Genomic DNA, 134,682 nt, shown 5'->3' on the forward strand with positions numbered 1-134,682 from the left:
TCCATCCACCTTCCACTCACTTGTGAATAATCTCCACAATGTAGTTCTTTCTGCAGAGTAGAGACCGAATAGCACTGCCTCTGCTTTTGTGAGTGGAGCGGATAATAAGCCTGTGTCATCAGCCATCACATAGCCACCGACTGCAGAAAGAAACACCTTAGTCTTGCCAGACGTACCTAAGTTCTTCTCCCTTTATCAGTCACTCCCCATCTCCCAATAAAATAGCTCCTCTTCGTGTCTCCCTGTTCCCTTCAATATTGCAACCATCAGCTTACAACACAAACTTCTACGAAATAATCTTTTTTTAAAAATATATTTTATTGATTTTTCACAAGAGAGGAAGGGAGAGGGACAGAGAGCTAGAAACATCGATGAGAGAGAGACATCGATCAGCTGCCTCCTGCACACCCCCCACTGGGGATGTGCCCGCAACCAAGGCACATGCCCCTGACCGAAATCGAACCTGGGACCCTTCAGTCCACAGACCGATGCTCTATCCACTGAGCCAAATCGGCCAGGCCGAAATAATCTTAATGAATCCAAGGATAGAACTAACAAAAGTAGAATCTTTTATTCCTTTTCCAAGCCTCTTACATTTCTAAATCTAGATTGTTGACAAAATTTTGTCATGGTTGCATGTTTTGTGTGTTTTGGGCTGTTTTTGCTTTCTGATTTCATTTTGTTTGTGGTTTGTTTTTCAAGACAATGTTCCTGTGAGCTATCTTCTGTATCAATGAGGAAAAAATAAAACTGATATTTAAAAATGAATTTTGGAAAGTGATTGTACTCACCTTTTCATTAACGCTAAGAGACAAAGCGACCAGGCCCCCATTTCAGTCTTCATTGCCAAGGCCAGCGCCTAGTGGAGATGTTAATGAACAGGAAAGGGACACCGGCAGGCAGTCCGATTGGGGCTGGAGGAGGGCTGGGAAGCCCACACCTGCAGGGCCCACCCAGAGGTACCACACCTCTGTCCTGAGGAGTTTGTGGAGGCGGATGCTCACCTTCAATCTGTGCAGGTTTCCACCTGGGATTTCAGGGCTTGACGGAAGAGAAGCGTTCATGGAGGAGGTGACGGCTTATGCTCTGGCACATAGGAGACGGTTACGAATAGTGTTTTCCAAACTCATACCCGCCCCTTTACAATTTTGCCAAAACCACATACTATCTATATTACTATTTACAGATGTACTTTAAATATGTATTTTTAAGGGAACCTTTGGACAGAGGGACATGTTACATGATATTGGGATGTAAACAGCAAACTCTAAAGTGAAACCGTAAGACATGTAACTCAGTTTCCTTAATAGTAAATTGCAAGGAAAAGAGAGGGGAACCTATAGAGTAAAAGTCTTAAGAGAAGTCAGCCAAACAAATGTGACTCTGCTTTGGGATTCTGATTTGAAAAAAACCACTAAAAGTTTATGAGACTGAATAGAAAAAAATATGTATATATTGGTTTCTCCCTAGTTCCCAAAAACCTTGGAATTTAGATTCTGATTGGGGGGAAAAAAGCTTATGAGACAATCAGGGACATTTGAACAAGAGTTATTGTCAGTTTTGTTGAGCATGATAATATATTTCGTCTCTTTTTTCAACATTTCTTTTAGAAGTGCATACTGAAATTGCTTACTGATACAACTGGGAAGGAACTTTAGAGCACATCATACCATTTGTTAAAAATAAATAAAATGTTTTATAATAAACAAGTATATGTCAAAGTAAACCATATTGTAAGCATCGGCTTTGGAAAAATTATGATTATTTTAATTGATTTCAGAGAGGAAGGGAGAGGGAGAGACAAAAACATCCATGATGAGAAAGAATCATTGATGGGCTGGCTGCCTCCTGATGTCCCATTGGGGATCTGGGGATCGAGCCCGCAACCAGGGCATATGTCCTTGACCAGAATCGAACCTGGGACCCTTCAGTCCACAGGCTGACGCTCTATCCACTGAGCCAAACCGGAAAAGTTGGAACACCAAAATCCAATGTGAGGTGGGCAGAACTGGTGAGTTTTGTGAAGCGGAGGCTGGCCATATGTCTGGCAACCGAAGAGGCATTAGCATTAAGTGAAGGCACAAAATAGCCAATTAGGAAAAGACAGGAAATCCTAAACTAGAGATGAATATTTAAAGCAGGAGAGAAAACAGTGTCTGAAACTGAAGTCAGTTTATAGCTCAAACGCAAAATAACTCCTCAGGGTGAAACTCTTAATAGGCTGGGGCCTGGCCTGGCCTGTCCCTCCAACCCCTCCACCCCCCATAAAAGGAGATTGATTTGGGCTCAGTAGAAGGAAGTATTATCCAATAATTAGAGGTCTCCAGCAATACCAATAGGTTTCTTTTGGGGACACTTATCTTCCAAACAGGTTTAACAACTGGCAGGACGATCGCTGTTGGACTAGCCCAGCCGTGGGCAAACTACGGCCCGCGGGCCTGTTTGAAATGAATAAAACTAAAAAACAAAAAAAGACCGTACCCTTTTATGTAATGATGTTTACTTTGAATTTATATTAGTTCACACAAACACTCCATCCATGCTTTTGTTCCGGCCCTCCGGTCCAGTTTAAGAACCCATTGTGGCCCTCGAGTCAAAAAGTTTGCCCACCCCTAGACTAGAGTCTAGATGAGCCAACCTGTGGTTCCATGAATCCATGGATGGGATGGACCATCAAAAGCCATGAAAACTAAAGATAATTCTCTTGAGCACACCTCCACTGACTGTCATAAGATGATCCTAGCATCAGCAGATCGATAAAGTGAGGCAACTGTGGCCTTAATTGTGTCGGCTGCTGCTCTAAACATCTTGAAAATTCCTAACTGCCACCGCCAAAGAAGGATGCGTCTCATCTCTAAAACTAACATAATATTGTGTGTCAACTATTTTAATTTCAAGAAGTTAAAAAAGAAAAAAAAAAGCATCCTAAGCTTGGAAGTGGAAGCAAATGCTTGCTGTTCAGGAGAATGTCACCAAGGAACAGACCCTCGGTAGTTAGGTATCAGGGTGGCGGAGACAGCAATGGTTACCGTTCACGCCGTCTAAAGAAACTATATACAATTATGTACACATGTGCACACATTTACTCTATCTTGCTTTTAGGAACCCATGTTCTAAGGCAACCGATTCCTTTTTATATATTTCACATATCGTAAAATTCACCCTTTTAGAAGCAACTGATTCTTTTTAGGCATCTTCACTTACTCCAGGAATGACTGGAAAAGGTCCTCCGCTCAGCTAGAATAGCTCTTACTATATGCATGTATGGGGACCCAGCCTTGTTTCACCAAGGAGTTCAGGCGGTAATGCATTCGCATGAATAAAGTTAGCCTTTTGAAAGAAACTAAACGGTTATTCCAACACAAGGAAAGTGCAAGGTGCAGAATTCACTTTTCACCCATGAACATGTTAAGCATCAACTTTTGTTTCCCATAATGTCCCTGATAAGGAGCTTTCTGTGGCCAATCTTCAATGCTTAGCTCTGTCTCCTTCCCAAAACTCAAAAATAGTAGCTGATTATGACAGACAAATCCAAAAAAGATCAAAGAAATTCAGAAAATGTACTCATAGTTTCACCTTCCAGCTTTCCTTGCACTCGATTCCTCCTATGTTGCAGAGGAGGGTTTGTAGGGAGTCCTCCAGTCCATCCTGCAGCAGCACAGGGGCAGGCCCTTCTTACACTTCTAGAACTTTCCCCCATCCTACATCAGCACCCAAAGCTCCCATTTCTCTGCTATCTCGACTGTCAATAACCCTGTGTGTGACCGTACGTGAGTAACTTCACCTCTAGGCTGTCATCACACTTTTTAAGTATGATTCCCTCATCTGGAGTTTCTTCCTTTAGTTTTCCTAACCACCCATCGTTTCCACACCAAAAGCCCTCAACATCCCCCCACAAACCTATACCACCGGGCTTGGAGCTGTCTGCCTCTCCATTTCTTATTTTCATATTTACGACATGTAAGCAAAAGTTTCAGGTCGTCAACACAGCACATGTTGTTGAAACAGCCAACCAAAGGTCTTTCTACGTGGAAACAGAGGTGAAGGGGTAAGGACGCAAAGCCGAACAGTCAAAAGGAGAAGAAAGAAAACAACTCATAGTTCTCAGGAAACTATTTTCAACAGTATTTTAAGCCAGCATAGTGAGCCCGGTGTTTGTAGTCACAGGCCATGGTTCGAATTCCAGCTTGCCCTTTAACCAGCTCTGTGACCTTGAACAAGTTAACTTTAATTTTTGAATTTCAAGTTCCCTTGTCCGTGGGAAAAAAAGGGGTGGGCTAATACCTCATAGAGATATTGAGGATTAAATGAGCACTTACATGAAGTCCCTAATACAGCCCACCACACAGGAGCTCACTACAATAACAAACATGATTGTGTAAGACTCCCTAATGTGTACACTTTTCCTACATAAAGTCTGCATTACCCTGTGCCTATGCCACTTCTCATAAGCAACCTGATCCTCACCGCTCCCCCAAGGACAGATGTCGTTTTCTTAAAAGGTCTAGAGCAGTGGTTCTCAACCTTCCTAATGCCGCGACCGTTTAATACAGTTCCTCACGTTGTGGTGACCCTCAATTTCATTGTTACAAATTGAACATAATTAAAGCATAGTGATTAATCACAAAACAATATGTAATTATATATGCGTTTTCCGATGGTCTTAGGCGACCCCTGTGAAAGGGTCGTTTGACCCCCAAAGGGGTCGCGACCCACAGGTTGAGAACCGCTGATCTAGAGGGATGAAAGCGGCAGGAGTCATGCAGGTTTGTGGAAGAAACCAGCCAACACCAGTTCAGTAAGATACTTTCACTGCTAGCTTTATGGTCCAGAATGCAGAGTGAGAAGTGATTACACCCAGGAAAATTCCCAGCACCCTTGGAGAGGAACTGCCTGGGTAAAGAAAAGGGTGGGAGGGACCGTCAGCCCGGGCAGCACCCATTCCGTCACCCGGCAGGGGAAACGAGATGCTTCCAACCTTCTGTGTCGCAAGAGCAGGCCTGGCATCAGCTCGTGCTCCCCCAGATGTTAGTTTTTGGGGCCAAGTACAAAATCTTTGGGTGGCCCTCCACCAGAGTTCTGTCTGTCTGCTGTGGGGGAGCCTGGGAGGGGGTGCACTCCGAGGAGGGGGCTCGCCTCCGGATCGGGTTTGCTGCGTTTGGCCAGGTCCTCGTTGTGAGCCTTGCGGATGTGGCGGTACAGGTCTCCTGACTGCGTGTAGCTGCGCAGGCAGTAGCGGCACTCGTAGGGCCGCTCCCGTGTGTGCACTGTGGCGTGGCGCCGTAGCGTGTAAGAGCACGAGAAGGTCTTCCCACATGTCTTACAAGTGGGAACATCCTCAGTAAAAACGCCAAAGCTTCCGGGGGCTGCTTCGTACTCAGAAGGCAGGTAAAGTGGCTCATGCAGGGCGGGGGGTGCAGGCAGGGGTGAGGTCACCAGTCCTCGATGATACTGCCCTGGACCTGGCAGCAGATGGTAGGGTAGGTGAGGATCGGAGGGCAGAAACTGGTCACTTGGCCCCACCTCCTCCAATCCTGCTGCCCTTGGCTCCTCAAAAGCCTCTGGCTGGGGAGGCTGAGCACCATACATGGCCTCCCCAGATGGGAACAACCCCTCAGGCCCCTGAGGCTGAGTCTCCGACACATCGGGCTCCTCATCAGAAATCACAATCGCTTCTACTTTCACCTGGACCAGCTCAGCTTCTGCTGGGGTTGGGGCCTGGGATGGAACTGGGGCTGGGACTGGGGCTGCAGCCGAAGATGGGCTGTAGAAGCCCTGCAATGGTCCTCCGGGACCCCTTGGTTCCACCACCCTCAGGCTCTCAGAACCCACGTCGAGGGGAGCCAGTGGCTCCACTGAAACTGTGGGAAGGCCAGAGGAGTAGTAGCTTGCAGGAATGGGCTCTGTGGAGCTACTGGGGCTGGCAAGGGAGACATCCGCCACCGGTGGAGGAGGAGCCCGTAGATGCAGTGAGTCAACCTCCACGCCAGGCTGTGTCGTGTCAGCGCCGCTGGGCATGGGCGGCTCGTCTGGAGGACAGACAGTAGGTGAGGGAGCAGCAGGGCCTTTCCACTCCCCTTTGCCCCAGTGGCCTGATATCTCCGCAGATGCCAAGGAGGGCTGAGGGCCACGGGACGTGTGGGACAGAAATTCCAAGCTAAGGGGCTGTGAGCTGGTCTCCTCCTCCTTCTTGGTACTGTCTGCCTCTGCCAGGGCCCGGGCTTGCAGACGCCGCTTACACACCTTGACGATGTCATTCATGTGCAAGTAACTGGCAGCTGCCAGCACGTCTTCCACTGGGGTGTCCCCCCTCAGCACCAGCTGGCCAGCATACATGAAGTCCAGAAGCAGCCCAAAGGCTGGGGCCGTGACAATCTCGTTGTGGATACACACCAGGTCCCTCTTGTCCAGTTCCCGCTCTTTGTAGAAAAGCTGGAAGAACGGGCTGCAGGAGGCGAGCACAGCCCGATGGGCCAGGAACTGGGTGCTACCCACCATCACGGTGCAGTCGCAAAGGAAACCCTGGGACCGCTGCTCTCGGAGGCTCTGCAGCAGCTGCTGGCTGTGTTCTGGAAACTCCATAGCACCCCACGAGGGGCAGGCCCCTAGGAAAGTCCCCACCAGCGGTTCCCTGGGAAGAGAGGACAGTGGGTTAGGGCTGGTAACCTCGCCAGAAACCTTCATATCAGCCCTGAGCTGCCACCAACATACCTCTGGCAACACTGTCCTGACCCCAAAACACTCGCTTACATTACTATCCTTTTTTCTTAGGTCACAACCAGTGGTCTTTTAGCTCCGCCCCCTCGACTTAACCTCAGCAGCAGGCCCCACCCAGCCAACAAACCCCGCCCCGGAAGTCCCTCCCCCTAACCAACCTCCGCTTCCTCTATGCCCACCCGGTGGCTTTCAGCACCTCCTCCAACTGGAGGTCTCTCTCGCCCCCAGGCCTCCCCGGCGATACCTCTACGCCCCACTCCGGGAACTCCCTGAGCCTCTCTCGCATTCCAGGGGCTAAGAAGTCCTAGGGTGCGAACTAGCAGAGAAAGCTGGTCCCTCACCCTCCACCGAGCAGCCACTGGGCGAACTCCGCCCCTTCCCACCTCCTCAGATGCAACGGGCTCAACTTTGCCTTCCCTTGTCACTGATTGGCTGAATATGCACTAACCACCGCCCACTCTTGAGCGGCGTTTCCAAGTGGGTGTTGGTGGCCGTCGCTCAGGCAGCGAGGCGTCAGATTGGCTGGCGTTGCTGTCCTAAACTTTTCTTCCTGGTCCCGCCTTCTTTGCCTCAGAGCCCTCTGGATTGGCTGAGCTTCTCCATCTACCTGAAGCGGGGACTGCGCTCTAGGTTGCGGAGCGCGTCCACCTGGCGCGGAGTGGGAGTGGGGGTGGGGGTGGGGGTGGGGGTGGGAGGGGGGGCCTTGCACCGCGTAGAGAATTGTGTTGCGTCGGCTGCAGGCTGACCCGAGGAGGAGGACGAACGAGCTGGAGTGGAACTCAGGAGGCCCGGGTGTGAGACCCGCTCTGCCGTGACCGGGGGCAGCAGCCACACCTCTGAACCTCAGCTGTGTCCTGAAGGTTCCTACACCCTCAGTGCCCCGCCGCTTCGCCCCCCTCACCCCGACGGCTCGGGCTCCCGACTCCGTAATGGCGGAGTCCGAGAACCAGCCTCGCGGGCGTGAGCGCTGTGGCAGTCCTGGCCTGAACTCCGGGCTCGAGGCCCTGCAGTTCCCCGGGACAGGAGAGTTAGGGCATGGCTGCTGGTGAAGACATCTTTGAGGCGTCCCCAAACAAAGGAAAGGCTGTACGTCCGGAGTTAGTGACGCCTGCCTCTTGACCGACCAGAGCAATATGGCCACAGGGTTAATTGAGTGCCTGTAACCCACTACTCCCCGATTCACCCCCGCTACTCCCCCCTTCACCCCGCTACTCCCCCCTTCACCCCCGCTCTATCCACTGAGCCAAACCAGTTAGGGCAAGGTTGCAGGTTTGATCTCCTGTTAGGGCACAAACAAGAATCAACCAGTGAATGCATCAATAAGTGGAACAACAAGGCAGAAAGACATATGAAAACCTGCTCAAAGTCACTAATTATACGAGAGATGCAAATCAAAACGACAATGCGTTACCATCTCACACCTGTCAGAATGGCTATCATCAACAAATCAACAAACAACAAGTGTTGGAGAGGATGTGGAGAAAAAGGAACCCTTCTGCACTGCTGGTGGGAATGCAGACTGGTGCAGCCACTGTGGAGAACAGTATGGAGCTACCTCAGAAGACTAAAAATGGAACTCCCATTTGACCCTGTGATCCCACTCCTAGGAATATATCCCAAGAAACCAGAAACGCCAATTAGAAAGGATATATGCACCCCTATGTTCATAGCAGCACAATTCACCATAGCTAAGATTTGGAAACAGCCTAAGTGCCCATCAGCAGATGAGTGGATTAGAAAACTGTGGTACATATACACAATGGAATACTATGCTGCGGTAAAAAAAAAGGAACTCTTGCCTTTTGCAACAGCATGGATGGAACTGGAGAGCATTATGCTAAGTGAAATAAGCCAGTCAGAGAAAGATAAATACCACATGATCTCACTCATTTGTGGATTATAGAGAACAACATAGACGATGAAAAAGGACAGACCCAAAGACTGAGAAACAGCGATCAGGCTATCAATCCCCAGAAGGAAAGTAGGGGAGGGCGGGGGTAAGGGGAAGAGATCAACAGAAGGACTTGTATACATGTATATAAGCCAAACCAATGGACATGGACAACGGGGGGATGGGAGCATGAGTTTGTGTGTGGGGGGGAGGTTGGGGGTTAAAGGGGGGGATGAGGACACATTTGTAATTCCTTAACTAATAATAATAAAAAAAAAAAAAAAGTGGAACAACAAATCAGTGTTTCTGTATCTCTCTCACACACTCTCTAAAGTCAACAATTTTTCTTTTAAAGATAAGAGGTGAGGGCCCTAACTGGTTTGGCTCAGTGGATAGAGCGTCAGCCTGCAGACTCAAGGGTCCCAGGTTTGGTTCCGGTCAAGGGCATGTACCTTGGTTGCGGGCACATCCCCGGTGGGGAGTGTGCAGGAGGCAGCTGATCGATGTTTCTCTCTCATCGATGTTTCTAACTCTCTATCCCTCTCCCTTCCTCTCTGTAAAAAAATCAATAAAATACATTAAAAAAAAAAAAAAGATAAGAGATGAGGGACAAGAGAAGAAAAGAAGTCAAGGATGGCCAGAATTGTAGCATGAGCAATGGTGTGGCTGACAGAGCCATCTTCTGGGATGGGGGTAATGGGGAGGAAAATTGAGAATTCTGTTTTTGACCCGTATGTAGAGATTCCCCTTAGCCAGTTAGACTTGTGGGCCTGAAGATCCAGTGAAACATTGGGGCTGGAGATACATATTGGGAGTGTCATGGGCATATAGATAGTATTTAAAGCTGGGGACTAGTCCAACCGTTTGGCTCAGTGGATAGAGCGACGGCCTGCGGACTCAGGGGTCCCAGGTTCGATTCCGGTCAAGGGCATGTACCTTGGTTGCGGGCACATCCCCACTGGGGGGCGTGCAGGAGGCAGCTGATCGATCTCTCTCATCGATGTTTCTGGCTCTCTACCCCTCTCCCTTCTTCTCTGTAAAAAATCAATAAAATATATTTTTTTTTAAAAGAAAAAGAACTGCGGCCCCTTGAGTGTGGCTCTTCCACAAAATACCACGTGCGGGCGTGTACGTACAGTGCGATTGAAACTTCGTGGCCACACTCAAGGGGCCAAAGACCCGCATGTGGCTCCAGAGCCGCAGTTTGCCGACCACTGGCCTAGGCTGCTTGGGAAGCTAAAGCAACCATGTTTCTATAGGTGCAAAAAGGACCAGATGAAGATGAGTCTGCGCAAAAAGACTGTGAGCTTGGCACACTGGGATCGCTGTGCATACGGGCTCTAGATATTTAAAGTTACCGTTCTTTCAACCTCTGTGCAAACCTGAAGGTGCTCCCTCTGGTCAGTGCACACCAGTGGCCACCAGAGCTTAATGAACCAAGTATGCCCTGGATTTAGGCTTCTCTCACCCCCGGGAGCACCATTAAAGCAGGGCACAGCTTGGAGGCTTTGCTTCTCAAAGTGGGGCACACAGAGCTACAGGGTACCAGGACACCTCTTTCTAGAGCACCATTTAGTTGTGTTTTGTTTTTTTTATATAAAAGCTTTCATTTAGGGAATAGAGGTACTAAGCTAATATAGACAGATTATAGCACATGAAAAACTATGTGAAATTTAAAGCTAAAACTAAAGACATTTCTTACTTATAGTAGTAACTTTCCCCCAAGGAAAAAGATTAAAAAGCTTTGCTTCTATGTTTCTGTGCATTTGTAGAAGTTAGAAAAATATGTACTGTTTAGCATTTGTTAAATGCTAGCAATATGCTAACAATATAGTCCCTGATTCCAAAATAGCCTTTCTTGTCTCTATTAGACAGAAGAAGAGACTTAGGTTCAGAGTGGTTAAGTAATTTGACCATGGTCACCAAGTGAATACAAGTCAGAGCTGAGACTGAATGTTGGTCTTTATAGCCACACCCCTAATCACTATTGTAGATCTGTCTTGGTAGAGTGTTCCCCCATGGTTGTAGTGCCCAAGGCCAGAGGATTTGGACTCAGCTGGGGGCAGGATTATCCTAGTTGTTGGAAGAAATGGTGGCACAGAAGAAGGAGCCCGGAAGCAGGAAGAAGGGCAGCTGAGATGGGTGATCCTTGCTCAAAGACTGCTCCTCAGGGGCCAGACCTGCTGCTTGCTTGTGAATCTTTGGAAGACAGGTGGTGGCAGACATCATCACTAGGGCTTCTCTCTACTATCTAGGCCAGTGACGGTGAACCTATGACACGCGTGTCAGAGGTGACACGCGAACTCATTTTTTTGGTTGATTTTTCTTTGTTACATGGCATTTAAATATATAAAATAAATATCAAAAATATAAATCTTTGTTTTACTATGGTTGCAAATATAAAAAAATTTCTCTATGTGACACGGCACCAGAGTTAAGTTAGGATTTTTCAAAATGCTGACAGGCCGAGCTCAAAAGGTTCGCCATCACTGGTCTAGGCTGCAGAGATCCTATTCCTACAGCAGACTATCTTTTCCAAGATGGCCTTGATAAGATCTTCCCTTCCACACACTCATCCTACAATATGACATTGATGCTCCTCCCATCAGGAAAGGTCTCTTACCTGAGTCTGGGAGGGACTGTCTCCTCCAGGGAGATGTGACATTTGAGAGGCTAGGACTAGGTTGTAAAAGAAGATACAACCTGCCCAGTGTGGCTCAGTGGTTGAGCATCACCCTAAGAGCCAGGAAGTCATGGTTTGATTCCCAGTCAGGGCACATGCCAGGGTTGCAGGCTTGATCCCCAGGAGGGGGCATGCAGGAGGCAGCTGATCAACGATTCTCTCTCATCATTGATATCATTGATGTTTCTATGTCTCTCCCTCTTCCTTCCTCTTTGAAATCAATAACAAAATTTTTTAAGGGGGATACAGCTTCTGGTTGGTCCTCTTGGGATAATTGCTCCTAGAGCAGCACCACAGTGCTGTGAGGAAGCCCAGGCCACACACAGAGGCCACATGTGTTTCACCCACAGCCACTGTGTTAGGATTGTAGCCAGTTTCCTTAATGCTGGCGCTGACTTCCTTTTTTAAAGATTTTGTATTGATTTTTAGAGAGAGAGAGGAAGGGACAGGGAGAACGAGAGAAACATCGATGTGAGAATGAAATAGCCATCAGATGCCTCCTGCACGCCCCACACCGGGGATTGAGCCTGAAACTCGGGCATGTGCTCTGACTGGGAATCCAACCAGCATCCCTTCGGTGCAGGGGATGATGTCCAATCAGCTGAGCCACATCTCCCAGGGCTAAGAGCTGACTTCTTTAACAATACCCTCGTTTGTATCTCTTCTGGCTGCAGGGGGCTCAGTGGAATCCATGTCAACACCAATAATCAGCTGTTTCACACCCCGTGCGTAAGCCAGAGGGCATGCTCACGGGCCTGTCCATTCTTGGAGATACTACTGGCTTCAAATTCACCAACCGCTGCAGCAACACTCAGCACAGCACAGCCAGCCTGAGGAGTGCCTGTGATCATGTTTACGATGAAGTCTCTGTGTCCTGGGGCATCAGTGATCGTCACCTAATACTTGCTGGTCTCCAATTTCCACCAGGAGGCACCAATGGTGATACCCCGCTCACGTTCAGCTTCCAGTTTCTCCAAGACCCAGGCATACTGAGGGAGCCCTTCCCATCCCAGCAGCCTCCTTCTCGAAATTTCCGATGGTTCCCTTGGGAATCCGACCACATTCGTAGGTCAGGGGCCCAGCAGGGTGGGCTTGCGGGAATCTGTGTGTCCAAGATTGACGATGTTGATACCAGTCTGCCTTTCTCGTTTTGGGTTTGACTTAGTGGTGGTTTTCACGACGCACCTGTGTTCTGGAAGCAACCTTTTGGGAAAAAGGAGGTGATGAGCTTTAACTATTTATTACGAATGATTCTGGCTCCAATTACAATGTGTTCCCTGCTCCTCCTCTACCCTCCCCCCAACCTCCCACATCCAAGCAATTGCCAGACACCAGCAGCTGGGAGTCCTACAATTTAACTCAATTCTGCTACCATCTATCAGGAGTGCTAAATGGATGTGCACACCATCTCTCACGAATTAAATAATTAATTAATTAATAATTTCGTTTAAAAAAAAATAATAATTTCGTTTAAAATTCTTTATTCAAGAAAAGAAAACAAAAGAAAAAGAAAACAAAAGGAATTCTTTATTGAGCTTCTATTCTGGGCACCGAATTTAAGAGAGCCGCCGGTTGGGTCGCTTGTGGGCGGGAGGGGGCGGGGCCTCGTGGGTTTCCCCGCCCACCACAGCGAGGTCCAATCGGGTCCGCGGGGGCCCGGAAGCGGTATTGGGGCGGCTGCGTGTATTTCCGGTCGTGCCGGCGGCGCCGCTGCCCGGGAAGGTGTGGACGCGGCTGCGCCCCTGACTCCGGGAGGAGGATGTTCTACCACGTGAGCGGGGCACCGGGCGGCGGCGCGGGCAGGCTGGAGAGGAGCGGCGGGGCGGGGCGGGGAAGGGCGCCGGGACCCGCGGCCGCTTCTCGCCGGTCTTCCCGCTGCGCCTGGCCTGGTCTCCATCCCGCCTTCCCCGCAGATCTCCTTGGAGCACGAGATCCTGCTGCACCCGCGCTACTTCGGCCCCAACCTGCTCAACACGGTGAAGCAGAAGCTCTTCACCGAGGTGGAGGGCACCTGCACCGGCAAGTGAGTGCCGCGCTGTCCGCGCCGCTAGCAGCCCCGCCCCCAGCTCCTCGTTCTGCAAGGTCCTGCCACCGACGCTGGGGAGCCCCCTCCCGCACTCCTGGCGCCCAGGCACTCCGTGGCTTCCTGCCTCGGGTTCCCCGGGCGCCTTCTGCAAAGCTGGGTCACAAGGCTTTGCCCCTCAGCTGAGGCTGGCCGTGCATTCGCTCCGCCAACATTTCTGCAGCTCCCCTGTGTGCCAGGTCCCGTGTTGGTCGCTGGGAACAATGACCTCAAAGTTAGAGGGAGGCCAGCCCCGGTGGAGTCACACTCTAATCACCGTTCCCGTGTCTGCCCTCCGTCTGTGATTCTGCTGGTTTTCCCTGCCCCCATGCCCAGGGACCTGACATGGCACATCGCTGGGCTCTGCAGAGAGAGGACTCGCACGTGTGTGCGTGAGCTGGGAGGAGCCTAGCACTGTGGAGTACTTGGGCCTCCGCGTTAAAATAACCTGGGGCGTTTTTTGAACAGCAGGTTCCTGAGCCTCATCCCATCACGGCATACTCAGGACTCAAGACGGGGCTGGAAATGTGCATTTTAATAGGCTCCTCCCCGCGACTCTGAGGGTCTCTTGGCTCAAGGACTGCAGCGTGCTTGGCCCTTTTTTGTGACATTATGAGAGCAGTGTTTGGCGTTACAGAGACTGATCAGCGTCCTGTCGTTCTTGGCCACTGAGCTCTGGGGCAGGGGTGCCATGGGCTGCCCTTTGTACTGTCTCTGATTCTTTTTTTTTTTTTTTAACTATTTTTTTTTAAATACATTTTATTGATATTTTACAGAGAGGAAGGGAGAGAGATAGAGAGTCAGAAACATCGATGAGAGAGAAACATCGATCAGCCGCCTCCTGCACATCTCCTACTGGGGATGTGCCCGCAACCCAGGCACATGCCCTTGACCGGAATCGAACCCGGGACCTTTCAGTCCGCAGGCCGACGCTCCATCCACTGAGCCAAACCGGTTTCGGCTGTCTCTGATTCTTGTTGCAGATGGTGCTAGAGGCTCTTCCACACACAGGGCCTTTCTCTTTGTCATCCTCCTCGCAGGTATGGCTTTGTCATTGCTGTCACCACCATCGACAATATTGGGGCTGGTGTGATCCAGCCAGGCAGGGGCTTTGTCCTTTACCCAGTTAAGTACAAGGCCATTGTTTTCCGGCCCTTTAAAGGGGAAGTCGTGGATGCTGTCGTCACTCAGGTCAACAAGGTGAGGCCACACCTGGGGAGGAAGTGGACGGTCCCTCAGGAGATGTAGGGTGGGTCCCAACTCCACTTGCTAACTGCGTCCTTGGCCACCCACGTCACTCCTCTGTGCTTCGGTTTTCTCGCCTGTCAAAGGGTCCTGTCTCAGGGGCGTGTACGTCCGTGTTAATGGTCACGATGACAGTAGCATCCACTGATGGAGTAGTTACTGTGAGCCTGGTAATGTGTGACGCCTCACAGTGACTGACAGGTGGGTGCTCTTACCCCTTTTTATAGAAGCTCAGGTTTAGAGAAACTAAGTCTAGTGGCCAACAAGTGATGAAATCCTGGACAGACAAGCCCCAGGCCTCAGCTCTTCACTACTGTACTATATTTGCCTACCTTAAAACGAAAGCTAGAAAAAAGAGAAAGGAAAACGTTACAATTTGGTGTGGTTTCAATCCATGGAGAATTTATGAGGAATCAGGAAGATGAGGAGCTTAGAAGACTTGGACACAAAAGAAAAAGCAAGGGCCACTCATTTCCCTTCCAGGTTGGACTCTTCACAGAAATCGGACCCATGTCCTGCTTCATCTCCCGACATGTGAGCCTGGGCACGCGGGGCGGGGCTCGGGGGAGACACCCATTCATGACCATCTCCTGCAGCCTCCATTTAAAGGACTCAGCCAGTCTCCCTTTCCTTTCAGTCCATCCCGTCCGAGATGGAGTTTGATCCTAACTCCAACCCACCGTGTTACAAGACAATGGATGAGGTGAGTCGGTGGGAAGAAGTCAGAGACAGGAGGGCAGGAGCCGCTCTGAGGGAGGATTGGCTGGGGGAGGGGGGGCTGGGGCGGGGTGGGGGGCGATATGTCTGAGTGTTCTCTTCCCTCCTCCCAGGACATTGTGATTCAGCAGGACGATGAGATCCGCTTGAAGATCGTGGGGACCCGTGTGGATAAGAACGACATTGTGAGTCTCTTGCCCGCCTCCCTTCCCGTGCCAGGCAGAGCCAGGAGCTATTGGTCTCTTAACACCGAGGCTTCCTGGGGTTTGAGCTCTTCTGCCCGGAGCGGGGGTTGGGGGGGGTGGGCAGAAAGTCTGGGGCGGGGCTTAGAGGATAGGTCTGTGCAGGCTTAGACCTCATTTCCTTTTTGCCTTCCCTCCTGCAGTTTGCCATCGGCTCTTTGATGGATGATTACTTGGGTGAGTGACGGATCATGCATGACCGGGTTGATGCCTGGGGAAGGGGTGGGTGGGGACAGGGGTGGAGATGGGATTTAATGCTTGAGTCACAGATGAAGGAAACTGTCTTGCCGTCTGCTTGGAAGATCCAGGGCATGTGCCCCAGGGATGGGAAGTGCAGTGACAGCTGCCCCAGGCTCTGGGTCTAACCAACTGCTTTTCCTCTCCTAGGGCTTGTGAGCTGAACACGCGCCGCCTACCTTGTTTGACCCTTATCTCGGGAGGGTGATTCTCACACTTCCCATGTGGCCCAGAGGCCCAGCCTGGCTGCCGTGGGGAGGCAAGGCAGGCTCCTTGTCCCGGAAGACATCTGACTCCTTCCAGCTTAGCAGCCACTCCCAGATTCTGACTGTTCTGACCCTAAACGGTCTTTGGTTCTCATGGAAGTGTTACCCTCTTTCTTTGGTAAAAACAGCTCTTTTTTAAAAACTGCAGTTGTTGCTTGCCCCTCATTTCTTGGCCTGATGCTTCAACTAGCCTCCGCCACCCAGGGGACCGAAAAGCCCTTTCGCCAAGTCTAAAGCTGCCCTAATTGTAGGAAAGGTACTAATGTTTCCTCTTTGGCTTCCAGCAAATGATACCGTGAGAGCTGCTCTGAATACCAGTGTAGTTTCCTCATGTTTTCCCTTCCCTCACCCTTGAAAATTACTAAGAGCATAGCTGGGAGCAGACAGCAAGCAAGGCGAGGTGAACAAGAGGACAGTAAGGACACAGACTGGGGGGTCCCCACACAGCCCTTCCCAGGATGCGCACAACAACAGGCCTGTGTGTGCTGAGCAATCACCACACCAGCCTTGGAGCAACACAGAAGATGTGAAGTGACTGCAGAGTTAAACGCCCTGCTCTCCCTCACACTCCGCACACTGTGGGTCTGCTTTGGAGCGCCCTTTCCCGCCTGTCTGCTCGCTGCTCTCCCTCACACTCCGCACACTGTGGGTCTGCTTTGGAGTGCCCTTTCCCGCCTGTCTGCTTGCTGCCTTCTAATCTAGCTACCTCAGTCGTTCTTCCCGACGCCCGTGGGAAGCAGAGCTGTGCGGTAGGAAGCTTGGTATTGGAGTTGCTGCGGCACTGGGTTCAGCCCTAGCTGGTGACTGCGATTCCTCATTGTGAAACGGGCATACCACCCTCTTTGGATGGTTGCTGCTGCAGGTCCTGGAATAATGTTTCTTTCAACATTGTTTCGTTCAACATTTCTTTATAACCTTGGTATGATTCCTTAGCAACTTAACTATTTTAAAAAACATATTTTTAAAATTTTATTTAAAAAAAATATTTTTATTGATTTCAGAGTGGAAGGGAGAGGGAGAGATAGAAACGTCAGTGATGACAGAGAATCATTGATCAGATGCCTCCTGCGTGCCCCCTACTGGGGATTCAGCCTGCAACCCAGGCATGTGCTCTGACCAAGAATAGAACCGTGACCTCCTGGTTCACAGGTCCACACTCAACCACTGAGCCACACCGGCTGGGCTGCAACTTAACTCTTGCTTGTGTCAATTAGTCTCATAAACTTGATTTCCTTATATGTCATTTTGTTTAAAGTTGCAGAACCTATCAAGAGCATCCAGGGAGGAATTACTGTATATGCAAGTGGCTGGCATAGAGCCTGGCCCATGAGAGGCATTCAACTTAACCATAATTACTACACAATGCAGTGGCTGTCATCTGGGGTGACTGGCTCCCAGGGGATATTTGGCAATGACATTTTTGGATGTTGCAAGAGGAGGGTGTGTGTGTGTGTGGGGGGGGGGGACGGGGGGGGGGTTACTGCCTTCTAGTAGGTAGAGGCCAAGGATGAGGCTAAACATCCTACAGGGTATATAGCACAGCCCCCCACCCCCCACAGAGTTATTTAGCCTCAAATGTGAGTGTGCCAAGGTCCAGAACCCTGATCGGAAGCATCCAGGATAAGGCCTGGAACATGGTACGAATGTGGTTCTGTTCGCCTTGCCTTCCCAACTCCTGGACTGCTAGAAGCTGTTCCATTTAGGCCTCTGTGGTGGGTCAGAAACATTATTTTGCTATTGTCTCCCTTTTCATTTTTTAATTATGTAAAGTTTCAGTTGTTTTATTGAGATAATTGTAGACTCACATGCATCCCTGTCTTTTTTATATCTCCAGCTCTCAGCACTGCGCCAGCTTTCCTAAGTCTGTTAAATCCAGGAAAGTTACTGTGCTGGATCTGTGGCCACACTTCCTATAATTATTGCTTTGCCTGGCCTTTGTCCCCACTTAGATTGGAGGCAAAGGAGTCCCAGGCAGCTTGGGTAGTTTCCCAACATCCCTCGGGTCCCTGGCCTTCCTCTTTTGATTGTCTCATGCCTCCAAGGTTGCCCATGACTCTCCAGCCCAGTATCTTAGGAAGATCTGCCAGTGGCCCAGATTCTGCTGATCTGATCTCAGACTCAGGACCTCAGTCCTTCCCTTCACGCACAGGAGGACAGACACTCTAGAGCAGCGGTTCCCAACCTGTGGGTCGCGACCCCTTTGGCAGTCGAACGACCCTTTCACAGGGGTTGCCTAAGACCATCCTGGATATCAGATATTTACATTACAATTCATAACAATAGCAACAGTTTGAAGTAGCAACAAAAATAATTTTATGGTTGGGTCACAACATGAGGAACTGTATTTAAAGGGCCAGAAGGTTGAGAACCACTGCTCAAGTGCAAGCGTAATATGAAACTATTCCCAATGCCAATGCCATTCTGAATATGGCTGGAGGGAACTCAGCGGGTCGCAGTCTCCTTAGGCGGCGTTGCCATGGCAACCTCACTCACATCCACTTGTCTTTCCCAGCTCTAGTCTCTGAGGATCTTTTCTAAAGGCAGCAGCACCTACCCCGGGAGGGAGGGAAAGTGAGGATGTTACATCCATGCTCACTCCCCTGCAGAAAGCTCCATTCTAGAATCGCTCGTGCAAACTGCCCCTTCTTGGATAAACATAAAGGAATTAATTAGTTTACTGTCTGCCTCATGATGTGTGAGTGAAAGAAAGTTCAACCACCAACTCTGCAAAGCGCTTTCACAAACATCTCAACCTACAGTAACTGTGAGGTGGGTATTAGTACCCATTTTGTAGATGGGGGACCTGCGGTTAGGTAATTCGCCCAAAAGCAGTGTTAGAACTTGAACCCAGGTTGGTCTGACTCCAGATACCATCTTTTCGTCAATAAGCCCCCTTGCTTCTCAATTGAGAATTGCCCTTGTGCGTGTAACCGGTCAAGGAAGTCGGCGAGGTAGGTGAGGGTTTGTATTTGGCTTATAGGGCGGGAACGGGGAAGATAAGAGGTAAGGTGCCCGGATGAGCAGAGCGCGGCGGCCTGGACTTGCACGTGGGTTTGAAGACCCTTCTGGCCGCGAAGAGTACCGACCCGGGAGCCTTAGCCATTCTTTTGGGAAAGGTAAGTGGCAGGTGATGCTGGAGAGGGAAGCTGAGCTCCACTAAAAGGTTGAGAAAACGAAGCCAGTCTGAAGCTTTGCTGCAGTCGCATAAATGCAAGCGCTCGGAAGCTCAGGAGCAGGCGAGACCAAGGGCCTGGGGACGCTTTCCTTAAAAAGTGCACCAAGTCATACACCCCGGCTCCGCAACCGCCCAAGAGCTGTTGCTTTAAGAAGCGCGATTCTGTAACGTCACGTGGCCCCGGCGCCTGGGGCTTTTACGGCCCCTTCCCAGTGACCAATCGCGTGGCTGGAAGCCTCCTGGAGGGCGGGAACTTCCCCAGGTGCTCGCGGATTGGCTGTGCTCGCGGAGTGCGGGCCTGAGCGCGGAGAGAGGGAACTGTGTGGGCGGGGTGAGAGGGCCGCCGCCGCCGCTGTCGCCGCGGTCTCGGGAGCCACCTTCGCCGGCCGGAGCCCTCAGGTGAGCGAGCCCTCGCAGGCCCACCTCGCCCCGCCCCGCTGCGGGCTGCGCACTCGGACCCGCCTCGAGCCCGCTCCGCCGGGGGCCCGCCCCCTTCGCCGACCACGTGACCCGAGTTCGGTAACCCTTGACCTCTGGCGCCGCACCCCTCCACCTCTGGGTCCGGGATGCGCGCAGCTGGGTGGGAGGATGCGCCGCACGGAGGCCGGTAGCGGCCAGTTCCCACGCCTCCCCACCTGTCTGGCTAGTAGCTGCGGAGGCCGAGGGCAGGCGGAGGAGCGGGAGATGGTGCCAGACGGGACTTTGTGGGTGTGAATGTGGGCACGTCATAGGGACCCTCCCCTCCGCGCCTTCCCGGGGCTGGACTTCATGCTCCCATTTTACAGATGGGGGAGCAGAAACTTAACAACCATCTGTTGGCGGGTCTGCAACGCCAGGTCTTCGCGCGGGAAACCCAGGCCTTGTTCCCCCCACAGCCCGCCACTCCCGAGGATTAGGGACCAGGGTTTGAGTCCCTGCTCCCTACCTGGTGCTCGCTGCATGGATGAGCTTGGAGAAGCCATGGACATTTACCTCTCTGAGCTGACTTCCTGGGCTGTGAAACAGACACAGTACTTACCCAACACCCATCTTGTTGCTAACGAGGTGGAGGCATAAGCCTAGAAGCACTCAGCTCAGTGCCTCAGGCGTAGCATGTGCGTAGAAAAATAGCCGCTCTTCATCTTTTGCAGCAAGTGTTTATCGAGGGCGTATTATGTGCTGACACTGCTGGACGCTGGGGATGCAAAGGTGAGCAAACAGGCAGGATCCTTGCCGGCAGGGAGCCTACAGTCTAGTGCAGTGGTTCTCAACCTGTGGGTCGCGACCCCTTTGGGGGTCAAACGACCCTTTCACAGAGGTCGCCTAAGACCATCGGAAAACACATATAATTACATATTGTTTTTTTAAAAATACATTTTATTGATTTTAGAGGAAAGAAGAGGGAGAAAGAGATAGAAACATCAATGATAAGAGAGAATCATTGAGTGACTGCCTCCTGCGCGCCCCCTCCTGGGGATCAAGCCCGCAACCCAGGCATGTGCCCTTGGCCGGAATCGAACCTGGGACCCTTCAGTCCGCAGGCCGATGCTCTATCCATTGAGCCAAACCAGCTAGGGCTACATATTGTTTTTGTGATTAATCACGATGCTTTAATTATGTTCAGTTTGTAACAATGAAAATACATCCTGCATATCAGATATTTACATTACGATTCATAACAGTAGCAACATGACAGTTATGAAGTAGCCACGAAAATAATTTTATGGTTGGGGGTCCCCACAACATGAGGAACTGTATTAAAGGGTCGTGGCATTAGGAAGGTTGAGAACCACTGGGCTAGGGCATGGTCCCTGGCTTTCTACACATCATCTCATTCTGTTCTCATAGCAGCCCGGTGAGTTGGGGAGGGTGAGGATTATTACCTTGATTTACAATTTAGAACACCAGTTGCTCAGGCTGGTGAAGGTCTGGATCACATTCACACAGGAAGTGGTAGGGCCGGGCGGGCGCCAGTCCCCTGGATCCCAAGGCCAGGCACGTTCTCAGCGTTCAAGTCTGTTGCTCTGAGACTCAGAGTTCCTCCCCTGGACGCTGGCTCAGAGCCTTCGTGGCTCCTCGGGTGGGGAATCTGGAGCCGGAGCTGCAAGACCCAGTGGAGGGGCCTGGAGGCAGGCTCCGGGGCGCTCAGGGGGATGGGGGGCTTTGCCAACCTCCCCTCCCCTCTCCCAGCTCCACCGGGGCCATGTCGGAGCGGGAAGAGCGGCGGTTTGTGGAGATCCCTCGGGAGTCGGTGCGCCTCATGGCAGAGAGCACGGGCCTGGAGCTGAGCGACGAGGTGGCGGCCCTGCTCGCAGAGGACGTGTGCTACCGGCTCAGAGAGGCCACCCAGGTGCGCACCCCACTCCCCACCCCCAGCTCTCCTTCCTACCCCCTCTCCCCCCCTCACACAGGGGTTTACTCACCAAACATATCGGGCGCCTGCCCTGTGCTTGGAGGGAGTCCTGCCCCTCCCAGGGCTCCCCTTCTAACCACCTGGGCTTCCGGCAGACAGAGCCGGTCCTGGGCATCTTCTCCTGTGCTCCTCGCAGCAGCCCCGCTGGCAGCCCGGCAGAGCTGGAACCCAGGCTTTCTGATGGCTGGCCTGGCATCCTTTCCGCCTCTTTCCCTGGCTGCCTCTGTGCCCCGCAGGCCCGCGCCCCCTGCTCCCCATCCCCTGACTCTGCCCCTCCCCTCCCAGAACAGCTCTCAGTTCATGAAACACACCAAACGGCGGAAGCTGACCGTGGAGGACTTCAACAGGGCCCTCCGGTGGAGCAGCGTGGAGGTGCGTGGGCAGGTGCAGGGCTCAGCCGCAGGAGCCGCCTCGGGCCACGCACACTCGGGGCTGGTAGCACATTGAGGCATGAAGCCCGAATGCACACTGCGGGGCAGGGCTGGGCGCAGGCCCCGGTCTCAGTTCAGAAAAGGAGAGCTGCACAGGGCGGGGTAGGGAGGCTTCTGGGAAGAGAGGGGACTTGAGCTGGGCCTTCAAAGGAGGCTGGAGTAGCCGGCTGGGAGGAGGAGAGCATAGTGGGGGCGGAGGAGCCTGGGCCGCGTGGGTGCGTCTGTCCTGATAGTTGTTCTGGGCCAGGGCGTCAGGGGAGGGAGGTCTTGTTTAGAAGACAGTAGTGTTTTCACAGTTGGGTGAGCGTGAGGAGGAGGGAGGACAGTGGTGGGCGGAGGGGGGTGGGGAAGGGGGGTGGGGGCGGAGACTCAGAGTCCCTGTGGATGTGGGACGGGGACCCATGTTCTCCATCTTGACCCAGTGAGCACTGGATCCTTCAGCTACGCTTCCCGTGATGGGTCTAAAGCCCCAGGCACACCCCCCCCCCCCCCCCGCCTTTTCTCAGGATTTCTGGCCTTTCCACGGGTGAGGCTGCCTGCCCAGCGGGAGAGCCCCCTCCGCCCGGTCAGCCTGCTCTCCGCTCTCTCTGCCAGGCTGTGTGCGGGTACGGAGCCCAGGAGGCACTGCCCCTGCGCCCCGTCAGGGAGGGGGAGCTCTACTTCCCTGAGGACCGGGAGGTGAACCTGGTGGAGCTGGCCCTGGCCACCAACATCCCCAAAGGCTGTGCCGAGACGGCTGTGAGAGGTGAATGCAGGTCCCTCGTGGAGCGGGCGAGAGCGGGGCTGTCAGGGGAGTGGTGCTGGGCTGGCTGGTGGGTGGAGCACAACTGGGGGTGGGGGGGCGCGACCAGGGCAAAGCCCCAGCCGAGCCCTCTCTCTGCTCTGGTTCTAGTTCATGTCTCCTACCTGGACGGCAAAGGGAACCTGGCGCCTCAGGGATCGGGTAAGGGGCGCAGTGGGGAGCGGGCCCCCTGGTCAAACCCTCCTCCCGCAGGAGCTGAGGGCGGTGCCTCTACACCCCTGAGACTTCAGCTCACAAATACTTATCGACACCTCGTTCTGAGTGGACACTGGTCTCTGCCCAGAGGGCTCAGCACTGGAGATGGGGGCTCATTCCTGAAACCAGCCGTGATGCTGCGTGTTGGGTGCGAGCACGGAAGTCTGAGCAGCACGCGGGGTCCCTGGGGCATGTGCCTCACTTCCAGGGCCTGCTGAGCAGAGCGTGGGGCTTAAGGGCCGAGCAGGAATCTGCCTGGCAGAGGAGGGGTGGGGGCAGAGCACAGAGTGGTGAGAGCTTGCAAGGTCAGGCAGCTCAGCGGGGCTGGCGGCTCTGTGCTCTGGGGGTCCTGTCTGAACAGGCTCCTGGGGGCGGGGGGGGATGGTGGTTGTGGGGGAGCAGGCAAGGGAGGCCGAGAGTGGGCTGGGCTCTCCACCCTGACCACCTCCTGCCCATCGTCTCGCAGTGCCCAGCGCTGTGTCTTCACTGACCGATGACCTGCTCAAGTACTACCAGCAAGTGACTCGCGCTGTCCTGGGGGACGACCCACAGCTGATGAAGGTAGTGCGTGGGCCCCCATTCGGGACACCAAGTCCAGCTTCCGAATTCCCATGAAGTTCTTTCGGATGCCTACTCCCTGTCCTCTGCGCACTGACGGCTGCCGTGTGTGGGAGCTGTTCCCGGGCTGTGCTGCTCTGAGCCCGGCCTCCTCCAGTGCCGACGCCCCTCCTGTGCCAGGAGGAGCCCTGATCCTTAGGGCATGGGCAGCTCAGCAGGGCCCGGGGTGCCTCCCCACACCTCGTCCCAGAGCCCACTCTCGGAGTGTCTGTGGGCCTGGGGCTAAGAGGGGCATCAACACTGCAACTCCTTTGCCTGGACTTGAGATCGGGGTGGTCGGGGTGAGCGGTCGGGAGCAGAGGAAGGAGAGGGAGCCAGGCCTGCTCTGAGACCTCCCCAGGCCTCAGACCAGCCCCTGCCGCTTTAGGCTCTGGGGCTCCGAGGCCTGCTGGGCAGTGCCCGTGAGTCCTGTCTGTCCAAGTCCGAGGGTAGTTTGGTGGCTGCTCCACCACGTGGCCTCTGCTTTAGGGTTTTCCATCCTCCACGTCTCTACGTCTCTGGCTGCTGTTGTTTTTCCCTTGAAGATGAGGAATGTTGCTCCCATCCCTTCCTGCCTCACAGGCTTGGCTCCTGTTCCCCGGGCACAGGGCAGGGCCAGCTGCGGGCCTGGGAGCCGACGCCCTCCCCACGGGCCTGACGTCTGCTTCCCCAGCCGCAGCCTTGGGACTGTATCCAGAGGGGTTTGGAGGGCATAGGTGGCGGAGGTGCTGGGTAACAACATTTTCTTCATTTAATGTGTTTTTTTCCGCGTATAAAAGTAATGGCAGCAGATGTTTATTGTGGAACTACTGTACCATAAAGACATACAAAGTAGGAAGTGAGAGTCTCCTGTGGAACCCCCACCTTCTGTCTGTGTATAAACAGTGACTGCTCTAGTACAAGCCCACGGGGCTCTACCGAGACGCCTGGTTTTAGAACCGCTGCTTTTCTCAGTTAAAAATATCTTGGAAGATTGGACTTTGGGTGGTGGGCACACAATGCAGGGTATCACAGGTGATGTATCGTATGTAATTTCATTGGTCAGTGTCACCCCAATAAATGTAACAAAGTGGAATGAAGCTCTAGTCTAGCCAGTTTGCCTCAGGGGATAGAGCCTGCGGACCAAAGGGTTCCAGCTTTGATTCTGGTCAAGGGCATGTATCTTGGTTGTAGGCTCCTCCCTGGCCCGGGCTCTGGTCAGGGCGCAGTGCAGGAAGCAACCAGTCGATGTGTTTCTCTCACATCGATGTTTCTCACTGTCTCTCCCTCTCTCTTCCACTCTCTCTAAAAATCAATGGAAAAATATTTCGGGTGAAGATTAACAACAACAACAACAAAAAGTGAAATGAAAAAAAAAAAAAAGGCATTAGGTTGCATTCAATTTTTTAAATTTTTATTATTTAAAAAAATATATATTTGTATTAATTTCAGAGAGGAAGGGAGAGGAAGAGAGAGGTAGAAATATCAATGATGAGAAAGAATCCTTGATTGGCTGCCTCCTGCATACCCCACACTGGGGATTGAGCCTGCAACCCAGGCTGGTGCTTTGACTAGGAATCGAACTGTGACCTCCTGGTTCATGGGTGGACATTCAACCACTGAACCATGCCAGCTGGGGCCAATTTTTTTTTTTTTTTTTTGTGGGAGGTGGCAATTTTTGATCAGTACAGACTGTGCTGTGTATGGGTTTCTTTTATAGTGGGTTAAAATTTTTTTTTTTAATTGATTTTTCACAGAGAGGAAGGGAGAGAGATAGTCAGAAACATCAATGAAAGAGAAACATCGATCAGCTGCCTCCTGCACATCTCCCACTGGGGATATGCCCGCAACCCAGGCACATGCCCCTGATCGGAATCGAACCCAGGACCTCTCAGTCCGCAGGCCGACGCTCTATCCACCGAGCCAAACCGGTTTCGGCAGTGGGTTAAATTTATAGAAGTTAAATTGCTGAATCAAAAAGTGTAAACATTTAAAACTTTAATACGTCAGTGCTAAACTGTCCTTTAAAAAAAAGTTGGCTTCTGCCCTAGCCTGTTTGGCTCGGTGGATAGAGTGTCGGCCTGCGGACTGAAAGGTCCCAGGTTCGATTCCATCAGGAGCACCTGCCCTGGTTGCAGGCTCGATCTCCAGTAGGGGGTGTCCAGGAGGCAGCCAATCAATGATTCTCTCTCATCATGGATGTTTCTATCTCCCTCTGCCTACCTCTCTGAAATCAATATATATATATATATAAAAAGGCAGTTCTGCCTGGGGCTGGTGGGTCCAGTGAGGCTGCCCCTTCCTTTTCAGATTGCTCTCCAGGACCTGCAGACCAACTCCAAGATCGCAGCGCTCCTGCCGTACTTCGTGTATGTGGTCAGCGGGGTGAGTGAGCAGGCGGGGCCGGGAGGACGTTGGTGGGAGGCGGTGACCCAGCGGCATGTGGGGCTCCTGGACGGTGCCATCAGAATGCAGGGTCCTGGGCCCCCTCCTGTGCCCCTCAGCCATCCTCTTCCCCCAACAGGTGAAGTCTGTGAGCCACGATTTGGAGCAGCTGCACCGGCTCTTGCAAGTGGCCCGGAGCCTGGTTCGGAACCCGCACCTCTGCCTGGGGCCCTATGTCCGCTCTCTGGTGGGCAGTGTCCTCTACTGCGTCCTGGAGCCCCTGGCTGCCTCCATCAACCCCCTGAATGACCACTGGACTCTGCGGGATGGGGCCGCCCTCCTCCTCAGCCACATCTTCTGGTAGCCACTGGGCCTAGCGCGGAGTCCAGGGTGGGGCCTGCAGAGCTGAGTGGGTTGGGGGAGGAGATGGGGTCCCTTCTGCCCTGGAGGCCGTGTGTTGAGAGGTGGGGAGCCCCTTCCCTGGGAGCTTCCCGCGCAGTGTGCCGTGGTGCACTGGGATGCGACAGGTGGATGACAACATACCGAGGTTTGGTCCTTCGGCCTCAGGTCCCGGGCAGCTCCCCTGGCCCCTCGCTCACCCCCCCAGGGCTGGGCAGGTGCCGGTTTCTCCGTGTGCTGCGACTGGAACCGTGTTGGGCAGGCGCTGCCTCCGCCCCTCTGACGGCTGCTGCTCCCACAGGACTCATGGGGACCTTGTCAGTGGCCTCTGTCAGCAGATCCTGCTGTCCCTGCAGAAGGTCTTGGCAGACCCTGTGCGGCCCCTCTGCTCTCACTACGGGGCTGTGGTCGGGCTGCATGCCCTTGGCTGGAAGGTGAGGACCTGGCCCTTCTCACCGCCTTTACAGTTGCCATTCGTCATTCGGAAAATGGCACCTGTGTGTCTTTTGTCATAAAAATGGTGTGTGCTTGCTGCTGCTGTGCACTGAGTTCTTGCCTAGGCCAGGCTCAGTGATAGCCTTTTACTGTTTTTATGCTTATGTCCAAATGTATTAGATACTTCTGTTTTTTCCTGTTATATTTTGGGGGTAAGTTTTTTGTGTTTTTGAAAAATATATTTTTATTGATTTATTTTTTTAGAGAGGAAGGGGGAAGGGAGGGAGGGAGGGAGGGACACATTGATAAGAGAAAACTGGGGATCAAACCCGCGGCTTCTCCATGTACAGGATGGACACCCCAACCAACTAAGCAACACAGGCCAGTGCTTATTTATTTTCTTTATTTTTAAAAATAATATATTTTTTTATTGATTTCAGAGAGGAAGGGAGAGGGAGAGATAGAAACATCGATGATGAGGGAGAATCATTGATCGGCATGCAAGTTCTTTTCCTTCCCTGCCAGCCAGGCGGGCGGATGGGAGAGGCAGGTGCAGCCTTTCCTGTCAGTAGTTCTTTTCTTTTGAAGGCAGTGGGTTTTTCTCTTGCATTTCTGTCTTCAGTCTCAGCTTACCAAATCCCTCAGTCTCAGCCACACTGGGTTTGTCAGCTGTGGTTGCAGAGCTGGGGGAGTGGGGTTCGAGGAGTCTCATCTGCTCAGTGGCTGCCCAGTCTTAGTGCGGGGTGGGGGGGGGGCAGACTTAGAGACAGAGTTTCTTAGTGAACCATATGTACATTTCTGGGATATACTCAATTTGCTCATGGTACATACTCTTTAAACAGTATTAGAATGTAGTGCATTTTCTATATACTGGTGAGTTTACTAACATTTTAAAGGATTTCCTTACATTCATGATGAAATTAGCCATGTGTTCGCTTATGTACTGTCCTTGTGTGGTTTTAGGGCCAGGTTTACATTGGCTTTACAGAATGGGGGAGGGTATTCCGTTTTTATATTTGGTTTAATAAGATTGAGATGCTCATTGAGTGTCTGTAGACTTTGTCAAATTTGGCGTGGTGTTTTGTCGTTAGATTTGTAATTACTGCAGTTACAAAATTTTTTAAGCTTTCATAGCTCTTGTCTGCAGCAAGTCATGTTTTTCTAGGAGCTTGTCAGTTCTGTCAGTATTTTCAGATCCTCAGGCTGTGGATGACTCACCAAAGGCTCTTACCCATCAGAGCCCCACAGAAACATAACCTCCGCTGTGAAGTCTCAGTTGCTTTCTGCAAACTGACTTCAGGATTTAAAATTCTGTCATCAGGAGTCCAGGACTCTGACTTGTTTTTGTGGTTTGAGCCGAGACCCCGTTCACATCCAGGCGAGGACAGTACTGGGTGTACAGGGAGCAGTTGGCACCTAAATTCCTCCCGTTAGCCCTGGCCATCACTTATACCCTCTTGGCCCTCATGTCAGTGACGCGGCGCATGTCAGTTGTAGCAGATCGCTTTATATTGTGTCTTTGTACCCATCTTAATTTCCAGGGCTCAGTGAAGGCTTGTGCACACAGTAGGTTCCAAATAAATGTTGGTTGAGATGCCACGCAGGGAATTTAGGAGGGAGCCCTGTCCAGTATCAGGGGTAAAAGTAGGACTTTCATGGGAAAGGGCATTGGAGGCGATCAGCCACCAAGAGGCCCTGTGCATCCCTCTCTCTTCCAGGCAGTGGAGCGTGTCCTGTACCCACACCTGTCCACCTACTGGACGAACCTGCAGGCCGTGCTGGATGACTACTCCGTATCCAATGCCCAGGTGAAAGCGGACGGGCACAAGGTCTACGGCGCCATTCTGGTGAGTGAGCGGGCGGCCCCCCCCCCGCAATATCCCGCAATGCCCCCGGGCCCCCCCCCCGCCCTGAAATATCCCGCTGGCCAGCCCTCCAGCAATGCCCCCGCCGTCCCCCCCATCCCGCCCTGAAATATCCCGCTGGCCAGCCCTCCAGCAATGCCCCCGCCGTCCCCCCCCCCCCCCCGCAATACCCCGCGGGCCGGCCCTCGTGGCCCCCGCACAGCCTGTCCTCTCCCCCAGGTGGCCGTGGAGCGGCTGCTGAAGATGAAGGCGCAGGCGGCCGAGCCCCACCGCAGTGGGCCTGGCGGCAGGGGGTGCCGGCGCCCCGACGACCTGCCCTGGGACAGCCTCCTCCTGCAGGAGTCTCCTTCCGGGGGCGGCGCCGAGCCCGGCTTTGGGTCGGGCCTCCCGCTGCCGCCGGGCGGCGCGGGGCCGTCGGAACCTGGCCCTCCGGTGACCCTGGCGGACATCTACCGGGAGCTCTACGCTTTCTTCGGCGACAGCTTGGCCACCCGCTTCGGCACGGGCCAGCCCTCGCCCACGACCCCGCGGCCGCCCGGGGACAAGAAGGAGCCGGCGGCGGCCCCGGACTCGGTGCGCAAGATGCCGCAGCTGACGGCCAGCGCCGTGGTCAGCCCGCCGGGCGACGAGAGCCCCCGGGGCAGCGGGCCCCCCGCGGCCCCCGCGCCCGCCGCCTCCGACAACAGGCCGCTGCCACGCGTGCACCGGGCGCGGGGGGCGCCCCGGCAGCAGGGCCCCGGCCCCCGCGACGTCTTCCAGAAAAGCCGTTTCGCCCCGCGCGGCGCCCCCCACTTCCGTTTCATCATCGCGGGGCGGCAGGCGGGGCGACGCTGCCGCGGGCGCCGCTTCCAGACCGCCTTCCCCGCGCCCTGCGGGCCCGGCCCCGCCTCCCGCTACGTGCAGAAGCTGCCCATGATCGGCCGCACCGGCCGCCCGGCCCGCCGCTGGGCGCTCGCCGACTACTCGCTGTACCTGCCGCTCTAGCGGCGCCGCCCGCAATAAAGCCGCCCGCCCGCTGAGTCTCCAGTCTCCGCTCGTGGTCGCGCCGGATGAGGCGGGGCTTGGGCGGTCGTGCGGCCGCCGCGCTTCCTGGGGACCGGGGAGCCATGGCGCTGCCCTGCCTGCAGCGCGTCGAGCTCGTGCTGTTCGCCGCCGCCTTCCTGTGCGGGGCCTTGGCGGCCGCGACGCTCACCCGGACCCAGGTGCGGGCGGGCGGGGGGCGGCGGAGGCGGGCCGCTCTAACCCGAGACACGCTCAGCCGGCGGGCCGCCGCGGCCAGTGTCGGCCCTGAGCGACTCCTCCCAGGTCGAGTCTAAATCCTTCTGCTGCCAAAGGGCCGCCTTCGGGCGTGTCTTGGGCACCAGGCACGGCCCCACCTGGGGGCTCCCGGGCGTCCTCCCCCGGGTGTTGAGACAAATCGGCGAGGCCCTGCCTTCGCCCGCACCTGAGACGCGAGGTGCTGAGCTGCGCCCAGAGGACGCGGGGGTGGGGAGGGAGGGGGGGCGGCCGACCAGCGGCCATGTGACTGCACGGGCAGCGGGAGTGACAGCGATGGGGAAAGAGCCAGGGAACCAGCCGGTGCTGTGCCCGCTCCGCCCCAGGCAGCAGGGCTCGCCAGGACACAGGCCCCCGAACCCCAGGAAGCAGGCACAGGCTTCAGGTTAGGGAACACAGGAGGCCGGGCTGGGAGCAGCTCAGTGTGTAACCACCGCCTGTTTCCCGATCCTCTGGCCACCGCGGGCGTGATCACCCCAGCAGGCCTCGTGGCCCAGAGAGGAACTGACTGCAAATAGCTCCCTGGGGTGGCCCGGCCCAGGTTACCCCGGCACCTGCCCGGAGTCGCATCCCGGGTGCTCCCCGGAGATCAGCACTCAGCGGCTTCTCTCCGCAGGGCTCCTTCGGCGGCCGCTGTCCCCTGTATGGCGTGGCGGCCTTGAACCGCTCCTCCCTGGCCTTATCCAGGGGCTCAGCCCCCTCCCTCTGCTACTTTGTGGCTGGGGCCTCTGGCCTCCTGGCCCTCTACTGTCTCCTGCTTCTGCTCTTCTGGGTCTACAGCAGCTGCATCGAGGACTCCCAAAGGTGACTCTCCCACTCCGAGGGCCAGGGGCGAGGTGGGGGGAGTCCCGCTGCCACCACAAGGCTGTTCTCTCCCTCATAGAGGCCGGATAGGGCTCCGCATTGCGCTGGCCATCTCGGCTGTGGCCACCTTCCTGGTCTTAGTGGCGGCCTGTGTCCTTCGGTTTGGCACCAGTTCTCTCTGCAACTCCATCATCTCTCAGAACGCTACCATTAGGTAATGGGAGATGGGGGAAGCCTGACCCCTGGGGCCGACTTCCCTCTGCAGAGGGCGTCCTGTACTCCCGTTTCATCCCAGTCGATTATTCTCATCTCAGAGGGCGCTCAGGTGCAAGAGTATTTACTTGGGATATATCCCCCCCCTTTCTCACAACTGTCTTTTTGACCTCACAGCTGCTCTGAAGCCCAGAAAATTCCATGGACACCCCCTGGAACCGCTCTACATTTTTACTCCAACCTACACAATGCTGAAGTGAGGTCTTGGGATATGAAGGACTGAGTGGAGGCCCAGGGATACGCAGATTCGTAGAGGCACCTGTATAGGTTTAGGGGTGCCCACCAGTGAGGCTGAGAAGAGCCGAAGGGCTTGGCCGCCTGGCAGCCAGCAGTTCAGAGCGGTGTGCGGGCGGAACCGGATTGAGGTGCTGCTCCTCACACCTGTCCCTGTCTCCCACAGAACTCTTCCTGGGTCAATCTGGTACTGTGGTGTGTGGTCCTGGTGCTCCAGGTCGTGCAGTTGAAGTCTGAAGCCACCCCATACCGGCTTCTGGAGAGGGGGGACCCGGAATGGAGCTCTGAGACAGACGTGCTGGTGGGGCCACGCCTTTCCCCTTCCTGAAGCGCTTCCTGCAGCCATTGGCTCCCGGCCGAGTGCCTGCAGTCCTCCTGCCCCCCTTGGCCCTGTGATGCTGAGAGCCTCAGTTCCCTCGAAGAGGGAAACATGAAGACAGCCCCCCTCCACCTCTTCTTACAGCTGTTTTTGTACCAGAATATTATTATATGACTTCCTTCATCTTCGTGCCGAGTCCTTAGTATGAGAGCACTGCAGGCAGATGGATGGGAGGAAAGAGTAAAGGCTAAACAGGTCAAGAGCACGTTCAGGTGTCTGCCCTCGGAATGACTTTTATTTGCTGCTATGTAACCTTGGGCCCCCTTGTATTACTCTGGTTGCCACCCCACCCCTAAGGTTCAGTTGTGTGTTTTTTTAATTATCACCTGAGGATTTGTTTTTACTGATTTTAGAGAAAGGGCAAGGGAGAGAAACATCAATGAGAGAAATATCCGTTGCCTCCCCTATGCACCCCAACCAGGGATGGAACCCACATCTGGGCATGTGCTTTGATTAGAATCAAACCCAAGATCCTTCCCTTTTTAAAAATATATCTTTATTGATTTCATTTCAGAGAGGAAGGGAGAGAGAGAAACATCAATGATGAGAATCATTGATCGGCTGCCTCCTGCATGAGCCTGCAACCCGGACATATGCCCTGATGGGGAACTGAACTGGGACCTCCTGGTTCATAGGTTGATGCTTAACCTCTGAGCCACCGGCGTGCCCAAGACCTTTCCATGCACTGGGACAATGCTGCAACCCAGCCACACCGGGCAGGGCCTAAAGGTGGTTTCTGTTCCCCTCCTGGAGGGGGCGTGTCCCGAGGTGGCTTTTTCACAAGCTGCGGTAGGCACCCACAGTGTTGTCAAAGAGTTTTGTGTTAGGGAAATATCCAGCTTTGTCCAAGAGGAAGTAGAAGCGTCGGCCTTTGACCTTTAGAGGCACCACGGCCGGGACTTCACCCCGGTGGGCCACGCAGGAGACTTGGTTCAAGGGAACAGTGAGCTGCGCTCCCCAGCCAAAGGGGGCGTGCGTGGTGAGGGTCACCCGCTTGCCTCCGGCCTGCAGGACCACCGACCGCACAGAGCGCAGGGAGAAGAGAAGTCCGGCGGCCAGGACCAGGGCACCTGCAGGAGGAGGAGTGGGGTGAAGGGTTTCCGGGGGCGCGGGCAGCAGCCCTCGTGCACTGAGTAAAAGACGTGACATCTACAGACCCCAGATCCTCGGTTGCTCATTCCTCCCAACATTACTTAAGAGATGCCCAGCCCCACTTTAATGAGAAAACAGCGCCCGGACCGCAGTAACTTGCTCGAGATCGCACAGCGAGTGGCCGGCCTCAGCCTATAGGCCTGTCTGTCCCAGGGCTCGGTGCCCCTCACTCCCACTGGGGGCGGCCTGCCCCCCACCCCCGCTCATCCTGGAGGGTCGGGCCCAGCTCCTCACCGATGGCGCCGCAGCCCACGGCCAGGCCGTAGCGCCAGAGCGCGGAGCGCACGTCCACACGGCCGGGGTCTGTGGCCGCATCCGGAGGCCGCGCGGGGACCGGGGGTCGGGCCAGGGCCGCGCCCGCCAGCGAGGCCCAGAAGACGCCCTGGCCGGCGCAGAAGAGCCCCAGGACCGCGAAGAAGCGGCCCCGCTCGTGCTCGAAGAGCAGCACGTCCCGCGCCGGGGCCCACTCGTGCAGGGCTCGGCGTGCGGGGAAGCCCCGCGCCGCCACGAGCAGCGGCAGCAGCCACCGCCGCCCCGGTGCCGCCATGGAAGCGCGGCCTGCTTCCGGGGCGGGACTTCCTGCCGGCGGGGCCCGCCCCCAGCCTCTCCATTGGCTCCGAGAGGCAGGCGGCCTCCGTCCCAGCCCGCTTTCCCTTTAACCACAGACCAGGCAAAACGCGACACAAAATACAATCTCACTCTTTATCTTAAAAAGTCGGGGAGGCGGGATCCTGGGGTGAAGGGCACAAAGCACCTCAGTCCTTCGGGTCGTTAGTGTCAGTTCTACACGGCGCTTGGGTTCCGGGCCCCAGTGGGGCTCCACTTTCTGGAGACGGTCCGGGGCTCCGGGAAGGCAGGACGGGAGGGGCGCGGCTCCCTCCTCCGTCAGTCCCAGTCCCCGCCTGGCCGGCGGAGGAGCGCCGACCACCAGGCAGGGAGACGTCGCTATCCGGGGCTATTTACAGGGGCCCGGCGGCCAGGGTCACTTCATGAACGCCACTTCCGGGATTTCACCCTTGGCCTGGAGGAACAGGGAGGTCAGCAGAGCCAGGCCCCCCGCGCCCCCCACCCTCCCGAAGGCCCGGAGACCCGCTTTCGTGCGTGATTCCCAAACCTGACCTTGAGATGAGTGAAGGCTTGGGCAGACCTGGTGTAGTCCCAGTTGTTGTCCTGCAGGCACCTGGGGTGAGAAAGGAAGGCCACCTCCATTAAACCAAAATGCAGTCACCCTCATCACTAAATGCCACTTCGAAATCCACACTATACAAACACTTGCCCAAGTTCCCACAATTATATACATTCTTGCACAATTAATACAAATGAAGAGTAATCCAAATGTGTATCGGTGGTCTATGGACACAAAAGAATACATATGAAACAGCTATCAAGACTACCCCCTGGCCAGTGTGGCCTGGTTGGGTGGAGCATCATCCCATACACCGAAGGGTGGCTGGTTCAATTCCTGGTTGAGGGCATGGGCAGGAGACAACCGATCCATATTTCTCTCTCACATTGATCTTTCTCTCTCTCTCTCTCTCTCTCTCACATCCTCGCTCTGAAATTAAAAACAAAAAGACTAAGGTGGCTTTTATACTGATAGTGGAAGATGTTCACGGAATAAGGAAAAAAAGTTGCACAACAGTACATATAAAGGGACTTCATTTTGGCTTTAAATTTTGTTATGCTAATTTATACTTGTGGGAAACTTTTTCATAGGCCATTACAAAAAAATTTTTTTTTTAAATATATTTTATTGATTTTTTACAGAGAGGAAGGGAAAGAGATAGAGAGTTAGAAACATCGATGAAAGAGAAACATCTATTAGCTGCCCGCAATCCAGATACATGCCCTTGACCGGAATCGAACCTGGGACCTTTCAGTCCGCAGGCCGACGCTCTATCCACTGAGCCAAACCGGTTTCGGCTACAAAAAATTTTTAAAAATATGTTTTTATTGATTTGAGAGAGAGAGGGGAAGGAAAAGGGGGGGAAGGGAGAAAGGGAGGGGGAAGTGGGAGAGAAAGGGAGGGGGAAAGAGAGGGGGGAAAGAAAGAAAGAGAGAGAGAGAAAGAGAGAGAGAGAAAGAGAGAGAGAGAGACACACACACACAGACATTAATTACTGAAAGAGCAACATCAACAGGCTGTTTCCTGCATGCCCCTACTGGGGATTGAACCTGCAACCTGGGCATGTGCCCTGATGGGATCTGAACCAGCGACCTCTTGGTACATGGGACAAAGCTCAACCAACTGATCCACACCAGCCAGGGCTCTTATTTTTTTTTAAAGCAATAAAAATAATTTGACTTTTAAAATTTCAGGAGCACTCCTTATTCACTATGAGCTCTACCTCAGTTTGCCCCTCTTTGTATACATGCCCAGCACTCACTTCTGGGACCACTCGAGGTTCATGCCAGACTGCGTAGAGAACGCCTGCAGCATTTCCTGCTGCTCTGGAGACAGGGTGGGCACCGGGCTGGAGGAGGGCGTGGGCGCGGGCATGGCGAAAGCTCTCTGGATCTCATCAGGGCTGGCATTCCGCACAAACAACTCGTCGTTTACAATGCACAGTCTTGGGGACAAAAAGCGCCTTAGATAGCTGAACACACACAGGTAACCTCATCCTCCCAACATCATTCCTATTCTCACTAAAATTTCACACTCAGATCCTAAAATCCCTGTAAGGCCCCCTCTCACTCTTAGCTATTATTACCTTATTTTCAGCTATTACCTTTTATCATTTTACTGACATGGACTCCACAGATGCAATCATCTACCAAACAGAATTGTACATTCTGCCCAAACCACAGACAGTTCTTGCCTCCCACCTGTCTTCACAACAGATTCAGGAAGTGAATAGTTTCACCAATCTTCAGATGAGGAAACTGGCCCACAGCGAAGTGGTAGAGCAGGCTGAAAAGCCCAGTCAGTCCAACTCCAGAGCAAGCTCTTCGCCTCCTACTCTGATTCCTCCTTGCCTTCCTGAAATTCTGAAAATACCCGGAGGACTAACTCTACCCCTGCCCCTCCAATTCCCACAGCACTGGGACTAGAAGCCCATCTGATAAGCCCAACACTCACCCTGAATTGCTGGCTGGAACAGCGACGAACGTCCGTGTAAAGGCTCGCAAAGAATCCCGAGACTTTCCATCCACTGCAACAACAACAATGGCCTGAGAGGTGCTCACACTTTGTTTACAAACAGCTTCTCAAAACATTGTTGCATTTGATACACAGAACCCTCAGGGGCCAGAAGGGAATGATGTTTGTGCAGAGCTGGGGAGTGTGAGGCCAGAAAGGACAGTAATAACCACTATTGCCCACTCAGTCTGTGTGTGACAAGCCTGTGTCACTCTCTCGGTCACTCCACAGCACCCCAGGAGATGGCTGTTACTAACCCCCTTTGCAAAGAAGGAATCTGAGGCTCAGTAGGAATGTAAATTGCTCACACATGGGACCAAGGCTGGGACAGAAGCTCAGACCTGCCTGTGTCCTCCTATTCCTCAGGCTTTCCCCACATCCCAGGCAGAAAAGATAGGCAGAGAGGAGAGGCCCAATGAAGATGGCTTGGGGGCACAACAGGAGAAGGTCAGGGAAGAGGAGGGAAGAGAAGACAGCTGGGGAGCTGAGACTGAGAAGACTAGCTGGGGAAAGGACTGCTCCGAAGACAGGACTCCCAAGATGCTCACCTTCCTTGAAGACGCCATTGACAGAAAAACACAGCAACGTGTTCTGAAAGAGAAGCAGCAGTTACCATGCAGGCTCTGCACAGCCCCTTCCCCAATTCCAGGCTGTCAGGGAGGAAACCTGCTCACCGTTTGGGCACTGATGTCGACCACGAAGGAATTGATGTCGTGCTGAGTCTTGGGCAACTCGTTGAGGAAGGCCACCACGTTGAGCCGTGTGTGCTTCAGCAGCCGGAACCGCAGGGCTGTGGGGGAGGAGAGGCCACGGTCAGGGGCTGCCATGCACTGCACAGCCCTCGACTCCTTCCCATTCCCTTCTCCCATCCTGCTTTGCTCACTTCACACACTTACTCGGGTCTTTCAGCTTCTTCACATTCCTGCTATCCTTGAAGTACTCGCCCAAGTTGCTTCTGGGAATCAGAGGAAAAGGAGGTGGTGGTCAGGCAGTGTGGGCGGTAGTAGGTGCCAGCCGAGATCTATCGAGAAACCTGGTCCGGGGCAGGTTCCAAGATGTGACTCTTACCGGGCAGGGTTCTGGGGGGTGAAAGGGATGCTTAGGGAGCAGCAGGCTCCATCATGGTAGGCGTCCAGGAGCCGCTGCCGGTTTCCAGAGTCATAAATGGCATAGTACCTGTGGGGAGGACAAAAGGGCAGGTCTGTGCTTCGTAAAGGGACCCAACAGCTCTCAAGAGCGAGCTGTGCTGAGGCCAGCCCACCTCTCCCCAAACCCGGGGCCCGGGGACTTACTGCTGCAAGAAGTGCAGGACCAGAGTCTTCAGGGTCTCCGTTCCAAAATAGCTCCCCTGGGATCAAACAGGTGTTAGGACTGCGTCACTGATCCTGTCCTCCCTACACAAGTCCCAGCTCTGTCCCCTCGTCTCACCTTGCAGGGTGGCAACATCGTGGGGGCTTCAACGTCAAAGGCAATTGGCGGGGGTAACTCATGGCCATCCTACAGAGAGTGAGGTGGGAGTGTGAAATGGAGAAAAAAGGCTGGGTGAATAATAAAAAAGGCTGGGTGAAAAACTGAGAGTAAGGGGACAGAGGTCAAGTGTAAGAGACATGGAACCCTGACAGATGCCATTTTGTCAAGAAGCATTTTCCCAGGAAGGAGGATTATACTAGTACTTTTGTTGGGTTTTCAAAGGGCTGCATGTCCCCAAGTTAATGGTCATACCATCACGTTAGGCAAGACATTGGTGAGAGGTACTATGCTTGTTAGAAAAGCATTAAAAAAGTTATAAACTTACCAAACGTAGTAATTTAGGAAATCGTTCGCGAATGGCGCTGTCAAGAACGGGACAGAAGTCAGTGACGCTTCAGAGCCACCGTGCCTCCTGGGCTGCTCTAGGAGCAAATACACCAACGCCCGAGGGGCAGCCCATCCCATTTTCCTCCTCCCCTCTCCTCCCAGCCTCTGAGCTCCAAGAAGCATGGCCCCACTCCCCACCCGGGGCGCCCAGAATGACTCCCTGCAGGCTGACTCTCTTCTCTGCCTGACCCCGAGTGCCGTAGAGCAGCTCTCTCAGCCCAGGCTTGAAGCCCAGGACCTCCTTTCCCTCCCTGCCCCCTTACCTTCTACCTACTCACCTGTGCAGCCCCGGGAGGAGGGAATGGGGTGGGAGCCCAGGGGCTCCGCTGCCTCAAGAGGTATCCATCACTTCTGCCAGGTCTGGCTGTGGCCAAGACCAGAACACACCACAGGGATGGCACAGGATATTGGGGCAGGGAGATGAGCCAGGCGGGGATCAAGAGGGAAGGCCAAGGAAGAAGTGAGGGAAAGGAAAGAAGGGACAGAGAGAAAGGTAGGCTGGGACAGGGCCAGAGAGAGAGATGGGGGAGATATAGGGGAGTAGAGAGAAAAAGAAGAGAAAGCAAAAGAACTACAAGGCATGGAAGTGTTCAGAGAAAAAAGGGAGAAGAAAGGGAAGAAGGCAGCATCCTGACACAGCCCTTTCCTTCAGCTGCCCCTTCCCCTGTGGTCCAAGGTAGAAACGGAAAACAAGTGCTGTTGCAGTGAGAGGGCAGCTGCTGTCAGCCAGTCTCTGTCTTTACCTGGGTCCCGATCTGAGCTGGGCGTGGGAAGCGAAGCAGCCATGGGGGCAGGAGACCTCCCTCAGAAGGGGTGAGGGTTCAGGCCTCTGCAAAGTTGGGGGGGTGAGGGTCTGTGCCCCACCTCTGTTGACCCCCAAGTTGTCTCCTGATGGCCCCTCTGCGACTGTGCCTGTCTTAGGTTGTTCCTTCCCTGAGGAATCTTACCCGTCTCTGGCTAACCAGCCATCCTCCGGGGCCAAGCAGGGTGATGTGAGGTGTGCGAATGAGGGAGGGGCAGCGCCCTCCTGCAAGAGGTTCAGCTCTGTCTCCTTGGTAGCCTATGCCCCCGTGGCCTCCACGCCCAGCACCTGCCTTGGGCTCCCCTCGCCTGCTGGCGGGGCCCCGGCTCTGGTCACATATCTTGGGGAACCCAGGTTTCTTCTCCAGGGAGGGCCCAGTTCACACCACTGGGCGAGAGACAGACAGATCCATGGCACCGGCCACCACAAGGCCTCAACCTCAGCGTGAACAGAAAGCCCAGGCAACAGCTGTGGGCAAATGGACTGTGAGAAGAGGGTCCCTCTTGGCACAAGGGCAAGAGGGGCCAACACAGGACAAGGGAGGAACGGCCTGTCAGCATGTAGGCCCGGGACAGGCTTTCTCAGCCCAGGATGTCAGGCTCTTGGCACAAGACAACTCCACGTATGGGGCATATACCAGACACCTCCAGTCACGGCAGAAAAGGGAGGTGCCCTTCCTGGAACAGGAGGGTAGGGAGATTCTAGAAAAGGCTGTGTTCAGGATAGAAGGAGAAAGCCCATAGAACCAGCAAACAAGTAGTCAGGTTAAAAAAAAAGAAAGAAAAGAAAAAAGAAAGGAGATGTGGACAAAGCTGGGACATATAGACAGACAAAAAGGAGGCACATGTGATCCTCCCAATGGACAGGTGGTTCCAGCTCAGGGCTGCACATCTGCTGCAGACGGGCACTGGTCAGGGTGCGCTAACTCGGCTCCCAGGGGTGACGGTCCCCAGGAGGGAGGCAGAGGCCACAACTGACCTGATATAGGTCGACTGGTCTCGGAAGGTGTCACACAGGGTGTTCCCTTCGAGCCACAGCTCTTCCAGCTTCAGCCCTTTTATCTTGTCCAATTCCCGCTCAGATTTCAACTGCAAAGGACGGGAGAAAAGGCAGGAAAGAGACCCTAGTAAGACAGCCAACTAGTGCCCAGCCTCCGTCCTCATCCCTTCAATTCCTTCTTCTGCCTCTTGCCGCCACCAGGCAAGTCCTCTTCACCCTCTGCCTACCCCAAACACAACGCATGCAGGTCTCAATTCTCACCTCATTCCCAGAGAGGTTTAGGATCTTTAGGTTGGGCGCTTTCTGCACAATGCTGGACATGTCATCCAGCCTGTATAGTTTGTTACTGCTCAAGTTCAAGGACAACAGCTGTGGGAGAGAAGAGTTTAGAGGAAGCATCACCAGAGAGGGGATCAGAGACACATCTGCATCCGAACCACTCTCTCCCCCACCTGCTTCTTCCTGCCTAGTAACGGGGCAAAGGCCTCACCTCAGGGATATTCTCCTCAATGATTCGCAGGGTAGCCACCATACAGCTTTTACGGTTCAGGACAACATCAATATTCTGGGCCACCAAATCTTCAGGAAAGAAAGGCAAGTGTGAGAGGGTTTGCCTAGGCCAGCATTAGCACCAAACCACTCTCCAACCTCCCGCCTGAAAGATTCCCCTCTTCCCACACCTATCTGAGAACTGCTGCCAACAATACCTGGGTCTAAACGGAGGCCTTTGAGGTCAAGCGCTTGCTGGGAGCCATCGTATCGTTTGCTCATGATCAGCTGCAGAGGAAGAGAAAGGCTCCAGTGGTTACTGGGGTTGTGTATTTGGGGGGGCGGGGGGAGGTTGGGCACGGGGATATGAGAACTGCTAGGACTGGGGAGGAAACACGTGTGACTTGAAGCTGCCTCACCTTTAGCTGCTCTACTTGCTCTGGCTTCAGCTCATTCTGCACAGTAAGGGGCGGAGAAGAGGAGTTGATGATGATGGATATCTGCAGGGAAGACATAAAGGAAGGGTGGACTCTAGGGAAGCCTAAGTCCCAGGACAAAGACCCCGGACCCTGAGTACCAGTCCCTGCCTCCAGCCAAGCCCTTTATACACACCCTTCTGTTATCCTGATCCAAAATCTTGTAGTTGATAGCCTTCAATGCAGAGGCGGTACTGGCGTCCTCAACAAAAAACTGGGCCCGGGTGTTTTCATAGTGAAACTGCAAGAGGAAACAAGAGCAGTTGACTTGGAGCCCAGAGCCCCTGGCCCACCTGGCCCCTCCCACAGCCACTCGGGCCAGATCTTACCTCAATGGGGGTAAAAGGGACACTGCATTTGCTCTGAATCATACTTAGGAGCCATGCCTTGTCATACTTCCTGCCATAAGGAATCTACATGAGAGAAAGAGAAGGGAGCAACATGTAACTAAGGCTAAAGAGCAGATCCAATCTAGTGCTCCTTCATATAGCTTGCCAAGCTTGAAAAGATTTTCTACAGAAAACACCAGTTAGCCCGGCTAGTGTGGCTCAGTGATTGAGCAGGAGATCACCAAAAAACAAAGAAACCAACAAAACAACAATAAAAAGAAAACATCAGTTAAAGGTTTTCTAACTCAAGCCAGACATGGATTTCTCAATCTCCCTCCTATCTGTTTATACTTATTATTCATCAAAAGAATCAAACTGTTGCCTGGCCAGCATGGCTCAGTGGTTGAGCGTCGACCTATGAACCAGGTCACTGTTTGATTCCGTCAGGGCACATGTCCGGGTTGTGGGCTCAATCCCCAGTGGGGGTTGCAGGAGGCAGCTGATCAATGATTCTCTCTCATCACTGATGTTTCTATCTCTCCCTCCTCCCTTTCTCTCTGAAAGCAATAAAAAGTATATATTTTCAAAAGAATCAAATTGCTTGATTCTAAAAGTCCCAAGATACTACCTATAACTTGTTTGCCCCCCAGAGAAGTTAAGAGACCCCAACCCCCACAACTGAGCTTGAGCCAAACGGAGACATCCAGGAGTTACACCACCACCCCTCAACCAGTCATCACGCTTCCCTTTAGATGCCTCTCCTTTCCTGGCAATCCTGCCAGTCCCTTCCACTCCTTTTCTGAACCAGCTGCTCTCAGATACTGATCCTTAGGAGAAAGGATGGATACCTGACTGTGGAGTAAACAGCTGCGAGGACTAATTTTGTGGTGTGAAGAGTCAACACCTTCGCTCTGAGCCCAGCCCCCAGCCCCCACTCCCCCTGCACCACCTGCTTCCCAGATACTCACTGTAATCTTGAACCAGCTCTTCGAGGCCCCATCCTGGCTGTTGCCAGCCCCGCCTCTCTGTGGAGGAACTCTGTCTCTCCGCACAGTAACATGGATGCGGTCTCGATCATGCCAATTATCAACCCGCCGGTTGGGTCGCGCAGCATAGGGGGTGCTGTGGGGAAGCCGAGAATAAGACATCGCGAATATTCAACCATTCGGCTGGCCCTGGCATTTCTCACTCTGGTAGGTAGAAGAGAGATGACCTGGCGTAAGAGGGCTGTGTAAAGGAAGTCACTGAAGTCAGACCCCTAAGGGCAAGAGCAGCACGTACTGAAGGCGGCTCAGTACATGGACCGTGACTGACGGCCTGAGGGGTGGAGGGAGGTCACCATTCAGTCTCTGAGGGGAGCAGTAGACCCCGAGGCTGCGCGAAAGCTGCCCACTTACTATCGTACTCGGGGAACATCTTGGGCATCGCTCATCGCCACATCTCTGTCATCGTCCTCAAGGCGGGGCGTCCGCACGCCGGCACCCCCTCTTCCAGACCTGCGGCTCCCCTCGCACTTCCACCGGAAAGGACCCCGGCCCTTCTTCCTTCTCTGAGGGAAGCTAACGCGATCATCGTGCTCTGCAGTGGGAAACAGTACAAGTTAGAAGACGCATCGCTCGTCTAGCTGCCCTGCTGTGACCACCGCCGCCTCGCTCCCCGCAGGCCCTCGCTGTCCAGAGAGAGCACCCCTCTGTGAGGCCACCGCCTCGGGGAGCCACTGGAGGCTGCAGGGCTTCTGAAAAACAAGCAGAAGCCGGAGCCGCAGGGAAGGGAGCAGACGGGGAGGGTGTGATTCAAAGTGGAACTGGACACACGCAGACCTGAGTCGCCTGAAACCTGCTTTCACGCAGCCCCCCACCCCCCAGCCACCACCCGCACAGCGGCTCCAGCCAACAGCTGCTTCCGCCCAGCAAATGCCGACAAGCACGGCCAACGCGAGGTCTCTACGGCCTGATCTCCAACCGCCCCTCGGAGGGAGCCCTTCCTCCTCGGCCAGAAGACAACCCCAGCTGCGGCTCCAGGGACAGCGAGCCCGAACCCGGGTCCTCAGAGACCCAGGACCCCCCAAGGGCCTCACGCGGCACTGCGGCCCGTGCGCTTCAAGAACAAGGAGTAAGTGAACAGAAGGCCCAGCTAGAGAACTTCCTCCGGGCCAGGCACTAGGATGCTCCCTCCAGGCACAACGTGCACGGCCTCATGTTCACACTCACACACATTTACTCACACTCACACACACACACACACACACACACACACTCTCACACACACGAGGGCACGAACTCTGGCGGCCGAGGCTGCTTGGACTGCATTAGGGGGTGGAAACGCGGCCGAGCTTAACTCTCAAGTCCGGTGTAGCCACGCCGGCCTCCAGCCTGGGCTGCCAGCGAGCTCAGCCCACGCCCGGGCCCAGCAGGGCCGCCACCCAGGCCCAGGAGACGGTCCGGTCCAGCGCCGAGGTGGGTGTTAAGTAAATTGTTTTGCCGAAGTCAAAGCCGCAGGAAGCGGGGCAAGGCCACTGGACGCGACAGATAATGGGGCGCAGGCAGCCGAGCGGGTCCTGACTCACATCAGAGAGTCCGGCCGCGGCGGCGATGACAGGGAGCCACGGCCCAGCGCTCAGAGGAACCGCGTCGCCGCACCGCCAGCCACCGCCGGGGCCGCGGCTCGCAACGCCGGATCCCCGAGTCAACAACTCGCCCCCCGCCTCGAGTCCCGCCAGGCCGCCCGGGCTGCCTCGCCCCCGGCCCGCGCCGCCACCGTTCCCCGCGGGCTCCTCGCGGCCTCCCGCCCCCGGGCTGCGGCCTAGGCCGACGCCGCCCCCCGGACCCGGGCGCCCCGCCCCGCCTCTGAGCCGGGCCGGCACTCACCGTTGTAGGACTTCCCTCCGTCCGCCATGGCACAGCGAGGAGCAGGACGGGCTCAGGCGCGCCGCGACGCCCCCAGACGTCAGAATGCCCAGGGCCTCCCGGCGCAGCGCCCCTACGCCCCGCGCCACCGCATTTATGAGGCCAAGCGCGCGGCGCGCCGTCGACGTACTCAGAAGTGGGCGGTGCCCCAGCAGCTCCGCCCACCCCCGCGCGTGCGCACTGCCCGGCGCGGGACAGGGGCGGGGCCTCCGGCGCGGGACAGGGGCGGGGCCTCCGCCGCACGCCCATCCCCAGGCGCGGGTCCCGAGCGCGAGGTGGTGGCTGCTTCGCCCGGCGCCTGCCTTTATCCGCCCTCTGCCCCGCCAGCACCTCCAGGGTGATCGCTGGAGCAGGGAACGGGGACTCCGACAGGAACGGGGAACAGGGGCCACACGGAGGGCGTCCGAGGAAAGGGAGATCCGAGCGACCGCTCCCAGACCCCTGGAGGGATCCAGCCAGTGTTTGTCTCAGCTCCGCCCTCTGCCAGCTGCGGATCGATACTTCGCTTTTCTTGCCTATAAATTGGACTGTCAAGCCCCGCGTTGTGGCTCAGTGGTTGAGCATTCACCTAGGATGCCCAGGTTGTGGCTGGATTCCCAGTAAGGGGCGTGCAGCCTGATGTTTCTCTCTTTTCCTCTCCCTTCATCTTTTCTCCCTAAAATCAGTAAAAACACTAGAAATACAATAAAATAAAATTAGCCCTGCCAGCGTGGCTCAGTGATTGAGCGTCAACCTATGAACCAGGAGATCACGGTTCAATTTTCAGTCTGGGCATATGCCTGGGTTGTGGCCTCAATGCCCGAGGCAGCCTATCAATGATTCTCTCATAAATGTTTCTCTCCTCTCCCTTCCTCTCTGAAACCAATTTTTTAAAAAATCAGAATGTCAAGAAATAGAAAACTAAACATAAGTTCCAAAAGAGCAGGGCCCTTGCCTAATTCATGGCTTTTTTCTTTAGCAGCTGGTTCAGTACCATGCTTGGCACATGGCAGGAATTCAACAAATACCTGTGAAATAAATGAATTTCTGATCTATGCAACCCCTCCATGAAGCGTTGCAGAGTCAAAGGATTGATTTGTCAGGCTTTAGTGAGCAATTGTCTTCACAAACCTCCCCATCTCCCACAGATGTGCTGTGCCAGGCCCACAGGGTGTGTCAACTGGGTACTGAAGAGTCCAGCAAGACCACCTACTGAACAGAGGCCAAGGGGAGAGGAAATATTAAAATGCCAGAGCTAGAAAAGGCGTGGACTCTCCTAGACCCCCCAAAGTACTAGGCCAAGCCCGTGTATGGTGACTGTTGTCTCTGTAGCTTGAGCTTCCTTTGTGTTGAGATGAGAGGACTCCAGTGACCTCATAATGATGCGGTGGTGGGTCCTGGTCAGGAATGACAAGGCATATTAAGCTCCCTGGAGGGTGGGTGTTCCAGGCAGGTCTCCTTCTCCTGTGGCCGGCTCGGAGTGTGAGGGGCTTGGCGGGAACCAAGAGCCTCCGCTGGAGCTGGGGATGAATGCTTCACCTTTCACTCCTGAGCTGCTTCATCCAGCTCAAGGAAAAACTGGGACCAACCAGTTAGCAGATGAAACAGGTCCAAATACCGCTGGAGATGGTCCGGGAAGTTGCCACCCATCAGGAATGCACTCTGAGGTCCTGCTTGCCCCGTTGAAGGGAAGTTGCCACGCTAATGAAGTGCTGCGGTACTTGCTTCTCCTGCCTGGAGGCTACTGTGCCCGGAGCCCACCGCCTGGCACCTCACCGCCATGGGCCCCACCCTTTCAGTTCTTGAACTGGGTATGGGCGCACTCCACTTGCTACCTAGGCCCTTCGACGCTCCCACCCAGAAATGACGACATGGCTAGGGAGGCTGTCAGTCTTGCTGTAATTGGGAGGAAACAGCTGCAGCTCCTTTGGCAGACTGAGTCACCAGCAGCCAAAGTTGGGGTTGTGCGGGCAGCTGAGGTGCTCAGGGCCCCTGCCTCACATAGTGAAGAGAGGAAGAAAGAGGTCAAATTTTAACCCAGATGGGAAAGTTGGTCCCGGGGCAGTTTCGCTTCCTCTCCTCACTCTCAGGATGTGAGGAAGGGCATCATCTCCCCTTGCTGCCAAAGCTCCCTTTGGGAGAGGCTGGGGAGGGTTTATAAAATCTCCTAGTGGAGACAACCTCCTCGCTGGCCCCTAGGTGGCCACTGCTCCTTTCCAGCCACTTCACAGCAGAATCCAAATCCAGAACCCTGTGTTCAGGGCCTGAGGGTGGTGAGGGGAGGACAGGGTGGCTGCCCAGAGGCAAGGGGTGGGGGACCAGGGGCAGTGGCCATTCTTAGCAGTTCCAGGAAAACAGGGCCTTTCTCCCAAGCACCCTGCACAGGCTCAGTGGCAGCATGGCCACCTGCCCTCCCAGGTGGGTTGCAAACCCCCACGGAGTGCCTTAGGGTGGAGAAGGTTCAGGCAAGGAAGACCACAAAGATGATGAAGAAGACAATGAGGATGAGGAAGATTTTGACCATGAGCCACCGGTTGGAGGTAACTGACTGAAAGTACTTGAGGATCTCTGAATGGGCGCCCTCAACATCCAGCTGGGCTCCCATCACGTTCTCGTCAATCCTGGAGACAGGCAAGGGGAGAGGAAACGGGACACCGATTAGCAAGCATGCTCGGAGCATGTTTAGTAACATGGGAAGATGGTCACAGTGCGTAGGCGTAAAAAATGCTCAAGCATGTCTTTCCCTTCCCGCTGTTCCCCCAGGGGTTACCTTTGCCTTGCTCTCTCCTAAGCTCCAAGGGCCCTTCTGCCCTATGACTTGGTTCCTGAGCCTATGCAGTCCAGCTGGCTCGCTTCTACTACCTCTGTAACTTTCCAAATAAACTTTCTCTTATAATTTGAAACGAAGTGTTTATATGCAATATGATCCCATTTTGTGTGTGTGTGTGTGTGTGTGTGTGTAGAAAAAGCTCTGGAGTCTGACTGGCGTGGCTCAGTGGTTGAGCATTCACGGTTCGATTCCTGATCAGGGCACATGCCCAGGTGGGGCTGGATTCCTACTGGGGGCACACAGGAGCCAGCTCAATGATTCTCATCATTGATGTTTCTCTCTCTCACTCCCTCTCCCTTCTTCCCTGAAATCAATAAAAAAATATATATATATATTTATATATTTTATTGATTTTTTTTTTACAGAGTTCAGAGAGATAGAGTTAGAAACATTGATGAGAGAGAAACGTCCATCAGCTGCCTCCTGCACACTCCCTACTGGGGATGTGCCTGCAACCAAGGTATATGCCTTTGACCGGAATCGAACCTGGGACCCTTGAGTCCGCAGGCTGACGCTCTATCCACTGAGCCACACTGGTTGGGGCAAAAAAATTTTTTTTAAAAAAGCTATAGAAAGGTAACATAAAGAAGTCTTGGCTCTGCAACTTATTATTACCTAATGACCCTAAGCCAGTCATTTAACCTCAAGTCTCATTTGCCTCAACTGAAAAAGGAAGGAAAATGAAGCTAACACAAAACCTACTTACCTGAATTAACAAACATGAAGTGCTCGATCCATACTAAGAGCCCCCAAATATTAGCTATTAAGATTTTTCCTCATCAGTACTTACTTTTTAGAAATGTTTATTACATTTATTGGGGTGATATTGGTTAATAAAATTATGTAAGTTTCAAGTGTACAATTCCATAATACATCATCTATAAATTGTATTGTGTGTCACCATCCAAAGTCAAGTCTCTCAGTATTTATTGATTTTTGTCTAATAAGTATGTGTTGCATTTATGATGAGGGGGGGAGGTGTGAAAGTTCACAGGCCTACCCGGTCAGCGTAGCTCAGGGACTGGGCACTGACCTATGAACCAAGAGGTCACGGTTCGATTCCCGGTCGGGGCACGTGCCCGGATTGTGGGCTCGATCCCCATTGTGGGGCATGCAGGAGGCAGCCAATCAATGATTCTCTCTCATCATTGATGTTTCTATCTCTCTCTCCTCTCTGAAATCAATAAAAACATATTATAAAAAAAAAATTCACAGGCCATTCCAGTCAGGAAATCCTGGTTCTAAATAAGACAGAAAGAGAAACCTAATCATATGAACAGGAAGTCGGGGGATAAGAACAGCCCACAGTAGGAGGCCATGTCTCTCCAGGGGTATGGAGAAGTCCTCAGAGGACGGGCAATCTCTTGAGAGCTTGCTGAGAAAAAGGGAACACTTCCCAGGCAGCCTGCATGCGTGCGCAATCCTGAAAGGCAAACACAATCCTGGCCTTTGCAAAGGGAGGCCCTGGGAGCAGAGACTTTTCCAAGCTGTGAGGACAGAAAAGTCAGTGGAGCAGGCAGTCCAGCTGGAGAGTGAGAGGAAAGGCTAGGCCGCGGCTGCCAGCCAAGGTCGTGCGTCATGAGGACTGTGAGCTCATCTGTCCAAGTACAGGAGCCTGGATGGTACTTGATTTCCTATCTACGTCAGAGAGGCTACCTAAATGATCAGGTTTTCTAGCTTTGGGCTATAACATTTCCCAGTGTGGGTGCATCTGTCATCTCATCTATAAACATATAAAAGGCTAATATGCTGTGTTCGACCAGTCGCTATGGCGCGCACTGAACAGCAGGGGGTAGACGCTCAACACAGGAGCTGTCGAGCTGCTGTGATTTGGCAGCAGAGGTTCTCAGGTGACACGCCCAGAAACCAGAGAGGAGGGAGCCCGATTCCTCATGGGGCCATGCGATTCCACCCTTGGCTGTGGGTTATGTTGTTGCTAAGGCGCTGTTGGCCCTTAATCTGGTTTACTCCACACTTGCGTTTGCGTTCCACACCCTATACAACAGCAACTTTGCCGAGTGCCCTCTTGCACTCCAGGACCCCTCGGGGCATGTCAGAGAGCCGGTTTCGGCCCAATCCCCAGAGGCCAGGCTGAGGGATCCCACCTGCTGGTGGGACCCCACTCACTCCGCAGATGCTGGGAAGGGACCACAGGAGGTTGGCTCCAGGGCGTGTCCAGCCCATCTTGCCCAGTCTCACCCTGCCGGCCACCTTCTAACTAATTTCCTTTCAATGTGCACGAATCCGTGAACCGTGTCACTAGTATTCAATCAAGCTCACATTGGCTTGAACAAAAATGGAAAAATAATAAATGCAATCTGGCATATAAAAGATTTAAAATTGAAGTGCATGAATGGGAACACAGGTGGTAAAAAAAAAAAACAACCTACAAATCAATAGGACACTGACAGGAAATAGCAGGGGAGTTATAAAACGAAAATAAATGAGGCAGAAAACAATGGCTTTGGAAGGAGAGGATAAGGAATATGGAAAAGAAAAAGTTTACCTGGGGAGGACAAAAGAATGTCTTACTGCTGGCTCAGTAATTGAGCGTTGACCCATGAATCAGGAGGTCATGGGTTTGATTCCCAGTTAGGGCACATATCTGGATTATGGGTTCAATCCCCAGTGTGGGGCATGCAGGAGGCAGCCAATCAATGATTCTCATCATTGGTGTTTCTATCTCTCTCTCCCTTCCTCTCTGAAATCAATAAGAAAAGAAAAAAAAAGAATGAAGGTGTACACCTGAAGCTGATATAAAATTATAATGAATGTAAACTGTAATTTTAAAAATTTTTTTAAAGAATGAAGTCCCTGGCTAGTGTGGCTCAGTTGGTTGAGTGCCATCCTGTGCACTGAAGGGTCTCTGGCTTGTTTCCTGGCAAGGACATACGCCTGGGTTTTGGGTTCAGTCACTGGTCAAGGTACATGCAGGAGGCAGCCGATTGATGTTTCTCTTTCACATCGATGTTTCTCTCTCCTTTCTCTCTCTCTCTCTCTCTTCCTTCCGCTTTCTCTAAAATCAATACAAAAACAAAAAAGGAAAGTGAAAGAGATATTTTCAAATAAAAGAACTTGTTAGCAGATCTGCCTACAACAAATGCTGAAGTTCCGCCCTAGCCAATCTGGCTCAGTGGACAGAGCGTTGGCCTGTGGACCAAAAGGTCCCACGCTCGACTCGGTCAAGGGCACATTCCTTGGTTGCAGGCTCCTCCCTGGCCCAGGCCCTGGTCAGGGCACGTGCAGGAGGAAACCAATTGATGTGTTTCTCTCACATCCATGTTTCTCTCTGTCTTTCCCTCTCTTTCCACTCTCTCTAAAAGACCAATGGAAAAATATCCTGGCGTGAGGATTAAGAAAAAACAAAAAATGCTGAAGTTCTTCAGGTTAAAGGGAAGTGATACCAGATTGAAAGTGGGTATTCAGGAAGGAATGAAGAGCACTGGAAATGGTAAAAACCTGAGTAAATATAAAAGACTGTTTTTTCCTCTTTCATTAAACTTTAAATATATATTTATAAAAATATAGTTTTATTGATTTCAGAGGGAGGGAGAGGGAGAGAGAGAGAAGCATCAATGACAAGAATCATCCATTGGCTGCCTCCTGCATGCCCCCTGCTGGGGATCAAGTCTGCAATCTGGGCATGTGCCCCGAATGGGACTCCAACTGTGACCTCCTGGTTCATAGGTCAGCGCTCAACCACTGAGCCACACCAGCCAGGCCGTATGTGTATTTTTAATAATGAATCTCCCCTACTAGGCTTTAAGTTCTGCAAGTGCAGGGATATTTATCTCTTTTGTACAAGGCTGTACCTATACCTCTATAACCCAGTGATTTTCAACCTTTTTCATCTCACAGCACACATAAACTACTAAAAAATGTACTATATTTTTTGCCGATCTGACAAAAAAAAATAATTTTGATTCATTCACATAAGTAGGCTATTGCTGTGTTGGCTGTCATTTTTTTTTTTAATCCTCACCCAAAGATATTTTCTCCATTGCTTTTTAGCCATGTGAAAGACACATCGATTGGTTGCCTCCTGCACCAGCCCCCAATGGGGCCAGGAATCAAACCTGCAACCCAGGTATATGCCCTTGACCTGCCCTTGACTGGGAATTCAATCCATGACCCTTTGGGGGGGTGGGCTGATGCTCTAACCACTGATAACACTGGCCAGGGCTCCTGTCATTTTTTATTGGACAATCTAAGGGGAAAGAAAAAAGGTTAGTGTCCCTCACTAAATAGTCAGATACTGTATATTTTTAAAATTCTTGCTTTACACGGGTTGAAATTGCTGCTATAACAGATTGAATGAATAGTAAGTGCCAAAGAGGAAGAGCTGATAAAATGCCTCTTACAGCCCCAGCTGGTTTGGCTCAGTGGATAGAGCGTCTGCCTGCGGACTGAAAGGTCCCAGATTGATGTTTCTATCTCTCCCTCTCCCTTCCTCTCTGAAATCAGTAAGAATATACATGCATATTTTTAAATGCCTCTGAAGCAGCAGGAGGCGCAGAGAGGCCCTCCTGTGGGTGGGCTCCGCCTCCCTCCTCCTCATCCTGCCCTCTCTGTCCCTGCTCATGCTGGCCGTCTTTAATTCTTGAACACGGCAAGAATGTCCCATCTTAGAGCCTTAGCTGTCCACACTGCCTAGAATACGCTTTGCCTCTTCTTTGCATGGTTGGATCCTTCTTGTCATTCAGGTCTCTGCTTTAATCAACATCATGGTCTTCAGAATGGCCTCTCTGCCACCCTATCTGATACACCACCCTAGTCAGTCACTGTCTTAACACATCGCCCTACTTTAACTCTCTATATACTCCTTTCACTGTCTGAAAATGTCTTGTTAATTCTTTTTAGCAGGGTGTGTACGCATTCCACACACACTTACAAAAGTTAAGCTCCATGAAACAGAAACTTTGCTTTCTATCATTGCTGTGTGCCCCGCACCTAGAACAGAACCTGACAGGGAACCGGTGCTCCACACACTGTGGAATTCATGGAAGCAGGTGAGCTGTGCCTGGGGGTGGGCAGGCACTCTACTCTCCCGACTGTCCTTGGGGACCTTTAGGGAGAGAAAGCGCTTCTGCTTGGGTGAGAGAGAGAGAGTCTCACCTCTGAATGGTTTCTTCCTGTTCCTTAACCATGTGTGCCAACTGCTGAAAGATGGAGCCCAGCTCAACGATTGTGGACTCGATGTTCTGCATGGTGTCTGCCCGGCTCTGGATGTAGGAATCCTGCAGAGCAGAGAGTGGACATGAGCACTGGGAGCTTCTGAGGGCAGGGCCTGCCTGCCTCCTTAGGACCCGCCCAGCTCGCCATTTCACATGGCACATTCCAAACACTGGCTTGTGGCCCACAGAGGGCACTGGCGCAATGCCGCCCCAGCTCAGAACCTATGTACCTGCTCGTCAATGAGCTGGAGCTGCTGGCTGGTCCGAGAGTCCAACATGTTGATGGCCACATCCCCGGAGGCACGGGACTCTGCCCCCAAAACCACAGCACCGCCTCCTGAAGGAAGAAAGAAGACATGGTGTTTTTTTATTGGTTGAAAGCAGTTTCAAAGCCCGCATGCTCTGGATTTGAATCCCACTTACTAGCCTCATAACCCTGGACAAGTCATTTAACCCCTTTTGAGCCTCAGTTTCCTCACCTGTAAAATAGGAAATAATAATAGTTGTTTTCTCAGAGGGTGGTTGTGAAAATTAAATGAGAGCATGTGAATAAAGTGAGTGCACAAACGTATCAGTAACGGTTATTCTCCTGAACGTGACTGAATTCATCCCCAAGAGTGAGAATGTGGGAAACCAAGTGCGGATCAGTAACACCAGCAATGAAGTTGACCTTTGAGAGAGAAAGCTTAGCAACTTCCTTGCCCCCATATTCCCTCACCCAACCCCTGCCCTTAGAAGATGCCATCACAACCAGAGTAACTAAGCTGCGCCCCTCCGCACTCCCCGTGTGGCCGGTGACTTACCCAGGTGGTTGGGGGCAAGGGGCAGGGCCGACACAGGCGCTCGGGAGAACTGCTCCCGCCGGGTCCTCTGCTGCTTCAGGTTCTGGGGTTGGGGAAGAAATGCAAAGGTCCTGAGGCTTCTGGAAAGCACGCATGTTAGAGACCCTTCCTGTCGGCCATGACCCTGTCACCCTTCCCTTGCCTCCCACCTGTCTCTCCCATTTCCCTCCTGGACGCCTGTCCCCAGACTCCGATCCCTCCCACACAGATTCCACTCACCTCTGTCCTCACTTCTAAGACGGATTTGAAGTCGTTAGACATGGAAGCCAGCTTTGACTAGAAGAAAAAGAGAAAGGTCAGCAAAGGAAGACAAGACCTGCTTGCCTTCCATCTCCCCGTCCCCCGCACCCAGGTCCCACCTGCAGGGAGACCACTATGGTGTTGGAATGGGTCTGCAGGTGCCGGCCGCTCTGGCTGCCCTTGGCCCTCACAAAATCCTGAAGCTGGGCGATTTGCTTGTTGAGGCTATTGATATCCTGGTGAAAGAGGCAACAGAAAAACAGTATCAGCCAAGGAGAACTCGGCCAGGCCTCTCCCGCATGGACATCTCTGGCAGGGAAGACAGACTGGGAGTTACTAGCAGTTACAAGTCAGCCCAAAAGGGCCCGCTGAGATTTTCCAACCTCGGCAGTTTTCTCAAGTTCAGTCCCTGCAGAGGAGAAACAAAGAGATGAAATCTGGCCGCATCAATGTGTAAATAAATGACTTGCTTACCCCTACACCCTACTGCCCTACTTCACACCATGAGGCCAAGTTCAGGGTCACAGAAACACTTAAAAGGCCAAAATCTTAAACCCAGAGCATGTTAACCAACAAAGCACCTATGTGGTACTCAGGAGAAAAGAGGAGTCAAAGGCAGCATGGTTTTCCAAAAGCATCAATGGAACAATTTCTATATACGGAATTCCTTTCAGGCTGGCACCATTTTGAGGCTCAGCCCATCTGGTTTTCCAGATGACCTAATAAATTCGTATTTCTTAAGAAAGAAAGAAAAAGTTTACTGTGCCCTGTCCGGATAGCTTAGTAGGTTTAGAGCATCATCCCAATATGCCAAGGTTATGGGTTAGGTCCCTGGCAGGGCACATACAAGAAACAGCCAATGAACGCATCAATAAGAGGAACAACAAAATGGGTTCTCTCTCTCTCTCCCTTCCTCTCTCTAAAATCAATTTTTAAAAAAATTAGCCCTAGCCAGTTTGGCTCAGTGGACAGAGTGTTGGCCCATGGACTGAAGGGTCCTGGGTTCCATTCTAGTCAAGGGCACATACCTTGTTTGCAGGCTTGATCCCCAGCACTGGTTGGGGCGCGTGTGGGAGGCAACCAATTGATATGTCTCTCTCAGATCGATGTTTCTGTCTGTCTCTCTCCCTCCCTTCCATTCTCTCTAAGACTCAATAGAAGAATGTCCTCGGATGGAGATTAACTAACTCACTAACTAACAACAGTGCAAGAATGAAAGCTGTGACTTGTTCAAGGTCACACACAGGAGCAGCAGCACAGCCAGGCTTTCTATACCAGACCAATGCCTCATCCACTCCCCAGCCCAGCCTGCCGAGGGCCACGGCAGACAAAGGAGATGCAGGAGGCCGCCAGCGAACGGCAGAGAAGAAGTGTGGCCCAGGGCAGCCAGCCAGAGAGGAATCAGAGGAAGAAGAAAAGGGAAGGGAAAGAAGCCTAGAACAGTAAGTTCAAGAAACAGACGAGTCCTAACTGGTTGCTCAGTAGTTAGAGCTTCAGCCCGCGGAATAAGGGGTTCTGTTCTGATCAATGGGAAAAAATATCCTCAGGATTCACAAACAGCAAGAGAAAAGGCCAGATGGAAACACTAGATCAGACAACTTCTATCACGCAGTCTCCCCAGTTAGCATCTCCCCACAGAATATCCTGCCCCAACCATGCTCCACACTCTCGGACCATTTCCTCGGCTGACTGCGGGTCTGTCCCTTTGGAAAGCTGACGCAGCCTCCTCATAGCCATGGGTCCAAATCAACATCCCAGGTTTTTCCCCTTAAGATCTCCTCTCCCAGGGTTCTAGCTTAGAAAACAGCACCATGTCCCGCCACGGTGCCCAAGCTGGAAGCTTCTAAATCACATACTCCCACACCCCAACCCACCTACCCATATACCACAACACACCCACGTTCTATTGAGCGCTTACTGTGTGCTCAGCACCGTGTAAACACAACAGCAACCACAGGTTTGCTTACTGTGTGTCATGCAACTTGCTAAGCAGCTTACAACTTCCTTCGTACTTAAACTTAACACAGAGATCAACGGTTAATTCCCCCCTCACAGCTGTTCCCCCATCTTCCTTCTTTTCCATTTTGGTAAACGGCACCGCCATTCACCCGTTGTTCAGACCAAAAACTTAGAGCCATCCTCAATTCCTCTTTTCCCTGAATCCACATGGAACCGAGAAAGAACCCCAAGAACCCAGCCGAACCTGCCCACTCACCTCACTGCTGAACCCGTCCTCGCCCAACCGCCTGTTCTCGCTAAAAAAGCTCCATGAGCCTCCTAAGTGACCTTCCTCCTAGGCTTGTCCCGCGACAATCGTTTCTGCACGCAACCAGCGGGATCTTTTCACCCAAAATGGGACTCACATCCCTCTTCCAATCTTCCCAGGGTTTCCCACTACATGCAAAACCCAACCCAGACCCCTGCCTGGCTGCACAGATGCTACTAGTATATGGTCTGGCCCCCCCGTTTCTGCTCTCATCCCCTCCCAGCCTCCTTCGCACTTGCTATGCTGCGATCACTTTAGTCTCTTTCACTTTCACCAAAGTCACCCGCACTTTAGAACCTCTCCCTTTGTTTCTCTCACTTTCTAGAAAGTGCTCCCACCAGGTCTTGTCAAATGGCTTTTCTCTAACCGTTCAGGCCTCAGTGCCACCTGTTTACCCCATCCTACATCGCCCCATCTAAAGTGGCCCCTACCCTGAGTAACCCACTTACCTTACTTCTTTTTAAAAAATATATATTTTTATTGATTTCTGAGAGGAAGGGAAGAGGGGGAGAGAGACAGAAACATCAAAGATGAGAGAGAATCACTGATAGGCTGCCTTTTGTACACCTGCCACTGGGGATCCAGGCATGTGCCCCGACCAGGAGCTGAACCGTGACCTCCTGGTTCATAGGTCGACACTCAACCACTGAGCTACGCCAGCCAGGCTTACATTATTTCTTATTGAAAAATTTATCACTGCCTGAAATTGCCTTTTCTGTCTACCGGTATAGTGCCTACTTTACCCATTCAGAAAGGAATTTCCCGAAGACAGGACCACACATCTGCCTTGCTGGCTGCCCAATCCCCAGAACCAAGCAGCCACACGCACTCAGTCATGTGAGTGGCTGGAAACAAGCAAGGGAACCCTGACCACCACGCTGAGGCGGGCGCTGTTATCAGCCCCTCGCTATGTGTAAGGGACTGAGCTCAGCGCAGGCAGGCACTTGGGTCACGTCAGAAGGGGTGCACCTGGGATTTGAACTCGGCTGCCTGAATCCAGTTGTGGTTCTTGAGTGCCTACGCAGTAACACTCCGACAGTTAGCGGAACCCCCTTTCCCCCCCAGCACAGCCTGGCCTGAACGTGTCTGCCCTCCGGCCTCCGCCAGCAGCACCTCTGTCCCGGGTGGCTGCAGGCACTGCGCAGGGTCCTTGCTAGCCTCCCTGCCGCCCTGCGCCAGCGTTTTCTCCCCTCCTCCCAAGGTCCTTCAACCTCACAGTTTATTCTTATAACACTGTGCTGGAAAGGAAGGAATCGCAGTGTAGAGACCTGTGCTAGACCAGTGTCTCTCAGGCAGAACTGGGATCCAGGTTCTAATGGTCTCTGCAGCCCACGGCATTGAGTGGTTCCATCCTCCTTACAGGGTCCACAATGAGCTCCACAGCCAGCCACAATCTACCTTTACAGCCTCATCCATCTCCTGCCAATGACTCAGTCAGCAAGTATCGAGCCCCTACCAAATGCCAGACCTGTCCCAGGCATTTGGGGTTCATCTGTGAACAAGCAGAAAGGAAAAACATCTCTGCTCCTGGGCCCTTCCTTTTTTGAGGGGAAATGAGGTAGTTGGGAGAGAACAAAGACAAAACAATAAACATAACAAGCGAATTATACAAAACACTGGAATTTCAGATTCAAGTGCTTTAAGAAAGAAAACAGCGCTGGCCGGGCAGCTCAGCTGGTTAGAGCATCGCCCTGACAGACCAAGGTTGCGGGTTTGATCCCCGGAGAGGGCACATACAAGAATCAACCAATGGATGAATGGAACAAATCAATATTTCTCTTTCTCTGTCCCCTTTCCTCACTAAAATCAATCAATTAAAAAAGTAATCTATAATAATAAAAGTGTAATATCCTAATTAGACCAGGTATCCTTTCGGATGAAACTGGGGCTGCAAGGAAAGCCCGGGTCCCGAGTGCCTGCTGGCGGCCAGAGGGAAGCCGGTGCCGGCAGCCGGGGGAAGGAAGGCCGGCTGTTGCATGAATTTCGTGCATCGAAACTACAGTTATTAAATAAATAAATACAAAGGACGGAGCGAGGTAAGGGAGATCAGAGCTTTGGTTGCTGGATTTATTAAACAGCACAGTCAGGTAGGCCTCCTGAGCAGGTGACATCTGAGCAAGGCCTGAACCCTCCCGTTAGAAGCCATACCTCTGCACTCCGTTTTCTCTGTCTGGAATTTTCTTCGCTGGCTCTATCCAAGCTTTAAAACTAGCTCAGATTTGAACTCCTCTAAAAAATCTCTTCCAGTGTTCCAGACTATTTCATTCATTTTTCAAAATCTTTATTGTCGAAGGTATAACACATGCCCCCCTTTCATTCATCATTTTGTAAAATGTTTTCTATACACTCATCTCCTACTCATGTTATGGGGCTGGATACTCTTCTAGACAATAAACCCTTGAAGGCAGAATCTTGTCTCATGTTTGGGAGACAAGTGCCCAGCGCAGTGTTTTGTACACAGTAGATAATAAAACAGTATCTAGAGACTCAATGGATGAGCAAGATGTTTGGGGCTAACTCCAGAAACTTGCTCTGGGCCTCCATGGCAATGGAAAATGATGGAAGTGATCTGACTGGAAATCTGGGCCCTCTTGCTAGCTACTCGCTCACCTGTTTGATGATATAAGTTAGCTCCTCAATCTCCACTGCTTTATCATCAAAGAGGGACTTGCGCTTTGCCACTGCGGAGATAAAGAAGCCACGACGGGTGACCTCAAAGAGAAGGCTCAGGGAGTACGGTTCCTCCACCCTCCTTGGTCCACTGCCCGTTCCTGAAACACCCCAAGAACACTCACAGATTGTCAGCTTCTCCAGCTTGGCAAAGGTGTTGCTGAGGTCTTTCCCAATGCGCCTGCAAGCAAGCGTTAGTGAGAGCACCGTGGGAGAGAGCAGCAGAGGGCCGCCTCCCCCATCAGCTCCAGCACAACCCATTCCACCCCTCACAGCCAGGCCAGCAAAGGCAGCCTCCTCCTCAGACACCGCCTCAGCCCACTCCACTCCTCTCAACTCACTTGGCCATGAGGGAGAATTCACTGCGCTGCCGGACAGCACGGAGAGCTGGCTTGTTTGCCTGTATCCCATTCTGAAAAGCAATGTCAAGAGGTGAAACGTGAATCCCCTTCCCCATCACCAGCTTTCACTGTTCTCAGCTGTCCGCTAAACTCTCTAGGACTGACCGTATTCTCTACCAGCGGGTCTACGGGAGTAGCGGGAGTAGCAGGTGAGAGCCCAGATTTGAAGACAGAGAGACCAGGGTTCAAAACTTGATTCCATCACTTAGTAGCCGGGGAGTTTGGGCAAGGTGACTTACACCGTTCTGAGTCTGTGTCTCCTCTCCTACAAAACGAAGACAACCCCCACCCCTCCTTACGGGCGTTGCTAAGATGAAAGGACAGGGGGTGGTAAAAAGTATTTCAGCCGAATAGCTGGTGCACTGTCAAGACTAAATACACGGCTCCGATTACCATTCTATTCTTCCGATCTGGGGACCAAAGAGGATAAGGGGAGCGCTCTTGGAGAGCAGAGTACAGAAGAGCAGGTGCTAACAAGGGCTGAGCAGTACAAGTATGTGAAACTGCAGGCACTCGGGCCCCACCTACATCCACCAAGTCTGGATCAAGGCAAGGGAATGCAATTTCTTAAAACGCACTCCAAACTGATTTTGGTAAAAGTTACTTATCTAGACAACTCCCTTCAGTTTACAGATACAGAAACAGAGCGAACTTGTGGCAGCGCTATACCAGAGCTGGAATTCCAAGTGGTGGTCTCTGGGCTAGAGGCTCTTTCTCGAACCTGGTCCTTATCCAAACCCAATATATCGGAGCCACCTCTCACCCCGAGGTATTCCTTCAGGACCAGCAACCCTACCCTCCAGGTTCCTCGCACGAGAAGGTCTGTGTGTCTGCCTGCAGGTAGCGAGCCCACCTCTTCACAGATCCCATGCCCCCTCCAAGCCCGGCCAGTTCCCCATCAGGCTCCCGCAAGAATGCGCACCCCCAGCTCCGAGCAGAGCGCACCCCTGCCTTTCGTTCCCACGCCCGGCCCTTACCTGACGGCTCTGCAGGAATTTGCAGGCAGACAGGAACTCCTGGGTCCGATCCCGGCAGGACATGGTGTCGGGAGCGGGAGGGACCAGGGCCACTGGGGGGGGCGGGGGGGCGATGTCGCTGCTGCTACTGCCAGCAGTTGCAGGGGACAGGACCTGTGTCTTTGAGAGACCCAGGTAGACACCCTGATCCGTGTTCTTAGTCCCGTAGCGTTTCCGCGGGATCATTGAGACGCATAACCTCGGACTGTGGTGGAGGAGAGAGTGTCATTCCCAGGCCTCTCCCCCAGAAACTGCCCCAACCAGCAAATTCTTGCGCCCCGAAGCCAACCGCAGATCCTGGGGCCGGCGGGCAACAGGCTGGGCCCCACTTCCTCTCCGGCCTAAGCCGCTCCCTCCTCACTCTTCCAACTTGGCTCGGGCAGCCCGAGCGCGGGCCGGGGGCCCCGAAGCAGAGACAGGGCCCAAGGCAGGACCCGCGGCCCCAAAGCTCCAGCTCGGCCTGTGCAACTGCCCCCAGGCCCTAGCTGGGCCCTCCTGGATCCACGGGTTCCTTCCCCGCCTCGGGGAGAAAGGGTAACGGACCTTCGGAGGGGGGGGGACACACTTCGGTGGGCGGAGGGGGAGAAATCTCCGGGTGTTTATTTGAAACAGGAAGTCCCACCCCCCGCTCAAGCTCCGCCTTCTAGGGGACTGCAACTAATGATTAGCTCATGCCGACGTCTTTCTTAACAGAGGCTTTCCTGATTGGACACCGAGGTGTTCGCTCACCCCGAGCCCGGCCGGCAAGACTTGTCCGCTCGCCCCTGGTTTCCTTCTCCCCCCACCCCCCACCCGTCATCGCCCCCGGAAAGCCGCGGCCCCGAGCTGCCACGGCGGCCAGACCACTCTCAGGGCAAGTCCTACCTCCTCTCCGCCGCCTGCCGCCGCCGCCGCCACAATCTCCTGGGCCGTCACCGCCTACTCCCCGGGCGCAGAAGCCTCCGAAACTCGACCAAAGACTAGGAGCCGCCACGTCACCCACACGTAACCCCACCCCCGCTGACTAGAGGGCGGTACCACGCCTATTCCAGCCCGGCACCCCGGGGACACGCCCCCCACCCAAATACAAGAACGACTCCGCTTTCCCATTGGCTAGGCTGCTGTCGTGACCCCGCCCCCAGGAACTAGAGCGGCGGCCCATTGGGCGGGGCCAGCCCCTGGGGAAGAGCCTTAAAGAGACCGCAGCCCGGGTGGTGCGGGCAGAGGGCAGCAGAGGCACAGGCGCTCCGGCTACTACACGTTAGAAACTTTATTCTCTGGAAGCTGGGGAGGACCGAGAGCCGGGCTGGGGTCATCCCTTCTCCGGCTCCTCCCGGATTTCCTCCGGGTTGTTCTCCTGGAACGTACACCCATGCTTGATTGACTGCCTCTTGGGTGTCCGCGAGTCCCGACGGCTGAACAAGGACAGCCGCCGCCACAGCACGGTGATCAAAAGGCTTTCGTTGGACTTGGGCTTCCGGTGGTCCGACGAGTTCACATCGACCTCCTCGGTGTCTGCAAGGATGAGGCGGCCGCTGAACTCCACTCCCACCTCCCCCCTCCCGACCCTGACCGCTCTCCCGTTCCCTGAGCACCCCAGCTGTGTTTCTGTTCCCACCTTCCTCGACTTCCTCCTTTCTGGCCGCCTTGGACTTCCCATTGGAGGTTTTCAAGGCCTTGTCTTGGCAGCAGCCCATGGCCCGCTAGGGCCCGGCTCGCCCGGCACTGGTGCTACCACTCCGGCCCACTGGCTCCCCCTGCTTTTGTGACGTCAGATATCCCGCCGACCCAGCTCAGAGAGCAGCCGCCCCTTTAATTTCTCCCATCACAAAAGGCGCGGGGTCACGATGGGTGTCAGCTGTTTATTTACAAAGTGAGCTCAGGCCCCTCAGGGGCTGGCAGAGCCAGGCCGCTTCTTCTTTCTCCACCCGGTTGGGACGACCCCTGATGTCTGCTCCAAATCAGGGCGCTGGCGCTTGGCAGCTGCCTCCAGGGAGGCCCAAAGTTCATCTGCCTCTGTGTCTTCCGAGGACAACTTAGCCGGCTCTGGAGGCTCCGGCGGCTCATCCTAGTGAGTGGAGGAAAGCTGCGGAGTCAGGGGCACAGGCAGACCCACAGGGGAGGGGGCTTAACGGGAAGTCATCTTGCCAGGTACCACCACTTGCATTTCCTGCTCTGGGGACAGATCCCATCCATGTCCCTGTGTCACTCTTGGCAGGAACCCTGTCAGGACTATAACTATCTTTTAAAAAATATATATTTTACTGACTTTTTACAGAGAGGAGGGGAGAGGGATAGAGAGTTAGAAACACCGATGAGAGAGAAACATCGATCAGCTGCCTCCTGCACACCCCCACTGGGGATGTGCCCACAACCAAGGTACATGCCCTTGACCGGAATCGAACCTGGGACCCTTCAGTCCGCAGGCCGACGCTCCATCCACTGAGCCAAACCGGTTAGGGCAGGACTACAACTATTCACACTCCTCACAAAAATGCAGTAATGTGGCAGGGAGATGGGCAGGGCCAGTCTCCGTTCCAGCTGCTTCCTTTTGCTCCCACGGGAAGAAATCTCACATCTATGCTCTTGGTTCCACCTTCCCAGACCCAGCTGCTTACCTCCCAGTTGTCCCGGCCTGACAGAAGCAGGCAGTTCAGCTGAGACTTGAGATAGACCTGCAAGAGACCAGGGACCTTAAGGAGTCAAGCACAGTGAAATGTACCGAGTATGAGTGGGGGGCACAGGAGACAGCAGGCTCTCACCTTATGCTCCAGGCCCCGTGGATTCCGGATCCTGTGTACCCTCAGGATTCTGTCCAAGCCACAGGAGGCTAGGAGAGGCTTGGAAGGGTGGCACTGCAGCCCTCTGACACTGCCTGCCAGCCCCTTCAGGCAGCCCAGTAGGCGCCCTGGAGAAAGGGGGAGGCGTTAGTATTTATTGTTGAAATCACTTTTTATTTTGAGACTTAATTCCTTTTTTTTATATATTTTATTGATTTTTTACAGAGAGGAAGGGAGGAGACTTAATTCTTAACATAACGCTGAGATAGGAGTTACCATTATATCCATTTTACAGGTCAACTACGCACAGGGAGTTGAAGTAACATGTCCAAGGCCATACAGCTTTTGAAACCAGGATGTGAACCCAGACAAACTGATGCCTAAATGAGGGTTCAACTGCCCCAGAGGGAATCCTGCCCCACCCTCCTGCAAGGCTCCCCAGTCCTCTACCTTGCCGAAGGTCAATTTCTGCCAGCTGCCCATGAGTGTTTCCTACAATCACCGAGCTGAGAGGAGAGCAGAGGCAGGTGGGGTCAGCAGGAGCCTCCTGAAGCCCTGACCCCACTCCTGCCCTCTAAACACTCACTTGCCCCCGGGAGTGAGAGTCATAGCGGTCAGCGGGTACTCGCCATAGGTGGCCTCGAGGACTGGCCGGCGTTGGGGGGAGGCTGGATCATAGACACGGACCTGGAAGAAGACTTAACTATCACAAGGGTACCCTCACCCTGTACCCCCACATCTTCACCCACTTCACACCCTCCTTCATATACTGCTTGCCTGTTTATGATCCACTCTCAGAGAAACTTTCTCATCTGAGTGTTGTGGGGGGTTGGGGTTGGGGGAGAACAGCTTAGCAGCATAAATGAACAGGGCAGAGGGGAGTGAGCCCCCAGGTGGGGAAGTGGCAGCATTCCCTGGTCTTCATGTGTGACCATCCCATCCCCCCATACTCCCATCTTGGTGGAATGGGAAAGCAAGTCAGTCCAGTTGTCAGCGGATGCTGAATTTCAAGCCAAGAGGTTTAGCCTGAACAAGGGAGGACAGAGGAAGTCCTCAGTGTGTGTGCAGCAAAGCAGATCACCAAGATCAGACTTCAATACGCAGGGCAAAGGCAACAGCAAACCCGGGGACCCAGTCCTGCCGGGGTCAGGGCTGTAACGATCCCCAGCCGGGCGCTCCTATGGGGCTGAGGAGCTGCGGCCAGAGAGGCAAGCGCAGGTCCTGCGCCCTGTAAATCTACTGTGAAGGAAATGCTCCCTCCCCCGCCCCCCTCCTCTCTTCCAGGCGGAAGAACATGAAGAGTCCTAGTTCAGGAAACGCCACCCCAGAACACAGTAAGAGAAGGCTACGGGGCTGAGTGGACAAAGGCGTGCTCCCTCCTCTGAGAGCTCAGGTTTGGGAGGCTGGTGGAAGGATGGTCGTGACAAAGGACGGGCAGAGCCTCAGCCGGGGCTGTCTCTTTAGGAGGCTGCTTAAGCCCGGCAGGAGGTCAGGGTGGGTGGTCCCTCACCTGGTGGTACCCTGTACAGGTGACGAGCTTCCGCGACTCGGGGAGGAACTGTATGTCCTGGTCCCAGATGGGAACTCGCAGGTCAAGCCAGTCATTCCGTACCTGGGGGAGCGGGTCGATGGGGGACAGGGCTGTGGCGAGCTAGTGTGCCCCTTCCTGTCGCCCTCCGTCATCATCCCCGAAAGCCCATCTGGTCTCTGACGCATGGTCAGCGGCCCCAGCCTCCCTGGGTCCGAGGTCACTCACGTTCTTGGCTCTGAACACAGGCTCCTCAGACCCCTGCAGGTCCCACACCTTCAAAGCATTCTCCTTCCCACCTGTGGCAACTACGTGGGGGTGCACTGGGTCTTGGCACATCCTACACACCCCAGGGCCCACCCTCAGTTCCAGGACCTGAAAAGAATGAGAGATGAGAGGGGAAATGAGAGTCAATTCCTGGATCCCTAATCCTCCTCCCCTAAAGCCCTCATTCAACTCCTACCCTGGCTCCCACCTTCCCCAACCACGAGGATCAGGGCAGGGGAGCCTCACTGGGTCAGAGGAGGTCTCCTTGTCGTCACCCCAGACTCGGAGAACCCCAGAATCCACACACGTGATGAGGGTGCTGCAGGGAGAGGAAGGATAGAGTCAGGGTTAAAAAAAAAAAAAAAAAAGTGTGAAAATATTCTCTAAGCCCAGTCAACCCACCCCCACATAAACTAGACCCCCACCAGCCCTCCTCCTCAGAAAGCCTCCAGGTAACGTGCGTCTGGACGGTTTTGGTTTCAGTGTATATTATTTCATTTCCTTAATAGAATGAGGTTTTATAAGTGAAGAAACGGAGGCTCTGAGCCATTAAAAGGTTTGCCCACTCAGCAAATGTCAGAACCAGAAATCAAGTCTGTGATACTCCAAAGCAAAGTGCCTCTGTAACCCACAGCTACATCTAGGGGTACCTGGCCCTGCCAGTCTTTCTGAACCTTTCTCTGGTCACCAGGGGCCAGGATCAGTAACTCTGAAGGGACTGAAATGGCACCGGTCGGGAGTTAGGGTTTGGCCAAAGTCAAACACCAGCTTCAGTTCCCTGTCCGGGCTCCACGTGCTCATTGTCAGGCCCCCCCACACTGTACTCCTCCCAGGGAGCCCCAGCGAGTCTCTCCCTAGAAGCTGCCAGCCCCAGCCTATGCGCTTTCTCACACTGCCCACCCTCTCCACCTTGGTTCAGGGTCTATATCGCCTGCCTGGGCTGTGGCAACAGTCTCCCAACTGCTCTCTCCCCAGTTCATCCTCCACACCCCTACAGGCTCACAGCTTGGGCCACAGCACTGCTGCTCAAAAACCAGTAACTCCCCACCACCTCCAAGACAAAAATGGCACGTGCAGCCCTCTACAATGAATCCCACCCTACCTTGCCCATCTCGTGTTAAAACGCTTCCTCGGCGTCCACCCCCCCAAATGCAATTTATCTTCCCTGCAAGGTACCCTGTGGCCCGACACCAATCCTTGGCCTCTGCCCAGGCAGTAGCGTCTTTCTAAAATGCCCTTAACCGCCTCTCTCCACTGTCAACATTTTACCAATCCTTCAAGGCCTGCCTTAAGCTTCTCACTCCCCCAGCCTCCTAGACCTCACCTGCCAGAATCAGAGCCACCAAACCCACACAGCCTGCCCGCAACCTCCTCTTCATTTAGGAAGAAAGCGAGGCAGCCACTAGCCGCCAGCACTGTCCTCCTAACTTTCCTTTGGGAGCTTCCTCACATTGTGAGTGGCTGTCAGTCCCCATCTAAAGGCATCCTCACTATGAACTGACTTGCTCAGGGTCACCCAAAGGTTATGGAATCAGGAGAAAATCCCTCGGGGTGCAAACGGTGTAACAGTAGGTACTGTGCGTGTCTGGGTTACCTGCAGCCCTCGCATTCTGCAATGCCTGGCACTCGGCAGGGGTTCATTCAATAAACGCTCGTTACAGGCATGAACGCAAGAAGGCAGGACACACGCCCCTGTCTCCGAGGCCAGGTCCGAGCCCCCTAAGGGCTGATGGCCATTCCTCGGCCGTTCCACGGGAGCCTGTGCGCTCTCCCTACCCGTTCGGCGAGGGGCTCGGGCTTACCCGTCCGCCTGGGCGAGGCCTCGGAACGTGCCCTCCCCGCCGGGGCAGTGCCTCTGGCCCCGGAATCTGCCCTCCTCGATGCTGAAGTGCCTCACTGTCCGGTCGGCACAGCCCATCAGGATCTGCGGACAGAGGAGGGCAGGAGGGATGGAGGGCGGGATGGCGAGGACCGCGAGGCTGCCGGCCCCCCGGCCCCGGCCAGGCCCCGGCCGCTCACCTGGGTCTCCCCGCCCGCGCCCCAGCACAGGGCGCTCACCGCCTCCTCGCGCCGGGGCTGTCCCGCCGCCGTGAAGTTGGCCGCCTGTTTACGCCGAAGGTTCACCCCTGCGGGACGCGGGCATCAGTCACACCCGGTCGCGGGCGGGCGACCCCGCCCCCCACTCCCCGACACCGGGTCCTGCCACCCACCTTTCAGGATCCCAGTCTCGGTTCCGACCCACACATGGTTCCAGCGTGCCCCGGCGGCAGCCATCACGGAGCGGGCCGACAGCCGCACTTCCGGCGCAGCGCGCGTCATCAGCGCGCGCCGCGTGGGGGCGTCGGGGCAGCGCAGCTTCCGGGCGTTTAAAGGGCTGGCAGAGTATTCGCCGCCCGCCTGCTCCCTCCGGTATTGCAATACGAAGTCAAAAGGTAGAGATTTGTGGGGATCTGAAGAGCAACTTGCTCCAAGTTTTCATTCGCAGCGGATCTCATCCTAAGCGGACCGCGATGCCGGGCGAGCCCGCCCCAGCCGCCTCCCTGCCCCCAGCAGCGTGGCATGTTTTTTTCTGCTGCCTACGCGATTCCAGTCACTATTGTAATAGACGCTTGGTTTCTAACTTGAGTATAAAAGACACAAAACAAAGAAAGACGGGGGCAATGAAACCGACGACCCTAAAACAGATCTGTGTTTTGGGAAATGGAGATAGGACGTCATTTTTATTCCCTCACATTGAGGTTTGGTGATGGCAAAAACTAGTTCAGAGTAAACATCGGCAAGTTAATAGAAACAGCACTCCTCCAAGGACCAGCTGCAATGTCATAACGGCCCCTTTCTTTGCGTGATTGTTTTCTTACTGAGAAATAGTCTTCTTCTCTGAAATCATAGACGCTCAGAAACTTTGCTGTTTGAAATTATATCAGTAAGAAGAACGCATCCCCCTCTTGCCTGGCAGATTGTCTTCCACGGAAGAGCAGCCTTATCAGTGCAGCTGCAGAGCTGCCGACAGGAATTCTGAGCATAACGTTCCACCTTTACTTTTGTATTGTTACCAAGGAAACGGCGCCCTGGGTACACACTTCACAGCCCGGACCCGATGTTGACGTCTTTGCACACAGTTCTACTCTGTATTGAGCCTATCAGAACAAATTCCATCTTTCCCTATAATCCTATAACTATTTTTATTTATTTATTTATTTACTTACTTACTTATTTATTTATTTGGCGAGGCATCCATCCATTCCTCATTGGTGCGGTCTTCCTCATTGTAAAGTCGGGGGACACGTCTGGGTTTTTAAGGCTGTTAGGATTAGACCTAGACATCTGCCTTTATTTTTATTTTTTAAAATCCTTATCCGAAGACATTTCTTCCATTGCTTTGATAAGGGAGTGAAAGGGAGGCAGAGAGAGAAAAACATCCATGGGAGAGAGACACATGGATTGGCTGCCTCCCGCACGACGACTCCTCCCCCGCAGTGGGGCGGGGGGGGGGGGGGGGGTGCGGGGAGAGGATCTAACCTGCAACCCAGGTACGCGCCCCCGACCCCAAATAGAACTCACGACCCTTGAGTCCCTGGCCAGATGCTCCAACCGCTGAGCAAAACTGGACAAGGCGAAATCTGCTTTTTAAAAAAATCCTCGCCCTCCCCACGTGGGAATCTGTGCTTGTTTCTCAATAAATTTCCATCGTTTCCTATAAAAATAGAAAACACTCACCCGAGGATGTATTTTTTATTGATTTTAGAGGAAGGGGGAGAAAGAGAAACATGGGTCGCTGGTGCCTTGAGCAGAACTGGAGCTGGCCTTTAGAACTGAGTTAGCCTTCTGAATGGGGGCGATACTCGAACCACCTGAATCACACTGGCCTGCGGGAAGTCTGCCCTTTAAAACAAACGGAAAGCGGAAAAAAAGAATGAAAAACGGAACGAGAAGAGCCAGCCTTCTGGAAGCTTGCTGACTATGCCAGAGCAGCCATCGCTTCAGAGGCAAAACGTTAAGTCTTTTTTTGAACCACCAATGTTCCCCGGAGGGGGGTGCACCGTTCCTGGAGGTACTGCAATACCAGGTCGATGCGTGGAGTGGACGGAGCAAGCTCCTATTCCATCTCCTAATCCCAAAAATCCATTTAATATATTGTCCTCGGATAGAGGACGTATCAGATATTAAACTGATAAGAACAGATACTACACTTGATCTTAGCCAAAAGGCCGAGAAGCGATACCGACGTCCCCGACTCCGCGCCAGGCTTGCCGTTACTGTAGCTTTATCACCTGTGGTTACTTTTATGGCCTAACGATTAGATTGTTTTCAGTATGTCATATTTCTTACACCCAGTTTTTTTTATTATTCTTTCTTAAAAATAATGGCAGATTTTTGGAAACAGACTTAAAATAGAATTCTTTACTGCTTTTCCCATGCGCTCCCTGCTGGGTGTGTTTTGCATAAACCCGCCCCTCCTCTTTGCAACAATCTTGGGATTGGTCCACATACAAGGCGTCATTTCAGTGCCTCTTGGTCTCTTCTCCCGGACTGTGGGTTATTCTCGCGTCCCGATGGCTCGCTGGCGGCCCGTGGGGGCGGCTGGCGGGGTTTCCGTCGGTGGGTTGAAGGTGTAGCGGGTGGCGGTGGCCCCCTCTGCGGGACACGTTTGAAGAGGCGGCGGTTCCGAGCCCAGACCTTGGAGGCCAAACTGCTGAGTTGGGATCCTGCTCTTTAGTTCCTCCAGGAGGCGCAGGTCCCTGTTAAACGGGGAAATCCTAGGGCGCTGAGGCGGTGGTCTGAGAAGTGAGGACACAGGGAAGGGCGCACTGAGTTCTCCCTGACCTGTCACATCCACCCCGTGGGGCAACAGGGCCTTTCAGAGGTTCCTGATTCCAGCACCCAGGATCCAGCCCTGGGAGAGGGGGTGGAGCCGGTGTAGGTCAAATTTAAATGAGCAATTCTTTTATAGGCTCAAATGGCTTTATGAAGGGACTAGAGGCCCTGTGCATTGCAGTGGGAGGTGGGGGGGAGGGGAGTTCCTCAGTCCCGCCTGCACCCTCTCGCAGTCTGGGACCCCTTGCTCCTTACCGCCCCCTGCAGCGGAGATGGGAGAGGCTCCACCAGTACCTCCGGGCTTGCCAGTCTCAGCCTAGCTTCTGGCTCCTGGGTTGAGCGTCTGCCCCCTGGTGGTCATTCCACTGTTTGGTTGATTTGCATGTTAGGGTTTAATTATATAGGACTAGAAGCCCGTTGCAGGAGGATTCCTGCAAGAATAGGGCTTCCTCGGCTGATCGTGCTGCCAAGTCCCTGCAGCCCAGGGCCGCAGAGGGGGGTCTGGGCTGGGGGCGGGGCTTAGGCCGCACAGGGGCTGGATGGCAGCTGTGCTGGCCCCCCCTGCCTGCATTATGCAACTTAGTCGCCATCTTTGTTGGTGGTTAATTTGCATATCATGCTGATTAGCCAATGGGAGGTGTAGCAAAGGTACGGTCAATTACCATGTTTGTTATTAGATAGGAGGACGAGTGGCCTGGTGCATGAAATTCATGCACGGGGGTGGGGTGGGGGTGTCCCTCAGTCGGGACTGCACCCTCTCCAATCTGGGACCCCTTGGGGGACATTCCCCTTGCAATCCTGGACCACTGGCTCCTAACCATTCACCTGCCTGCATGCCTGTCTGCATGATCACCCCTAACCACTCTGCCTGCCAGCCTGGTTGCCCCCAACTGCCCTCCCCACTGGCCTTCTCACCCACAACTGCCCCCCCTGCTGGCCTGATCACCCTCAACTGTCCTCTCCCCCCGCTGGCCTGATTGCCCCTAACTGCCTCTGCCCCGCCACCATGGCTTTGTCCAGAAGGATGTCCGGAAGGTCTCCCGGTCTACTTAGCATATTACCCTTTTATTAGTATACATTCTTTTTTTTTTTTTTAAGTATATTTTATTGACCTGACTGAGGTCCTGTTTCCTTGGAAAGTAGAGGCCTCGGCTCTGTGTCAAAGGTACAGGCATGGCTGAGATCCTTCAGGCAAGAGTAGGTCATTCCATTCTCACTATTGTAATTTCAACTGGCAAGCTTTCTGAAAAGCCATGATTTAGAGAACAAGGTCAGGGTCTCAGCACCGTGTCCTCGATGTTAATAAACAGAAGCGTAAACCCAGGGCCTCCGGGGAGGGACTGCATTAAGGGGGTGTGGTATGTAGAATGATGCCCCCACAAATGTGCCTATGTTCTAATTCTTAGAACCTCTGAATGTGTGATCTTACATGGAAAGAGTTCCTGTGTAGATGTGGTTAAGGCTTTGAGAATGCATTATGGCAGAGACTGCCGTTAACGCTATTTTAAAAAATCCTCACCTGAGGATGTGTTTTCATTGACTTTTTTGAGAGAGAGGGAGAGAAAGAGAAACATCAAGTGAGAGAGACACAAAAATTGGTTACCTCCTTCCCACACGCACCCTGACGGGGCAATCTAACCTGCAACCCAGGTGTGTGCCTTTGGGAATCAAACCTGAGGTCCTTTGGTGCGTGGGCTGACGCTGTAACCACTGAGCACACCGGCCGGGGCACTGTTCTTTGTTGGCATTTATCACATACCTCAGGGTGTCTAAAACAGCACTATTGACGTTTTAGGCTGGATCATTCGTTGTTCGCAGAGTGGAAGAGAGGCAGCTGTCTGTCTAGTGCATTGCAGGGTGTTTAGCAGCATCCGTGGTCTCTACCTACTAAGATGCCAGGAGTTTACCCCACACACTCCAAGTGGGGACAACCAAAAATGTCCCCCGACATCGGTAACTGTCCCTGGGGCAGAATCACCCCTGGGTGAGAGCCGCTGTGCTAGCTCAAATAATCTTACCTGCTGGCTGTCTCCGCCTCTTACAGTGTAACCCAAAGGCAGGAGTGAGGCCGTGGCTCTGGGTTAGCGCATTGCTAGGTTTGGGACAGAGAACGTGTTGGTGCTCTTACCACCTACCTGAAGTGGGGAGGCTGGGGGAGCAGACATGGACAGACCAGGGAAATCAAGGGTCTGAATCGGACACCTGGTGGGGAGGTCAAGGGGCAGTTGGGTGCCAGGGCGGAGGTCCAGGCTAGAGATGCCGTAGTCAGTGTACGGGACTGTGAGCAGCCAGGCCTCAGCCGCTCTGGCGCTTTTCACCATTGCTCCGTATAATCCGTCTCATGTTTTTTCATTTCTTAGCCCAAGTAGCCGTTAACTTGGGCTTTAATTTGAATTCCTTATTTGCCAAATGGTGAAAGTCGTTTGAGGAAAGCGTCATTATCTTTGGCTCCATCACCTCCTTGCTGCATCCCCCAGACCTGCGTTAGAGTGACAGTAGCCTGGTCTAATGGCCACACCCCTGCAATGTGGACAACTGACCCTCCCCTGCAGTTGTGATAATGGGTAATTCGCTCACCTTTTCCTTGTCTCCCCCCGTTGAGGTAATGCACGCACTAGCGACCATTCTGTAGCTAAAGCTCCACACACCTGCTTGCAGTCATTTTGTCTGTTGTGACCTTTGTTGCCTTGACCCACCCTTCACCAGGTGTTCGTGTGGGTTCTCCCGGTTGCCACTTCCCCACTCTGCAGGCCTCCCATGGTTGCAGGGCCTTTCTGGGCTTCCCTTCTGCTGCTCCCCATCTTTAAATGCTGGTGCACCGCCCACTACCCACCGCCCCCAGGGTCCTGGTGTGGGTCTTATCAGGACCACCCCTCTCCTTCTCTTCCTGTTGACAACTCTCAAATCCGAATGGCTGCCACTTAATGAACAAAAAGCATTAACTTGCCTCTTTATGTGGCGCCCGACCAGGGTCTGAGTTCGGGGGAATTTAACAAGTGGTCCGGTGAAAGGAGGCTTCAAGGCGTGTGCAGAGAGTAAGCTTAAAAAACAAAAGTTAGAAAATAAGAAGTTAAGCTTAAAAAGCAAAAGTAAGAAGGCCAAAAAACAAAATATGGTAGGGAACCGAAGTGTGGTAACATTAGCTCGGTGTAAAACATGGGGATATGCTTAATTGAAGCATTTTTAAAGTAGGCATTTTTAAATTCCTAAGGTAGAAATAAGAAGTGGTAGAAATAAGCTGTAGAAAGTAAGCAGTAGAAAATAAGCCGTAGAAATAGAGTAGGAAATAAGTTGTAGGAATATAGAAATAAGAAGTAGAAAATAAGTAGAAATAAGTTGTAGAAATGTAAAAATAAGCACGGGTTGCAAGCCGACCTATAGTTCATAGTTAGAGGTAGAGAAATAAGCAAAAAATAAGTAGAAATAAGCTGTAGAAATAGAGAAATAGGTAGAAATAGAGAAATAAGTAGAAATAAGTGGTAGAAATAAGTGTTAGAAATAAGCTGTAGGAATGTAGAAATAAGTGGTAGAAATAAGCTGTAAAAATAGAGAAATAAGTAGAAATAAGCTGTAGAAATAGAGAAATAGGTAGAAATAAGTGGTAGAAATAGAGAAATAAGTAGAAAATAAGCAGTAAAAATAAGCTGTAGAAATAAGTAGAAATAAGTGGTAGAAATAAGCTGTAGAAATAAGCGGTAGAAAATAAGTGAATAGGAAGATATAAAATAAGGTAGAAATCTCCCAGGTTTTGTTTAAGCCACTGTAAAGCAGCAGATGGCTGTGGCGGTTTATGTTTAAGGAAGTAATTTTTGTTTTAGACCTAGATTGTAAGCTCTTGCCGCAGTTGCATTGTTTCTGGGCTTTGGTTATCTTTGCTTGTGCGACCAGATAGCTCCCTGGGACTGCGGGTCTGTGTGAGACGCCAGACTCCGAGTTGGAGGTCTCCAGCTCCCGAGGGCTGCTCGTTTCCAGGCAGCAGCGGATAAAGAACCAGAACTTCCACCGGCGTGGACAGGGCTGATGTGACTGGGACTGATGCGGACTCAGTGCCGAGGTCAACCTTCCGAACAGCCTGACCCAGGGGACTGGTTTTGCATCAACGACATCTTTGCCTCGCCGAGGTATCAGCATGGAGTCAGCTGAAGAAGATGGCGACTGAGGCCAAGCAGATGTCAGAAAAGCAGGTGGGAGCTATGCTAGTGGTGAACTGCCAGTTTTCTGTAAAATCTTGAGGAGCTAAATCTAAGGACTTGGAGTAAGATATCCTGAAAACGTTAACATGTTTGTAGTTTGGTTTTGCACTGGTATTGCTTTGTTATTAGCCAGAGTTTTGTTCTCTTGTTAACATTGCTGTCTATAGTTTTGTTAATAGCCAGAAATTTGCTGTGATATTTTGATGCTGCTGAATAATCTGTTTAGAGTTTTTTGGATAACGTAAATAGGTGTGTTTAAAAACAAAGGCAAAGGGGGAGATATGGGGCGCGGCTACAGTGCTTTGGCCAGGTTCAAGCCTGGACTAATGAAAGGACAGGGTCCTCTCACTGCCACGTGCAAATCCCAGCTGGAGGACAGGGCCCTCCCAACACAATCATAGCCAAAGGCTATAGCTGTAAGCTTCAACCTATGGTCTGAACACGTGGCCCCACGTGCCTTGTGATAGAGCTCGGGTGCATGTAGTTGAGTAGGGTTGAGACTCACGAGAATGCTGTAAACGTGATCACGCCCCTGCTTTGCCTCGTGGCATCTGCTGTAAAATAAAGACACGGCTTGGCGCTGGAGCTGTCTCATCAGGGAGCAGCAGTGTCCCACCGAGACCCAGCTTTCATTCTCTTATCTTTCCTTAATCCTTTCACCCCCCCACTCAGTTTACCTTTGCCCGCAACATATGGCGTCTGACCAGGGACTGAGTTCTGCGATTAGGGACTGAGTTTTGGCCGCAACAGTTCTGACACAAAATGCATAGTTGGCCCTTCGTTATCTGCAGGTTCCACACAGGAACTAATTGCAGATGGTTTTTTTCACACTTACACCACGAACTCCCAGGAAGTGGGTACCATCACTGGCTCTCAAGTGAATTCTGGGTGGAGCAGGCTGACCCTCCCTCCAATTGAACCCAGATTTTACAAGGGTCCTGAGCGTCCTTGAGCTTCGGTGCCCATGAGGATCCTGGAAACAATACTCCAGGGCAGAGGGAATACTGGGAAGATACTTTACCCTAAAATTCACATATGCAGAACCCCCCAAACAGGTGGCAATCCTTGAATTCATACCCATTCTGTGTAGTAATATAAGGACCGACACTATCTGACAACTTGCACCGCAAGGGTCCAGTGAGGTGTGGGCCCCGTGTGCATGTTAACCATGCTGATTTGACCCTCTGGGATTGGAAAACTAGGTAACTGCTTTAAAAGGCTCAGAATCAGACTTAACCACACACATATACCCTACCCATGCAGTGTGCCACTACCTAAAGCCGAAGCCAGCTTGCCCAGGACCAGATAAAGACTTGAAAACATTGGGTATGTGGATACAAGGCAACCCATTTGGATGAGACTAGCTTAAGTAGTCATTTGCATATACTCAGATATAATGGCATATGGAGATCAAGATGAATGTTTAATGCCAACTATTATTCGTTCAACAATCGTTAACCGGAGCACCCCCCTCCCAGATGCCCTAGAAGTTTACCCTATTTAGGCAAACAACTAGATCCACTCAAACACAACCAGAGTGAAGGATAAAAAGAGCCTTTATTTTTAAGGATGGAAATGATTATTTGAAAATTTGAACAGCCAGATTATACAAGAAATTGCTTGAAAATTCTCGTCTTCAAAGAGTTGGATTCCTGTAGGGGGAAAAAAAGTGAGTTGATTGGATGGGAAAGAATATGCACTGTGAGCTTACAAGGTGCCAACCTTTAACCCAATTACACCCCTAGGTTTTATGTTTGTCAGTAACTTTGAACATTGATTAGTTAACTGGCATTAAAAAAGGTTGCTTAGGGTGTACAAATGGTTATATACCCGAAAGTGGGAAGATACCTACCATTATACATGTTTTGTTCTTTCTTTAGACCTGAAAAAAGAAAAAATACGATTTTTTTGAACAATTGAGTTATTCTTCCCTTTCCCATGTTTAGAAATCCTTGTGATCCCTCAGACAGTTCCTTCTGGAACAAACTTTCCTCTTCTCCCCCAGCCAGCCCCAGTGGGTTCACCTTTACAGGCTCTGGGACAAGGACAGGAGGTAAGACATGTGAAGGTTTCCTCACTGGGAAATTGTAGCTTGGCTTGCACTTAACCTTTGAATTACTCACCTCAAACTTCAGACTGAAGTTGAGCAGAAATACAGATTACACTTCCCCTGCAAAAGAATGAATGGGAACTCAGTCAACCAGCCCTAGGCACACCTGTATAGGCTGCATAGGTTTCAAAACACACTTTTCAGAAACGAGATGGTCCAAAGAATGTCCTATTAGCTGTACTGCCTACTCAATCAACTTCCCAGGGTCACTTTTCATTCCAAGGCAAGCTCACAGCTCAGAAAATACCTTTCAGTCACAGTGATCAGACTGGGGCGGTATAAACTCATCACTGGTGAGGGATCCCAAAGTGCGAAACTGGCACATTTTATACAGCAGCCAGATTGAGATTACAAAGAGGCTTACCTCAAATCATTCCTGGGCCCCAGGAGGTGCTGGACCTGAAACAAACAAGACAGAGTCAGCAGCATGCACTTCCTGCATTAAACGCAGGCTTCAGCCAGTTCCTAGAAAATCAGATTTCCGAGTCTCAACAGCAAGTCATCAGCCGAACGAGATTCCATGTCAGTCATCATATATACAGGCCTCAAGGGCATTCTCTACCCGGCATGTTGCACATATGGAAACCACTCACCTTTGAGCAGACAAGCAAAGCAGGTCACTGTTACCAGCACCTAGAAAGACAAGGCTGTGGTCAATGAAAATGCCAACTTGGTATCCCCGCCACCACCATCTTCTCCAGTTTCTCAGGTGTTCAAATGTTTTCATTATGTAAGTCATAGTGAGCTAGTTCGATTCATCATAGAAACTGACGACTTGGTGGCATAAGCCTGACAATCAACTCACCTTTTAACTCTGGTGGTTTCTCAGGAGTATACAGCGCCCAGCTGCTCCTGAATGAGATCACACAATTAGCAAAAGACCTAAAACAGCCGCAGTGATTCTAGCTGTGGTTAACAGGCAGGACCAAGAAAAACTAAGCAACGCTGTCTCTCTGTTGTACCTCAGACAGTTCCTTATGGAACAGGTTCTCACCCTCTCTCCCAGGGAGCCCCAGTGGGTTCACCATTACTGGCTCTGGGGCTTAGTACTGGGGTAAGACAGGATGTCTGCTCTCCTCACTGGCACCGGACTCTGCAGCAAGTTACAACAGTTACACACACTCACCACTGCCACCTCTTTCCACGTGTTCAACCCTGGGCAGATCAATGGTGACCTAGGAGGCAAGAGATCAAGAAATGTCACTATAAGCAACGAGAAACCAGAAAGCTAAATGGGTCAATTAAGGCGCTGGTGACAAAAACAAAACACATTGCCAAGTTATTCACTGGATAATGGGTTCACGTGTTAGTTTACCACAAGATTGGAGTATTGGAAGAAGCTACTTACCATTTAGATAGGTGAATAGATCATCATCAGGACAACCTATAAATGAAGAGTCAATTATTACTAAAAATGTTAGAATGGAGTAAGATTTCATCATTGAACAGAAACTGCCATCAGAACTCTAACATGCTATTACCTGTTGTACCTCACAGAGCATCAGTGTAACAATTCAAATCATCTGACAGTGATGTGTGGGTGAGGGGGAATATCACACCCTCAAGAACCAGATGTACCACCGGCGTGTTCTCTCCCTCCCCAGCACAATCATTCCAGGAGAAACCAGCAGGAAGGACCATTTGCTCTCCTGGTTGTGGGGGACACTGGAGAGAGAACATCTCAATGCCCCATTTAGACAATTACCTGTGATCACCCTCGGGGGCAGCTGAATCCATCAGGACAGATGAGCTGCTACAGACAGAAAGAGGAGGCATTACATACAATACATATACCCAGTAACAGCCATTCAAAGCCCGTGAATACTCTTGGCCCACTTCTCAGTGCTTAGATGACATCACTTGTAAGTTCAGTCATATGCTTGTCGTTGTATGTTCATCACGGAGTGGCCAGCCCAAGGGGACACCCATCCGCACACTGCGCCCCTACCCATAATGGCATAATCCTGTGTACCCACCGGAGCCCCGCTGCAAGGACTGATCTGCACGGGGATAGGTCTGGTCCCATCCTCCAACCGGTACGAGCTCTCTGGGTCGGAACCATACCTGGAAAACAGCGAAGAGCACCCTTCACTAAGGCTTCATGCCTTGCAGCCTCGTTTTGTGCGCGTGCCCTAACACTTCTGAGCTAAACAGACCCCAGGCATGAAAATACAGCCCAACTTTTGCTGCGGATGGTGCTACTCAGAATGTATACACTTCTCCACCAATCCATCAGAAAGAGAGAGTTCGGTTTTTATCATCCCCGTAGCACACCGCACAGGACTCGCATGCACGCAGCAGCGGAGGAATCGCCGTGAAGGGCGGCCTTCAGCACTTACTCCAACAAGAGGGATGTCCCGGGTCCTGTAGCGTCCATACGTGCGCCCGAACCCTGCAGACAAGGAGGACATTAGGTCGATATTGCATACTGCCCAACGCTGTGGCCTCCGGAGCGCCCACTGCACCGGGGGTGCAAGGCCCGTCTCAGAGTGTCTTATCCTCACGGGACTCGGTACAGGTCTGTGAAAGGTGCTCATCACAGAGAAGGCCGCCGGCACCGCCCGCCATCGCCATTTTGTCCTTCACGAAGCCCTGCGGTAGCTTCGAGGCCTGGAGGCCATGGCCAAGTCGCTCCATTTGCCCTCCCGCCCCCCAAAACAGACATAACACAGAAGACGGCCTAAGGCCCGCCATGCTCACGCGGGCATGCCTCCCGGACGCACAGAGAACACTCACCAGAGCAACAGAGAAAAGACAAGACCCAAAAGCCTCAGCGAGGCACTTAAATACCCTCTCGCAGAGGCCCACGGGACTGGAGGGCGGGGCTGCGGCGGGCGCACGCGCACGGGGAGAGCGCGTGCGGGCCTGGGGAGTTGTGGGTAGAGATTTCCAGACAAAGAGGACGCGAGCGCGCGCCCCCAGCGGCGCGAAAAGTCGCGCATGCGCCTTAGGGCAGCGCGCAGGCGCGCCTCGGGCGCCGCGGCGCGGTCTGTACCGCCGCCTTCCGGTGGGACTGGAGCCGTGAGGCCGGGGGCCGCGCCTTGTCGCTGCGTCCGGGTCAGAGCCGCCCACCCCCAAACCCTTCCCTGAGCTCCCCTTGACCCCCCGCACCCTAAACCCGTGTGCAGGGCCCACCTCCATGGATCCCGAACCTCCGGAGCCCTCGGCCGGGCCTGGTGCGCAGGGTGCCGGCGCGGGAGGCGACTCAGGTACTGCAGGTCCCTGCATAGCGCCGTTTCGGGAGTGAATCCGGGCGAGTCTGCGGACAGGGTCTGGTCTTTCTGGCCCGGTCCGGTTCTGCTACGATCTGGACTTGTGGCTCGGCTCGCGTTGGGAGCACGTTTCAAGCACACTGCATGAATTGAGGAGTCCTCCCAGGTCCCCGGGTCCGCCTGTTACCGGGGAGGGGCCCCTGTAGCTCCCGCCGGGTGACCGGGTGGTTCCCGCCACCTGGAGACCCGTCACTGAGACCTGCCGCGAACACCGACCGTCCGTGCGCGTTTTATAAGCATGCAAAAGCTCTTGGCATGTGCTCTGCTGCACGACCTCACTTCCTATCCAGCCCCAGGGAGAAGGACTGAGATAAGGTTATAGATGGGGAACCCGAGATCCAGAGCGGTTAGCGGACTTGCATGGTGTTATCCCACTGAGAAATAGAGCGCCAAGGTGCCAATCCAGGCCGCCTGATTGCAGACCTGCTTTGGACATCCATGCTGGACTGCCGTCATCCAGGTAGCGGGGGACCAATCAGATACCCAGGAAACAAATGGAATGATTGGGTACTATTTCTCAAGCTTCCCTCATTAGTCTCTCTCCACAGACTCCTTAAAAAGACATTTTCCCTTCTAATCCCCCCTCCCCATAAAAATTTCTTTTAAATATATATATATATAATTGAGGAAGGGAGAGAGAGATAGAAACACCAATGATGAGGGAGAATCATGGATCGGCTGCCTCCTGCACGCCCCCTACTGGGGATCAAGCCTACAACCCGGGTATGTGCCCTTGACTGGACTCGAACCGGAGACCCTTCAGTCCAGCAGTCGCCAACCTTTCGGGACCTCAGGGACCACCAGTGGTCCGCAGACCACCGGTTGGGGACCGCTGCTCAGTCCACAGGCTGATGCTCTATCCACTGAGCCAAACCAGCGAGGGCCCCATGAAACTAATACCACTGACACACTGTATCTGCCCTTGTGCTGTGGCCTTTTGGAGGGCCAGAAACCTTTTCAGGATCTGAGATTTTCCTCCTCCCCTTCCTCTACCCAGATCCCATTTTCACTTCTTTAGGGGCAATGTGGTCCCCATGTGTCCCAGGATGATAGAACAAGTGACAGTGTACAGAATATTGGGAGAATTCCAGTTTGAGCAAAGTTATTATGGACGAATGAATTCATTTGCTCAATAACCATGAAGTGCTTTGTTCAAGACCATGGAGCAGGAAATGTATGGGAAATCCAGAAGTCCCAGGGTAGGCGGACAGGGCTCGGGAGGCTGTATGTGGGAATGGAGATTGGAAATGCTCTATGGAGTGGAGTGTCTGAATCTTGAAGGGTAGAGAGACCGACCCGGGAGGAAATTAAAGAAACAGTTTGAACACAGACTTGGAGGAGCTGGAAAAGGGAAGAAAAGTATATGGATAGAATTCATGAAATGTGGGCGGAAGGGAATAGTAGAATATAAAACTGGGAAAGATTTTCCGGGGAAAGCCAGGGGAGGAGGGCCTGGATTGCAAAGCCAAATCATTAAACTATAGATAGGAAGAAGAAGAAAAAAGCCCATGGAAGTTTTTGAGCAGGTGGTGATGACAAATTGAGGAATAAGATGGAGGCAGGGACATTAATTAGATTGTCTCTAGTTTAGGCTGCAGGTAAGTGGATTCTGTATGAACAAGTGAAATGGCAGTGGAAACACAAAGGAGAGGATTTAAGTCAGGGTCTCCCTCCAACTCACCCCTACAGGAATGTCAGGAATGCAGATGAGCGACATGAACTGGGTGGGGACCCTGGAGAGCTTAGCGGCCCTTTCTTAGCTCCAGCTGATTGTTGCCCTGCTTGAGTGGTCTCCAAAAAAATATGACCAAGAGGTTCGAGAGATCCAACATTGTATATTTGCCTATTTTAAGTGTTGATTTCTAACTTCCATTTTTTAAAAAAAAAGTGTTTCTTTTTTTAAAAAAAAATATTTTTATTTATTTCAGAGAGGAAGGAAGAGGGAGAGAGATAGAAACATCAATGATGACAGAATCATTGATCTCGGCTGCCTCCTGCACGCCCCCTACTGGGGATCGAGCCCACAACTGGGGCCTGGGCCCTTGACCAGAATGAACCTGGGATCCTTCAGTCCACAGGCCAACACTCTATCCACTGAGCCAAACTGGCTAGTACTAACTTAAGTCGTTTGTGGTAAACACCTAACGCCCATTTTTTAATTAATTAATTTTTAAAATATATTTTTATTGATTTCAGAGAGGAAGGGAGAGGGAGAGAGAAATAGAAACATCCATGATGAGAGAGAATCATGGATTGGCTGCCTCCTGCAAGTCCCCCACTGGGAATCGAGCCCACAGTGCGGGCTTGTGCCCTTGACTGGAATGGAACCTGGGACCTTTCAGTTCGAGGACCAGTGCTCTATCCACTGAGCCAAACCAGCTAGGGACAACGTCCGTTTTTTTTAAAGCATATTCTGTGAGCCAATCAAAATATGTCTATGGGCCAAAGGTGGTTAGGACTGAGTTTGCAGCCTCTTGTGTAGTGACATAGAATCCACTAGAAAAGGGGGAATGTAAAGGGGGAGTGTCAAACACAGGATGCTCTTTTTGTAAGCTCTAAAGGGGGTGAAGGGAATAAGTGCCAACGAAAACCAGTGTTCTTGGCAGTTGGAGATGATAGGTGACTTTCATTTAACATTTATTCTACCAGTATTTGTTGAGCACCTGCTAAGCCCAGGAGATAAAACAGGGAACAAAGCAGACAGTACCTTTATGCGTCCTTGGAGTTTATATTCTGGTGGGTAGACACAGAGAAACAAACAAATGAGTAATATGCCAAGCCCGGCTGGTGTGGCTCAGTAGTTGAGCACCGACCCATGAATCAGAAGGTGACGGTTTGATTCTAGGTTAGGACACATGCCTGGATTCCCAGTTCGGGGGCACGCAGGAAGCAGCTGATCAATGATTCTCATCATTGATGTTTCTATCTCCCTCTCTCTGAGATCAATAAAAACACATTTAAAAAAAATGACAACAGCCAGCATGACAATAGCCGTCTAGTGTAAATGAATCAAAATTATACGTATTTTTTTGTCAGATCAGCAAAAATATATATTTTTTGGTGTGCCGCAGGATTTTAGCAATTAGTTTACGTGTGCCATGAGATGGAAAAGGTTGAAAATCGCTCTTGGAGATTGCAAGCTGCTTCCAGGCGTTTTTCTCGGCATCCTTTGCCCCCTCCTGGCAGCAAGAAGCACTGCCGGGAGTAGGGCTATGCAAATGCGCCGTGCTCTGTGGGAGCCGGGAGGAGGACATTCACCTCTATGGCAAAAATTCAGTTTGAGACCAGAATTTCCTTATTTCCTGAGCTGTCGAGGAATGTGCCACTGGGGAGCTCTCCTAGGGAAGGATTAGACTGGAGTGGGGGAGAAATGAAAATGCAGAATTTTATATAAAGAACAGCTTTCAGGCTGCTTTTGTTTTTGTTGGTTTTAAATATATTTTTATTGATATAGAGGAAGGGAGAGAGAGATAGAAACATTAATGATGAGAGAGAATCATGGATCGGCTGCCTCCTGCACAACCCCTACTGGGAATTGAGCTCGCAACCTGGGCATGTGCCCTTGACCGGAATCATCCTGGGACCTTTCAGTCCGCAGGCCGACGTTCTATCCACTGAGCCAAACCGGTCAGGGCCAAGAAAAACTTACTTTCTTTTTTTTTTTTAATTAAATCTTTATTGTTCAGGTTATTACATTTGTTCCTCTTTTTCCCCCCCATAACTCCCCTCCTCCCAGTTCCCACCCCACCCTCCGCCCTCACTCCCCACCCACTATCCTCATCCATAGGTGCACGATTTTTGTCCAGTCTCTTCCCGCATCCCGCACACCCCTTTCCCCCCCAAGAATAGTCAGTCCATTCCCTTTCTATGTCCCTGATTCTATTATAATCACCAGTTCATTCTGTTCATCAGATTATTTATTCACTTGATTCTTAGATTCACTTGTTGATAGATGCATATTTGTTGTTCATAATTTGTATCTTTACCTTTTTCTTCCTCTTCCTCTTCTTAAAGGATACCTTTCAGCATTTCATATAATACTGGTTTGGTGGTGATGAACTCCTTTAGCTTTTCCTTATCTGTGAAGCTCTTTATCTGACCTTCAGTTCTGAATGATAGCTTTGCTGGATTAAGTAATCTTGGTTGTAGGTTCTTGGTATTCATCAGTTTGAATATTTCTTGCCACTCCCTTCTGGCCTGCAGAGTTTCTGTTGAGAAATCAGCTGACAGTCTGATTTGGTTATTCCCTTGTAGGTAACTGAGTTTCTTTCTCTTGCTGCTTTTAAGATTCTCTCTTTGTCTTTTGCTCTTGGCATTTTAATTATGATGTGTCTTGGTGTGGTCCTCTTTGGATTCCTTTTGTTTGGGGTTCTCTGCGCTTCTTGGACCTGTAAGTCTATTTCTTTCACCAGGTAGGGAAAGTTTTCTGTCATTATTTCTTCAAATAGGTTTTCAATATCTTGCTCTCTCTCATCTTCTGGCACCCCTATAATTCTGATGTTGGTATGCTTGAAGCTGTCCCAGAGGCTCCCTACACTATCTTCGTATTTTCGGATTCTTTTTTCATTTTGCTTTTCTGGTTGGGTGTTTTTTGCTTCTTCGCATTTCAAATCTTTGACTTGATTCTTGTGCTCCTCTGGTCTGCTGTTGGGAGTCTGTATAGTATTCTTTATTTCAGTCAGTGTATGCTTAATTTCTAGTTGGTTCTTTATCACAACATCGAGGGTCTCATTAGATTTCTTGAGGATCTCATTAAGTTTATCGGCGGCTTCTAGACAGTTCTTGAGAGACCTTAAAAGTGTGGTTCTGAACTCTATATCTTCCATTGACAATTTTGTCCTGTTTCTTTGTCTCCGCATTTTGTTATGCTTTCTTGGTGCACCCCCTAGTGGTCTTTATGCGCAGTCTTGTAGTTAAGCCTTGATTGTTGTAGCTAATACTAGGGGGGATGTGACCTCCAGGCCAAGTGGCTGTGAGAATCAGCTGTGTCTGCAGTGAGAGAACTTCTGTCCTCTAGGAAGGTGCTAATCTGGCATTTGCCTGAGGCTATCCGGCAAAGGTGGGGCAGGTGGGTCGCACGGGATCAACAGGGTGGGCCGGAGAGAGCAGTTATGGCTGCTCTCAGTCCTGTCCCCAGGGGCTCTGCCACTCTGAGTCCCAGCAACCGCTGCAAACCTCAGAGAGAAAGCTGCACTCGCTCCGACCAAAGCCAGACAGTCCCGCTTCTCCCGTTTGAGTCTGGGTCCCTAAAGACTTGCCCGGATCTGGAGCTCAGAGTCTGCGACTCCCTCCCGATTGAAAACGCCAGCCGCGCCCTCAGCCACCAGCCCGCTCCGCGCACTCCGCACCTCAGAATTTGACTTCAGCACTGCACCTCCTCTGAGTGTTGGTATGCGTTGCTCTTTCCTCCTAGTTGTAGGACTTCCACTCAGCCAGCGTTCCTGTGGTTCTGGGTGATGTCTGTTCGGTCTTTTAGTTTCACTTTTGAAGTGGTTGTTCGAGGCAGCAAACTCCGGCGTTAACCTATGCTGCCATCTTGGTTCTCCCCGGTCAGGGCCAAGAAAAACTTTCTTAAATAACATTTCCATATTTGAGTGCAGTTGACCAAGGGTCTAGAGAAGAATCTGCTGTTATGACCTGTTTATTACCATCCACTATGATCTGTTCTCTGTTCTGAATACTTCTGACACCAAACGTATGGGTTTTCCACACCAAGTAATTCTCCACTTCCATACAGACACCAACAATTTAATTCAGTTCTGAAACTAACACCTAGGGTTTGTACAGTCCCAGAGGTTAAGGGCTCGGTCTTACAGACTATCCCCAACTTCAGACACCAATCTCAAGTAATCCGTTCCCAGGTTACTCACACTTCTGAGTTGGCCACAAATCAGGGTCCCCACAACCCCCTCCTCAGGTTTGAATTTGCTGTAACAGCTCATAGAACTTAGGGTAACTCTTTATTTCCTATTACCAGTTTATTATCCTGTACTAGAGGCCCGGTGCATGACATTCGTGCACTGGGGTGGGGGGATCCCCATCAGCCATGCCTGTGCCCTTTAGCAGTCCGGAAGTCCTCGGGGGATGTCTAGCTGACAACTTAGGCCTGCCCCCTCCCCCCGCCCCCCAGCGCAGTGACCACCAGGGGGCAGCTCCTGCATTGATTGCCCCCTGGTGGTCAGTGTGCATCATAGCAACTGTTCTGCTGTTAGGTCAATTTGCATATTACCCGTTTATTATATAGGATGATAAAAGCTAGTATGCAAATTGTCCCTCGACCAGGAGTTCTTCCGGGAGTTCGACCAGGGGGCGGGTGGGCTGGGGAAAGGGGGGAAGGCTCCGGTTGGTGGCAGCGGCAGCAGCAGGCAACCGGGGGAAGGGAGGGAGTACCCTGCCGGCAGCCACTAGGGACCCTACCAGTGCACAAAATTCCGTGCTCTGGGCCTCTTGTAAAGGATAACAGAAGTGAATGGCCAGAAAGAGGTGCACAGGAAGAGGTCTGGGAGAGTTCCAAGCACAGGCGCTTGGGGTGTGTTATCTTCCTGGCACATGTTGTGTTCACCAGCTGAAAGCTCTCCAAACCCTGCTGTGTCGGGCGTTTCTGGAGGTGCCATTGCGCAGGCATGCCCATGGCCACTGGTGATGGACTCGGTATTCAGCCTCTCCCCTCTTTGGGGGTCCAGGGGGTGGGGCTGAAAGGTGTAACCTGCTGGTCACTGGTAATTCCTCTGGCAACCACCCCCTATCCTGGGACTATCTAGGCCTCCCCCCTCTCCCCCAGCACCTCCTTAACATACAAAATGACACACTTCCTACACTAGAGACTCCAAGGGTCTTAGAAGGCCTGTGTCTGGGAGGACTAAGACCAAATATTAGAACAAAGGATGCACCCATCACCTCTATTGTTCAGGAAATGCAAGGGTTTCGTAGCTCTTGTGCCAGGAAACGGATGTAGAGCAAATGTATATACAGACAGTTCCCAATTTAGGATGGTTGTCTTGTGACTTTTTGACTTTACAATGGTGTGAAAGCAGTAAGAATTCAGTAGAAGGGCTAGGCTAAGCTCTGATGTTCGGTAGGTTAGCTGTATTAAATACATTTTCCATCTACAATATTTTCAATTATGATGGATTTCTTGGCATGTAACCCCATCCTAAGTCAAGGAGCATCTGTAATTCTTATATCCCAATATCACAGCCTGGTATTGCAGCACCTCTGGGAATATATGCTTTAGGGAACTCACAATGGTTAGAAAACGTGTGGAATTGGGGCTGTGATAATCATGTAACAGATATAATTCTTTCGTCCCTATCCTAGCGGTGACTTCATATTCAGGAAATCTAAGATTCTATATTGAAATCTAAGCTCCAAAATTCTCATTATGTGTCTTTAGAATTATCCTGTTGGAAAGCTCTGGGAGCAGTTAACCATTTTGGATGCCAGTGTCCAATTTAGGAGGGTGCACTTATTCCTCTTTGCCTAAGAGATGCTTTTAGTTGCATTTCCTTTACTCTTTCTGATTCTTATCCCCCCTCAATTCCTCACCCTTCCCTAAGACAGCTCTCTTCTTTAGGAACCAGTGTCCCTCCTGCGGGATTTGTAATCATATCCCAACAGCAGTTCTTCCCATAACAGCTGCCAACTCAGTCCCTTTGGTTGGGGTCTGCCTCCTTCGTTGCTTTCATTTCAGCTGCACTTTGACTTCCAAATGCTCAGTTTCTTGACTTCAGCCAGCACCTCTTTTTCAGACGGCTGAGCGGCTCGGGGTGATGGGAGTGTAGAGGCAGAGCCCGGATGCTTTTTCCTGGGTCTTTGGAATAATGTCCTGGGCTTGGGCAGAGTTGCAGTACCCTCTGCTGGACGGGGAGACAGCCTCCTGTTTCTAACTGTCCTCCCATCTTTGCTCTCTCTTTGGAAATCCTTTTCTATACTTTGGAGGAAAATAATGTCCTTATCTTTTGGCCAAGATCAAGTAATCCTCATCTGTTGGGAAATGCGTGACATGAATTTTTGCAGGAGAATTAGAAAGATTTCAGGGCCCCGCCTCTACCTGCCGGCCTGAGTGTGAAGTACTGAGGACTCGTGGCTGCCTGTGGTCCTATTGGCCTCTGGACCACTGAACTGCTTTTTTTGAAGGCTAAATTCTTTTTGACAAATTCTATGCTTTGCATCCCTGTGTTAAATATTAAATTTTATATTTATCAACATACATTGTAGGATCTGAGGCTCTCTGGCCACCTCCTGCCCTCTTTCTCCACCGTTGCTTTTCTGTCCTCCCCTTCCCCCAGATTTGGGACTGTGTTTTATTTTGGCTGAGCAGTTCCGAGTCTTGTTGTCCCCTGCACAAACAGCTTCCTCTTTATAAATATTGTTTTGTGGACAGAAGGGGCCACGTGCTGACCTGACAGCTCCGGGGAGGCCTGCATGGCCGTCTTGCAAACTCAGACCTAAAGTCGCCACAGGGACGGTCTGAAATGAAACTGTAAAGCAGTGATGGTGGCAGTCACCTCCTGGGCCGGTGTCTTTACCGACAAGGGCAGCCTTTACCTAACGGAGCCTGTCTGTCTGTCTGCATCTATGACAACACACCCTTTGAAATGTCTGGGTAACTTGTAACTTCCCTTTTTCTGGACCCCTTGGGGCACAACCTAATGTGCTGGGCGCCAGGACAGAGACCACCAATTCCTTCACTGTTATGTTAATTGTTCCTTCACCCACCTAAGTATGTGTCCATCATTTTACGTTTTATCCAATCCCAGGGGTTTCCCCTGCTTTGCTTTCTCCCGCCTCTCTAGTCTATCACCAGTGGATTCCATGTAACCCGCTACGTCCCTTTCCTTTGATTGCAATGTGTAAATACAGATGTAACCCACCATTCTCCGGAGCATAATTCATTGAGGTTCTGCTTCCTGGCATATGTCGACAGTTTGGCTCAAATAAACTCACAAAAAATCTTTACAGGTTTCAGTGTTTTTTGTGTTTTTTTAAAAATATATTTTATTGATTTTTTACAGAGAGGAAGGGAGAGAGATAGAGAGTTAGAAACATCGATAAGAGAGAAACATCGATCAGCTGCCTCCTGCACATCTCCCACTGGGGATGTGCCCACAACCCAGGCACATGCCCTTGACCGGAATCGAACCTGGGACCTTTCAGTCCGCAGGCCGACGCTCTATCCACTGAGCCAAACCGGCTTCGGCTAGGTTTCAGTGTTTTTTTACATTAACAGTTTAAATTCCTTTTCACTTTTATCTCTATCTTTACATGCTTCTTTTGTTGAATTGTGTCTATGAAAGGAATTATTTGGGCTTGATTGATACAGTTCATCCACTCATTTATCAAACAAGCGCCTGCTCTATGCTCCCTCTGAGCAGGCAGGTCCATTGACAAATAGCACAAGGTCCCTGCCACCTGTCTTGAAGTGCAAACAGACGCTCAGACAAGGAAATGTAGTGAACAAAGGGGACATGAATTGTAGCAGAGGTAGGTGCACAGTGGATGGAAAGTAATTCTTTTGGGGGAGATGAGGAACGCTGTCATTTGAGCTAAGTCTCAAATGAATAGTTTATGAGGCAAACTTGGCAGAATAGGAAGGGCAAAACACAGGGAATGGCCTGAGCAAAAAGAGGCAGAGGCCTGGAAAAGGCTGTGTGCTGTGAGCTGGCAGGGGCTGGAGGGTAGTCCCCGTGGTGGGTGTGGTGGGTGATAAATGGGAGGCGAGTTGTTAGCTACTTTATCCCATGCAGAAGGCCTTGGCTTTATCTGTCTGGAGCCATGGGGGCTGAGTGCGAGATACTGTGTTCCTGGGGGGGTTATGTTGGACCATGTCAAGGAGAGCTTCTGAGCCCACAGTTTTCAACCTTGAGCTTTCTTGCTGGGGATCAAAGTCTGGGCAGAGCCCCTGGCTGGCGCTTAACTGCATGCCCAGGCACCTTGGCCGTCTTATCATCATTGAACACCGGACTGAACTCCAACCTCTCCCCACTTGGCTGCCTCCCTTTAGGAACTGGCTCCGGCTGTATCGGGCCTGGGAGGGGTGTGGGCTTTGGGATGAAGGAGGGGACGGCGGAGGACGAACCTTTCTCCCCTGTGGCTCCCCTTCTGGCCTGTTGTTTCTTCAGATCTTGGTTTCTGCTGTCTTCCAACTGCACAGCCACCTTGGCTTCCAGCCCACGTGAGAGGGGAAGGAACCTCCTTCAGCTCGCCTCTGAAAAGGACCCAGCTGGCACTGCTCAGGAACAAGGAGTCCTGAGGGTGCTGGCACCTCCTGTGCTGCTGCCCAGCAGCCCTTGCTGTGCTCACTGGCCCTTCATGGGGGACCTGCCTGTTGGAAAGCTGGGTGGTCTTCCAGGCTTCCATAGGGAAGCGGTGGGGAGGCCAGGGCACCGGGGGTTGTGGGGAAGGGCCTGACCATGGCATCTTCTGGTCCAGTGGTTCTCAACCTTCTGGCCCTTTAAACACAGTTCCTCATGTGGTGGCCCAACCATAAAATTATTTTCGTTGCTACTTCCTAACTGTAATGTTGGTACCGTTATGAATCGTCATGTAAATATCTGATATGCAGGATGGTCTTAGGCGACCCCTGTGAAAGGGTCCTACAACCGCCAAAGGGGTCGCGACCCACAGGTTGAGAACCGCTGAATCTGGGCGGTTGTAGGAAATATGTAGATGCCTCTACCTGAGGCCTAGCCCTGGAATGTGTGGTTGCCCATCAGTCTGTCCTGGATGTCCAATTCCCAGCTGCCCGACCTCCGGGCGCCAGACACTGGGGGAGGGGAGGGTGAGACCACAGTGTCAGCACCTCCTGTCCCAGCAGAGTCGTCATAAAACATCCTGGAGGAGACTGGGCTGGAGTTCATTCCATAAAGTTAACAAAGCAGCGTATTGCAGTGGGCGTTCCAGGAATGATTGCTGCCTCGTGAATTAATTGAGCAAAAGTCAAGATGCGTCTTGCAGGAGTGGGCGGAAGCCCTGCGGGAGCGAGGTCTGGGAGCCCCAGGGGTCTGAGCCGAGGCCTGACGCCGAAAGGGCGCGGGCGGGTTGTGCTCTGGGCCGCCGCAGGGGGGGAAGGCGAGGCAGGCGGTGGTGGGACTCCCGCGCAGGGCAGATATGCTCCAGGGTGTCGGGGAGTCGCTCGGGACGCACGCTGCGGGGTGCCCTGCGGGGTGCCCTGCGCGGTGGCTGGGTGCCTTGCGGGGACCGGGCGGGGGGCCACAGCCGGCCCACCTCCGGAGGCTTCGTGCTAGGGCGGCTCCTTGGCGTCCGGCTGGGGGAGCCGTGGGGCAGCCGGGCTCCAGGTGGGAGCTGTCCCCGCGGCAGCGGTGGCCTGTTCCCGCACTGTTGCCCCGCACGCTAGCGGTCGGGAAAGGCCCCGGGAGGTTCCGCTTTAAGGGGAGGCGGGGCGGGCCGGGGCGGGCCGGGGAGGGCGGGGCTCCCGGCGCCACTCCCCCAGGTCGCGCCGCGCGGCGGCAGACGAGGTCAGGCGCTCGGAGCAGGCGGCCGCGGGGAGAGCGTTCCGGGTCCCGGAGGTCGAGACCCGCGTGCAGCCACCACCTGATCGCCGGCTGCGTCGTGTCGCTGGCCCCGCAGGCACCATGAGCCAGGACGCCGAGGTGGACATGAAGGAAGTGGAGCTGAACGAGCTGGAGCCCGAGAAGCAGCCGATGAACGCGGCCTCCGGGGCGGGCGCGTCCGCGGTCACGGCGGGCGGCGCCGAGAAGAACGGCCTGGTGAAGATCAAGGTGGCTGACGACGGGGCGGAGGCGGCGGCCGCCAAGTTCACGGGCCTGTCCAAGGAGGAGCTGCTGAAGGTGGCGGGCAGCCCCGGCTGGGTGCGCACCCGCTGGGCGCTGCTGCTGCTCTTCTGGCTCGGCTGGCTGGGCATGCTGGCGGGCGCCGTGGTCATCATCGTGCGCGCGCCGCGCTGCCGCGACCTGCCCGCGCAGTCCTGGTGGCACAAGGGGCCCCTCTACCGCATCGGCGACCCGCAGGCCTTCCAGGGCCCCGGCGCGGGCGGCCTAGCAGGTGAGCTGCGCACCCCCGACCCCGAGCGCCCCCGGCTTAACCGGGGAGCCGCTGAGGCCTCACCTCCACCCCCACCCCCCTGGACTCGGACGGTTCTCCACCCCACCCGCTGCCTGGGACGTAGCGCCTCCTGCCCTTCTTCAAAGAGTTTCCTCCCTTCCCTCCCTCCCTCTTCCACGTGGGTAGTTGACTCAGCTTCTTCTCTTCCTCGTGTAGCCACGGGGTCTGAAGCAACGTGCCAGGCCCCTTACATCAGCTGCTCAGCCTCCGCGCGGAGCCCCGGGGGAGAGGGTGGGGGGGAGGGGATCGTCGCCGACCCGCCCCCGGGGGCCTCTTCCCTCCCCTTTGCAGGCCTGAAGGGGCGCCTGGATCACCTGAGCTCCCTGAAGGTGAAGGGCCTCGTGCTGGGCCCGATTCACAAAACCCAGAGAGACGACGTCCATGGGACCAACTTGGAGGAGATCGACCCCGCTTTGGGCTCCAAGGAAGATTTCGAGGGTCTCCTGCAGTCGGCCAAGAAAAAGGGTGGGTGCCTCTGGGGGGGCCCGGAGGGGCCTCGGAGGCGGCAAGGGAGCAAGGGCTCGGCCTTCTGGCCGGGGCAGGCAGGGGAGGGTTTGTCTGCCTCGCTCCTGGCGGCCTCAGCTTCCCAGCAGGGACAGAGGCGTGGGGGGACTTTCCACTTGGCTGTGCGGACCTTTCACTTCTGGGCTTCAGCGCGATGTTTTCCAAAAGGGCTTTTACTAAGTTGGTGGTTTTTAAACTTGGAATGAAAATCCAGATAAAATCTTGTCTTGCTTTAAAAGGGTTCACCTTGGGGCGGGAACCCAGGCCCCTATAGCTCAGCCTTCTCCGTTCACACTGTTCACCTGCTGCCCAATGAGATTTCAAAGCCCCTTCTTACTCGTGTCTCTGTTTCAATGGACTGAGGTTTGCCAGGGTTCAAACCTAAGCTTTTGTAGCAAGTAATGCATAGGAGTTACTCTGTGGACCCATGTGTTGATTTCCTCCTTTCCCCCCACCCCAAAGCCTTTCTCAACACCTGCTTCTCCCCCCGTTGTCCCAGGCATCCAGGTCATTCTGGACCTCACTCCCAACTACAGGGGCCAGGACTCGTGGTTCCTCCCCACTCAGATGGACACTGTGGCCACCAACATCACGGTGAGTGTGCGGGTGCTGATGGCAGGTGGGGGGTCCTTGCAGGCACGGCGGCCCCTGTAGTAAACCCAGCTCCCCTCCTGCCAGGGGCCCTGGCTGCTGCAGCCCAGCAGGCGCGCTCCCCCCACGGAGGCCAGCAGGGCACCCGTCTTAGCTTGTTCCTTTTTGTCCGCTCATTTTTCCTGTTTTCTCGACTCTGATGGTGACTGTGCCAGGAAGGGCGCTTCAGGAACGCTTCTCCGTGGGAGTCTGTCCTGACTGGCTTCCCAGTCCTTGTTTGATGTTTTGAAGTGCAGCCCCGTCTGAAATTACAAGCGTGGGGATCTTCCTGTGTCTGAGACTGTGCCAAGTATTTTTAAAAAAATATATTTTATTGATTTTTTACAGGGAGGAAGGGAGAGGGATAGAGAGTTAGAAACATCGATGAGAGAGATACATCGATCAGCTGCCTCCTGCACACTCCCTACTGGGGATGTGCCCGCAACCAGGGTACATGTCCTTGACCAGAATCGAACCTGGGACCCTTCAGTCCGCAGGCAGACGCTCTATCCACTGAGCCAATCCGGTTATTTTATAGATGTTTTTTAATCCCCTCTGTACCCACATAAGGTCCCTATCATCCCCAAACTGTACAGAAGGACACTAAGATTCAGACGGTTCAGTGCTCCTGGGACTTGAGGTCCAAGTAACCTTATTTCTCTAACCCTTCCCTTAAGCTATGGGCTCAGGCTCTATAGCCCTCAGGCTGGGGGAGGGGCTGAGTGTCACCCAGGCTCCTAATGCCTGCGTTCTGGGACACCGGCCAGTTCAGAACGGGCAGAACAGAAGTGGAGGCGCCCCTCACACTTGGCTGGCAGCCCTGATTCTGGGGTGGGATCTGTTCTCCCAGCGTTTCTGTAGGACCCCTGGAGTCCTCCAGTTCACCCGCCAGCGAGTTGCTGGGAGACCCTGTAAGTGTTACTGATAGGGAAGCTTTCGGATGGTGAGGAGACGAAGACGGTAGCCTCAGGAGAAAATGGAGGCCGAGGAGGGGGCACATGGAGCAGAGAGGAAAGGGGAAAAACGGGCAGTGGCAATGGGGCTGTGTTCTGTGCTCACACGCAGGGCTTCAGGCCTGGGCCTGTCCTGCAGAACCGGCTCCTCACCCCAAATCTTCATGGAAACTGCCTGCGGGGGGATGCTTTGCATTTCAGTCTTTCATCCTCGGGTTGTCCTGACAAGTCTGCCCTGACCGACAGCCCTTTGCACCACCCCTAGGCCTCAGGACACTGGGAGAGGCATCGGTACATTTGTCTTGGGATTCTGTGGGATTTTGACTGCTGTTTGAGCCCCGTCTCTGCTACTCGCTTATTGAGCCTTGGGCGTGCCTCCTTGCTTCTTTGAGACTATTTCCCCGTCTCTGACACGGGTACACCAGCATTCCACACGCCAAGTTTAAGTGAAGTCATGGCTATGAACACACTTTCTCCCTTGGGCCTCCTCAAAGGTGAAGCCATGGCTGGAGAAGAGAAGTGCGATGCTATATCACTAGGAGAACCAATGGTCGGTTGGAATGGGAGGGAGCCGGGGCTAAACCTTTATGGTGGAGGCGGGAACACAGGCCATTCCAGGCTCTCGTTCAGGTGAGGGCCCGGGTCACGAGGAAGCACCCGGCAGGCAGGGTCCGGGGGGCGGGAGTTTGTGCGCCTCTGCACAGTGTCACTGTCTTTCCTCCGTCCTCCCCCGCCCTGTAGGATGCGCTGGGATTTTGGCTGCAGACTGGTGTGGATGGGTTCCAGGTTCGGGACGTGGAGAACCTGAAGGTGAGCTTCCTTGACATGAGCGGTGCAGCCTCGCTCGATGAGAGCAGCGGGACTCGCCAGGGCCGGGCAGTAGCTGCCTCTGCTTTTTCCTTCTAGAACGCGCCTTTACTGTTGGCCGAGTGGCAGAACATCACCAAGAGCTTCGGTGAAGACAGGTGAGTGCCAGGCCCCTTGTCCCCAACTTAGCTCCGTCGGGGGTCCCCTCAGTGGGGTGCTAGGCCCTGGGAAGGGGGTTCCTAGTTCACATGCCTTCCTCTCTTCCTTTCTTGTCCTGTACCACCCTTGACCTCGGCTTTGCTCTCTGCAGGCTCTTGATGGCAGGAACTAAGTCCTCCAGCCTCCAGGAGATCGTGAGCCTGCTCGAGTCGAGCAGCGACCTGTTGTTGACTAGCTCGTACCTGTCGGCCTCCCCTTTCACTGGGGAGCATGTCGAACTCCTGGTCACCCAGTTCTTAAACGCCACCCGCTCGCATTTGACAAATGACAGCCGCTGGTGCAGCTGGAGTCTGTCTCAGAAGGGACTCCTGACTTCCTTCGTGCCGGACCAGCTCCTCCGGCTCTCCCAGCTGCTGCTCTTCACCCTGCCGGGGACCCCGGTTTTCAGCTATGGGGACGAGATCGGCCTGAAGGCAGCTGCCCTGCCTGGACAGGTATTTTCGTGGCGCAGTCGGGGAGCTGTGTTTATCCGCCAAGGTGGTCTGTGGATGCCACGGACAGGCGTGACTCTTGGGGTGGTGGGGGGGCCGCGTTTGTTTCCTAGTCAGTCACCTGGTTGGGAGCTGTGTGGCCGCGGCCAGGGGCTTCACGGCTCCACGTCCCGGTCATCTGCTCTGTGAGGCTGCCTCTCTTGTAGGGCGGTTTGGATAAAGTGACCGCTACTTTATTTTATTTATTTATTTATTTAAAATATATTTTCTTGATTTTTACAGAGAGAAAAGAAAAGGGGTAGAGAGTTAGAAACATCGATGAGAGAGAAACATCGATCAGCTGCCTCCTGCACACTCCCCACTGGGGATGTGCCTGCAACCAAGGTACATGCCCTTGACTGGAATCGAACCTGGGACCCTTGAGTCCGCAGGCTGACACTCTATTCACTGAGCCAAACCAGTTAGGGCAAGTGACGGCTACTTTAAAATGCAATGTCGTACCTGGTAGTGTCCAGCATGATAGCCATCACTCACTTACTCATTCACTCCCTGGACAGTGGGTGTTCTGCTGGGCTCTCCTAGTTTAGTGGGGGAGCCAGGTGAGTGAGAGAAGAGCCTGGCAGTGAATGTGGGGATAGGGGTAAGACCAGGAAGGTACTTGCTGAGCTCTAGCCACAGGCGTGGAGGCTGGCACCTGAGCTGGTACTTACAGAGCCAGTCATTCACTTATTCCCGAAGTCTTACGGCGTGACTCCCGCATGCGTGCCTGGAGGAGAGAGCTGTGCACAGAGGGCTGGGGTGCTGTGGGTGCTCCGCAGAAGGAAGCCTGCTATGTCTTCTGAGTGGCCACAGGGAACCCTGTGAGACAGCTGAGCAGAGGCTGGGGGCAGGGAGGAGGCTGGCTCATGGCTGTCTGGGAGCAGAGCCCTCTGGCCGAGGGGCAGTGCAAGGACCTGAGGTGGGAGCCGGCCTTGCTGCTCCCAGTGGAAGTTAGGTGTGAGGGCGGGAAGGCCTGCTGGGGGTGGGGGGCAGGAGGAAGAGTCCGGGGAGTGGGCCAGCCTTTCCCAAGTCCTGTTTTCCCTGCCTTCCAGCCCCAGCAGGCCCCGGTCATGCTGTGGGATGAGTCCAGCTCCGTCAACACCTTGGGACCTGTGAGCTCCAACATGACTGTGAAGGTACGGGTTTTCGGGCGGCAGGGCCTGAGCAGCAGACGGGCCGGGGGCTTGTAGGAGTTTGCAGCTAGGGGCGCTCTTCACCCCTTCCTGCTATGTCTCCATCGCTTGCAGGGCCAGAGCGAAGACCCTGGCTCCCTTCTCGCTCTGTTCCGGCGGCTGAGTGACCACCGCGGCAAGGAGCGCTCCCTGCTGCACGGAGACTTCCACGTGCTCCCCTCGGGGCCCAGCCTCTTCGCCTACGTCCGCAAGTGGGACCAGAACGAGCGGTTCCTGGTCGTGCTCAACTTCGGGGACGTGGGCCAACCTGCCCAGCTGGGGGCCTCCGGCCTGCCCGCCAGGGCCGATCTGCTACTCAGCACCCAGCCGGGCCGGGAGGAGGGTGCCTCTCTTGAGCTGGAGCACCTGAAATTGGAGCCCCATGAGGGGCTGCTGCTCCGCTTCCCCTACGTGGCCTGACCTGTGGGCCTGCCGGGACACACTGCCCTGTCCCTCCCCTCCCCTCCCCTCCCCTCCCCTCCCCTCCCCTCCCCTCCCCTCCCCTCCCCTCCCCTCGCCTCCCCTCCCCTCTCCAGGCCCTTGGGGTTCTGGTTTCTCTCCTTTTTTTTTTTACTGTCACAGATGAACCCCCAATAGGGTGTTTTCTGGCTTCAAATAAAAGTCACCCCTGCCTAGCGAGGTCTTGTCTTCCCTCCACCTTCTGTTATGATCAGGGTCTGAGAGTTTCCTCCACCTGCCAGCCCAGACAGGAAGGGCCTGCCAGTCGGAGCAGGGAGGTGTCACTGGAGCTAGCACCCGGCCTCTCCCCAGCTGGGCGTGCTCTCCTGGAGGTCTCGGTCTGGCTGACGCCCTCAGCAACGGGTCTCCAGCTCAGTGTGGTCAGTTTTCCTGTTTCTGCAGACTTAGCCTCTCGGGGGATGGAGTGGGAGTGGGGCGGCCTGTTGCCCGAGCGGTCCTGCTAAAGGGTACAAGAGGCCATTCACTCAGTGGGACGTGATTGCACACTCAGCACGTGCCAGGAAGTGTTCTGGGTCCTGGAGTACAGGAGGGAGCAAAGTTCAAAAATCCCCGTCCCTTGGGGCTTACGTCCTGGCGAGGCAGATGAAATGGCCCTGGCTAGTGTGCTCAGTGGATAGAGCATTGGCCCCTGGACTGAAGGGTCCCAGTTTAGATTCTGGTCAAGGGCACAGGCCCGGGTTGTGGACTTGATCCCCAGTAGGGGGCGTTCAGGAGGCAGCTGATCAGTGATTCTCATCATTAATGTTTCTGTCTCTCCCTCTCCCTTCCTCTGTGAACTCAATAAAAATATATTTTAAAAAAGTAAGATGAATAAACTGTAGAGTATGGTGATAGTTGTCAGAGAGGAACAAGTAAGCAGGAGGAGAGGTGGGTATTTGGGGTGGGAGCTAGGGAGGCCTCACCAAGGACGTGACATTTGAATAAAGGGCCTGAAATAACTAGGCAGGTATATGGGCGCAGCTTGCCAGGGGCCTGGGGTGGGAGCGTGCCTGGCACTGAGGAATGAGGAGGAGGGGAGAGGCAAGGGGTGAGGTCTAGTTGGCAAGTGGTGGTCACAGCAGCTGCAGAATTGGGCAACCTGCACGGTGAGGGCTCGCTCCCCCAGGCTGCCCTCCCCGCAGACACCAGCTGCCGGCTCCTGACCTTCAGTGCCTCATTGCGGGAACGACGCACAGAACCCCGCAAGCACTGAGATGAGCTTTATAGCGAGAGGATGCGTGTTCGAACTGGCCCCAGGGCGGGTGCGCCGTGCCCAGGGCGGAATCCGAACATGAAGCTCCTCCCAGGGAATCCTGGACCCCAGACCCGGCATACAGCACTGGCCAAGCAGGGGCGCCCCCCAGGCTTTGGCCTCCGGAGTGTTCTTGGGGCTGAATCACATCCTGCTCGCTCCCACGGCTGACCTTTAACACCCAGCCCCTCCCAGAGACCAGGCTAAAACCTTTAGTCCTCCGGAGACAGCGTGTCCCAAGCCTCATCATAAATCACAGTGCCAGGCAGGTCTGAAGTCCCCAGTCAGGACATTCCGGGGCCTGGAGATCACCGCCCAGCAGCTGAGGGCAAAGGCCGACTTCCAGGCCGGATGAGTTTTTTTTTTTTTAATGTGTTTTTATTGATTTGAGAGAGAGGAAGGGAGAGGGAGGAAGAGAAACATGGATGAGAGAGAACATCAATCGGTTGCCTCCTGCTTGCCCGCTGCCCCTCCCCCCCCCCCCCCGACTTGGGATTGAATGTGCACCCCAGGCATGTGCCCTGATCGGGAATCGAACCTGTGACCTCATGGTTCAATGCTCAACCACTGAGCCACACCAGCTGGGCTAGTTCTTTTTAAAATATATATATATATTTTTTATTGATTTCAGAGAGAAGGGAGAGGGAGGGAGAGAAATATCAATGATGAGAGAGAATCATTGATCGGCTGCCTCCCTCACGCTCCGCACTGGGGACAGAGCCTGCAGCCTGGGCATGTGCCCTGACCGGGAACGGAACCATGACCTCCTGGGCTGCCAGATGAGTCCCTCACCACACAGTCTGAGGGGACAGGATGGCAGTGGCGGGGTGCTGAGCCGTGGCGCAGGCTGGCGGGTTTTAGCTGGCGCCCTGGCTGTTCATTCTTCAGGGCGGCTGATTGGGGTGGTGGTTGCTTCCGCTCAGAAGACGTAGAGGGTGGTAGCAGGGGTGCTGGTCACAAGTGTTTGGGTCCCGCACTTGTTTTGCTGTTGGAGCCTCTGGGGCCATCATGAGGATTCCTCCGTCGTGGTGGGCGGAGTCTGGCCCTCGGCACCTTCTTAGGGAAACGAGGGCTGGGCCGGAGCCTCTGAGGGTGCCTGGTAGAGGGAACAATCAAGTCCGGGTCCAGTCCTGTTTGCTCACCGGGCTGCCCGCTCTGCATCTGTGCCTGCGGGCCGCCTGCGGGCCACCTGCGGGAAGGGGTGCGATGCCAGCATGTGCTCTGCGGGTCCAGCACAATTCCAGGGAACACACGCCCAGCCCGCCAGCCAGCTGGCCCGGCTCCCTCTGCCTGGGCCCTAGGACTTCCCTTCTCCTCCCCCTGCTGGCTTTGGTCTAATCCAGGCCTCTCTCCCGGAGGCTCCCCACCTCTTCCCTCTCGGCTCCTTCCCCAGGGCCCCAGCTCCCCCCCACTCCCCGTTTTCTCCTCCGGGCCTCCTGGTCCTGCTGACCCACAGTTTGTAACGTGGGGTCGCTACGGGTGGAGTCTCCTCATGACTGGGTGCTTTGCAATTCCCTGTGGACTTGGCTGTTGCTGTTAATCCTCACCGAGGATTCTCCCACTGATTCTTAGAGAGAGTGGAAGGGAGGGGAGACGCAGAGAGAAACTTCCATGTGAGAGGGACACATCGATGGGTTGCCTCCCGCAATCGTCCCAACCAGGGCCGGGGATTGAGCCGGCAACCCAGGTGCGTGGCCTGGACCAGAATTGGACCCGGGGCACTTCAGTTTCTGGGCTGATGCTCCATCCACTGAGCCAAAGGAAAAAGAAGTGGTAAAATATACATCACAAAACTTAGCGTTCTAACCATTTTTACTGTGCCGTTCAGTGGCATTAAGTACATGACACCGTGAGACCGCCCCCCCCCACCTCCCGCGCATCATGATGCCAAGCGGAGACCGTCCCCATTGGACACTGACTTCCCCACACGCGTTATTAAAATGGAAAATGGATAACCCGAGAATGGAATGACGACGGTCTGGTTTTCAGCACCGCCGGGCGGGGGCCTGTGCGGGGCAGGTGAGAACGTCAGCTCGCACGCCCTGGAGTTTGAAAGGGCTGTTCCATGGCCCTCGCCAGTGTGGCTCAGTGGATAGAGGTGGGCTGTGGACTGAAGGGTCCTGGGTTTGATTCCGGTCAAGGGCACATGCCTGGGTGGCGGGCTCAATGCCCAGTAGGGGGCGTGCAGGAGGCAGCCGAGCAATGATTCTCTCTCATCATTGATGCTTCTATCTCTCTCCTTCTCCCTTCCTCTCTGAAATCAATAAAAAAAAAATTTTTTTTTTTTTTAAAAAGGAAAAGCTGTTGCATGTAGCTGTCCCTTCTACAGAAGGAAGGAAGGAAGACAGCAGCGGTCACAGAGCTGTTTCATGAGCCCCCCACTACCCTACGAAGGGGGAATTCTCACCGTGGGGTCGTCAGGGCGTGGCCAGGACGCCTGTCCCCGGGCAGCCTGAGCCGAGGGCAGGGCCCCCTGAAGCGGGTGGGGGCAGCGGCAGGGCTCCCAGCGAAAGGCCCCCCTGCTGGCCTTCATTCACTCAGCATTTTTGAGTTACTGCTCTGATCCTGGTACCTACCGCCCTCAACTCTCTGCTTTCCGGTGAGCAAGCCCCTCCCTCCCCTGGTTCCCAGCCCCCAGAGGACCAGGCGCTTGGAATTCTAAGCATTGAGGGCCGCCTCGGGGGGCTTAAGGACGCTTCTCGATGAGGTGATCAGTGTAAGGAGACTCTTCCCCTCCAAGTCCTCAAGGACGAGGCTGGGGGCCCAGAGCAGGAAAGCCCCCCCGGACACCCGGGCCCCAGCCCCCTGTCCAGCTCCCTGGGACCCTGGCCAACACCTGCCTGTGGCGGGAAGGGACTGACATCCTGCAGTCAGTGTGCCGCAGTGTGGGGACAAAGGGGACGAGTTGCTGGCCCTACCCCCGCCCCACCCCGTTCTGGGCTCTGTCGATTGGGAGTGGCAGCAGGTGTGCCAGTACTTGCAGCCCTACCCGGTGAGGTTCAGTGGATAGAGCATCGACCTATGGACTGAAGGGTCCCGGGTTCGATTCAGGTCAAGGGCACATGCCAGGTTGCGGGCCCCCCCCCCCCCAGAAGAGGGCGTGCTGGAGGCAGCCGATCAATGATTCTCTCTCATCGTTGATGTTTCTATCTCTCTCTCCCTCTCCCTTCCTCTCTGAAATCAATTAAAAAAAAAAAAGAAAGAAAGAAAGACTTTGAGGCCGCTGGGAGCCAGGCCCTGGGGGACAGAGAGGAAGTGTTTAACCCGGGAGAGATGGGATGGTTGTGGCCTCACTGGAGCGGAGAGAGAGGCGCCAGCAGGCATTTCTGCTGTGGGGGGGACATTATGTACAGCCACCGAGGTGAGACACAATGAGCGTGAGGGACCAGAGGGCACAGTTTTGGACAATCTGGGGGAGTGGCGCGAGCGAAACAGGCTGCAGCGCGGATGGGGGTGGGGGGGGGTGGGGGGGGGGCAAAGCTACGCCCCCGTTAGCCCCACTGGCTCGCGTGTGGTTCTCCACCTGGTTATTCAGACTCGCGTGGAGCAGTCTCTCCCATCCGCCCTGGCCGGTGTGGCTCCGCTGCTTGGAGCATCATCTCTTGCACCAAAAAGGTGAGGATTTGATTCCAGGTCAGGGCACATTCCTGGATTTTGGGTTCAATCCCCAGTCCGGGTGCGTACAGGAGGCAACAGATCCATGTTTCTCCCTCACGTCGATATTTCCCTCTCTCTCTCTCTCTCTCTCTCTCTCTCTCTCTCTCTCTCTCTCATCAATAAGATGAGAATTAAAAACAAAACAAAGCTCTCCCATTCAACATCTACTAAATTGGAATCTCCAAAGGGGTGAGCCTGGGAGTTTTTCTTTCTTTCGAAGACTTTTTATTACTTTTATGTGCAGAAATCTCAGCAGTGTACGTGTAGCTCGGGTTGGTGGCCAGTCCAAGAGCAGCAGACACAGGGTTTCATGGTGGAGGGGGTGGCCTGTGAGGGGGCAAGGGAGCTGCACGATGACCTGAATGACTCCCCGGGGTGCGTGGGGGAGCAGGCTGGGGCATGCAGCTGAGGGGGAGGCAGAGGAGAGGCAGCTGCGGTGGAAGGGGGTGGGCTCCAGGTGTGTGGTCTGGGTGCAGGTGCCCTTGGACTTGCAGGTGGAGGTTTCCAGCAGGGACCAGGGGGGGCCCTAGGCGTAGAGGTGGGGGTGCAGACTGCGAGTGCGGATCATGCCTGTGATTGTGTGGGGTGGGAAGGCTGGAGCCCTGAGGACTGGCAACACTTACAGGACAGACAGCGGGAGAGGGACCCACAACGAAGGAAGAGAAGGCCTGGAGCTCTGGGGGTGGGGAGATGGGGACGGGGGGGGGGAGGGGGGGCGAGGCCAGTTCGGGTCGGATGGAGCCGAGCTGTCCCAGCTAGCCGTCAGCCTAGGTGACCAGGAGATCATCGGTGGAGAACTAGATTTTTCTGATTTCAAGGGTGGGTGTTCCTCGTACACGTTTCTAGATCGTATCAGTTGGAGTTCTTGGTTTTCTTAAGCAGCAGAAGAATTCATGGAAAGGTCACCAGGAACTGCCAGGAGGAGCAGGACCAGATTTGCAAAAGGGCCCGGAAGCCAGCATCAAGCAGCAGGAAGTACGATTGTCTCCTAACTGGAACGGCCAGGCCCGGGAGGCTGCCCCGGGGGGTGGGGGTGGGGGGACGCGCTGCTAGTGCTTGTGTGTCTGGGCACAAAGCCTTCGGCTGCTGGGGCGGAGTGTGGGTGATGCTGACACTTGGAAGGCGCTCCCCTGGCGGCGGCCCTGACGTGTCCTGGGTCCCGTTGCCTTCACGGGTGGGTGCCGTTTCTTACACACACAACGGTGCTGATTGGCGTGGGGTGGCTCTAGAATTCAGTGATGGCGAACCTTTTGAGCTCGGCGTGTCAGCATTTTGAAAAACCCTAACTTAACTCTGGTGCCGTGTCACATATAGAATTTTTTGATATTTGCAACCATAGTAAAACAAAGACATATTTTTGATATGTATTTTATATAGTTTAATGCTATTTAACAAAGAAAAATCCACCAAAAAAATGAATTCGCGTGTCACCTCTGACATGCGTGCCATAGGTTCGCCATCACTGCCCTACATAGAGCGGAGTCAAAGTGACTTCAAGGGTTTCGGCTTGAGCAGCTGGGAGGCTGGATTTGCCATTTATTGAGGTGGGGAAGCCGGCGGGGACCCGGCTTTAAAAGCAGAAGTGGGCCCTGGCTGGTCTGGCTCAGTGGATAGAGCGTCGGCCTGTGGACTCAAGGGTCCCAAGTTCGATTCTGGTCAAGGGCACATGCCCGGGTTGCGGACTCGATCCCCAGTAGGGGGCATGCAAGAGGCAGCTGATCCATGATTCTCTCTCATCATTGATGTTTCTATCCCTCTCTACTTCTCCCTTCCTGTCTGAAATCAATAAAAATATATATCTTTTTAAAAAAGCGGAAGTGGCTGGCGGCATGGCTCAGTGGTTGAGCATCCACCTGTGAACCAGAAGGTCACGGTTCCCTGTCAAGGCATACGCCCCAGTTGTGAGCTCAGTCCCCAGAGCGGGGCAGCCGAGGGATGATTCTGTCTCATTATCGATGTTTCTAGTTCTTTCTCGCCTTTCCTCTCTGACATCAGTAAGAACATATTTAATAAAAAAAGAAAGAAAGGGGGAGGGAGCAGCTGTCTGGGGCTTGGTGCCGTTGAGAACAAGTAGACGTCTAAGTGGCCATGTCGGCTGCCTTCGTGCAGACCTGCATGCCCCCCACTGGGGATCGGGCCCGCAACCCAGGCATGTACCCCGACTGGGATTGAATCCGGGACCCTTCAGTCCACAGGCCGACGCTCTATCCACTGAGCCATACAAGCGAGGGCTGTTGATTTTTAGAGAGGAAGGCAGAGGGAGAGAAAGAAACTTCCATGTGAAAGTGAAACATCAATCAGCTGCCTCCTTCACGCCCTCTTCTGGGGATCCAGCTGCAACCCAGGCCTCTGACTGGAATCAGACTGGCAACCTCTTGGTGCAGGGGATGATGTCCAACCCACTGAGCCACACTGGCCAGGGCGAGGCTTTTCTTCCCTAAAGATGGCAGCAATAACAGCACATTTGCTTCAGTGGTCGGGAAAGGAGCCTTGCTGGGTGGATGCCTTGGAGGTAGGGCGAGGGGGTGGGGGTGTCGGGGGAGCAGGGTGGGCCTCTCTGGCAGCTGGTCAGGGGGAAGGTGGAGTGTGTGAGTGTAGAGCCGGTGCCTGGACGTGGTGGGAGTTTGTGGGATTCCACCCACAGAGGGCTCTCACTGTCGCAGTGGAACAGGAAACAGGTCTTCCACGGAGAGTGAGGACTGGGGCCTCCAACGCTTGGAGGTTTGAGAGGGAGAAAGTGCATGAATAAGTGCCCAGGGCCATCCTAGTCACACAGCATCTGTCTGGGAGCCATCACCTACTTGTTAGAATCGCAGGCCCGCCCCAGGCCTGTGGAGTCAGCGTCTGGGTCCGAGTGCAGATCCCAGGCGACTCCCGTGCCGGCTCCGGCTGGACAAGCCCTGATGCGGAGAACCGCTGCTCCAGGGACAGGCAGATTGATCGACGGGCCTTTGCTTCTCTGGGTGGTAACTAATGACCTTGAAAACTCTAGGTCCCTCTAACTGGTGGTAGACCCACCCCCGGCCCTGCCCCCCGAAATATCCGTGCCACAAGGAGAAAAATGTTCCCTCTTCTTCAGAAGCCACAGAAATAAGCGCCGATTCTTTCCTGCACCACAAAGCCATCCCCGCAAGTGTTATTTCTAACAAGGGAGTCTTGTCAAGGCAATGACATGTCGGAGGCTGTGGCTTTGGCTTTCGAAAGTAACCTTTAGCTGGGAAAAAGCTTGCGATTCTGATCGCTTGTCTTCCTTAATAGTGCGTTGCCCTGGCAATAACATTTAAGTTAGTGCCTCTGTTTCCAGAAGGTCTAAACACCTGTGAGGGCTTTGTTACGCCAGAAGGGAGCCTGGCAGATCGCTCCTCTCCCACGTGCAGGAGGTACAATCAACTCAATGACGGCAACGTGTTTTTTAATCCTCACCTGAGGAATATGTTCTCTGGGGGGTGGCGGGGTTGGGGGGGGGGAGAGAGAGATATCAATCGTGTGTCTCCCATACTCCTCCCGACTGGAGATGGAACCGCAACCTAGGTACGTGCCCTGATGAGGAATCGAACCCAAAACCTTTTGATGCCCAGGAAGATGCTCCAACAAACTGAGCAACACCGGCCAAGTCCTGTCTCATTGAACTAAACGAACGCACAGGACGGGGAGGGGAGGGGGCAGGAGGACAGAGGTGAAGGTTGAGAATTCCTTGGGGAATGAGGCAAGGAGCCCACGGAAGACAAGTACCAGGGCAGTGACATGGCACCCTGAGCCCCTTGGCTGAGGTCCGGGGCCCTGTGCCCGTTCTGGGGCCAATCCTCACAGCAGGGCGCCCCCCAGCAGTGCTGCACGGCCCTGTGTGGGGTCAGGGAAGGGGGAGGCATGGTTGACCAGGGAGGTGAGATTCAGTGGAAGCCAGGGGCCAGGGGCCTGTGGATATGCTGGTGTGGGCGAAAGATTGCCCGGTTCAGGCTCCTCGGCGAAGGAAGAGCCATGGCGGGGAGGGGCTGCGAGAGGGGAGCAAAGGGACGGGGCCTGGGGGGAGATGGGCCTGGTGCCCCTGGACGGTGAGGACACTGGCGTTGAAGCTGTGGGGGGTGGCAGGGGGGAGAGCCTTGAGGCTGTGTGATGCGGATGGAGGGCTGGAGGGCGTCCCCAGGGCTGGAGGGAGCAGGACAGGGCCCTGCTCAGCTGAATGAGTGCCCAGCCGGTGGCCGCCAGGTGAGCAGGAGGAGAGCGGGGCTTGGCGATCACTGGGGGCGGACTCCTTGCTCTGCCCCCGACTCAACCTCAACCTCAGTCGCCTCACCTGGGAGGTGGCGGGAACTGCTGTTCCTCCTAACACTTGCGACACCAAATGTGCTGTCTTTTCCCCTCACGAGCTGCTCGCTCCTCTGATTCTCCGGAGGTGACGGGTGGCCTGCACCCAGCTCAGCTCTGACCGCGGGCAGCCAGCGTGGGGCCTCGGTTCCCGGCTCATCCCCAGGCCCGATCTGAGATGCCTCCGGTGTCACTGGTGCTTGTGAGCAACTGGCTGTAACCCACGGGCTCCCACAGGCCCTCCTCAGGCTCCGGGTTCTCTGGGCGGCTCACAGGGCCCAGGGCGGCGGTGCTTCACCCGCTGCTCACTCAGGAGCGCCCACTCCGGTCCGGGCACAGGCCCGGGCCGCGGGCTCCATCCCCAGGGAGGGTGTGCAGGAGGCAGCCCATCGATGATTCTCTCTCATCACTGATGTTTCTCTCTCTCTCCCTCTCCCTTCCTCTCTGAACTCTCTCTCTCTCTCTTTCTCTCTCTCTCTCTCTCTCTCTCTATATATATATATATTTAAAGGGGTTTATTGTGAATAAGGAAAGATGCTCGTCTCACCTCCATTACTCAGGAAATTCCAAGGGTTTTAGAAGTTCTGTGTCAGAAACTGAGCCAAAAAAGCAAATGCATATTTCTTTTTAAAAAATATATATTTTTATTGATTTCAGAGGGTAAGGGAGCGGGAGAGAGAGAGAGAAACATCAATGATGAGAATCCGCATGCCATACTGGGGATCAAGCCCACAACCTGGGCACGTGCCCTGATCGGGAATTGAACTGTGACTTCCCGTTTCATAGGTCGACGCTCAACCACTGAGCCATACTGGCCGGGCACAAATACATATTTCTTATCTCACAGAGAGGAACAGCAACGTTCACCTTGAGGGAGCTCCAAGATTCAAAGAGAGAGTTTGTTCGCGCGTCAGGGCGGGTAGGGTGCTCGCAGGAGCCGGTCACTCCCAGTTGTCCAGGCAGCAGCAATACGATGACCAATGTCTGTCCACCAGGTCCACCCTCCCAGCGCTGTGCTGATGGGGAGGTCCCGGTCCGACCGCGCACGCCTGGACTCGGCTGGGCAGAGCTGAGGAGCCGAGAGGGACTGTGCAGACCACGGCAGGCAGGGAGGGACCGTGCCTTCCGAGTGCTCAGTGTGCAACAGGCCCGGCTGCTTGTCTTCCTTGCACAGATGAGGAAACCGCGGCTTGGGGCGAGGAAGTAATTTGTTCGAGTTCGCAAATTCTGGCTCCCAAACGCCGGCCTTTAATCTCCCGAGTGGCAGGGGTGCCAGGAGCGTCTTTTGTTCCAGGGTTTGGTCTTCCCTCCGCGGGCAGAGCCCCCGCACCCCGGGGTCTCCTGGGTGATGGCAGGAGGGTCTTCTGTTGTAGTGAGCTGACTCCCTGGGCGCAGACATCTGGTGTGGGAAGTTCTGTGAGTAGGGAGGGTAAGGAGACAGGAGTGTTTCCTTTCAGTGGGGCGAGAATATGCCAAGCAGAGGAGCTGGGAGGAGTTAAAAGCACCCGGAGTGAGCGTGGGGCCCAGGTAGGACGGGAGACTCTCCGAGGCTGGGGCCAGGGCTTGGGGGCCAGAGGTCAGAGACGAGGCTGAAGAGGGAAGGGGGCTGGATGGAGGGCCCCGCAGGCTACGGAGCTCCTGTCCTCGAGCGATTGACGAGTGGTAATCACGCAAGGGACTGCTGGCATCGGACCTATGTTTTGGCAAAATCGCGTTGGCAGAGGCAGGGAGAATGGGTGGGCGTGAAGGCAGGGGCTGGCACCCCACTGCCACCGGGCCTGGTTTTGTACCCACTGGGAGCTAAGAACGGGCTTTGCATTTTTAAGTGTCTGAAAAGCAAATCAAAAGAGTCATTATATTGTGACACATGAAGATGATGTAAGTTCAAACCTCAGCGAACTTCAAATAAAGCTTTATTGGAACACGGCCCAGTTCATCCGCTCACGTATTGTGTACGGCTGCTTTTGGCGACGGTGGCGGAGTGGAAGGGCTGCGGCGGAGGCTGATGCGGACGTACCTACACAATAGCCTCACGCATTGGCTATTTGCCCGTCACAGGCACAGTTTGCTAACATCTGAATTACGGGATTATTTTAGCATTTCAGGCAAGAGGCCGGCCCGGGGCAGGGGTGCGGGAGGGAGGACACGGGGTGAATCTGGGAACGATCCGGCAGGTACACAGGCTGACCCGGCACAGGGGGTGAAAGGAGACGGAGTCTGAGATGACGCCCAGATTTCTGGGTGGGAGCTGAGTCAATGGGGCGCCCGGAATGCCAAGAGCGAGAGTGGGAGCGGGGGCGGGAAGGCCAGGGGCCGGGAGGGAGGAGGGAGAAGTGCTCCCTGGAGTCACGCGGTTTGTGTGCGTTACCTCACCCACGAAGCACAGCTCACACCCGGTAGGGCCTGAGGCTGGTGTGGGCACCTGGCGTCCAAAGGCCCTGGTGCCGTGAAGGCGGCGGGTACCTGTCTGAATGTCTGGTTGGCTCAGCATCAGCTCCGTCACGTCAGAGCCAGGCTCCAAGGAATGAAACAAAAGGGTCCCAAACGCCTGGGGAGGCAGATGCCTGAAGGACGTGGAGAGGTTGGCCCGCAGGGAGAGGGCGGGCTGCCTCTGCAGGTTTGGAATAGCGGCCAGGCGAGCTGGGCCTTCGGGGCCTTGGTCCCTGCCCAGGCGTGGGGGCAGGAGCCCAGGCGGCCAGGCCCATCTGCTCTGTCTTTGGTCTCACAGTCCTGTTGTCTGGGAGGCAGCCCAGCCTGGGGGACTATTCCCTGGATTGCCCGCAGATGGAGCTAAAGTGATGTGCTGTGAATGGGGGGGGAGGGATGGGGGAGGAGGCGGGCGGCAGGGATGGGGGCTCAGAGGAGAGGACAGAGAACCCTCGCTGGTGCCCGGCTCCAACCTGGCAGGGACCGGGTGGTGTCAGAGCCGCCTTATTCTTTCCCAACTTCCTGCTCAGGCACGAAAGGGCCCTTATCTCTGGGGCCAAGAAGGGCTCCTCGGGGTGGGAGGGGTGCAGCGTTGGGGTGAACTGGTGCACGTCCTGCAGCTCCAGTGGCTGGACCGGGAGGGCTCTGGCCTCAGAGGCTTGCGGGGCACAGGCACGTCTCTGGGAAGCAGCCTGCGCCCCCCCCCCCCCAACCCCTGCACCAGGCTTGCTCCCCATACTCCTTCCCCCGGCCGTCTCCTCCCTGGGCCGGGGTGAGGGTGAGGTCAGCGTTGGGGGTGGGACTCTGGACCCCTTAGAGCCTTGGCTGGAGGCGTGTGGAAAGATGTGTGTCTGACATGAGACTCGTTCCTGGCCTTCACCTGGGAGAGCCTGGTCCTGCGGTGACTGACATGGAGCCCGTGGGGTGCTCTCCCCAGGCCCCCCTCGTCTTCTAGCCCCTCCCAGGGGCGAGGACACTGAAGATGACACTTGCCTCAGGCGGTGGGGAGGGGGCGCAGGGAGGCAGGACCTGTGCCTGGGACAAGGGCCAGTGCCGGCCCCATTCCCGACCCACGTGCAGGCTTAGACCGTCCCACTGTGCACCGAGGACCCGCCTGCAGGTCTGGGCTACCCAGCCCGCGCGTTCCAAACAGCGTGGCCCTGCCGGGCCGGAGCGCGTGCCTACGCCCTGAGCGTCCTGCTTGCTGAGCCCACCTGCGGGCCTCCAGCCACCCCGGGTGGGCTCTGCGGGCCGTGCGGTCACAGGGGCTCCCGGGCCAGGCCGTGCGGTTTAGCCTCTGGAGGGGCTGGAGGCGGAGGCAGCCTGCAGGGAAAGGCCTGCCTGGGAGCTCCCGCCCCCCTGCGTGTCGCCACACCGTTGCTGGGGAGGCCGGTGCTGCCCAGGACGCCCTGGAAGCTGCCCCGGCCTCACTGGACCCTGCGCCGTGGCTTTAATTTGTGTCCTTTCACCTAAGAAACTATAACCGCGAGTGTAACAGCTTCGCGAGTTCTGCGTCCTCGGGCGTCACCGGCCTTCGGGGCGGTCTCCTGGAAGTGCTGCTGCCTGGAGGCCTGGTGTTGCTTTGTGGGGTGACCCTGAACGGCCCTCTTGGGTCACTGGCCTGTGGCTCCCCGTCTGCGATGGGGGTTGGGGGCAGTGTGACCTCGCCGGGTATGACAGGGCCCCCGAGGAGCTGCAGATGGCAAAGTTGACAGAGTGCGCGGGCCTGCGGGCAGGGCCAGCCTCCTCAGCCTTCCCACTGCCAGGAGCCAGGTCTGCCCGGACAGCCCTCCTCACCTGAGCCGGGGCCTGGGTGCGGGGCCCACAGGTGTGTCCGTAGGTCCAGCCTCTCAGTGCTGCCCTTTGGGGGGCGCCGTCAGGGCAGCGGTGCACACCCCGCGGTACTTACTCCCCCTCCCCCGCCCCCCATCCTGCCCTGGACCAAGACCAGGTCCTGGGTCCCACACAGGGAGGAAGGACCTCAGCATCCCTGGGTTACGAGGCTTTATTCAGACTCAGCACTTGCTGAGATGGAAGGAAAGGATATTTGGGGCCAGGCTGGGCCTGGAGATGAGGGTGGCTGGGAGGCCATGCATGGGCGGGACTGGGGGGCTCACAGGAGACGCCCTGTTGGCTGGGCCGGGCCTGTGTGGGGCGGGCTGCAGGCAGGCAGCATGCAGGAGGCCTGGCTAGATCTGCACGGAGTAGACCTACCCAGGTGGCGGCTGGGAGCCAGGAGGGACTGAGGGTTCCTCTGGGGCGGGGGTTAGGCGTGAGGCTGGACAGCAGGCACCCTGCCCTCACTCCCTAGGAAATGACCCAGTGGGACACCAGGACACCTGGCGTGGGCCCTGCTGCTGCCGCGGGACTTGCCGTGCGACTAGCCAAGCTGGTCCCCTCTGGTGCCACTGTCCTGCTGATGCTTGGACATCTGCCTGGAGGGGGACCCCTCAGGGACGCTCTGCGGACACTGGAAGGGAGGCTGGGCGTTCTGGAAAGCGAGCCCAGAGCCCAGCAGAGTGGGCTGTGCCTGCGGAAGGGCCAGGGGCTGATCCCTCGGAGCCAAGCTTTTCTCTCAGTGTTCGGTGCCAGTTCCCCGCGGTGGCCACAGAGGGCGCCCTTCGCCACCGCCATCCAGGACAGCCAGGGGGGCCGGGGCTGACTGCGAGGTAAACCTCTCTGCTGGCTCGCCCTGCTGGCTCCTGGTAGACTTCCTGCCTAAATGCAAACAAGGAATCCAAGGGCCGGATCCTCCGCCCGCCTTCTTCCTGGTGAAGAGCCCGTTCCCACCCGGCAGGGGACAGAAAAACCAGTTCCCCGGGTCGCTCCCTGCCTGGGAATGGCAGAGTGGAGTTGGCAGGGTCTCTCTGGCTGTCCAGGAAGGTGACCTAGGGGCCGGGGAGCCTGTGAGGACAGAGCAGGGCCCGGGGCCTGAGGTCACGGCCCCTGCTGCCAGCTCGACCGGGCGCCCGGGACCGGGGTGGAGGGCGAGGGCGGGGCCCTCAGCACTGGTGGGAGGGGGTGCGGTGCACAGAGCCGGGGCGCTTGGGGATCTTGCGCCAGCGCCGCTTGTCCCAGCGGCAGAGCAGCAGCAGGCGGAAGGTGTCCCGGAAGGCCTTGTTGCAGAGCGCGTAGCACATGGGGTTGACGGTGCTGTTGACGTAGCAGAGCCAGTAGCCCAGCTCCCACAGCGTCCCGGGGACGCAGTCCTTGCAGAAGGTGGACACCAGCACCATGATGTTGTACGGCGTCCAGGTGAGGATGAAGGCCAGCAGGATGGCGCTCAGGGTCCGCGCCGCCTTCTTCTCCTTGACCAGCGAGAAGGTCTTGCGCTTGGCCAGCTGGTCCTTCCCGCGCGGCTTCTGGCTCTTGCCCGTGCGCTCCCGGCCCTTCCGCGTCGGCCTCTTGACCGTGTTCGGGGAGCTCCGGGGGGGCTGCTTGGCGGGGGCCGGCGCCTGGGGGTCCACCATGGGCATCTTGATCGCCACCTCGGGGCCCGGCTCCTCACCCTCCGAGGACGTGAGGGACTCCATGGAGCCTTCGTCCTCCTCCTCCTCCTCCTTCCAGCTGTAGGCCTGCAGCAGCTTGGGGGCCCGGCAGCAGCCGCAGCAGCGCCCGGGAGGGGTGTCCGCCGCGCCCTCAGCCCCCGGCTGGGACCGCTCCGAGCTGCTGCTGCTGCCGCCGCCCTTGCCTGGCGTCTCGGAGCCCTGCAGGGCCGCCAGCTCCCGGGCCCGGTTCTCCGTCTCCCGGTAGATGCGCCAGTAGAGCGTGCACATGACCGTGACCGGGAGGTAGAAGGCGGCCATGGCGGTGCCGAAGGTGATGATGGGCTGGGAGAGGAACTGGATGTAGCACTGCCCGGCCAGCACCGTCCGCTCGCCCACCAGGTACTGCCAGAAGAGGATGGCCGGCGCCCAGAGCACGAAGGACACCGTCCAGGCCAGGCCGATCATTAGCACCGCCCGGCGCGGCGTGCGCTTGGCGCGGTAGCTCAGGGGCCGGGTCACGGAGAAGTAGCGGTCGAAGCTGATGAGCAGCAGGTTCATGACCGAGGCGTTGCTGGCCACGTAGTCCAGGGCCAGCCAGAGGTCGCAGGCCAGCGTGCCGAGGACCCAGCGGCCCATCAGCAGGTACGTGGTGTAGAGGTTCATGGAGAAGGTGCCGATGATGAGGTCGGCGCAGGCCAGGCTGAGCAGGAAGTAGTTGTTGACGGTCTTCAGCTCTGTGTTGACCTTGAAGGAGATGAGCACCAGCAAGTTGCCCGTCACGGTGGCCAGGGACAGGAGGCCCGTGGTGATGCCGATGAAGGCCACTTGCCAGGGACCCTTTCCTGGCGCCAAGACGGTGATGTTGGGGCTGACGGCGGGTGGGGCCGAGGTGTTCATGGCGGCCGGGTGGGGCCGAGGGGGCGGCCCCTTCCTCTGGTCTCAGGGCGGGGCTTCCTCAGGGGGAGGTCATCACCTGGGAAGAGAGGACATGGGCTTCGGTTGGGGGGCTGGACACCGTCCACCGCCTGGAGGGGGGGGGGGCGAGGAAGCAGCCCCACCCTCCCAGAACTTCAGGCCGGACAGCGCCCCCGGCACCCTCCCGGGCAGGCTGGGCCCTTCCTGCCTTGGCGGACACACACACACACACACACACACACACACACACACACACACACGGTCATTATGACACATAATGAAGGGGTCTGCCCGCCGCTGGGGGTGGGGGCGGCTTTGGAATCCAGGGATGCGAGTCTTCATTCCCGCTCAGCCGCCCCCCCCCCCCCCCATGTCCCCGTTCAGGCGCGGAGCCTAAGTGTCCTCGCTGGGAAATTGCCGCTAATTCAGGCGCAGGAGACGCGCTCTGGTAGACAGCACGGCCAAATTTCAAAGCATTTCTCTAAATTTGATCAAAGCTCCCATTTACTGAGCAGTTGCTGCGCACCAGACACAGTGCTCAGCATTTCACTGGATTACCCAACTTCACGGCCGCGCGTCTCTGGGGGGAAGGTCTCTTAGGACCCGCAGGCCACCCAGGCAGCCGTGGCGGCCAGGCCGACCCAGGCGGGGGAGCAGAACCCACTTCTCTCTCTCTCTCTCTCTCTCTCTCTCTCTCTCTCTCTCTCTTTGAGCACGTGGAGCTCCAGGGGGATAATTCCATCAAATAAGGAGACAAGAGAAGGCAGGGGAGGGCTCCCGAGAAGATAAGGGGAGAGATGGGAGCAGAGGGGCCTGTGTGAATGTGTATCTGTGCAGTGGGGGGGGGGGGGGAGAGAGAGAGAGAGAGAGAGAGAGAGGTGTTTGGCACTGCGTCAGACCCCTGAGGAGGGCAGCAGGGAGGCTGAGCTGGGCCTGGACACTCGCCCGGTGGCAGAAGATCTGCCATAAAGTAGGCAGCAGGGCAAGGGACTCAGCTCCCAGATACACGGGGTCTGGCCCCAGACGGGGTGTGGGCGGCCCCCCCACCTCCCCACTCTGTTCCTGGCTCCAGCTGAATGGGGGCCGCAAGGGGAACAAGAAGATCTTCCAGATTTCTCTCTTTAAAAAAATTGTTTTTTAGGGTTATTTATTGATTTGAGAGAGAGAGAGGGAGGAAGGGGGAGAGAGGGAGAGAGAAACATCAATTTGTTGTTCCACGTACTTATGCATCCCTTGCTTGATTCTCGTACCGATGTGACCTGACTGGGGATCGAACCTGCAGCCTTGGGTTTCGGGAGGATGGTCTAACCCAGTGGTCGGCAAACTCATTAGTCAACAGAGCCCAATATCAACAGGACAACGATGGAAATTTCTTTTGAGAGCCACATTTTTTAAACTTAAACTATATAGGTAGGTACATTGTTATGAACTTAATTAGGGTTCTCCTAAGGCTTAGGAAGAGCCACACTCAAGGGGCCAAAGAGCCGCATGTGGCTCGCGAGCCGCAGTTTGCCGACCACGGGTCTAACCAACTGAGCTACCCAGCCAGGATCCCCCAGATTTTTCTTGACGCTGGAGTCCAGCCCAGGCACAAGCATAGGGAAAGGAAAAACCCAGGACGGGCACTTAGCAACCCCCTGGCCAGGCAGGACGCCCCGCAGCCCAGCCACGGCCGCGCTCTGTTTCGGCGGCTCCCTTTCCGTTCTGGCCTCAGGTGTCCACCTGGCCATCGAGGACACCAGGGGCTCCGCCTACCGGCAGCCGTGGTGTGAGGGGCTGTATCGCTGAAAACATGCCAAGGGAGAGATTCTGGGCAAGGGCCCGCCCAGCCCTGGCGTGCCCGGAGCCCGGTCCGTGACAGAGACTGGAGGGCGGTGCCCGTGACAGGGTCGCCGCGTGACGGTGGCCTCGGGGTGAGTGGCGGTGGTGGCGTGCGACCGCGGGAACCTCCACGGCTCGAGGTGTGTGTGAGCCACTCTCCGTGAGGAGAGCTCAGAGCGTGGCCCCGAGCAAGAAGGACCGTGCTGTCCGTGTGTCCGGGCCGGGGCGCACGCGAGGGCGCGTTGAACGCCCTGGGCGCGGGCCCCAGACGCTGTCTGCCTGGGAATCCAGGCTGCTCCGTGACTGGGGGTGTGAGCTCTGCTGGCGACACGACTGCTGTGTGCCTCGGTTTCCTCAACTGGAAAACGGGGGCGATAGCTCCTGGCTAACAAATCCAGGCGTGGCTGTGAGGCTCAGGGGGGCGAGAGGCGTGACGCGCCCAGAACAGCCCGGGCACACTCGGTGCCACGGCCCCGGCCCCGGCCGCGTGAGGGTGCCCTGCCGCCTGGGCCCGTCTGCTTCCTGACGGAGGGTTTCTACTCAAACACCAACTCGGACAACAGCCCCCGGGAGCCACAGTGATCGTGGCTGTGACCTAGTGCCCCGAGTGTCCGTCTCGCACGTGCCTTGCTGCTGGTCATCGCAGCGGGGAACCGGTGACCAAGGCATGGCTTTTCTCTCCATTTTACAGATAAGGAAACTGAGGCTGAGAACAGCCGGAGAATTTGCACAAGACACACCAGGAGGATTGGAACCAGGGTTTGAGCCCGAGCAGTTGGTACCAGTGAAACTTTTAAAAAAACGGACGCTCGGCCTGGGGGCCGGGGTTTGCCAGGGTGAATTTTTGAAGTGTTACATTGAAATGGTATTTATTTCACTTACCGAGTCTCGTTGCATCCTCCGTCCTGAACCAAAGTCAGGCGCTGGGTGGGAGGCTGGGACCGGATGTGCCTGATGGGCTTCCCGGCGAGGCAGCTGGTGGGCACCGCCCTGGACAGGTGCCCTGCTCGCCTCTGGTCCCTCCGGTCTGAGCTCAGTGCTGTGCAATGCCCGTTGCGCAAATGGAGCAACCGAGGCCCAGAGAAAAGGGGGAAGAAGGCACCGGGTCGCCTGAGGTCTCCTGGCTCTTAGATTGGGTGCTGCTGCCCCCAACTCCCAGGTGCCTCTGAGCAGCTCCGTAGCCCCAGCGGCGACCTGGGCCCAGCCCCGAAAGGCCCTGTTAGAAGCGGAGCTGCTGGCCCGCGGCTGCGCCTCCCCGGCCGCAGCGCCTCCTCCGATGAGCCAGGCGCTGCGCCCGCCACTGGCCCGCGCCTCACACCTCAGCCGGACAAGATCAGGGGGAGGCAAGGGCGGCCCTCGGCTTGGGTGCGACACTCAAGGAAGTGCCCAGAACTCAGCAATCAAGCAGATGACAGTTCAATGCAATATTTAAAAATGGAAAACAATGCAAAACGTCCGTAATAAACACAGTTTTGAACAAAGACAGGATCCAACCCTGCCCTTGCACACACACCCCGTCGCCCATGCCTTGCCCTAATCCCGGCCCTGGTTCCGACGAAACTTGACAAAAGCAGATGGCCCGCCACCCGTGGAGTGTAGTTTGCGGTTTGGTTTCTAGACATATTACATTACCATCGTGTTTATCCTGATTGCGGAGGGTTTGCTGTGTGCCCCTCTTAAATTGTACGCTGGGACGACGGCCTCATCGCCTCACCCCGATTCCAGCATTCCTGGCTCTGAATCTCAAAGCCGACCCTTCCCAGCCCCGTGATCGCCCGCAATCACGCAGCCCCTGCTTTCCGGCTGCCCTGCGTCCCCCCGCCGATGGGGACGATGGCATCCGAAGCGCCTGGCTCTGAAATGCCGCTCAGCTAAAGGCCTGTTACTCTTCCTGACGCCTCGTTCCGATGCATGCCCGTCCCCTCTGGCCCTGGCCCTTCCCGGGCCGGCCCCAGGCACAGCCCTCTCTGGGCCCCACACTGCTTGCGTGCACGGCAGGGGAGCGGGACCAGCCTGGCATCGGGGAGGACTGTACAGGAGCCTGAAACTGACATCTCAAGACACTGAGCAGAAGGACCCAAGTCCCGGAGGCGAGGCTGCAGAGGCCGACGGCTCACATGTTCTCTCAGCCGGGGCTGGACTGGCATCTCCCCGCGGTGGGAGCATGGCAACCATGCCCGTTAGTACCGCCAGGCTCCTGTGGGGGCTAGTGAGGCTTTGATGGATTTCAAAAAGCCTCCGAGAGAAGAAGTGGTCTTTGGAGGCGAGGGGGCCGGAGTCCCTTCCCACTTCCTCATTTTCATACTGATAACCGCCATAATTAATCGCCTCCTGCATGCAGGCCCCCGATGTGTGATACTCTTTCCCTTAATCCACAGGACACCCCAGTGGGGGGTTCTTAGCTCTGCGTTGTAGATGAAGACACTGGGTGGGGGGCTAAGGGGCTCCCTGATGTCTCACAGAAAGCGGGAGATGGGACTCTGCGCCCCCCCTCCCCCCACCTGGGGCTCCAAGGTCTGCATCCTCCCGCTCAGCCGGCCTATCAGCTGTGAGGACAAAGGCCGCCCGCCTGGGAGGGAGGACAGTAGAGGTTCTGGGGAACTGAACCCCAATTCTTGCCAGCCCCCAGGGCTTCTGAGCTCCGGGATGCAGCTCTGAGCAGCTGTCCACGGCCTGTCCTGTCCTCTAAACCCAGAAGCGGGTCCTCCCCAGACCTCGCTGGGACCGTGATGTGCTCAGGACAAGCTCCTGGAGGCCTGCTCCGGTCCCTGGTCCCTGCTGTGTGCCCTGGGCGGGTCTCCTTAACCTTGATGTGGACAGCCCTCTGCCTGTTCAAGGCCACGAAGGTCAGCGAGATGATGGTTGTGGAGGGACCAGGAGGCTCTGCGACTGCGGCTAGTTCTGCTGGGGATGGAGCCCCGGGCTGAGCCAGGAGCCAGGGTCCAGCAGCCCCAGAACCTCTGCGGAGGAGGGGCTTAAAGTCCGCCATCCGGTGAAAGGGGGAGGCTGGGGGCCTGTTAGCCTCGCCTGTTCTGTGAAACATCCCTGGGGGCGGAGTTAATCCATGGGGATGCAGGGGGCTGGGGGAGACGTCCTGGGCGTCCTGGGCGCTGCCTCTGCCTCGCTTTCAGCCCCATCTCTGCTCTCGTCTCGCTGTGTGACCTGGGCAAGGCCCCGCTCCGACCCGGGGACCCTTCTGCGTGATGAGTGAGTGTGAGGGCGTCATTGCTGAGTAAGAGTCAGAAGGGGTGGGGGAGTCTGCAGCTTGTGGGGATGGGCAGGGACTCATCCTCCGAGGGTGTCACGTCTGGGGGACAAGGAGGCGGGGAGGGGCTTTTCAGTCCAGGGCTCGGCCTCCCGATGAAGGTTGTTGGGAGCGTTACATAATCTCCTTAATATTATTACAGCAACTGGTATTTACGGCTTACAGCATACCAGACGTGGCCGTAAGCGCTATCCGCATGCTCTACTCGACCTGTTATAACTCCTTGCAAAGTAGGTCCTATTTTCCTCGAGTTGCTCAAGGGGCAGCTGAGGCCTAGTGACCTGAAGGACTGTCCAGAGAGTTTGCCAGCAATGCCACCAGGATCTGGATGCCGCAGCTCCTCTGAGGCGGACCTCTTCAATCTCTATTCTAAACTGCTCTGTGGGGCCGGCCGGCGTGGCTCAGGGGCTGAGCGTCCACCTATGAACCAGGAGGTCACGGTTCGATTCCTGGTCAGGGGATATGCTTGGGTTTCGGGCTCAATCCCCAGTGTGGGGTGTGCAGGAGGCAGCTGATCCATGATTCTCTCTCATCACTGATGTTTCTATCTCTCTCTCCCTCTTCCTTTCTCTCTGAAATCAATAAAAATATATTTAAAAAAAAACCCCTGCTCTGTGGAGATAGGGGGTTCAGCAGCCTCCTTGTCCATCTGGCCAAGCTTGGCCAAGCCCCGGGGTGAATCAGTCACCGGGGAGGGGTCAGCCTCCTTTAGGATCTGGCTTGTGTGTGCGCGCGACAGTGCCTGTGGTCTGTCTGGGTGATGTATGATGACAGTGGGGTGGGAAGGGGGAGGTGCAGCTGCAGCTCTCTGACAGGCAGGGGAGGGGCTGTCTGCCTCGTTCACGGCTTTGAACCTGTGCTTGGCACACAGTAGTTGCTCAATAAACATCCGTGGAACAAATACATGCGTGTGTACGCGGAGTCGTCCTGCCTGGCTCCGGGCCGGGGCATGAGGACGAGCCTGCAGGGGGCAGAACCAGCTCCTGAGTGTGGTCCCTCTGTTCCCTCCAGGCCTGTATGTCCTCACCTGCCAGGCCCCTGTCCCCTGGGCGAGGCCCTGCGGGGCTGGCTCGAGAGCACAGGAGGAGAACAGCCGCGGGCATCCTCACATGGGGGCCGGGACTGGACAGAGGGAACCCTGCTTCACCTGCTGCGGGAAGCGGGCGGGAGGTAAGACAGGCGTGGGCATGGGTGGCCTCTGTCCGTGTCAAGGGAGGAAAAAGCCATCCTGGACTCAAAGAGTTAAGGGATGAGGTCAGAGCCTCTAGCAGGGCCAGCCAGGCTATTGACCGCCAGCGCCCTGGACAGATCCCTGGGGGCTGGGGATCTGGATGGTGAGAGGCAGGGGGAGGGGAGAGAGCCAGGGGGGGAGGCCGGGAGAGATCGCCGGGGAAGGGATTCCTGAACACCGGGTCTCCGGAATCTTTCCACTGGCCAAGGAGTGGAGAGGGGGAGCCGAGAATGAGGGGGTGCTGGCGAAAGGTTCAGGAAGGAGGTGTGAAGCCATCTTGGGATTCTGGGCCTGGGAGCCTGCAGCCCCGACTGGAGAGAAGAGGCAGTTTGGGGAGAAGGAGGTACGAGGTGGGGGTGGGGGCCCTTCTGATGGGGCCTTAACCCAACGCCAGCAGTCAGAGTGCTCCGTCCCCCCGCCCCGCCTCCCCCCCCCCCCCAGCCTCCCCCTGGGTGGACTTTTCTCTGAAGGTAGCTCTTGACCCATCAAAGGTGCACAAAACTTCCACCCCAATGTCCGGCCTCGGGGACCAGGCATAAGCAGATTCAACTGATCACATTTTCAGGGTCAACAGTCTCCCCTGGAAGGGACACCCCCTACCCAGGGCAGCAGCCGGCAGTTAATGCTCCTTGTGCACTGCTGAGCCCAGAGGAGCCCGGCCCTAGGACCCCCCAGGTCCCCTCGCTGTGGGGGGACCTTCACCAGGGCCTGGCGTTAGCAGGCTGGGCCCTCATCCTCCTCTCCCCGCGCCCCCTGCTCTTCCTGCTCCTGCTCCTCTCCCCACTTCCTTTCCTCTCTCTCCCTCCCTCCCTCCCCCACCCTTCTAGGCATCACCATGGCATCACAGCAAGCAGAAACCCAGGGAGATATTCACCCACCTCTCCCCACCCGCCACCCGCAGAGCCCGAGCTCCCGCCTCCCAGAGCTCGCCGCTCCCCAAAGCTCCCCAACCCCGCCATCCCGCTCAGGCAGCCCGAAGTGTTGTGCCGAGGGCAGGAGCGTGGGCCCCTAAATATCCCTTCCGTGACCATGAGCATGTCCCTTCCCCTGTCTCGGCCTCAGTCTCTCCTCCTGTACAATGGGAGGCTCCTTTCCAGGCCTGTCGTGACCTCTGCCTAACGCCTTCCTGACACTCCGGAGTCCTCTCTGAGCTTCAGGCTTCAGCTCTCAGACCCCCAGGCCCAGCCCGGGAGGGAGGCAGGGGTCACATCTGCTGCGGCCCCAATTTGACATCTCCTCCCCCACCCCTCCTCCTGGATCGCCATGGCGATCCGATCGCACTGCCTAGTGGCTGAGGTGGGGTGGGGGGGGCGAGCAGTAGCTCTCATCTGACAGCTCAGTAAGCAGCTGGTGACCCAGGGACAGGACGCTGCGTGGCTGCAGGGGACACCCACTCCTTCCGGCCGCTGGCCAGGGTCCGGTCAGTCCGGTGGAGCTGCAGGTGTGCTTTGCGGGAAGAGGTGGACCCTTGTCCACTGGCACCAATACACCTGAGCAGCCCTAAGATCCAGTACCAGCTGACCACCCTCCCCAGTGGCTGCCAGGAGCTGTGACTCGGTAACAACCAGCGCGCCTGGCCCCCAGCCCATCCCCACGTGTGGATCTCGGGGTCCTGGGAGGGTACCCAGCCCATCCCCACGTGTGGATCTGGGGGTCCTGGGAGGGTGCCTGGCACCGGTGCCCAGTGGTGTCCGTGCATTACCCGGGCACGGCGCTGCCACCCGCCCTGAGGAAGCCCAGGACTGAGACCAGGGGGAGTGCTCTCTGGGCGCCCGCACATGTCGGCACCATGTTCCCTGCCGCGTGGCCATCCATGTGCCCATTTGTCCCGGGAGAGCCCCGGGGCTTTTGGCCTGGTCTCCGGCTGGCTTCTGGCCTAACACCCACCTTGGCATCCAGCTTGTCCATCTGGCCAGCAGCCTGGTTCAGTCCATTGTGGAGGGGCTGAAGGTGGGTGGGGTGGTGGGATTCAGAATTCCCTGAGGGAGGAGAGGAGGGGTTCTGGGACTGGCACCCCATTTGGGGGGCTCAACCTCCCACAGGGCGCTGATGACAAGGGCTGCCCCCTGTCCTCCTGCCTGTCCCACTGTCCCTGGGGTTCTGAGGGCTGTGCCTGCGACGCGGCAGCCTGATCCCTTCTGGGCTCCAGGTCCAGTTCCCTAAGGGGGTCTCCATCTCCTCTGCCAGTTGAACCCCAGGAAAACACCAGGTGTGTCCACTCAAAGCCCGGGGACAGGGTCTCTGGGGCAGCCAGTGTCCAATGCTGCGAGCCCCTGGTCTCTAGACCCCTCCCTGGCCCCCTCCTCTCTCTGGGGTCCACCCACATTTCCCTGTGCTCCGGTCCCCACCTGGAACCCAGGACCCCGCTTCTCCAGGCCCCACCTTGCTGGAGCCCCTCCCGCACCTCCCAGATGTACTCACCATGGGCTGCAGGGGGTCTGCGGGGTCCTCCGCGCCACTGCCTCCCGGGCCGGCGGTGTCTCCAGGGACCCAAACACCTGGCTCGGGGGGAGCTGCGTCCTGTGCTGGCAGCCGGAGGCGCAGCCAGTGATCGGCATGTCCCACCCCCTGGCACGCCAGCCCTGGGGGGGGGGGGGAGGAAGAGAGAGAGAGGGAGGGAGGAAAGGAAGGGAGGGGAGCTGGAGGGAAGCCTCAGGCAACGTCTGGGGTTGGACTGGGTCCTGGAGCGCGCCCCCCTCCTCCACCAGGGCCCCCACTTTGAGCCCCGAGCCGGCGGGGGTAGGACATGAGGACGAGGAGCCCAGAAAGGCTAAAAGTCCAGAGCGGGAGAGAAGGCGGATGCAGGGAGACAAACACCCACACCCACAGCACACAGGCTCGGCGGCACACACACACCCTCACAAAGGCACACTCTGTTTCCTGGGGCTCCTTCCCCCCCAGCCCCCCAGCCCCCAGCCCGCCCGCACCTGCCCGGAGCACGGATTCACATGCCTCCTTCCCTCACCCGCGCTCTGCCCCCTGCACGTGCCCACGCGCCCACCACCCACCCCCAGCCCTGCTCCTCCCCCCGCTGCGAAGGAGCTCTCTTCCTTCTGTTTGGAAATGACACATTGGGCCTCATGTGAGAGGCTCCGGCTTGGAACAGACCCAGGGGCTGGCGCACCCGCCGGGGCTGAGCGGGGTGAGCGGCCCGCGTGCTGGCCGTGCGTGCTCGCATCTGTCCCCCCCAAGAGCCCGCGTGAGGCATACAGGTGTCTGGTTTTGGGGGTGAGTGTGTGTGCGTGTGTGTGTGTGGGGCGCTATGTGCCTGCTCCACACGCTGCGGAGTGCCCCCCACACGCGTGTCCCTGAGTGCACACGTCACCGTGCAACCTTTGGAGATACGGGTGTCACCTGTTGGCCTGGAGCCAGGAAGCGTGCACACGCGTGTCTGTATTCAGCGTGTGTCTGAGTGTTGCCCAACTGTGGCACTTGTTAATTCTACAAGCCACGCAGCCTCTCTCTCCCTGCCTGCTCCACCCCCAGCTTCCACTTGGAAGACACACAGACAGGAGACAGACAGCTCTCCTCCCAGCTTGTCAAACTCTGTCTCCCGGGCCTCCCACTCAGGGCTCACAGGTTTGAGACGAGGAACCTGCCCTTCCTCTCCTTTCCTCCCTTCGCCCCGCGGCTGGCCAGCCACCCCTGCCTCCCGCGGCCGGTTTGGATTGGTGTTGAGTTTCCTCAGAGATTGAGCCCCTAGGGGCCCTTTGCCATAGAGACTGGGTTCTGGAGGCCTCCCGGGGAGCTGGCCACGAGGAGAGATGGGGAGGCCACTGCTGGGCCATGCTGAAGCCCTGGGGTGGAAGGCAGGCGGGACCGGGTCATCCATTATCCCCAGAAGGTAGATGAGGAGTCCGAGCAGCAGAGGTGTGACTGATGTGTGGTGGGTGAGTGTCCCCACGCGGGCCCTTAGCTCCAAGCCCAGGGCTCTGGAGTCCGGTGCGGGGTTGGGACCTGCTCCAGCACTTCCCCTCTGCCCATTCCCCACCAAGCACCCCTCTCAATATTGATGCCCCCGGGTGACGGGGGGCTGGAGCCCCGTGGCCAGTGGAGCCAGAAACTGGAGTCCCTGGGGCTTGGCCAGCAGCCATGGGGTGTCAGTGGTGGGTGCACGTGGCAGCCACATGTGGGGGCATCTTTGCTGCCCAAAGCCTGCCCAGCCGCGCCCGCAGCCAGGCCCCCTCCCTTCTGCGGTCAGGGGATGCTGCGGCCTGGAGAGGCGTCTGAGCGCCCGGTCCATCCCCATCGGCCAGCGGGGCGGGGTGGGTCCGAGCTCAGCCCGGCCCTGCCCCCGGGTGCGGGCTCGGGCTGCCCCCTGCCGGCGGCCCGGGTTGCGGCGGGGCTGCGAGCCCTGGTGCGCGTCCACGTGGCCGAGTGTGGGGGTGTCAGGCCTCCACGCTCAGTATCCATTTCCGAGTCTGAATCAGGCTCCTTGGCCCCCTCCCCCCAACCTCCTTGGACTCCCTTCTCTCTTCTCCCCCCGCCTCTGCACACGTCCCTGTAGCAATAAAAACACTTATTTTGTAGGCGGGAGAGGAGGGCGTCCAGCTCCCCCTCCCCCCGCCCTCCCCCCGCCTCGGGAGCGCCCCTCTCGGTCCCCAGCGTCCACTTTCCGGTCCTGCAGCCGCGGGGGCAGGGATGACCCCCGCCCCCACCAGCCCAGGTCTCCGCCTAGGTCCCAAGACCAGACGGGGAAACTGAGGCAGGCAGCGCGGAGGGAGGCAGGGCCGCGAGCAGCTCTCCCCCCAGCTCTCCCCGCCCCCGCCCCCGCGCCGCATTTAGCCGCGGGGAGGCTGGGAACATTGTCTTTATTTTAAGCCGCCGAGTGCCGCACGAACGCGGCTGCCTGCGACAAAGGGCCTCGCAAAGCAGCGGCAGGAGGCGCACGTGGGGGTCCGCCCCCCGCCCCCACCGCGCGCCCCCGGCCGCCCTGACCCCGGCCAGTTCCGGCGGCTCCCCGGGCGGTGGGCCCCCCCGGGCTGGCGCCGGGCCCCGGGGTCCCCGCTCCGGCCGGCGGCTGAGGGTTCACGCCTCCCGCCCCCGAGGGAGCGCGCGGCCCGGCCCCTCTCTCCGCCTCCCCAGCGCGGAGGGGTGTGCGGGGTGGGGGCGGGGGGAGAAGCTGCCCCGGGAGCGAATCCCGGTCTGCCCCTCCCTCTGGAACCGCCCTGGGCAGGCCCGTGGCCTCTGGTCTCCAGGTCTCAGCTCTGCGTCCTGCCGGGGGAGCGGGGACGGCGCTGTTGGGGGGCGAGGCTGCACGTGGCGCTGGCGTTTGCTCGATGAGAGCCATGGCGGTGGTTATTGTCACCGGCACCGAGCACTCACCCTGTGCCCGGGGCTGCGCTGGTGTGTCTTCCACAACAGCTGGGGGGGGGGGGCTTTTTTATTCCCATTTTACAGACGCGTCCATTTGCCGGGCTCCCGCAGGGTGCGGTCGGGTGCCCCGCGCCACCTGGAGCTGGGGTCGGGGTGGCTGCAGTTCCAGGACGGCAGGGCCCCCCGGGGACAGCGTTTTAACCTGCGGGGATCCTGGCCGAAGGCCGCGAGGGGGTGAAGGAAGCGCGCGCGCTCCCGCGCTGGGAGCCCGCAGCCCCGCAGTGGAAGGGCGCACCCTCGCTTGAACCCGCGTCAAAGGTCAACCCAGATCCTCTTGCCACGTCTCAGCGCTGCTTCCTCGGTCCTGGGAGCCGAAGGCCCCGGTGGGCGATCCTCCTCGCCCCACCGACCCCTGCGCCCAGCTGGGTGGTCCCCGGTCTCGCGCGGGAAGCGGTGTGAGTGGTTCTCACCTGCCGTCCAGGTGGCCGCCTTCAGAGCCAGGGAGGGAGGCAGCTGGCCGTCCCGCGGGCATCCTGCCTGGCCGCCCTCCTCCCATTGCTGTAGGCCCTCGGCCTCGCTCCCCCTCTCCCCGCCCCCACGGTGGGGACCCCCGGGAGAGACTGTTTGATTTAAAACAAGACCCTAAAATCCAGGCCATAGAAACGCTCCCCACGTATCCGGCGCTTTGCCTCCCCTGGCGAGGCTGTGCTAGGATCCTGGGGTGGGGTTGGGGGGGGCTGGAGGGGGCAGGTGCCGCACCGCTCCCCTCCCTGAGGACAGGGGGTTAGGCGGCCCGGAGCGGGGTGCCGGCGGGGCCTGGCCGGAGGAGCGCTCGGGTTCTCACGGCGGGTGGTGAGTGCGGGGAACAGGCAGCGCCTCCTGGACGGTGGGACCGGCGGCGGCGCGGAGCTGCGTCCCACAGGGAGTCCCTGCGTTTCCTGTCCCGCGGCGAGGGCAGGATCTCGGGGGTGGGACGCACCGGGGACTTGCGACGGGACGGAGGAAAGGGTCGCTCTCCTCTGTGCCGTGGAGGCAGGTCCCTGTGGCCCCAAACAGCCCGAAACATCGGATTAACGGCGTCGACTTTGCTTCCCGCGGCCATTGAACAGGGGGCCCCCGAGTTTCAGGGCCCAGGGCGAGGCCCGACGTGACACTGCCGGAGGGCAGTCAGGGGGATGGAGGGAGCTTCGGGAGGATGCGGGGCCTGAGGTCGCGATTGCAGGCTTCGCCCGGACCCTGTCTCCTGGCCGGAGGCTGCGCGCCCAGGGAGGGACGGGGTAGGAGGGCCGATTCCGGGGTCCCCTGACTCCGGACCCGCTTAGCCTGCTTCCTTTCCTCCGAACAGCCCTTCCCCGGACTCCCGTGGGCGTGCACGCCGTGTCCTCAAGCCCCCGCCGAGGTGGAGACCGCAGCTCCAAGCCCACGACCGGGAGGAGCGGGCCGGCGGGGCGAGTGGAGCGTAAGCCGATCCTTCTCCCATCTGCCCCCCGGGGGACCCTCGCCCCGCCAGGGGCTGCAAGTCCGGGGTGGCTGGGGCTGCCCCTCGCCTTTCGGGACTGCGAGGTCGCCAGCAGCCGCGCCTGTGCTCGCGGTGGTCCGCGCGGGCTGTTCGCGTTCGCGCCCGGGGTACCCACGGCCCACGGCCTCCGCACCTGCCGCCGCGCCCCCTGGTGGCCGGCCAGCTCCCTGCCCGGAGGGGCGTGGCCAGAGGCCAGGTGCCTGGGGCTGGGGTGTGCGGGGGGCCAAGCGTCCATTTTCCTCCGCAGATAGGAGAATAGTGCACATTCCTGCAAGTTCTCGTTTAATCCTCATCACTCCACGATGTAGGCACGATTATTATTATGTTTAAAAATATTTTTATTGATTGCAAAGGGCGAGGGAAAGAGAGAAACATCAAGCAAAGAGGATTGGCTGCCCCCTGCACGCCCCCTGCTGGGGATCAAGCCAACCTGGGCATGTGTCCTTGACTGTAATCGAAACCGCAGGCCCAGGCTCTATCCACTGAGCAAACCGGTTAGGGCTGTAGGCACGATTATGATATCCATATTTTAAAAAATATATATATTTTATTGATTTTTTACAGAGAGGAAGGGAGAGAGACAGAGAGTTAGAAACATCGATGAGAGAGAAACATCGATGAGAGAGAAACATCGACCAGCTGCCTCCTGCACATCTCCTACTGGGGATGTGCCCGCAACCCAGGTACATGCCCTTGACCGGAAACGAACCTGGGACCCTTCAGTCCGCAGGCCGACGCTCTATCCACTGAGCCAAACCGGTTTTGGCTATGATACCCATTTTACAGGTAGAGAGGTTAGGGCCGGCCCCTTGACTCCTTCCCAGTTTGTAGATGTTGCCCCCAGCTTGGAGCCTAACCAGCTGAGACCCCTCCGAGCCGGTTATGAGACAAGGGGTATCCTGGGAATTTGCTAGGCTGTCCCTTGTATTCAACAAACACAACTGTGTGTGGGCCTGTTCGGTGTTTTATGGGTTTACCTAATTTAATTTTTGTGATAACCCAAAGTCGGGAGAGTTGGTAGCCCTGTTTTATAGATGAGGAGCTTGAGGCCCTGCGAGGTTTAACAGTCTGTCCAAGGTCGCATGGCTGGGAGGGGCCAGCGCGGGGCCAGTTGACTCCTGATCAACATCAGTGCATTCACATCGTCCCCCTTCATGGCTGGACTGTGGGGGAGGGGGGAGTCGGCCTTTCTGCCGGGCCTAAGGCCCCCTCCCCGGGCCCCTGGCGCCTCCTGCCAGCCTGACCGGGGCAGGGACTGATGGGTTTGAGACCTCGGAGGCCGCCTGTTTAGTCTGCCCCGGGGCACTCGCTTGATTAACTGCACAATCGAGTTAGGGCCCAGCTCTGCTGCTGAGGCGGGAGGGGGAGGCGCTGGCGCCTGCGGCTAGTCCTGCCTGGGGTGGGGGAGGGCAATCGGGGTTTGATTGAAGCTGGAGCCTTCTGAGGAGTCGGAGAAGGGAGGAGAAGGGACTGTGGCAGCCAGCAGCGAGCGGGCGGAGGTAGCTGGTGGGCCTCGGGGTGGGGACCAACCTTCTCTGCCCTTCTTGCCCTTCCTTCCCTTTCCACAGAGGACAGGAGGCTCAGAAATGGAGGGGCTGGGTGCGTATTAGAGGGGGCCCCTTGAAACTCTCCTAAAGGCGACCTCCTGGAAGAAAACGGCCCCAATGCAGGGAGGATGCCAGGCTGGGTCTTAGGTCTCAGGCCGCCTCCCTCCTGGGGTGAGTGTGTATCTCTGTTTCTTACCAGGCTGCTCCAGCTTTCCTGCCACCAGCAGCCAGTGGGGGACTCTGCAAACCACCTGGGGTCAGGTGGAGATGGGGCCAGAGCCCAGCCCCAGCTCAGCCCCCCTCATGGGGATCCTTTGCTTCCTTGGCCTACCATTCGGGGTGAGGCTTCCAGAGTTTGCAATCAATAGACTTTGTTTAAAAACCACAGTGCAGCCTAGCATATGTCCTACTTCCTGCAGAGAACACAGCCCCATCCTGGGAACTGTCTGGAGTCTGTGCCCAGCCCTGTGCTCGACACTGGGAAGGGAAGAGCAGAAACCAGCTCCCAGAAGCCGTGGGGTTGATAAGTGAGTTTAGTTGAAGGAACAAGATGCTCTTGGGAAAGGTACCGCGGCAGACCAGAGCCCGTGCACTTCTGAGCAGGAAAAAAGGTGACGAAAGATAGAGGGATGGTCGGTGAGAACTGGTGTTAGTGGGGAGGGTGTCGGCCTGGCTGGGGAGGGTGATCTGGTTCCAGAGGAGCTGAGTATGTCAGGGCACCAGACTGTTTGAGTCAAATTGGAGGCCCAGCCTAGAACCTGGTGGGGGAGAAGGAGCCGTGGCCTCACTTCCAGCCTCGTCTACCCATCTATAAATGGAGTGGGGATAGATGCAAAGATGGACTAGAGCAGTGGTTCTCAACCTTCTGGCCCTTTAAACACAGTTCCTCATGTTGTGACCCAACCATAAAATTATTTTCATTGCTACTTCATCACTGTAATGTTGCTACTGTTATGAATCGTCATGTAAATATCTGATATGCAGGATGGTCTTAGGCGACCCCTGTGAAAGGGTTGTTCAACCACCAAAGGGGTCGCGACCCACAGGTTGAGAACCGCTGGGCTAGAGGGTCACAAAGGAATCTCCTGGCTCGGATGTTCTGTGATGATGGGCTGACAGATGTGGGAGGAAAAGAAGGGTGGATCTAGAAATGAAGACCAGGACCAAGGGTTCTGTTGGGCCTGTGGGGCACATTTTTTGATGCTACTATAAATGGTATTGTCTCTCTTTTTAAAAAAAATATATATTTTTATTGATTTTTTATTGAATCCCTCTGAGATTCGTCAGTCTGTTCCATGTTCCCATGCCTCTGGTTCTGTTATTCATCAGTTTATTTTGTTCATTAGATTCCTGTTCGTTTATTCTGAATTTTAGGTTCAATTGTTGATAGATATGCATTTATTGCCATTTTATTGTTCATATTTTTTTTATCTCTTTTTCTTCCTCCTCCTCTTCTTAAAGACTACCCTTCAACATTTCATGTGATACTGGTTTGGTGGTGATGAACCCCTTTAGCTTTTTCTTGTCTGTGCTCCCTTGTAGTAACCAACTGCTTTTCTTTTCTTTTTAAAAAATTTTAATTACTTTTGTTGATTTCAGAGAGGAAGGGAGAGGGCGAGAGAGATAGAAACATCAATGATGAGAAAGAATCATTGATCGGCGGCCTCCTGCACGCCCCCCCACTGGGGATCGAGCCTGCAACCTGGGCATGTGCCCCTGACCAGAATCGAACTTGGGACCCCCCAGTCCATAGGCTGAAGCTCTATCCACTGAGCAAAACTGGCTAGGGCAGTAACTAGCTGCTTTTCTCTTGCTGCTTTGAAGATTCTCTCTGTCTTCAGCCCTTGGCATTGTAATTAGGATGTGTCTTGGTGTGGGCCTCTTTGGGTTCCTCTTGTTTGGACTGTCTGCACTTCCTGGACTTTAAGTCTATTTCTTTCACCAGGGAGGGGAAGTTTCCTGTCGTATTTCTTCAAATAGTTCTTCAATATCTTTTTTTTTAAAAATATATTTTATTGATTTTTTACAGAGAGGAAGGGAGAGGGACAGAGAGTTAGAAACATCGATGTGAGAGAAACATCGATCAGCTGCCTCTTGCACACTCCCCACTGGGGATGTGCCCGCAACTAAGGTACATGCCCTTGACTGGAATCGAACCTGGGACCCTTGAGCCCGCAGGCCGAAGCTCTATCCACTGAGCCAAACCGGTTAGGGCAGTTCTTCAATATCTTGCTCTCTCTCTTCCCCTTCTGGCACCCCCTTAATTTGAATGTTGGTGCACTTGAAGTTGTCTCAGAGGCTCCACACACTATTTTTCATATTTTTGGATTCTTTTTTGCTCTTCTGATTGTTTTTTTTTAAAAATAATTTTTATTGATTTCAGAGAGGAAGGGAAAGGGAGAGAGAAATACAAACATCAATGATGAGAGAGAGTTATTGATTGGCTACCTCCTGCACGCTCCACCCTGGGAATCGAGCCTGAAACCCGGGCATATGCTCTGGCTGGGAATCGAATTGTGATCTCCTGGTTCATAGGTTGACACTCAACCACTGAGCCACACCAGCCAGGATGATTTATTTATTTATTTATTTATTTATTTTTGCTTCCTCATATTCCAAATTATTGATTTGATTCTTGGAATCCTCTGCTCTACTGTTGAATCCCTGTAAATTGTTCTTTGTTTCAGTTAGTGTATGCTTAATTTCTGACTGGTCCCTTTTCATGTCTTTAAAATTCTCACTATGATCCTTGAGAGTCTCACTAAGTTCCTTGAAACCTTCTTTGAGTCCCTTGAGCTCTCATGAAGGCCCCTGAGCAACCTTACAACTATTGTTTTGAACTTTGTATCTAGTAGTTTGCTTGCTTCCATTTCACTTATCTCTCTTTCTGGAAATTTCTTCCCTTTCTTTCACTTCTGACATGTTTCTTTGTCTCTGCGTTTTGGCTGCTTCCCTGTGTTTGCTTCTATGTACTAGGCAGAGCTGCTATGTCTCCTGGAGTTGGTAGAGTGGCCTGATGTAGCAGGTGTCCTGTAGGGCCCAGTGGCTCAGCCTCCCTCCTCACCTGAGCTGGGTCCTCTAGCTGAGCCCCTGTGTGGGCCGTGTGCACAGTGTTGTAGTCGAGCCTTGATGGCTGTTGGCATCACTGGGAGGAGTTGACCATGAGGCCAATTGGCTGTGAGGACCAGCTGTGACTATAGTGGGAGAACGGCTGTGCAGGAGACACTCCTATGGAGCAGGACCTGCTTCCGTGGGGCTTTGGTGCTCACTGAGCCTGCCCCTCGAGTGTGTCTTGCTTGTGGATGTGCAGAGTTGAAATCTGAAGCTGTCCACTGGGTGCATTGGCCCTGGGGCCTCCCAGGAGGTGCAAAGTCAGCCACTGCCTGGGGCCACCTGGCAGGAGCTATCGAGTGATCTACAGATGGCTGCTGCTTGTATTGGGCTTGGAAGTGCCCAGCACTGGGGCCCTGGGCGGAGGGTCTGGTGTGGGACTGATATCCCTCCCAATTAAAAACATGACACACATGCCCTGACTGGTTTGGCTCAGTGGATGGAGTGTCGGCCTGCGGACTGAAAGGTCCCAGGTTCGATTCCGGTCAAGGGCATGTACCTTGGTTGCGGGCACATCCCCAGTAGGGGGTGTGCAGGAGGTGTGCAGGATGTCCGCGGGCTGACACTCTATCCACTGAGCCAAACTGGTCAGGGCAAAAAATGTTTTAAAATTTATTGATTTTAAAGAGAGAGAGGAGGGAAGGGAGAGGGAGAGAGAGAAGCACTGATTTTTGTTGTTCCACTTATTTATTTATACATTCATTGGTTGATTCTTTCATGTGCCCTGACTGGGGATGGAACCCATAACCTTGTCATATCAGGACAATGCTCTAACCAATTGAGCCACCCAGCCAGGACTATAGCTTTTATTTGAAAACCAGAGGCCCAGTGCACAAAATCCGTGCATGTGTGTGTGTGTGTGGGGGGATGGTCCCTCAGCCCAGCCTGCACCCTCTCGCAATCCGGGATCCCTCAGGGGATGTCTGACTGCCAGTTGGACATTCCTCTCACAGTCCGGGACTGCTGGCTCCTAACCACTTGCCTGCCTGCCTGATACCCCTAACTGCTTGCCTGCCTGCCTGATTGCCCCTGACCACTCTGCCTGCCTGATAGATCGCCCCTAACTGCTTGCCTGCCTGCCTGATCGCCCCTGACCACTCTGCCTGCCTGCCTGATTGCCACTGACCGCATCTGCCTAGGCCTCCTCCGCTGTGGCTTCGTCCAGAAGGACGTCCGGAATCACGTCTGGAAGGTCGTACAGCTGTCTGGTCTAATCAGCATATTACACTTTTATTATTATAGATGATTCTGGGGCTGCGTCAGACTGAGAATTAATAGTAACAGTACTTTGATGGAAATATGTGAATGAAATGATATGTATGTGGGAAACGCTGAGGTGAGTGGGTTAAGGATATTGTAGACAGGAATGGAGGAATGGAAAGATAAGAAGCGGGCGGGGGTTAGAAAGAGGTGAGAAAGGGCAGTGCAAAGAGAACAAAACCTGTGCGGGCTCATGATGAAGTCCGTATATGGTCCAGGCTGGAAATTGATCGAGGAATGCAGAGCGCTCACAGTCTGCGTGGTCTGCTCTCAGGCCCTGCCATCTGCCAACGCAAAGGCCGCCTGGGGCCTGTACCCGCCTGTGTTCTCTTCACGTGCACCTGGAGCCCCCGGGGATCGAACATGTCTGTGTGCTCCTGGGCCGCTTGGGTAGAGGATTAATTTATTACTAACAGGAACCAAGGTCTAGGAATAGAATTTGAGGGAGACTGAGAGAATCACTGCCTAACACAGCCCTGCCTGGCTAACGTGATAAAGGCGACGATAAAAGACAGATGTTATGAGCCTGGGCCTGGCAGGGGGACGGGGCAGGGAGAGAAAACAGATGGCAGCAGGACCAGAAAGCAGAGAGGTGAAATGGTAGCTCTTCTTCATCTGCGGAACAGGAAGGAGGAGGAGAGTCAGGCTGGGTCATTCATAATAACCCCTGCCCTCCCTGCCCTGCAGTCATTGGACCAAGGGGTAGGCACATGACCCAGTCTTTCCTGGAATTTCTCAAATTTTAGAGCTGAGAGACAGAAAGCTCCCTTCTCTCTGGTGAAGGAGTTAGTAGGAGTGAGCCCACAATGGTCAGTGGCCGCCTCTGGAAGGATCATGTGTACAGTAGACATGCCCAGCATGCAAGGAAAAGCAGAGATGAGACCCAGCAAGGGTCCCGAGGACACCCCTGGCCCTGGTGCCCGTGCGCGGTCCCTAGCGCCATTTCCACCGCTGTTCGTCGGGTGGTTTGGGTATGGGAGCCTTTATACATTCTTTTTATGCTCAAATTAGCTTGAGCTGATTATAGTCACTTGCAAATCAGAGTCCTGACGAATATAGTGCAGATGGAAGCTGCTAGTTACTGCTCAGGACATTTTAATCCTGAGAAAAACGGGGAAGAGCTCGGGCAGGGGTTGAATGATAACCCACAGCAGCCTCGTGCGCCTCGTTTGCCTGTTGTAGTGATTTATTTTTCGCGTTGCATTCAGAGCGCTGAGGGATCCCTATGGGATTTGGGGCCGTTTTCCTTCTAAGGGGCGAGCTGGGACTTGCCTTTCCCAGGTGACCTGCGCTGTTGTGCCGACCGGACACAGCCACCTGGCCTGGGGGGTGGGGGGGTGGGGGGTGTCTTCATGGGGACCAAGCTTCTTGCTTCAGGAGCCCCCGTTCACTTGTGGGCTGTTGCATTTGCCTCACAAGCCAGAAGCCAGCTTCACGCTGGGTTCTGCACGGGAGCTGCCTGTGATCCCGCAGCCACAGGCTTTGGCATCATGGGTCCACGGAAGAGGGGTCCTGGCTGTGCTTATAAAACAGGCCTGTTGGTGTCGCGTGCCCGTGTGTGGCGGCGGGTGGCCCTACGGTGGTTCCGGGACATCCACAGTGCCTATGGGAGGACGGTTGGGTTATTCTTGGCATCTTACAGCTCAGGGAATGGAATAACCATGCATCTGACCTTGTCTGTCATTAAAACAAACAACAAACAAAATGAGGAGGAGATCACCACCACGTCTTTAGTTAGAAGGAAATACAAGGTAATTGCTCACCCAGATTCTTTGCTCTAGTCAGCGGTCGCCAACCTTTCGGACCTCACGGACCACCATGGTCCGCGGACCACCGCTTGGCGACCGCTGCAGATGGCAAGAAGTCTGAGCTTTTGGAGCCTGCTGCCTGCCGTTTGAACAGAAGAGCAATAGCCAGGTTGATGGTTCCTGAAATATACTTGACCCTGGGAGGCAGAGTGTCAAGTTTTAAGAAGGGAAATGGGAAAGCAGATTTGCAAGGACTGGTGACATTCAGGTCAAGGTGGGTGGCTGCAGATGTCTCAGAGCTTGGCTGAGGCTCGAAAGTAATGAAGAAAGTCCCCCACACTAGGCATGAAGAAGGCATGAAGAGGCATGAAGAAGACATGAAGAGGCATGACAGGCATGAAGAAGGCATGAAGAAGCATGAAGAAGACATGAAGAGGCATGAAGGGGCCGGCATGTGAAACCTGCCTTGGAGGGAGGAGGGCTAACCATGCTTCGGCACCTGCTTCTGTCTTGGGTTTCCCTGGGGGGAGCATGGCTTGACTCTGATCAGTTCCAGAGGAGATGCTGCGTCAGGCAAGTTTGGGGGCCGTGGCTGGCCACAGCCCTGACTGAGCGCAAGGGCCACGTGAGCCCACTCTGCCGCCCGTCGCATGAGGAGTAGATGCAGCCCGGCCGTCGGAGCCAGTTGTGGGAGGGGACGGGCTCATCCCCGTGTTGTGCTGAGCCAATCAGAGACTTTTCTAAGAATCGAAGATTCACAGAAACGTTCTGGCTGCTGGGGGCCCTACACCTGAGCTGGGACGGTGGTCCTCTGCGCTGAGCACCCGGATGAAGGGGTTGAGAGGAGACAGGAGAGGAGTCAGTGTGTAGACTTGCCGCTTGTGCTCCGGTTCCTGGTTCCAGTTTCCGTGAGGCCTGGACACAGCCGTCTCCTGTCCTAGGATCCCCGGAGACCTCTTTTCCCATGAGCCGCGTTGAGGGAGCTTCTCTTTCTTGCAACCAAAAGACCATGGACTAGAACAGATGCTCAGGACGCGATGATGCGACAGCTACAAGTGCAGATTTCAGCCGGGTGAGCCACTCAGCCGGCCGGGGTGGTCCTGCCGATGGGTGTGTGTGTTTGGGTCGGGGGGCATTCAATCACTAGAGATGAAAGGACCCCCATAACCCTGTCCTCTTTCCTGTCCCCACCCACCCCCTTGGCTGCTCGCCATCTGCTGGCCCCAGCTGCTGTGGCTATTTCTAGACGAAGTCAGGAAACTGTTTTGTCTCTAGGACTCTGAGCCCAGAATCCCCTGCTCAGGAATGCCCCGCAGCCCCCGCCACCTGCACGCCTCCTCCCTCCCCCCCATGCCCCTGTGCCCCCTCCCCCCTCCCACCCCAGGGAAGCCACGGGGACACACTCACCCTGGGACAGTGTCTGACTGGTGGGGGGAAAGGGAGAGGGCAGCTCTCTGCAGGGGCTCCCACGTCTCTTCAACCCCAACCACTGCTCTCTCACATTCTGGGCGAAGCTCTTCACGGCTCCAGGGCCTTCCCACATCCAGGCAAACTCAGGTCAGGGTCACAGGTCTGGTGTGTGTTTGGGGATGGGAAGGTGGGGACGCAGGGGACGGAAGGGGCGGGGCAGGAGGCCCGGGCAGCCTCACGTGGTCACGGTGGTGGAAGCGGAGGTGTGGACACCAGGCTCAGGTGTCTACACTTCACGTAACCCTCAGCACAGGGCGGCAGAGTGGGCTGCTGTGGCCCTTGCCCATCAGTCAGGGCTGTGCAGCGAAGGCACCCTGAGCAGGGCTCTGTGCTCCGTGCCGTTGGGAAAGGGCAGCCCCTGCGGCGGGAGGTGGAGCAGAGGCAGGACTCGGGCCGCCCCTGCCTGTCCCGGGCAGCCAGGCCTCCAGCTCCCCGTCCTGCTGAGTTGGCGCTGGCGGCGGGCGGCAGGGGTGGGGACGGCTCTGCAGGGTGCTGTGGGAGGCCATCGGGGCAGCGGCGGGAACACCAAGTTACCTGGACCTGCTGGAAGCGGCCGATGTCCCCCAACGGCCGCAGGAGGCCATTGCAGGCCACGGGGCAGGACCTCGCGGGAACGCCGGGCCGAGGCCTCCTGCTCCCACACACTGTCCCTTCTGTGGTGCAGGGGGAGGCGCAGGGCTGCCCCTGGGGCTCCCCCATGGGGTCCTGCGTAGCCCTGGGCCTCCTGAGGGCCCGTAGTCGTTTTTGTAACAACTCCTTAAAGGGATCCAGTTAAACAATGACTTGAGAGTAAGACATTCAAGGCGTCAGACTCCCTGGGTTAATGGTTCGTCCAGGGGCTCTAAAGGGCAGGTTGAGCTG

General features: G+C 55.1%; 11 protein-coding genes and 1 long non-coding RNA gene across 17 annotated transcripts; 4 read left to right on the forward strand and 8 right to left on the reverse strand.

The window, feature by feature from the left end:
• Positions 1 to 4,806: 4,806 nt before the first annotated feature.
• On the reverse strand, positions 4,807 to 7,092 carry ZBTB3 (zinc finger and BTB domain containing 3). The gene is made up of 2 exons (XM_081100379.1): positions 7,059 to 7,092; positions 4,807 to 6,631 (listed from the first exon to the last, which is right to left on the reverse strand). The coding sequence occupies exon 2, from the start codon at positions 6,580 to 6,582 to the stop codon at positions 5,029 to 5,031; it is 1,554 nt and encodes a 517-aa protein (XP_080956505.1). The 5' UTR covers positions 6,583 to 6,631; positions 7,059 to 7,092; the 3' UTR covers positions 4,807 to 5,028.
• Positions 7,093 to 12,959: 5,867 nt separating this feature from the next.
• POLR2G (RNA polymerase II subunit G) lies at positions 12,960 to 16,207 on the forward strand. Its single transcript, XM_081099736.1, has 8 exons — positions 12,960 to 13,062; positions 13,205 to 13,314; positions 14,394 to 14,553; positions 15,082 to 15,132; positions 15,236 to 15,301; positions 15,429 to 15,500; positions 15,701 to 15,734; positions 15,945 to 16,207. The coding sequence occupies exons 1-8, from the start codon at positions 13,051 to 13,053 to the stop codon at positions 15,956 to 15,958; spliced, it is 519 nt and encodes a 172-aa protein (XP_080955862.1). The 5' UTR covers positions 12,960 to 13,050; the 3' UTR covers positions 15,959 to 16,207.
• A 3,315-nt stretch (positions 16,208 to 19,522) lies between these two features.
• TAF6L (TATA-box binding protein associated factor 6 like) lies at positions 19,523 to 29,699 on the forward strand (the record flags this gene model as incomplete). 2 transcript variants are annotated; one of them, XM_081099737.1, is made up of 12 exons in its annotated part: positions 19,523 to 19,634; positions 20,366 to 20,423; positions 21,405 to 21,564; positions 21,913 to 21,999; positions 22,653 to 22,803; positions 22,951 to 23,001; positions 23,522 to 23,616; positions 25,942 to 26,016; positions 26,156 to 26,376; positions 26,717 to 26,849; positions 28,569 to 28,697; positions 28,935 to 29,699. In XM_081099737.1, the coding sequence occupies exons 2-12, from the start codon at positions 20,416 to 20,418 to the stop codon at positions 29,697 to 29,699; spliced, it is 1,875 nt and encodes a 624-aa protein (XP_080955863.1). In that variant the 5' UTR covers positions 19,523 to 19,634; positions 20,366 to 20,415. The 2 variants fall into 2 exon arrangements, with proteins under 2 accessions (XP_080955863.1, XP_080955864.1); XM_081099738.1 differs by lacking the exon at positions 20,366 to 20,423 and having other exon boundaries at positions 19,599 to 19,634.
• Positions 29,613 to 31,803, forward strand: TMEM179B (transmembrane protein 179B). The gene is made up of 5 exons (XM_081099739.1): positions 29,613 to 29,917; positions 30,607 to 30,794; positions 30,874 to 31,008; positions 31,185 to 31,263; positions 31,468 to 31,803. The coding sequence occupies exons 1-5, from the start codon at positions 29,765 to 29,767 to the stop codon at positions 31,627 to 31,629; spliced, it is 717 nt and encodes a 238-aa protein (XP_080955865.1). The 5' UTR covers positions 29,613 to 29,764; the 3' UTR covers positions 31,630 to 31,803.
• A 206-nt stretch (positions 31,804 to 32,009) lies between these two features.
• Positions 32,010 to 33,541, reverse strand: TMEM223 (transmembrane protein 223). Its single transcript, XM_081099741.1, has 2 exons — positions 33,067 to 33,541; positions 32,010 to 32,750 (listed from the first exon to the last, which is right to left on the reverse strand). The coding sequence occupies exons 1-2, from the start codon at positions 33,377 to 33,379 to the stop codon at positions 32,458 to 32,460; spliced, it is 606 nt and encodes a 201-aa protein (XP_080955867.1). The 5' UTR covers positions 33,380 to 33,541; the 3' UTR covers positions 32,010 to 32,457.
• Positions 33,516 to 43,967, reverse strand: NXF1 (nuclear RNA export factor 1). The gene is made up of 21 exons (XM_081099740.1): positions 43,791 to 43,967; positions 42,321 to 42,501; positions 41,892 to 42,045; positions 40,924 to 41,007; positions 40,731 to 40,835; positions 40,538 to 40,618; positions 40,337 to 40,406; positions 40,120 to 40,208; positions 39,891 to 39,998; positions 39,609 to 39,718; positions 37,767 to 37,803; positions 37,400 to 37,468; positions 37,264 to 37,319; positions 37,040 to 37,147; positions 36,868 to 36,926; positions 36,646 to 36,761; positions 36,520 to 36,562; positions 35,912 to 35,984; positions 35,220 to 35,402; positions 33,952 to 34,012; positions 33,516 to 33,853 (listed from the first exon to the last, which is right to left on the reverse strand). Exons 1-21 carry the CDS (start codon positions 43,816 to 43,818, stop codon positions 33,815 to 33,817), a joined length of 1,854 nt encoding a protein of 617 aa, XP_080955866.1. The 5' UTR covers positions 43,819 to 43,967; the 3' UTR covers positions 33,516 to 33,814.
• Positions 43,968 to 45,690: 1,723 nt separating this feature from the next.
• On the reverse strand, positions 45,691 to 60,288 carry STX5 (syntaxin 5). Its single transcript, XM_081099211.1, has 11 exons — positions 60,112 to 60,288; positions 59,209 to 59,452; positions 58,172 to 58,242; positions 57,956 to 58,011; positions 57,771 to 57,841; positions 53,014 to 53,130; positions 52,874 to 52,930; positions 52,616 to 52,697; positions 52,043 to 52,149; positions 51,754 to 51,875; positions 45,691 to 46,429 (listed from the first exon to the last, which is right to left on the reverse strand). The coding sequence occupies exons 2-11, from the start codon at positions 59,431 to 59,433 to the stop codon at positions 46,270 to 46,272; spliced, it is 1,068 nt and encodes a 355-aa protein (XP_080955337.1). The 5' UTR covers positions 59,434 to 59,452; positions 60,112 to 60,288; the 3' UTR covers positions 45,691 to 46,269.
• Positions 60,289 to 60,538: 250 nt separating this feature from the next.
• On the reverse strand, positions 60,539 to 60,923 carry TEX54 (testis expressed 54; the record flags this gene model as incomplete). The annotated part of the gene is made up of 2 exons (XM_081099329.1): positions 60,539 to 60,741; positions 60,845 to 60,923. The coding sequence occupies 2 exons, from the start codon at positions 60,921 to 60,923 to the stop codon at positions 60,539 to 60,541; spliced, it is 282 nt and encodes a 93-aa protein (XP_080955455.1).
• A 146-nt stretch (positions 60,924 to 61,069) lies between these two features.
• On the reverse strand, positions 61,070 to 66,199 carry WDR74 (WD repeat domain 74). Of its 3 annotated transcripts, none has more exons than XM_081099330.1 (11): positions 66,012 to 66,199; positions 65,821 to 65,927; positions 65,604 to 65,725; positions 64,048 to 64,120; positions 63,763 to 63,909; positions 63,517 to 63,618; positions 62,593 to 62,693; positions 62,457 to 62,512; positions 61,989 to 62,134; positions 61,845 to 61,901; positions 61,070 to 61,294 (listed from the first exon to the last, which is right to left on the reverse strand). In XM_081099330.1, the coding sequence occupies exons 1-11, from the start codon at positions 66,118 to 66,120 to the stop codon at positions 61,115 to 61,117; spliced, it is 1,200 nt and encodes a 399-aa protein (XP_080955456.1). In that variant the 5' UTR covers positions 66,121 to 66,199; the 3' UTR covers positions 61,070 to 61,114. The 3 variants fall into 3 exon arrangements, with proteins under 3 accessions (XP_080955456.1, XP_080955457.1, XP_080955458.1); XM_081099331.1 differs by having other exon boundaries at positions 65,860 to 65,927; positions 66,012 to 66,100; XM_081099332.1 differs by lacking the exon at positions 63,517 to 63,618.
• Positions 66,200 to 74,348: 8,149 nt separating this feature from the next.
• LOC308525329 lies at positions 74,349 to 77,733 on the reverse strand. The gene is made up of 12 exons (XR_013996457.1): positions 77,656 to 77,733; positions 77,259 to 77,311; positions 76,896 to 76,983; positions 76,625 to 76,672; positions 76,268 to 76,303; positions 76,046 to 76,094; positions 75,725 to 75,771; positions 75,513 to 75,552; positions 75,284 to 75,318; positions 74,933 to 74,979; positions 74,662 to 74,691; positions 74,349 to 74,461 (listed from the first exon to the last, which is right to left on the reverse strand). It is a non-coding gene; the product is annotated as an uncharacterized lncRNA (long non-coding RNA).
• A 135-nt stretch (positions 77,734 to 77,868) lies between these two features.
• SLC3A2 (solute carrier family 3 member 2) lies at positions 77,869 to 95,669 on the forward strand. The gene is made up of 9 exons (XM_081099150.1): positions 77,869 to 78,128; positions 89,781 to 90,215; positions 90,567 to 90,740; positions 91,279 to 91,373; positions 93,104 to 93,172; positions 93,269 to 93,327; positions 93,480 to 93,822; positions 94,911 to 94,994; positions 95,106 to 95,669. The coding sequence occupies exons 1-9, from the start codon at positions 78,059 to 78,061 to the stop codon at positions 95,448 to 95,450; spliced, it is 1,674 nt and encodes a 557-aa protein (XP_080955276.1). The 5' UTR covers positions 77,869 to 78,058; the 3' UTR covers positions 95,451 to 95,669.
• Positions 95,670 to 109,119: 13,450 nt separating this feature from the next.
• CHRM1 (cholinergic receptor muscarinic 1) lies at positions 109,120 to 120,677 on the reverse strand. Of its 3 annotated transcripts, XM_081099924.1 has the most exons (4): positions 120,272 to 120,545; positions 119,738 to 119,829; positions 114,237 to 114,393; positions 109,120 to 111,591 (listed from the first exon to the last, which is right to left on the reverse strand). In XM_081099924.1, exon 4 carries the CDS (start codon positions 111,513 to 111,515, stop codon positions 110,133 to 110,135), a length of 1,383 nt encoding a protein of 460 aa, XP_080956050.1. In that variant the 5' UTR covers positions 111,516 to 111,591; positions 114,237 to 114,393; positions 119,738 to 119,829; positions 120,272 to 120,545; the 3' UTR covers positions 109,120 to 110,132. The 3 variants fall into 3 exon arrangements, with proteins under 3 accessions (XP_080956050.1, XP_080956049.1, XP_080956051.1); XM_081099923.1 differs by lacking the exon at positions 114,237 to 114,393 and having other exon boundaries at positions 120,272 to 120,677; XM_081099925.1 differs by lacking the exons at positions 114,237 to 114,393; positions 119,738 to 119,829 and having other exon boundaries at positions 120,272 to 120,363.
• Positions 120,678 to 134,682: the final 14,005 nt, after the last annotated feature.

This window comes from Myotis nattereri, assembly GCF_964212035.1.
Source record: "Myotis nattereri genome assembly, chromosome: 9".
NCBI lineage: Eukaryota > Metazoa > Chordata > Mammalia > Chiroptera > Vespertilionidae > Myotis > Myotis nattereri.

Excerpts from the sequence above, each read along its gene's own strand:
- POLR2G (XM_081099736.1), top strand. Across the intron at positions 14,554-15,081 it reads TCGTCACTCAGGTCAACAAG|GTTGGACTCTTCACAGAAAT; the intron begins GTGAGGCCACAC and ends TTTCCCTTCCAG. Across the intron at positions 15,501-15,700 it reads GTGTGGATAAGAACGACATT|TTTGCCATCGGCTCTTTGAT; the intron begins GTGAGTCTCTTG and ends TCCCTCCTGCAG.
- TMEM223 (XM_081099741.1), bottom strand. The coding sequence starts at position 33,379 with ATGGCGGCACCGGGGCGGCGGTGGCTGCTGCCGCTGCTCGTGGCGGCG. Across the intron at positions 32,751-33,066 it reads CGTGGGCTGCGGCGCCATCG|GTGCCCTGGTCCTGGCCGCC; the intron begins GTGAGGAGCTGG and ends CTCCTCCTGCAG.
- CHRM1 (XM_081099923.1), bottom strand. The coding sequence starts at position 111,515 with ATGAACACCTCGGCCCCACCCGCCGTCAGCCCCAACATCACCGTCTTG.
- STX5 (XM_081099211.1), bottom strand. The coding sequence starts at position 59,433 with ATGATCCCGCGGAAACGCTACGGGACTAAGAACACGGATCAGGGTGTC. Across the intron at positions 58,243-59,208 it reads AATTCCTGCAGAGCCGTCAG|AATGGGATACAGGCAAACAA; the intron begins GTAAGGGCCGGG and ends ATTGCTTTTCAG. Across the intron at positions 46,430-51,753 it reads CAGGAAGAAACCATTCAGAG|GATTGACGAGAACGTGATGG; the intron begins GTGAGACTCTCT and ends GCCTGTCTCCAG.
- SLC3A2 (XM_081099150.1), top strand. The coding sequence starts at position 78,059 with ATGGATCCCGAACCTCCGGAGCCCTCGGCCGGGCCTGGTGCGCAGGGT. Across the intron at positions 78,129-89,780 it reads CGGCGCGGGAGGCGACTCAG|GCACCATGAGCCAGGACGCC; the intron begins GTACTGCAGGTC and ends CTGGCCCCGCAG. Across the intron at positions 93,328-93,479 it reads AAGAGCTTCGGTGAAGACAG|GCTCTTGATGGCAGGAACTA; the intron begins GTGAGTGCCAGG and ends TGCTCTCTGCAG.
- NXF1 (XM_081099740.1), bottom strand. The coding sequence starts at position 43,818 with ATGGCGGACGGAGGGAAGTCCTACAACG. Across the intron at positions 39,719-39,890 it reads TAAACCTCTCTGGGAATGAG|TTGAAATCTGAGCGGGAATT; the intron begins GTGAGAATTGAG and ends CGTCCTTTGCAG. Across the intron at positions 33,854-33,951 it reads AAGCCTTCACTCATCTCAAG|GCCAAGGGTGAAATCCCGGA; the intron begins GTCAGGTTTGGG and ends CTGTTCCTCCAG.
- ZBTB3 (XM_081100379.1), bottom strand. The coding sequence starts at position 6,582 with ATGGAGTTTCCAGAACACAGCCAGCAGCTGCTGCAGAGCCTCCGAGAG.
- TMEM179B (XM_081099739.1), top strand. The coding sequence starts at position 29,765 with ATGAGGCGGGGCTTGGGCGGTCGTGCGGCCGCCGCGCTTCCTGGGGAC. Across the intron at positions 30,795-30,873 it reads TGCATCGAGGACTCCCAAAG|AGGCCGGATAGGGCTCCGCA; the intron begins GTGACTCTCCCA and ends TCTCCCTCATAG. Across the intron at positions 31,009-31,184 it reads TCTCAGAACGCTACCATTAG|CTGCTCTGAAGCCCAGAAAA; the intron begins GTAATGGGAGAT and ends TTGACCTCACAG.
- WDR74 (XM_081099330.1), bottom strand. The coding sequence starts at position 66,120 with ATGACGCGCGCTGCGCCGGAAGTGCGGCTGTCGGCCCGCTCCGTGATG. Across the intron at positions 63,619-63,762 it reads CTGTGTTCAGAGCCAAGAAC|GTACGGAATGACTGGCTTGA; the intron begins GTGAGTGACCTC and ends CCGCTCCCCCAG. Across the intron at positions 62,135-62,456 it reads AGAAATTGACCTTCGGCAAG|GGCGCCTACTGGGCTGCCTG; the intron begins GTAGAGGACTGG and ends CCCTTTCTCCAG.